At 43.4% G+C, this 144,179-nt stretch overlaps 1 protein-coding gene across 2 annotated transcripts; it reads right to left on the bottom strand.

The window, feature by feature from the left end:
- Nucleotides 1-37,266: 37,266 nt before the first annotated feature.
- Nucleotides 37,267-121,130, bottom strand: PCGF3 (polycomb group ring finger 3). 2 transcript variants are annotated; one of them, XM_054031562.1, is made up of 10 exons: nt 120,928-121,010; nt 80,309-80,351; nt 66,063-66,180; nt 60,986-61,082; nt 56,846-56,901; nt 55,566-55,676; nt 53,428-53,516; nt 49,425-49,562; nt 47,123-47,203; nt 37,267-44,317 (listed from the first exon to the last, which is right to left on the bottom strand). In XM_054031562.1, exons 3-10 carry the CDS (start codon nt 66,169-66,171, stop codon nt 44,270-44,272), a joined length of 729 nt encoding a protein of 242 aa, XP_053887537.1. In that variant the 5' UTR covers nt 66,172-66,180; nt 80,309-80,351; nt 120,928-121,010; the 3' UTR covers nt 37,267-44,269. The 2 variants fall into 2 exon arrangements, with proteins under 2 accessions (XP_053887537.1, XP_053887538.1); XM_054031563.1 differs by lacking the exon at nt 80,309-80,351 and having other exon boundaries at nt 120,928-121,130.
- Nucleotides 121,131-144,179: the final 23,049 nt, after the last annotated feature.

Raw genomic sequence — 144,179 nt, 5'->3', positions numbered from 1 at the left:
CTCTAATGAAAGCCTGTGTCACGCTGGTCATCATCAGCACTGTGAAACACACATATGGATGTTGTGTGAGGTGTTACGTATATACACAAAATGAATGTTCTTCAGGTCTGTGACTCGGGCCTGGTCACCAGCAAAGGTGAAAGGCAGGTTCTCTTTCAGGCGAGAAATGATTATCTGTCTACATGTAAATTAAGTGTTGTGTGGTTCACACTGGGCCTTCACTCACTCATTAGCTCAAATGCTAATGAAGGACTGGGAAATCTTCAGTGAGGAAATTAACAGGAAGAGGTAAACAGCAGGAGTTATCCTGTGTAGGGGCTAAGACAATGAACTTTTAAAGCTGTATCTGAGATACAGATGAACCCCATCCCCAGGTATTCCTTCAGTCTGAGGATACCCTGTCAGCTGGCTTGATCTTATGAGAAGGGGTCTCAACCAAAAACTGGCTGAAAACACCGGGGAAAGAATTTGGGGTAAGCTTTCTTGAAGGAGATAGCACAATGCCTTGTTAGTTATGTTCCGTCTCTAGAAAGCCTGTTATGCTTTGGTTTTACATGTAATCTTTTGTTTCTGATATTCTTACTCACTATCGCTTGAATCGCTGTTCTTTGATAATAAACCTAGTCACGTTTTCACTATACCCGAAGTGCTGTGTGGTCAGCAGAGCTGTGGTCTAAGGTGAAACCAATACGCTGGTGTGGACGGCTCCCTTGGGGGCAGCTGGCCTGGTAATTCCGTGAGCGTTCAGTGGAACAGGGGCTGGGTACTACAGTGAGCACTGGGGGGCTGGTGAGTGCAAGTCACTAACCTGTACAGAGAGCACAAGGGGGGCTGGAAGGCAGAGCCTGCGTGACCAGAGGCTTGTGGATTCAGGGAGCTGATCCACCGCAGGCCTCACGCTAAGGGCAGGTTGTGGTGAGGTGCCTCACCCCCTGGGAGCAGCAGATACGGCAGTCATAATAAAACTGAAATTGAATTGATTGGGTCAGTTCAGCTACCTAGCCAGGGTAAGTCTAATGTATCAATTAAATAATACAGCAGCTCTGTATGGTATCTCATGCCAAAAAAGAGCTCGAGTACCAAAGTCAGGAAAGTTGCTGGTAATGATCAGATTTGTGTTTATTTATGTAGTTCTAAATGCTTCAAGATTAACTCTAATCAGTAGACACAACTCTATTGCTAAAAAGTTAAGCAACACTAGTGACAACTAAGAACGTCTCTGTATTGCATCCAGGCTCTCTAGCCACACAGTGTGACTGAGTTTTGGCACGGGCAGTCTGAAAAATGTATGAGACGTTTCTGGCATCAAAATCATGTAAAAACTAGAATTTTAGGAGCAGCATTTGCTGCAGTCTTTGGCACTCCCGCTGTAGGGAAAGTGACTAATAAGAGTGTTAAACTGATGGATGAACATAACAAATCAGCATCCAGAAGAAAAATCTCTGTTTTGGGCCAGGACATGTAAATATTTACAAATAAATCAGCTTCCCAAATAGAGGTTCCCCTGGGAAATCTCAGTTTACAAGTCCAGGCAGAAGAGCCTTCTGCGATTCCCAACTGGGCCAGTATACTCTGAAATGGTAAACCTGGGAAACGTGAGAAAAAGATCAAATTGACTGTGTTCAAAAGCCCTCGGGAGGAAACCAACACTAGCCTCAATCCAGATCATTTGAAAGCTCTTTAATAGGTATCACCAGCTATCCTGCTATCTGTCTCTTTGAAATTAGGCTCAGGACACTTTTGCCCAAACAAGCATGTGCACTCATGTCACTGTCTGAGCAGGAGCAGGGCAGGTAACGAGTCGACAGCAAAGGGCTGGCAGATGATGCATACCCCTTATAAAGCTTTCCATATATGGGCAGGCCAGAGCACTATACTCGCTGAAAAGACATTCCTCCTGAGATGCCCATAAATAGCGAAACACTTGCAGAAGGGACAAGGCCCCAAGTCAGACGCCTGCTTTAGGGGTCACCATTTTCTTGGTATCCATCTCCCAGACTGGAAGCTCCTCCCGGAAGGGCGCTCTTCATTTCTGCATCTTGCCGAGTGCCCAGCACACCCCATCAGCAATAATACCTGAAAGTGATGAACCAAAGAGGAGGTTCTGGAACTGTCTTCCAATAGGAGGTGGAAGGGGCTGGGGGGAGTGGAAGAGGCCTACCTGGTCTGATAATGTAGCTTGGTAGGTTTATGAACAAGATTATAGGAGGGGGATTGCCTTTGACGGGGGGACTGGAGCCAGTGACCCAGGCAGTCCCTTCCAAGCCTATGTTCTTTCAATACAATCGTCGGAACAATAAGGGTAGCGACATTCTGGTTAAAACACTTTTAAAAATGGACCAGACTGCCCCTGTCATGCCTGGCACTGTGCAGGCTCAGAGCTCCTCTCTTCCTCCCCACCCAGGTAGGGGCCAGAAAGGAAGCCGGCCGAGGCTCGGGCTGGATACAGAGTGTCCTGCAGCCCTTTTCAGTAGTTGTCCATGCTTGAGTGAAGGCCCTGAAGGAATCCAACGGGAAACTCTCACCCCTCTCCTCCCCAAAGGTTCGGCTGCTGTTGTGTTTCAGGTTCCTGGGGGCCTTGAATCCTGGTGCTAAGTGTCAGTATTAAGGCTGCAGATCCAGACACTACATTTGGGGCAAGTTCTGAACACTGTGGCTTTTGGCTCATCTCCACTATTAACATAAAGAACGAGCAGCTGTTAGGATGTATTGCCCAGGTGCATATTCCCCAGCTGTCCTGCTCCCGTATGCACGGGGCCTGCCTGGGGGGCAACCGGAGGCGGATTGCTCAGGGGCTGCCTCTGCTTAGTTCATTCCTGAAACAGAAAAGGCCTTTCAGGGCCATCACATGACAGAAGCTCTGAGTCAAAGATTTTCTGGGAGAGACAATTCAAAGAGCAAGAAGGGGTTGGACCCAAAGGCTCCCTCCCCACAAGACAACACACGATGCGGGCAACAGAGTGAAATCAACAATTCTCCATTTGGTAGGCTTAAAGTTTCTGGTTTGTTTCTTCTCATGGTCAGTTGAGCAGTCACAGGCCGGTCCAAATGGGGGCATGGGAGAGAATCCATCAGGTTCACCGACAGACCAGGCCTGGCGTGGGTGGTACGTATTCCTTACACAGTCGGTGTTTTACCAGATTCACCTTCTGGCTTTTCCCCCAATCTCTTACATTTCTCCTCAGCGCTGCACCCAGAGAATTGAATCAAATTCACAGCCCCAAAGTTGGGAATAGCTGTTGGCATCCCAGAGCTGACAGCAGCTTCCAAGTGAGCAGATGGCCACATGGAATCTCTCCTATGGCAGAGGTTTAAACTACCCCAGTTAATCACGGTGTAGTCCCACATAATCCTATTGTCCTAGAACTGTTCTTTAAGACAGGCAACGGTCATATGTGACTAAAAAAATAAGGTGGTGGAAAAAACATGTGATTATTTAATCCTCTTGCATTGATTGTTTTTTTTTAGCCTGGCTGTATTACAAATATTTGGAGAACATTGGCTCTGCTTTGCTTCAAGTGCTGCATGGACCATGCGAACTGCAGTGTCTTGGTATTAAAAATACCTCCCTGCAGAGCTATTTGCATGTGGTTCACAAAACTACCGCACTGCATCTTTTCTTACCACATCCAGGCAGCAGCAGCAGCACGTGAAGGAGCCTTGTCAATGTTTAATTACGTCAGGTACATTTGCAACCACTACAGACTACCCAGACCGAAAAGCAGTTGTGAAATGTCCCGGAGAAGGGTGCAAAACAATATTCAACTGTATTTTACACACACAAAAACTATTCAAAATGGGTGAGCAACGCTGAAAATACTGAGACCCACAAGCTACGTGGAATCAAGGGTTATGTTCATTTCCTCCAAACAATCCGTCCTTCTTGTTATAAATGTAACAAGAATAGAGCGACATGAATTTACAGCCACCAGACATGCACGAGCAGGCAGAGAGAGTTACAGACCGCGCTAGGTACAGGTTAACAACCGTTCCCCCTGGATCTGAAATGTAAGACAAATGGACAGAGAATTTAGTCCAGCTTTGGACCGGCAGTACCAGGGTAAAGTTCCATTCATCCTTTACAGCTTGACGGTACTCATAATAGTTCCTCGCCACACTTGAACATCCATATTAGCTCCTTGGTGGTAACCTTTAAGGCAGTGAACAAAGCTCAGAAGAGTTAGGAAAAGCCTGAAGCAACTTACAATCCAGAAATCTAGTCAAATCCTGCCTGGCCAGCATTCTTTACACTCATCTGCCATAGCCAATGTTCAAACTAGTCCAAGAAGCTGGAACATCTGCCCAAACTACAACGGCAAGAGGCAAAAACCAAGGAAAGGCAGCTGATTAAGGGAGGCCTTACACGAAGTGGTGGGAAAGGCCTGAGTCTACCAAGACTGAAGGGACGAGTGAAATGGTAGATCTAATCAACACACCAGGCTAAGGTGGTGTTCTCTTACCAGCGGGATTCAATGTTAGCTCCATAAAGCTATCCTCACCAGCTACCGTAGGTACAGGGCAGCAGGCGAACGCCAGCCAGCAGAAAGGATAGCATAAACAGCCAGATGTCAATTGGGACACACTATAAACAAATAGCTCCTTCTTCACAGCTAAGGCAAATGACCTGCCCTCGACTGTGTCCCCACATCCAGTTCACCAAGCCTGCAACCTGGCAGTGAGCTTTTCGTTCCTATCTGTCCCATTAGCTAAAACCCAGAAAAGCCCTTTGTCTGGAGAGGTCATGAGATGGCCGCCATGACCACACTGCCCAACGCTGCATGCCATCTCCAGCACAGCATGTCTTCAGCTTGCTCTGTCTAGAATCCACTACTCATCTGGAGAGGCCAGTCCCCTCATGCTCCAGTCTAGTGGTTCATGAGAGGAGTCTCTGCAGAGCATTTAACAACTGCAACTATTTTTACATACATATTTGTATATACGTTGACACACACGTACCACATCCTTCTGAGGTTTGACTTTGGCTGCAGCCTGGCAGAATTGTCCCCTGGCACCACCACCCCTTGGCTGTGGATCAAACCACTACTACATCAGGACGCTTTATAGCACTTGACACCAAGACCCTACATGGCTTGTGTCCCACAAGGTGACTTCTCATCAAGATGGCTGCCACCAGTTCAAAGTCAAAGTCAGTCAACTTCTTTTCATGCACATTTTAAATGTCTGTCATCTATTTCTATATTGAAACATGCTTCTTATGCCACAACCCTTCAGAACATGGAACTAAACAAGATGAGTAGTAGTACTTGCCAACAGTAAGCCCGCAAAAATCATGAGGCAGGCCCCAAAAATCAGGAAAGGGGTTTTTTTGGTGTATTTTTAGATAATTAATTTTGGGTTCCTTATTTACCTCATGGTTTAAGCCGTTAGAGGTCATATTTTCAAGCTTATCTCTGCAACCATGGTTGTTAGAAACTTACCTTTCCTAATGAAAGCTGAGCTGCTCATGTGATCACATGACTCCAGGAACTGGGGCTTTATGAAAGAAACCAAATATCAGTGAGACTCAAGATGAAACCACAAGAATGGGCAACACTGGGTAATATTTTTAACTAACTTCCCAAGACAAAAATGCTCTCCTAACATTTATTTCCTGACTCTTTTCTGTAGGAGCTGGAAAGAAAATTGGCTTGGATGACCACAGGAAGATATATCATTTCTGTTCATGAATTAATTTCTTTACCCAGGAAATCTACTTTCCACATCTTTGTGCAGCAAAGATCCAAAGTGATTTGACAAACCAGCATGACCAATGGAAACAAACTGCCATATAGGCAATGGTGTACCAGGCATGCCAAGACTCACAGTTTTGCTTGAGTTGTTAGACACAAAAATGTTCTCCAATTGCAAGGTGTGTTGTTGTGAGGTACATCATCCAAGGCCAACTACTTGAGCAGCATGATTATGCCACAATTATGTCTTGCCGCAATAAGAAGGTACAACCGTGTTGGAACAAACCAACACAAGACACTTCCAAAATGATTTCATAGGCTGCATGTGACAGATCACGGCACATGTAATTGCTGGAATGTAATCACAGGATTATAGTTTAACACTAGCTTGGTAACTCTTGCTCACAATTCACTGTCAGAATAAGTTGCATAAAGTTCAGAATGGGTTGCAAAGGGGCATCTCCATCATTTTCCGCCATCTACTGTCCCCAAAGGCCTCTGCTCAGAGCAGTTACTTTGGTCCTCTCTCTGCCTTGCTGCTGCTCTATGGGAAGATGATTATTTGGGGGGGGGGAGCAGGGCACCTCAGTACAGACAGGAGGGCCCGGGCCCCAAAGAGCGTACAGCCCTATTTTAGAGGATATACAGGCTTTGCCCTCATTGAGATTAGACTGGAATTGCTCACCAAGGCCAGAGCAGTGTTTTGCAACTGGTGTTTTTTTTAATGTTTGATTCCTTTCTTTGTAAGGCATCACAGCAGGAGTGGGCCTTGCAGAAGAAAGGTAGAAGATTCCCTTATTCTTGTGCTGGATGGTGAAGAGAAACACTAACCCTCATAGATCTACTGTAAAAAAAAAAAAAAAAAAAAAAAAAAAGCCCTTCTTCATGGCAAACCTGTCGCTTTCAGGTTTCAGAGGGGCAGCCGTGTTCGTCTGTATCAGCAAAAACAACGAGGAGTCCTTGTGGCACCTTAGAGACTAACACATTTATTTGGGCATAAGCTTTTGTGGGCTAAAACCCACCTCATCGGATGCATGGAGTGGAAAATATAGGAGCAGGTAAGTGGGTTCTAGCCCACGAAAGCTTAGGCCCAAATAAATGTGTTAGTCTCTAAGGTGCCACAAGGACTCCTCGCTGTTTTTGCTGTCGCTTTCAGTCCGTCTAGGCAAACATGCGACACCCTGCTGATGGTTCTTTAGCTCTACAAGTTTCATTATTAGTTCATTCTACTCAATTTCAGACTAGTTTGTATCAGAGGCTCTTTTGATTATAAAACTAGATTGTTCTAGTTAGAGTCTTTTCCCCCTTGAAAGCAGCTGTGTAGTAAGGAAAGCAACATTAATTTGCACAGACATAGTGGATGAAGCCACATCTTTTATTGGACCAACTTCTGCTGGTGAGAGAGACAAGCTTTTAAGCCACACGGAGCTCTTCTGCAGGGCTGGGAAAGGTACTCCCAGCATCACAGCAAAACACAAGGTGGAACAGATTGTAGGTAGTTAGCACATATTGTTGGGGACCATTCAAGGTAGAGTGGCCTGTTAACATCTCTGCAGTCATAGGACAAACAGAAGGGGTTAGCCATAAATCCAGTGTCTCTGTTCAGTCCATGATATTGAGTGTCTAGCAGAGTTATACATTTAAGCTCCCAGGCTCGTCTTTTGAAAGTGTCATGCCCAGTTTCCACGGCACAACGTTTTATTTGGAGCAGGGTCAGATCAGGGAATCCTCAGTAGAGCTCGGCAAATCACTGACTTTTTGTTTGGCCGGCAGTTCCCAACAATCAGGGGGGAAATGCCTCATGTTGAACTGAATTCAAAAATTCCAAAAAGTTCCAGTGCCCTGAAAACGTTCATTTCCGGTCAAATGAAACATGTCATTCAATCTGAAACGCTTTGTTTACAGGCATTTTTAGAGGAGTAGAGTCTCAAAACAGCCAAAGGAGGCAGCAAGGGTAATGGCAGATAAAACAGCCTTCTTGTACCTTTTAGCCAAGTGGTGAGGGAGCTCACCTGGGATGTGGGAGAGACAGGTTCAGTTCCCCACCCGACCGGATGTTGTACTTAGATCTCCCGTCTCCCAGGGGGGTGCCCTACCCCACGTTATAGTCATTTGCTCCCTCTGTCCCTCTGACTATTCAAGTGTTTCATACAAAGTAGAAGAGCTTCGACAGGAGAGACTGAGCTCGACCTACTCCAGGGTATTCCATAGCCCAGAAGTCAGGGCGTTCTCCAGAGAGGTTCAGAAGATGATGTAGGAGGAACTTAAAGTGAGGGACTTTAGCAGGAGTTCTCTGGATCTCTGCTCAAGCACTTGGAGTCTGTGGTCTTTCAACTCACAGTCCAAACTACAACCCAGACTCGATGGAGACCCCAACCTGAAATAAAATCTTTCTGAACTCCCACTTCTGGTCTTCAAACAAACCCCCTACAACCACCATCACCTCTCCAAACTCATTTGGCTCCCTCAAGCGCCCCACAGACCAGGACAGACCAACTCAAAGCGGCACCAGACCCTGCCATAACAACAGATGTAAAACCTCTACACATCGCTCCACTGATACAATGATCAACATCCCCCACCACACACCTTTCAGGATCCAAGGGTCCTACACATGCCTATCACAACATGTGGTGTACCTCACCCAGTGCACTAAATGCCCCAACAACAACAACGTGGGTGAAACCAGACAAATCACTATGCTCTCGAATGAACACACGCAGGAAAATGATAAGAGATTACTCTATATCTGACCTATCAGTGCTCATCCTCAAAGGAAACCTGCATCACACTTTCAAAAGACGACCCTGGGAGCTTAAATTCATAACTTCGCTAGACATCAAAAATCATGGACTGAACAGAGACACGTTTACAACTACCTATAACCTACTAACCCCCCTATGACTGCAGAGATGGTAACTGGCCACTCTACCTTGAATGGTCCCTCACAATATGTGCTAACTACTTATGCTAAACAATCTGCTCCATCTTGCGTTTTGCTTTGACGCTGGGAGTTCCTTTCCCAGACCTGAAGAAGAGCTCTGTGTGGCTCAAAAGCTTGTCTCTCTCACCAACAGAAGCTGGTCCAATAAAAGATATGGCCTCCCCCACCTTGTCTCGCTAATATCATGGGACCGACACGACTACAACTACACTGCTTAGTGCAAACTTCAAAACCTCACAGGTGATCTCCAAATCCTGCAAAAGGCAGAGCTTGGGCTCAGAATCTGGCACACTCCCTGCAAATCAGCATCGAGCCAACAGCTCAGCAAACACTTTACTAAAGGAGGCCCCACCTTTCAGGTGAGCTGTAAAACTGAGGTCCCTAGAGTAGAGGTGTCAATTCTGGAATCCTGAAGCCTACATTCCTACCAGAATCATAGAATATCAGGGTTGAAAGAGACCTCAGGAGGTCATCTAGTCCAACCCCCTGCTAAAGCAGGACCAATCCCCAACTAAATCATTCCAGCCAGGGCTTTGTCAAGCCGGGCCTTTAAAACCTCTAAGGATTGAGATTCCACCACCTCCCTAGGTAACCCATTCCAGTGAGTAGTTACATGCTGGCTACCAAAATTACCTCTACCACACAGGGGCATGCACAGAAATTTAACTTTTATACCTTGGGGGAGGGGGCACGTTCTGTGCCTCCTCACCCCCTATTCTGGCAGGAGCTCACTCTTCATTCCCTCCTGCCCCGGTTCCAGCAGGAGCTCGCTTTCCTCCCCACAGCCCCAGGGTGGGAGGAGCTGGCTCTCCCCACCACCGTGGCCCCAGGGATGGAGGAGTTATGTGCCCTTGACAATTATTGGGGGGGTGCCCCGTCTTGTGCACACCTCTTGTCATAAATATAAAGGGAAGGGTAAAAACCTTTATGTATGCAGTAATATAAGATCCCTCTTGGCCAGAGGTACAGAATCACTTACCTGTAAGGGGTTAATCAGTTCAATTAACCTAGTTGGCACCTGACCAGAAGGACCACTGGGGAAAGAAGATACTTTCAAATCTGGGAGGGAAGGGGGGAGTTTTTGTTTGTGCTCGCTTTGCGTGTGCCCTCTCCGACAGAGACAGGGACCAGGGCAGGAAAAAACATCTCCTAAAAAGATCCTGAAATGATACATCTAAAATTACAGAAATTGTAAGTAATAGCAAGGAAATGCATTAGATTATCTTTTGTTTTAGCTTGTGACTTTTCCCTGTGCTAAGAGAGAATTTATTTCCTGTTTTGTAACTGGGAAGCAGAATCAGAGGGGAACCCTCTGGGTTTTATATCTTTTTATTTACTCTGTAAACTTACCTTCCATCCTGATTTTACAGAGGCACTTCTTTTATTTTATTTTTTTATAATAAAATTATTCTTTTAAGTACCTGATTGATTTTCAGTGTCCTAAGATCCAGGGTCTGGTCTGTGCTCACCCGGTTAACCTATTTGGTTGGTATATTATTCTCAAGCCTCCCAGGGAAAGGGAGGTGAAGGAGCTTGGGGGGATATTTTGAGGGAGGTAGGGCTCCAAGTTGCCCTCCCTGAATGTTTGTTTAAATCACTTGGTGGTAGCAGCAATATCATCCAAGGACAAGGAAAGGAATTTGTGCCTTGGGGAAATTTTTAACCTAAGCTGGTAGAAATAAGCTTATGTCATGCGGGTCCCCACATCTGTACCCCACAGTGGAGAGGGAACCCTGACACCCCTACACAGCATCAGGGTAACCAGGAGTTCTTTACTTCCTGTTCCAAACTGTTCTCTCATGTTGCTAAGCCCTGCTTTTCAGTATTGGCCATCTGATTCCTTCAGAGTGCTTTGGGATCCTTAAGGCTGAAAGGTGCTATATAAAGACACTAGCTTGAGTTACTAAAATAGACACACCTAGGAGCTTGAAAACTAATTTCTCTCCCACTCCCCAGCACAGGTAAGGGACCGAAACAGGATTTATTCCAAGTGCCTTGGAAATCTGATAACCTAGTTTTAAAGTTGAAAAACACCGAAGTAAGCATCAGCTAGAAGCACAAACACACCCGCAGAGGAAAATCCTTGCAGTGTTCAAACCATAGGGACAATGTTTATACCCGTAATGCAGAGTCAGCGGCACATTAGCGATGCAGTGCAGGCCCCCGCACCCACAGGTCTGGCTTCATTTAACACTTCACGAGTCCTGCTTGGGAAAACAGATAAAGGGTTGAGCAAGTCACTAACTCAAAATGGCAGCGGCCTTTTAAGCCCAGCATGCACAGAAGACCACGTAACGGTGACAGTGTGGGTCAGGGGAACCGAACAATGGACTGGGAGGCAGGGAAGCTGCGTTCTATTCCCAGCACTGTTATTGGCCAGCTGGTTGACCTTGGGCAAGTCATTTCCCCACTGTGCCTCAGTTTCCTCCAACACAAAATAGGGGGAACTTTCCATTGTAAAGCATTTTGAGTAAGAGCTGAGTATTGTGCATCACTAAAGGGTATATATGTAATAGCCACAAACATAAAACCAATTTGCCAAGTACATTGTGGGGCTTGAACTTGCAGTCAACAAGAATACATGTGCTAAGATTTTAAAAGGTTAAGCCACTGAGAAGGGTGCCTTGGTATGGCCGCGCTGTCAGAAAACAGCCCAGTCAATATACCATGTTTGCTATCCCATCTCCTTTAGTCTGGCTTCTCCCTCTTCCAGACTTCACATGAATATGTCCACAGTTACAAGTGAATAATATATTTGTACGAGAGAACAATTTTTTTCCTATTTAATTTGAGAGGGAACAAATCCAGCCCTTTGTGACTGTTAATTTACTATCCACTTTTACTCATAGGTGCTTTTGGGAACCTCAGAAGGCAGGGGCAACACACAGTAGAGGCCAAATAATTAGTTTCACCTCTTAAAGAAAAGAAAAAAGGCATCAAGAATGCAAATAGAGTTTGTTCAGTGTTCTGTGCAATTCAATTCTAGCTGGGTACAGCTTGCTCAGGAAGGATAGACAGGGGAAAAAGGGAGGAGGTGTTGCCTTATATATTAAAAATGTACACACTTGGACTGAGGTAGAGATGGACATAGGAGACGGAAGTGTTGAGAGTCTCTGGGTTAGGCTTAAAGGGGCAAAAAACAAGGGAGATGTCATGCTAGGCGTCTACTACAGGCCACCTAACCAGGTGGAAGAGGTGGATGAGGCTTTTTTCAAGCAACTAACAAAATCATCCAAAGCCCAAGATTTGGTGGTGATGGGGGACTTCAACTATCCGGATATATGTTGGGAAAATAACACAGCGGGGAACAGACTATCCAACAAATTCTTGGACTGCATTGGAGACAACTTTTTATTTCAGAAGGTTGAAAAAGCTACTAGGGGGGAAGCTGTACTAGACTTGATTTTAACAAATACGGAGGAACTCGTTGAGAATGTGAAAGTAGAAGGCAGCCTGGGTGAAAGTGATCATGAAATCATAGACTTTGCAATTCTAAGGAAGGGTAGAAGGGAGAACAGCAAAATAGAGACAATGGATTTCAGGAAGGCAGATTTTGGGAAGCTCAGAGAGCTGATAGGTAAGGTCCCATGGGAATCAAGACTGAGGGGAAAAACAACTGAGGAGAGTTGGCAGTTTTTCAAAGGGACACTATTAAGGGCCCAAAAGCAAGCTATTCCGCTGGTTAGGAAAGATAGAAAATGTGGCAAAAGACCACCTTGGCTTAACCACGAGATCTTGCACGATCTAAAAAATAAAAAGGAGTCATATAAAAAATGGAAACTAGGACAGATTACAAAGGATGAATATAGGCAAACAACACAGGAATGCAGGGGAAAGATTAGAAAGGCAAAGGCACAAAATGAGCTCAAACTAGCTACGGGAATAAAAGGAAACAAGAAGACTTTTTATCAATACATTAGAAGCAAGAGGAAGACCAAAGACAGGGTAGGCCCACTGCTTAGTGAAGAGGGAGAAACAGTAACAGGAAACTTGGAAATGGCAGAGATGCTTAATGACTTCTTTGTTTCGGTCTTCACCGAGAAGTCTGAAGGAATGCCTAACATAGTGAATGCTAATGGGAAGGGGGTAGGTTTAGCGGATAAAATAAAAAAAGAACAAGTTAAAAATCACTTAGAAAAGTTAGATGCCTGCAAGTCACCCGGGCCTGATGAAATGCATCCTAGAATACTCAAGGAGCTAATAGAGGAGGTATCTGAGCCTCTAGCTATTATCTTTGGAAAGTCATGGGAGACGGGAGAGATTCCAGAAGACTGGAAAAGGGCAAATATAGTGCCCATCTATAAAAAGGGAACTAAAAACAACCCAGGAAACTACAGACCAGTTAGTTTAACTTCTGTGCCTGGGAAGATAATGGAGCAAGTAATTAAGGAAATCATCTGCCAACACTTGGAAGGTGGTAAGGTGATAGGGAATAGCCAGCATGGATTTGTGAAGAACAAATCATGTCAAACCAATCTGATAGCTTTCTTTGATAGGATAACGAGCCTTGTGGATAAGGGTGAAGCGGTGGATGTGGTATACCTAGACTTTAGTAAGGCATTTGATACGGTCTCGCATGATATTCTTATCGATAAACTAGGCAAATACAAATTAGATGGGGCTACTATAAGGTGGGTGCATAACTGGCTGGATAATCGTACTCAGAGAGTTGTTATTAATGGTTCCCAATCCTGCTGGAAAGGCGTAACGAGTGGGGTACCGCAGGGGTCTGTTTTGGGACCGGCTCTGTTCAATATCTTCATCAACGACTTAGATATTGGCATAGAAAGTACGCTTATTAAGTTTGCGGATGATACCAAACTGGGAGGGATTGCAACTACTTTGGAGGACAGGGTCATAATTCAAAATGATCTGGACAAATTGGAGAAATGGTCTGAGTTAAACAGGATGAAGTTTAACAAAGACAAATGCAAAGTGCTCCACTTAGGAAGGAAAAATCAATTTCACACATACAGAATGGGAAAAGACTGTCTAGGAAGGAGTACGGCAGAAAGGGATCTAGGGGTTATAGTGGACCACAAGCTAAATATGAGTCAACAGTGTGATGCTGTTGCAAAAAAAGCAAACATGATTCTGGGATGCATTAACAGGTGTGTTGTGAGCAAGACACGAGAAGTCATTCTTCCGCTCTACTCTGCTCTGGTTAGGCCTCAGCTGGAGTATTGTGTCCAGTTCTGGGCGCCGCATTTTAAAAAAGATGTGGAGAAACTGGAAAGGGTCCAAAGAAGAGCAACAAGAATGATTAAAGGTCTTGAGAACATGACCTATGAAGGAAGGCTGAAAGAATTGGGTTTGTTTAGTTTGGAAAAGAGAAGACTGAGAGGGGACATGATAGCAGTTTTCAGGTATATAAAAGGGTGTCATAAGGAGGAGGGAGAGAACTTGTTCACCTTAGCCTCTAAGGATAGAACCAGAAACAATGGGTTTAAACTGCAGCAAGGGAGGTCTAGATTGGACATTAGGAAAAAGTTCCTAACTGTCAGGGTGGTTAAACACTGGAACAAATTGCCTAGGGAGGTTGTGGAATCTCCGTCTCTGGAGATATTTAAGAGTAGGTTAGATAAATGTCTATTAGGGATGGTCTAGGCAGTATTTGGTCCTGCCATGCGGGCAGGGGACTGGACTCGATGACCTCTCGAGGTCCCTTCCAGTCCTAGAATCTATGAATCTATGAATTTGGAATTTAATTTGCCAGCCATTATTTAAGGATTTCAGTCACACACAGACTGTCAGGCTAGACAAAGAGCATATGAATAGGGAGATGAAGGTTGGAAACTACTAGCTAACTTTGATAAAAAAAAAAAAGCAAGATCATCAGATAGTGGCTTCAATTGAAGATGATCAGGAACCAATCCCTGTAACAAACCCCATTGCCTACTCTGTCCCCATATCTACTCTAGCGACACCATCATAGGACCCAACCACATCAGCCACACCATCAAGGGCTCATTCACCTGCACATCTACTAATGTGGCATATGCCATCATGTGCCAGCAATGCCCCTCTGCCATGTACATTGGCCAAACCGGACAGTCTCTATTTAAAAGAATAAATGGACACAAATCAGACAGGAATGGTAACTTACAAAAGCCAGTAGGAGAACGCTTCAATCTCCCTGGACATTGAACAACCGATTTAAAAGTAACCATCCTTCAACAAAACAACGTCAAAAACAGACTTCAAAGAGAAGCTGCAGCGCTACCATTCATTTGAAATTGAACACCATAATTTGGGCTTGAATAGGGACTGGGAGTGGCTGGCTCACTACAAAAGCAGTTTTCCCTTTCTTGGTATTGACACCTCCTCATCAATTATTGGGAGTGGACCACATCCCCCCTGACTGAATTGGCCTTGTCAACACGGGTTCTCCACTTGTAAAGTAACTCCCTTCTCTAGGTGTCAGTATATTTATGCCTGTATCTGTAATTTTCACTGCATGCATCTGATGAAACGAGTTTTTTTACCCACGAAAGCTTATGCCCACATACATTTTTTAGTCTTTAAGGGGCCACCAGACTCCTCATCATTTTAGTACTATTCTAGGGTATCCTTAGTTCAAATGACTGGGATTTGTGGGAGAATAGAGGATGAAAAAGGTGCCACAAAACTGGGAAGTGTTAAAAAATGCATCTGAAAAAGAAAACCCATAAAAATCGATGTGTGTATCCAAACATTTTTCACTCCAAGCAGCCCTTTTGCTCTAGGAGTTGGTTCACCTCTAGCTCACAATGACCTTCTCTCTCTGCGACAGCCTGGTGTCAGGAAGTGGCGTGCATCCACAACTCCAGCTGAAGTCAGTCGGAATTCACAGCACTCCCCTAGGAGAGGCTGAATAGCTCCTTACTAAAGAATTGCTGCCCCCTTCAGGCAATTTTTGGTTAACCCAATCTCTATTTAACTTTTATTTCCCAATCTTGCCAATTACCAAGATATTTGACTATAGAGTTATAGATTATAAAGCCAAAAAGGACCATTGTGATCATCTAGTCTGACCTCCTGCAAAACACAGGCCATAAGACTTCCCTGAATTAATTACGGTTTGAACTACAGTACATCTTTTAGAAAAACATCCAGCCTTGATTTAAAAATTGACAGTGGTACAGAATCCACCAGAACCCTTGCTAAGTAGTTCCAATGGTTAAGTACTTTCACTGTGAACTGTTTGGGCCTTATTGCTAGTCTGAATGTGTCTAGCAACAGTTTCCAGCCTTTGGTTCTTAATATGCCAACTTCTGTTCCTCACATAGATACTTATAGACTGTGCTCAAATCACCTTGATGCTTTTGTCTTCCTAATTGGACAGTTGCTCCTGATCATTCCATACACATCCAGGGTAATGAATCACATTGGATTGGGAGGGCACTGGTCTATTTAGGAAGCAGATAATGAAGGAAAGAGAAAAACGCACACTTATACCTAAAATCAGCAACGAGATTGCGAGAGAAAGTTACACGGTCTGCAACATAAAGGGGAATATACGAAAATATTTACACCAGTGGAGTCCAACGAGCGCAGAGCTTGGCTCTAGTATTTTGAAGCGTTAATCATCTCTCGTAACTGTTGTTGTTCCAAATGTGCTGCTCACGTCCATTCCAATTAGGTGTGTGTGTGCCGCATGCACCGTCGTCGGAAAGTTTTCCCCTAGGAACACCTGCTGGGTTGGCTGTGAGCCTCCTGGAGTGGCGCCTTCATGATGCTCAATATATGATCCCGTCGACCCTGCGCCTCCTAGGTTCCTTCTTGCTGGCTACTCCGACAGAGGAGGGTGGGTTTGGAATCGATATGAGCAACACATCTCGAAGAACAGTTACGAGAGGCGAGTAACCGTTTTTTCTTTGAGTGCTTGTTCATATTGATTCCAATTAGGTGACTCCCAAGCCTTACCTAGGCAGTGAGGTCAGAGTTATGGAATTGCTGATTGGAGCACCGCTCTGCCGAAAGCTGCGTCGTCTCTGGCGTGCCGGATGATGGCGTAATGCGAGGTGAAGATATGCACCGAGGACCAAGTTGCTGCCCTGCAGATTTCTTGAATCGGGGCCTAGCTCAGGAACAAAGCTGACAAGGCCGGGGCCCTAGTGGAGTGTTCCGTAAGAGTTGGGGTCGGCACTCTGGCCAGATCATAGCATGTGCGGATGCATGACATGATCCAAGAGAATATTCTTTGAGATGAGACCAGGAGGCCTTTCATCTGGTCTGAGGGAACGGGGGAAATGTGTAGAGCAGGCGACCTCTCCAGGGTAGCAGGAATGCGTCTGTGAGTGAGCCTGGGCTGTGACCCTGGGAGGAGCAGAACGTTGGGCACTTCCTGTTGCGTCAGGTGGCGAACAGGTCGACCTGGGGAAACCCCCACCTTTGGAAAATGGGGTGCATGACATCCGGCCGGATGGACCATTCGTGTGTGCGGAAGGACCTGCTGAGGTGGTCTGCCAGCATGTTCTGAACTCCTGGTAGAAAGGATGCTGCCAGATGCATGGAGAGGGCTGTGCAGAACTCCCACAGCCAGGGGGCCTCCCGGCATAGGGGAGAGGAACGGGCTCCCCCTTGCCTGTTGGTGTAAAACACGGTGGTCATGTTGTTCATTAGAACGCTACGCCCTGGCCTTGCAGCCAGGTCGGGAAGGCCTGGCAAGCTAGGTGCACTGTCCTCACCTCCTTGATGTTGATACTTAGGGAGAGCTCGTCCTGCGACCAGAGGCCCTGTATCTGGAGATGCCCCAGATGCGCCCCCCCCCCCCCCCGCCCTCACTCCAGAGCCGAGTAACCAGGGACAAGGAAGGCTGAGGATTGTGGAAGGGGACTCCTCCACACACCGCTTGGGGGTTGAGCCACTAGTGTAGGGACGTGAGGACCTGCCCTGGCACTGTGACCACTGAATTCAAGCTGTCGCGCCCTGGGTGGTAGGCCGATGCAAGCCACGTCTGCAACGGTCTGAGCCACAGCCTGGCATGCTGGGTCACGTAGGTGCAGGAAGCCATGTGGCTGAGGAGACTCAGGTATCCCCTGGCTGTTGTGGTCGGAAATTGCTAGAGGCTTTGAATTATGTCCATGATGGCTTGGAATTGGGACTCTGGCAGAAGAGTTTGCCCCTGAACTGAGTCTAACTGAGTCGGTTCCAAGGTCAACTTCCCCAAGTTGAGGAGGAGATCCAGCCGCTTGAACAAAACAGATTTGGGACTGCACCTGTGCCCTGGTGCAGCCCCCGAGCAGCCAGTCGTCGAGGTAGGGGTATACCTGCATCTTCTGGCGTCAGAGGAAAGCAGCCACAACCGACATGCACTTGGTGAACACTTGGGGGGCTGTTGAGAGGCCGAACGGCAGGGCAGTGAATTGGTTGACCACAAAGCATAGGAAGCGCCTGTGAGCTAGATGAATTGCTATGTGGAAGTACGCGTCCTTCATGTTGAAGGCAGCATACCAGTCTCCCAGATCCAGGGAGGGAATAATGGTGCCCAGGGAGACCATGCGGAACTTCAACTTTCCCATGAACCTGTTGAGTCCTCGCAGGTCTAGAATGGGTCTGAGACCCCCTTTGGCCTTGGGGATTAGAAAGTATGGGGAGTAGAATACCTTGCCCCTTAGCTCCTGAGGAACCTCCTCCACCACTCCCATGACGAGGCGTGCTTGCACCTCCTGGATAAGGAGACGCTCGTGAGAGGGGTCCCTGAAGAGGGAAGGGAAGCGGGGTAGGGAGGGCAGGAGCAAAACTGGAGAAAATATCTCACTTCCACCATGCGGATGACCCCATGGGACCAAGCATGGTAGAAGTGGGACAAATGATTCAGAAAGGATGGAGAAGGTTCCGGGAATGAGTCTGGTGCGCTGTCCTCAGGCACCCCTTCAAATGTCTGCTTGGAACCCGACGATGGCTTGGTCGGGCCCTGTCCCTGTCCAGAAGCGGGGTCAGAAGGCTTCCTTCTGCCATTCCTGCCCCTTCTTCTGTAAAATTCCTGCCTCGCTCAAGGAGGGTAGGAGCGCTGCTGCTGCTGTTGGGGCTTCCTGGGTGTGTATACCCAAGGATTTCATAGTAGCCCTTGAGTCTTTTAAGCTATGCAGCCAAGAGCCAGTCTGCTCCACAAACAGGCCTGCCCCATCAAAAGGCAGGTCTTGCATCATCTGTTGAACCTCAGGTGGTAGGCCCGAGGCTTATAACCATGAGGTGTGCCTCATGGCGATACCGGAGGACAAGGTGTGTGCCGGAGAGTCCGCAGCATCCAGTGAGGCCTGTGGCACTGCCTTGCCCTCCTCCACTATCGCCAACATGCTGGTTGGCAATCCTGAGCTGTAGCCCCCCATGGAGTACACCTTACGACCGAACAAGTCCAGGCGTTTGGTCTCCTCGGACTTGGGAGCTGGGGCTCGCTGCCCCTGCCTTTCCTTTTCATTTACTGCCACAACCACCAGTGAACGGGCTGCGGGTGCGTAAAGAAGTACTCGTACCCCTTTGAGGGTATGAAGTACTTCCTCTCAACGCCCTTGGCTGTGGGGGGGATGGAGGCCAGGGTCTGCCAGATGGTCTTGGCATTGGTGTGTATAGTTTTGATGAGGGGAAGAGCCACCCTCGAAGGACCCTCTGGGGCCAAAATGTCAACCACCGGGTCCTTGGACTTCACCACCTCCTCGGCCTGCAGGCCCATGTTGCGCGCGGGAGTTCCTGGGGGGTGCGGCTGTCTATAGGAGGCGGCCCGGAGACGGTAGTGCCTACTACGGCCTCGTCCCAGGAGGAGGACAAAGAGACTAATGGGGGGACAGGCTCCTCCTGTCCCTCCTGCTCACCAGGATCCTGACGACCTGTCTCGCTGGCTGTACCAGGCTCCGGAACCGGAGTTGGTTCCAAGGGGGGGGACAGGGGCACAGCGCCTCCTCAGCGCCTCCAGGGGTGGGCCGACTGGCTGAGGCCTCCAGTTCAGAGGTGGCCGATCAAGAGCCTTTAGACTGGGCACCCTGGGCCTGGTGGTACGCTCACAGGGTCCAGAATGGCCACTGCGCTGGTCCCTGCCACTGTGCAGGCCACGGCCCTGCCCCCACCTCAGAGCGACCATGGCCTGACCAGTGTCTGCCCTGCTCTGAGTACCTAGATCCTGCCTCCGAGTCCAATGACCGGGATCTGGACCACGAGGGCCAGGGTGGTGTGGAGCTGATCCAGCGAGTGGCGCTGCACTGGGGGGGCGGTGCCATGAGGCTTGCCGAGCAGCATTGGGACCGGTGCCAGGACCTGCTGCGTGATGGGGACCGATGTATGGATCAGCGTTGTGATCGGGAGCGCTGGCACGACCTGGAGTGGTACCTCGGCGCTGTCATGGTGATGAGATCCCTCGCGGCCGCAAAAGTGTCTGAGGTGAATGGCACCTCCTCAATTATGTGGGCCGGGGAGTCCAACGGCATCGGAATCGACGGTCCCCCTTGTGGGGCCAAAGTCAACTGTGCCGTCTCTGCAGATTTCAGTGCTAGGTGCCCCTCACGAGGATGTGCCCCACTGGCCGGCAGCTCCAGAGGAGTGGGCCTCTGGGACGGATCGCTGCTCCTCCCTTGTTTCTGGTGGGAGCAGTGCCGGGTCAATCCTGCTGGTTTCAGCGCCGGGGAGCAGCGGTTCTGCGGGTCTCTGCAAGAGTCCGTCCATGGTGCCGCTTCCACCACTGCCGCCGGGGCACTACGCACCGAAGAACTCGGTGCCGGGACCTGCTGTGCCGACTGAGGCTGAGGTCTAAGTGTCACTTCTATAAGGAGCCGCTTAAGGAGAAAGTCTTGCTCCTTTTTGGTTCTGGGGTGAAACCCCTTACAAATCCTGCACCGATCGGCTTGGTGAGCCTCCCCCAGACACTTCAGACAAGCATCGTGGGGGGTCGCCCATTGGCATGGGCTTGGAGCAGGACTTGAACCCCTGGGACTTGGGCATGAAAGTCCCCCCAAGGAAAAGCGGTCAGGATGGAGGGTAAACCCCCCAGCCCAACTGCTAAGAACTAATACGAACTAAAAAACAATTTAACTAAATGTAAAAAGAACAGAGAGGCTAGGGAAATGTGGTAGAACTTGCCGAGCAATGACCGTCACGGGCGGTAAGAAGGAACTGGGGGGGCGCTGGGTCGGCAGGGTCACATATTGAGCGCCATGAAGGCGCCACTCCAGGGGGCTCCACAGCCGACCCGACGGGTGCTGCTAGGGGAAAGTTTCCAACGACTGTGCACATGGCGCATGAACAACTCATTGGCATGGACATGAGCAATCACTTGAAGAAGAAACCTGGATTATTTGTCTATGTAATATGGAGATCTTTTCAGATTCTAACATCTCACTCATTACTATGAAATATAGTCCTGCAACTGGGCTTTCTTAGAAGTGGTAAGAAGAAAAGAAAAAGTCACCCAAACACACAGGCCTGGGACAAATCAATGGCCATGTGAAAGGGCCTTCAGTGACCAGGCAGCCTAGTGGCTAGTTCATTGGTTGGGGGGACTGAAGGGGGAACCTGATCTCTCCTTCTCCCTCAGGTCCTGGCTCAGGGTCCTGTGTCGCTCACCCCTAAACAACGGAGATGGACCTCTCCAGGGGCGGCAGGTTTGTATAATTTTTGGTGGTACCCAGAACAGGTCCAAGTCCTGCCCTCACCACACACACACACACCTGCCTAAGGCTCTGGGAGGAAGTTTGAGAGTGCGGGGACGGGGGGGGGGGTTCTGGATGCAGGATCTGGGCTGGGGCAGAGGGTTGGGGTGCGGGAGGGGGTGCAGGCTCTGGGAGAGTTTGGGTGCGGGAGGGGTGTGGGCTCTGGGCTGGGACAGGGGGTTGGGGTGCAGGAGGGGATGTTGGGTGCGGGCTCTGGGAGGGGATTTGGGTACAGGCTCAGGCCTGGGGCAGGGAAATGGGGTGCAGGCTCTGGGACATGGGGCTGGGCCAGGGATGAGGAGTTTGGGGTGCAGCAGGGGCTGGGGTGGGGGACCAGAGAGGAGGAATCCCTCCAGCCGTCTCCCCACCGGCAGCAGCAAGCTCTGGGGAAGGGGAGGCCCCTCCCCAGCCCCCCACTCACCCAAGGCCCCCCCCGGCTGCTGCTCAGTAGATCCAGCCAGGATAAGCCCCCTTGGAGTCGCCTGCTGGGTGGAGGGGAGGGCTGCCATGTGCCTCTTCCCTCTGCAGCAGCCGCCTCAGCCTCCCCCCGGTGCTGCTCCCTTGTAACCGGCAGTGGCTGCAGGGGGCAGCCGTCCACGGCCCAGGGCAGGCAGGGACGCTCGGGGGAGGCGCACTGGTGCGGGGGAGGTGGCAGCCCCTAACATTGGTGGAGCCGGGCTCCCCAGACCCTGAATTTGCTGGACCCCAGGCACAATGGGCCCATATAACTCGCCACCCCCGGACCTCTCTCCCAGCCGTGAGGAGGGCTTCAGGACCGGTTTTCCTGGGCGGCTCTCTATGCAAGTCCTTTTAGTTTTGTGTAGTTAGTCCACTTTTCCGGCAGCTGGGGCTCGTCTTCAGGTTCCCCTTGGCAGGGGAAGACTTGCCTCTAGTGGCTGCGTTGGCAGGTTGCTGGCCTGTGCCTTCAGGCAGGCACACAGAGAACTCCTGTCTCTTCGCCAGTCAGCCCGACTGAGCCAGGCTCCCTTCCTTTCTCCCGCCTCCAGGCCTGGCATTGGCTGCAGGTATAACGGGGCGGGGCTAGCTGACCCCACAGGTGTTCTTTAACCCCTGCTGTGCCTGGCTGCGGTCTCTCTGCTCCTTCACAGGCCCTAACAGTTCAGCAGGACAGACGTGCTCCTCAAAGCAGGAGTTCCCAATCAAGAGAACAGCCACAGATCCCCAGGGGCCCTACTCAGATCAAGCAAGCACATGGCTTTGTATTAACGCAATAATTGAGAAGCAAGTCCAAAGGGATTTTCAAATTCAGAAATTAATGGGGGAACGAGAATCATTAGCATTTAACCACGTGCCGGCACTAGGTTCAGTTCAGCAGCTGGCACGGTTCTTCACAGCACTCATTACCAGATCGTTAGTGTTTTTTCGGGGCTGGCCTGTCGTAACTCCAATTTTGTATTCCCAGTCCACCTCTCTGAATCTGACACTGCAGGCAATGAAGCACATTTTATTTAATATTGTCGTTACCCAGTATTATGCAGTGTTTTAGCAGGAAGTTTGCTCCGAATTCACAGAAGGCAGAGATCAGTCTCAGGTTTTAAGGCTAGAAGGGACCATCGTGATGGTCTAGTCTGACCCCTGCCCACCGTAGGCCACAGAACCTCACCCACCCGCTCCTGTGTACTAGACCCTTAACCTCACAGAGGGAACAGAGAATTCCCTCCTCCCAAGTCTCCTGACACTGTGTTTGTAAAGCACGTTGACTCCTTCAGACTATAAGGTTAAATCTACTGTGTGGCCTTCCCCTCCTTCATTACTTGGAGCTAATTTCTGGGTTCGGCGTGGGGCCCAAAGCCTTTTATTCCACCCATCTCTGCATGGGAGAGGGGCAACAGAAAGGCCCCTTGCAACCCCATCTCCCTGAAATTGAGGGTAAAAACCTTCCCGGGCCTTTTTGCTATAGTACTCTAAGGATTTCATGCTGCTGCCCATCACCATAGTATTTGGGTGCCTTCCATGTAAAATCCACAGCATTCAGACTGCTCCCTGAAAAGGGAGAGGAGTCAAAAACTCTGCCGGGCCTTGGGGTTTTTGCTTATTTGGGGGGTTGGGAATAAGGGGAGCGTCAGAACTCAGAGCATGGCTTGTGGCGGAAAGGGTCTCGCATTACTCTCTGAAACACTCCCCCAGCTCCTGACGCTCCCGGACGTTTAACCAGCTTGGGCTGAGGGTTACAGTGATGTCTCACCCAGGGTTCCCTGGGGCGTTTAAATTCCCAAGTGTTCAAATAGCAAGACCGGGAGCTATAGTTCCTATCCTTGGATGGAAGAGGAAGCAGGCAGGTTGTCAGCTTCTCAGATGGTCCTTCTAAGGCATTGCTGGGGAGAGCAGGCTCAGATTAGCAAGAGAAGAGGCAAGGGAGGGACATGGCCCCAGAGCCGTTGGGAAAGTGATGGACAGCTGTTAAGCTACTTCCCGTGCCGCACCATCAAACCGCTCAGGGTAAGACAGGGGACCTTGTGGCCTATTGGATGGATTGGGATCCCGTGGGTAAGATGCCCCACGGGGAAGAGCAGAAGGCTCTGGGCACTTGAGAGAAAGGATGAGAGAGGGCTGAAAAAATCTTAAGATCCCTGAATGTTCAAGTCTGCCTTTTGGCCTCCACCACCAACTCAACATTGGCCCGTTGGTGGAGACTAGGTTGTCCCCAAAAAGCCTCTGTCACTCTTACAGCATTATTGTTCCTCTGTTTCATACAACATCTTCTAAAGGCATGTCCCACAAAACTCTTTAGAAAGCAGCAGCTACGGAAAGATGCCATAGGTAGGGACCACTGCCACGCCGGGCATAGAGCAGCAGAGGTGTGCAATTCTCAAGAGACAGAAGGGTTTTCTGGTGATATTTGAAGAGAGATGGAAACACAGGAAGGGGTCAAACAAGGTGGGAATGGAGGAAGTGAAGGGACAAAGGGCAGCTAGTGAGGATTAGGAAGAGAGGAGATCAGAGAACCTGGGAAGTTTGGAGGGCTAAGAGTGGATATGGAGAGGGAAGCATGAGACAGCGGTTAGAGTAAGATGAAAAATGCAATATCTAAACTGGAAGACAATTTAAACTTGTCTGATGCTATGGTAACGGTTAGAGAGTGAAGCAGGAACAGTCTGAGTTCTTCACTCAAACGCCACCAACGCCTCATCTTGCGGCTGTTCAGAGAGTGGGCTCCCGGAAAGGGGCTGGGATGGATTGCATCTGCCCTCTGCTGGGCTTTTCTGATATTTATTGCTGGCCGGTTTCTCCGCTCTAGCCACACTTGGCTGCCTTGCAGTTCAATCGTTTTCACCCCACTCTTCTGGGATAGCAATTATTTAGCATCCTCCAAGAAGCTTTTAATCTGAATTTGATTAATAGAGCTTGCTGATTTCTCCACTGTTACTTGTCCCCTTTTGATCTTGGGGGATTTTAACTTGCTTATTGATTGCTTGTCCAAACCTACTGGCTTCAGTTTTAATGCGATTCTGAGGCTCCTTGCCGTGAGGCAGAGGGTGGCTAAGGTCACTCATTCAAGCTGGCCACTGTCTTGACCCCGTTTTTACACAACAAATGCCCTGTGGTCGATTTGCTGGGCTAGCAAGCTGTTACAGTCAAAAAAAATCAAATCAGGTTCAGAGCACAAATGTTTAACACTTTGGCTCCTGCATTCCACTGCTGTGGTACACGGTAGGAGTTTCTCTGTGGGAATGAGCCTAGCAAGAATGGATTAACAATGGATTAACCACCACTTAACTGCAGAACATACCAGAGGGGACAAATGTACCTGAGAAGCTGGCCCATGGATTGGTCGATTCTCTGTAACATACCTGGAACATGGGACAGTATCTGAAGTGTACTCACCTAAGCATGCAGCAATTCTCCAAGAGGGACATATTTTTGGAGTATACCGTACCCACCCTGCACACAGCCACATCAGACACCATTTGAAAGCTTAGTTTATGTATGTTTAGATGAGGTATGATGTGGAACTGTTAAATGGTGCCGTAAGCCTGTAGGTGAGGTCAAACAATGGTACCGAAATGAGACAATGTCACCTGCAACATGACTACCGTTTTTACGGTTTAAGTTAAACACCTTAAGGTGGTGTTTACTGCTCAAAGCCACCAACTGACAATGTATTAAAAGATTTGTTATTGGTTTTGCATGAGTAAGTATTTTTTTCAGCAATGATGAAGCTGCGTATTGTCATCTCTAATACCAGCAAATATCAACATTTTGCAATATACTAACATGAAATGATCTCATATCGCATTTTCTTAATTGTCAAAGTATCTCACGTGTGATAATACTTATCTATATTTTCAATTGAAATTCCGTCTCACACTGAAAGTTGTGTACCAGTAGCAATAGATTCTGTGCTTATAGTTTGTATTGCATAGTGGGTAATAAATAAATATGCATGAATTCCTAATGTTATGCTTCTCCATTTGTAAGCTTTTGTACATACAATGTATCATCTAGTCTTCCTGGTAGAAGGTTTTAATTTGTAATGGTTTCCTCATGCAGTAGTAGCCTTTGAAATATTTTAGAAACTAGCTTTTTAATTCACAAATCTGTATACTTGTACAAAACAAAAAAATGGTGGTGGTAATGCTAACAATGTACTTTGGGAATTTTACCTCTACAGGGAAGTTACAGTATATGAAGACATGGAGGATACATGCTCCTTAAAGCTTACGTCAAAGAGAAAAAGTCTCTCCACAAACTTTGAAAAATGTGTTATTTGCCAAGAAAATCAAAAAGAAATGAAAAAAACTGTCAAAAGCCAACAGTGCTGGGCAGAATTCTGTGATGCTGGCAACAGAAGCCAAGAGAGATGAATTATATTGGTGGCTACAGGAAAAAATGTCCTGTTTGGATGATGTGCCACCAATACTCTCCCACAAGGACTGCTTTCAGCAATACATAAGCATATCAAATTTGGCACACATCAGAGTTGTATTGAACTCATGAAAGAAAACTGTCTCTGAATCTGATCAGAGAGCATGATATTCACCTGCCTCTATAGCCACCAGAACAAGTACGTCCTCTAGCGATTGGTCCTGTTGGGTTTTTGTTTGAAAAAACCCAAGAGGCAAGAAAGTTCATAAAATAGAAACATTTGAGAGAGCAACCAACCGAAAAGACGACGACATGTTGTACAGAATCTCTGTGGAAGACTTGGTTGCTAAGGATGCAGTTTATCACTCAACATGCTGCGCTTCCTACTTGAATAAAGCAAATCTTAAAGCAAAACCATCTAGTTACACTCCAACAATAGTCACCTTATGGATATTGCATTTTATCAGCTGATTGAAAAGATAAACAGTACAAGATGTCTCTTCTCCTATCCAAGCTGCTACCAAGATAGAAAGCCCTACTTCCCTCAGACATAACAACTGCAAGCTATTCCAGTAGCCAATTACAGGCAAGATCAGAAAAACATTATGGTTCTGCAATTTCATTCCATGTACAGCATGGATAAGGCAAGTCTACCATTGTTCTATGCAGTGCAATAACATTACCTGATGCGATCCAAGCTGCTAGTAATCTGAAGCAGGAACTTAAGTCATCCAAATGTTTTGTGGAAGTTCTTCTAGCAAGTGATCCTGATTTCAAATGAATGAGTGGTTTTGTACAATGCCGCTTCAACCCTTTGGGCTGGAACAGCCAAAATGAAAGCCTCAGAATATTATCCAAAACCAGGTCACTGACACAGGTCGGCCATTTTTCTACCCTAACCAGTGAGCACTTTGTCCATTGGTTGATAAAGAAGCATATATTTCAGCCAGCAATGAGTATCATCCTTCAGAAAACGTTCAAAGAAGGTGCAGAGTGCATAGTATGTAGCACCCTCATATATAAGCCTCGCTGCACAGCAAACCCACGAGTTTGGGTCTCGCAATTTTATTGACAAACTACCACTTCCGTGGATTCTGCAACACTTCTGATGAGCTGAGGAAGTTCATCACTGGTGTTGCAGAAACTGAAGTAGAAAGACTCCCGGGAGGTGTGTTCATTCCAAACAGAATGGTGCCACTTCATGCTGCTGGAAATCTCATCCATGAAGGAGAGGATAATATAGACACCAAACAGAGACCATTGATGGAAAGAACACCTTCCATCCAATGGCTCGAGTGGTACTGAAGAACAGTCTGCAGACAGTTCTGCACCACAAGAAACATCACTGAAGCACGGGAAAGAAAAGTCACTTACTCTCCCTGGGCAATCTTCCCTGCACAAAACCATGTACATGCCAAGGCAATGAAGACTGTGTCAACCCACAACCTCAAGAGAGCTCATAATGAGGAATGATGATAAAAACGTTGACTAGAAATGCCATCAGCCCTATTACATTTCAATGATACCTGTACACATTTATTATATTTTGTTTTACAAGTTAGCGTGTTGTGATGCTTTGAGGTCACAAAGAAATCAATTTTTGTGTCTTGAAATAATACAGAGTCTCATTAAGCTAAAAAAAAAAGGCAAATATTTCCAAGTGGTCATTTTAACGAGTTGATGGTGTCATTGTTTATCCCATTTCTATGGTAATGGCACCACTTCACAGCTCCACATCATACTTGCCCTCAAAAGTAGGCATAATAAGCTTTCAAATGATGTATGATGTGCATATGTGGAGAGGGGGCACATTAACTCGACCAAATCAGTGGCATCTGCCGCTCGCCTACGTGTAGATAATACTCTAATTCATCATGGCTCCAGTTGGGGTGTTTGGTTTTGTTTTCAATATAGGCTCAGTAATTTGCAGATGCGGAGATCTGGATGCTATAACAAATGCAGAAACTGATAGCACTGCCTGTTGCTGAAAGTGAGAAATGCAAGTGATTATCGAACATTCTCCTCCTACACTATCTACTTTGGTACAGGGCAAATAATGATTGTTCACCAATGTGTGTTCCATGCTAAAATGTCCAAGTGTGCACATTCCTTTTCCAGAACTTTCTAGTTAGCCTTTGCTTTGGCTAAGTGAGAACTTAAAACATCTGTCTCTAGTTCAACTTGACAACCCACCCATCATTTTCTAGACTCAACCTATCATGTTTTTGCTAAAATTAAGTTTTTACAGCTGTTGTGTTCTCTTCTTCTCCTAATTTTGTTATTCTATTCAAAAGCAGTTTGCCAAATGGCATGATTTTAACAAACAACAGTGCAGGCCTCTTTTTTAACAGTTAGTTATTCATATAAGTTAGGTGTTAAACTGCCATTCTTGAAATACTCAGTGATTTTATTTATATCAAATGCTTGGAGCGGCGTACAGCAGAGGCTAACAGCGGGAGTTTGCCTGGGAGCTCGCTTGGGGAGAGCGCACTGAGGCTTCATCTGCAGGTTTCTCTGAGTAGTTCCTGCAGCAGTTGAGGAAGCTCTTAAGAGGACGGTGATATGGAAGGTGAGCGATCAGCTGTTGTAACCTGCACAGGTTGTGCCATGTTTATCTTTCTTCCACAGGACAGAAGCGACTTTGTCTGTACAAAGTGCAAGCTGGTCTCCATGTTGGAAGAGAAGGTTCGAGGGCTGGAGAAACGAGTGTCGACTCTGCGTTGCATAAGGGAAAAATTAAGATTTCCTGGACAGACGTCAGGAGATGCTTCTACGGCCATAATGTTCTGAAGATTCAGAGCAGGCGCAGCAGGGACAGAAGGATTGTGAGGAGGTTTGGCAGCATGTGACCTCCAGAAGGAGAAAGAGGAGCGTCCATGCACCAGCAATGGAGATACAGGTGAACAATCGTTTCCATGTTCTCTCTACAGGTACTAATGCGGAGAGTGGACTAGATGACCCATCTGAGGGAAGGGAGCAGAAGGAGACTCCACCGATTGGAAGGCAAAAGATGCACTGTCCTAGGGATGGGGGTTCCACGACCACCACTCCCAAGAGGAGGAGGAGGGTGGTGGTGGTCGGGGACTCCCTCCTCAGGGGGACTGAGTCATCTATCTGCCGCCCCGACCGGGAAAACCGAGAGGTCTGCTGCTTGCCAGGAGCTAGGATACACGATGTGACGGATCGCTACCCCTTCCTGCTTCTCCACGTGGGCACCAATGATACTGCCAAGAATGACCTTGAGCAGATCACTGCAGACTACGTGGCTCTGGGAAGAAGGATAAAGGAGTTTGAGGCGCAAGTGGTGTTCTCGTCCATCCTCCCTGTGCAAGGAAAAGGCTGGGGTAGAGACCGTCGAATTGTGGAAGTCAACGAATGGCTACGCAGGTGGTGTCGGAGAGAAGGCTTTGGATTCTTCGACCATGGGATGGTGTTCCAAGAAGAAGGAGTGCTAGGCAGAGACGGGCTCCACCTAACGAAGAGAGGGAAGAGCATCTTCGCCAGCAGGCTGGCTAACCTAGTGAGGAGGGCTTTAAACTAGGTTCACCGGGGGAAGGAGACCAAAGCCCTGAGGTAAGTGGGGAAATGGGATCCTGGGAGGAAGCACAAGCAGGAGAGCGCAAGAGGGGAGGACTCCTGTCTCATGCTGAGAAAGAGGGACGATCGATGAGTTATCTTAAGTGCCTATACACAAATGCAAGAAGCCTGGGAAACAAGCAGGGAGAACTGGCAGTCCTGGCACAGTCAGGGAACTATGATGTGACTGGAATAACAGAGACTTGGTGGGATAACTCACATGACTGGAGTACTGTCATGGATGGATATAAACTGTTCAGGAAGGACAGGCAGGGCAGAAAAGGTGGGGGAGTTGCGTTGTATGTAAGAGAGGAGTATGACTGCTCAGAGCTCCGGTATGAAACTGCAGAAAAACCTGAGAGTCTCTGGATAAAGTTGAGAAGTGTGAGCAACAAGGGTGATGTCGTGGTTGGAGTCTACTATAGACCACCAGACCAGGGGGATGAGGTGGACGAGGCTTTCTTCTGGCAACTAGCAGAAGTTGCAAGATCGCAGGCCCTGGTTCTCATGGGAGACTTGAATCACCCTGATATCTGCTGGGAGAACAATACAGCGGTCCACAGGCAATCCAGGAAATTTTTGGATAGTGTAGGGGACAATTTCCTGGTGCAAGTGCTGGAGGAACCAACTAGGGGCAAAGCTTTTCTTGACCTGCTACTCACAAACAGGGAAGAACTAGTAGGGGCAGCAAAAGTGGATGGGAACCTGGGAGGCAGTGACCATGAGATGGTCGAGTTCAGGATCCTGACACAAGGAAGAAAGGAGAGCAGCAGAATACGGACCCTGGACTTCAGAAAAGCAGACTTTGACTCCCTCAGGGAACAGATGGGCAGGATCCCCTGGGAGAATAACATGAAGGGCAAAGGGGTCCAGGAGAGCTGGCTGTATTTTAAAGAATCCTTATTGAGGTTGCAGGAACAAACCATCCCGATGTGTAGAAAGAATAGTAAATATGGCAGGCGACCAGCTTGGCTAAACAGTGAAATCCTTGCTGATCTTAAACGCAAAAAAGAAACTTACAAGAAGTGGAAGATTGGACAAATGACCAGGGAGGAGTATAAAAATATTGCTCAGGCGTGCAGGAGTGAAATCAGGAAGGCCAAATCACACTTGGAGTTGCAGTTAGCAAGAGATGTTAAGAGTAACAAGAAGGGTTTCTTCAGGTATGTTAGCAACAAGAAGAAAATCAAGGAAAGTGTGGGCCCCTTACTGAATGAGGGAGGCAACCTAGTGACCGAGGATGTGGAAAAAGCTAATGTACTCAATGATTTTTTTGCCTCTGTCTTCACGAACAAGGTCAGCTCCCAGATTGCTGCACTGGGCAGTACAGCATGGGGAGAAGGTGACCAACCCTCTGTGGAGAAAGAAGTGGTTCGGGACTATTTAGAAAAACTGGACGTGCACAAGTCCATGGGGCCGGATGCGCTGCATCCGAGGGTGCTAAAGGAGTTGGCGGGTGAGATTGCAGAGCCATTAGCCATTATTTTTGAAAACTCATGGCGATCGGGGGAGGTCCCAGATGACTGGAAAAAGGCTAATGTAGTGCCCATCTTTAAAAAAGGGAAGAAGGAGGATCCGGGGAACTACAGGCCAGTCAGCCTCACCTCAGTCCCTGGAAAAATCATGGAACAGGTCCTCAAGGAATCAATTATGAAACATTTAGAGGAGAGGAAAGTGATCAGGAACAGTCAGCATGGATTCACGAAGGGGAAGTCGTGTCTGACTAACCTAATTGCCTTCTATGATGAGATAAATGGCTCTGTGGATGAGGGGAAAGCAGTGGATGTGTTATTCCTTGACTTTAGCAAAGCTTTTGATACGGTCTCCCACAGTATTCTTGCCACCAAGTTAAAGAAGTATGGGCTGGATGAATGGACTGTAAGGTGGATAGAAAGCTGGCTAGATCGTTGGGCTCAACGGGTAGTGATCAATGGCTCCATGTCTAGTTGGCAGCCGGTTTCAAGCGGAGTGCCCCAAGGGTCGGTCCTGGGGCCGGTTTTGTTTAATATCTTTATTAATGATCTGGAGGATGGTGTGGACTGCACTCTCAGCAAGTTTGCAGATGACACTAAACTAGGAGGCGTGGTAGATACACTAGAGGGTAGGGATCGGATACAGAGGGACCTAGACAAATTAGAGGATTGGGCTGAAAAAAACCTGATGAGGTTCAACAAGGACAAGTGCAGAGTCCTGCACTTCGGACGGAAGAATCCCATGCACTGCTACAGACTAGGGACCGAATGGCTAGGTAGCAGTTCTGCAGAAAAGGACCTAGGGGTCACAGTGGACGAGAAGCTGGATATGAGTCAACAGTGTGCTCTTGTTGCCAAGAAGGCTAACGGCATTTTGGGCTGTATAAGTAGGGGCATTGCCAGCAGATCGAGGAACGTAATCGTTCCCCTTTATTCGACATTGGTGAGGCCTCATCTGGAATACTGTGTCCAGTTTTGGGCCCCACACTACAAGAAGGATGTGGAAAAATTGGAAAGAGTCCAGCGGAGGGAACAAAAATGATTAGGGGTCTGGAGCACATGACTTATGAGGAGAGGCTGAGGGAACTGGGATTGTTTAGTCTCCAGAAGAGAAGAATGAGGGGGGATTTGATAGCAGCCTTCAACTACCTGAAGGGGGGTTCCAAAGAGGATGGAGCTCAGCTGTTCTCAGTGGTGGCAGATGACAGAACAAGGAGCAATGGTCTCAAGTTGCAGTGGGGGAGGTCCAGGTTGGATATCAGGAAAAACTATTTCACTAGGAGGGTGGTGAAACATTGGAATGCGTTACCTAGGGAGGTGGTGGAGTCTCCTTCCTTGGAGGTTTTTAAGGCCCGGCTTGACAAAGCCCTGGCTGGGATGATTTAGCTGGGAATTGGTCCTGCTTTGAGCAGGGGGTTGGACTAGATGACCTCTTGAGGTCCCTTCCAACTGTGATATTCTATGATTCTATGATCTTATCTGCCTACATCATCATCAGAAACCAAAGCAAACTTTCAGTCAAGGTATCTTGTACTCCGGATACCGTTTAGATTACTAGGTCTCTTTACTGTGTGTTTCTACAGCATCTAACGCAATGGAGCCCTGACTCCTAATTAGTCAATGCCTCATGCACAAATTACCACTATTAGCTTTCCAGCAGGTCCTCTGGGATTTCAGATTCCAAGAAAGCAACTCTCAGGGTCCAGTTCACATCAAGTTAGTTGAAAACCCAAGGGACGAGGGCTCAGAAGGAAGTCAACTGTGTATCTGTTTCAAACCACCATTGCAACAGCATCTAAGGAATTGCATTGCCTATGACACCATCAAGATCGGGAGACACACTCCAAGCTGAATATGAGTGCAGGACTAGAGCAGTAAGGGAAAGCTTTCAGTTAAATTCTTTGCAGGCATACACCAAGTGTAGCTAAAATCAAGTATAGGAAGGAGGTAGAATGTAAACAGAAGCTCTTCTACTGGGTCTCAGTAGTAAGAGGAAGAAGTGAAGACTTAAGGGAGCAGGTGACTGCGAGATTGAGGGCTCCTCATTGACCCAATCCGCCTCTTTTCCAAACAGCTTAACACCCTTGGGAGGAAGATCGGCTAGTGTAGACTTTGCACCTACAACTGCCCCAGAGCTTTGTATCCAGATACAACAGCACTTGAAAGCAGCGTCCAAGGGGTCTGACAAGAGCCCAGGTGTGATCCAACGTGCATTGCGCAGGTAGGAGGCTGTCAGAATAGGTTCTGCTAAGATGCCCACAGCTGCTTAATTTGGATCTAGATAAGCAGGCTGGGAGGACTGCAACAGGCTTGACACTCATTCAGTCCTTTCCAAAGGGACTTCAATGCAGAGGCCAAAAGACAGCCATGGTAAAAAACTCATAGACAAAAGCAGGAGTGAATAGGGGAGCAAGACAACTGAGGTGAGTTCTCTCCCCTAAGCTCCAGAATACTGGTACAAGTACTGCCTGTAACTGATTCTGCCTCTGAGACAGACGGAATCACAGAATCACTGCTGTTGCTGGACAGGATGGGAGAAAGGCAACATTCAACAAGCATGTGAAATCACATAGTCATCAGCGAGGAGTTATTTCTTCCTGATACAGTATTACCCAATTGGGCAGTATATACTGCTGAGGCCCAAAAGAAAGCAGCAATTGTCTGATTCATTAACATGAGGTGCCGATGGGTTCTTTATGTTTATTTTAACATAGCCCCTAGTGTTTGGACCCTCTAAGAAGTTCAAGAAACAACTCTCAATGAGGAAGGCCTTACTACCTCCTAGATGCTTCAGGCAGTGATACACAGGATGGAACTTTTGAGGTCTCCAGAGAGTACTTTGTTAAATCTTAGCTACCAGACTGTATGAAGCTGGGGTGTTTTCCCTGTTGCTGATGAAGTGCTGAATATCGCTAGTGTGTTCTTGAATTATCCCTGAGCTCATCAAACTACTTCTGAAGATATCAGAGGGGTAGCTGTGTTAGTCTGAATCTGTAAAAAGCAACAGAGGGTCCTGTGGCACCTTTAAGACTAACAGAAGTATTGTGAGCATAAGCTTTCATGGGTAAGAACCTCACTCTTACCCACGAAAGCTTATGCTCCCAATAGTTCTGTTAGTCTTAAAGGTGCCACAGGACCCTCTGTTGCTTTTTACTTCTGAAGAGCAAATCAATAAAGAGCCTTAGGGCAGGATTATATTGCCCCAAATAGCTGGTGCTTCCAAAATATTTGGGGGGAGGGGGGAAAGAATACTCATACTCTTCCCCTTATTGACAAATGTGTTATGCCTGCTCCTATTTCAATTTAATTCATTCCATCCCTGGCCTATCAGTGCACACACTGGATTTTTCAGGAAAAAACATAAGCCCTCAGATACTCAGCTGATAGTCCAAATGATACTGTCTCCCTTCCTTTGGTGTGGTGTTTGAAGACATTTGGTTAAATGGGAAACTAAGTATGACACCTGCCCCATTAGATTACATTATTTGCAAGCTCACACAACACACACTACCGTGGATATATTGTGTGGCAGCTCATTACTGAAGGATTGGCAGCATATCACTGAAGTACTGGTATCACCTTAGATGCACTAGGGCAGGGGTTCTCAATGCCTGGGGGTACGCAGAGATCTTCCAGGGGGTACATCAACTCATCTAGATATTTGCCTAGTTTTATAACACGCTACACAAAAAGCACTAGCAAAGTCAGTACAAACTAACATTTCATACAATGACTTGTTTATACTGCTCTGTATACTATACACTGAATTGTAAGTACAATATTTATAGTCCAATTGATTTATTTTATAATTATATGGTAAAAATGAGAAAGTCAGCAATTTTTCAGTGATTGCGTGCTGTGACACTTTTGTATTTTTAGGTCTGATTTTGTAATCAAGTAGTTTTTATGTGAGGTGAAACTTGGGGCTACACAAGGCAAATCAGACTCTTGAAAGGGATACAGGAATCTGGAAAGGTTGAGAGCCACTGCACTAGGGCATCACTCACTAAGGTAATGGGGACCCTTTCCTGTTGATGAAATACGCAGCAATTCTTGCAAGAGACAGTGACCCTTATGTCGAAAGAGTGCAAGTATCATTGAAATCTCACTTAAAACTTTGCTCCTCTTCTGCTCATGAAGAAACAATGGTAATAGCGATGTCATGGTTATAGGGTTAGTCACAGCTCTGGCCTCAGAGCATCCCATCAGGTAGTAGGACTCTAATGCTTACCTGTCTTGCGGTGCAATCTCCGTTCTCCCATTCTTAGACCAGCATATGCTTACAACACCCCATTGATGCCAACTGCTTATTACTGGTCAGTCCCCAGGAGATTTAGGTGCTTGCCTGATCCTCCGTTCGGGAGCCAGCTACCATGGTAGTGACCAACCACCTTCTTAAAACAATTACATTTATTAGCAAACGGATCAAAGCATTAGAGAAAATGATTTTGAAACAAAAGGCCTACGCGCCTCTTTAGTCTCATCTAATCTTACGCTTCACGACAAGCTATATTAGATGGGCTTTCCGTGAAGGCTACAGGAAACTCTCTGAGGAATTCCAGGAACTTTTGGGATCCAGGCTGGTCACAGTTTGTCTCTAAATGTCTGTCCCAGTCTGTTTTCCCTCTTTAAGAGACGCTGGGATTTTCTTCAACTCCACACTCCATGTGAGAGTCACTGGCCCCCAATTACCACACTGCTTATGGGTCTGGCACAGGCCACGGTGTGAAGTCTTCCTTTGCTTGGCACTGTTTTTTCATGATTGGCCAGCACGGGCATCTGGGAGAATAACCCCATCATGGTGACTCCATTGTTGGGCAGGTAGGCCCATTCAGCCTCCCTGGCTTGCAATCCCAGGTCTTTCGACTGTACCCACCTGTGTGTGGAAGGAAGTGTGTTGAAACGGTGTAATCCCCAGATATTTGAAAACGTCTCGGAAATCCTAAACGCTAGCTCCATTACAAGGTACGGATTCATTACTGAGCAGCATCCCCACATTCGTCACAACTGGAAATAACAGAACCAAAGAAGAAAGCTTGCTACTTCCCCCACGTTAGCGGTTTGTCGACCACCCTATCGTCTCAATCCTCTCTCTCTCTCTCTCCCAGAGATACTGAAAGTAACTTCAATTGCACAAAATGCACCAATAAGTCTTTTTCTTTCCCCCTCAAGCATGACATATAAACAACTTTCATACAAGCATAGACCACAAAATGTTTAGAACAGTCTCCAAATGTGAAATGCCACTCAAACTCATCAGCAGGCATCTCTGAAGCCTATTATATATTCACAGAGACCTCATCAGCACTGTTGACAGCATGTCAAAGAACACATTTAACTTCAAAGCATGCAAAACAGCTCACTTCAAAGTCAAAATCAAGCGAACTGTTCTTCCTCTAAGCCCAAATATACTGCGGTTGGGGATTTCTCAGATAAAGGAAAATCAAGTTTTTAGGGTAAATGGCCCACATATTGGAAACCTGAAGACACTGAGTAAGTTATAGGACAAAATACTGAGACTGTCACTTTTGATGCCAGCAATAAATAGTTTATATAAATTTCTATTGGTCTGAACCACTGACTATGAAAACAATTAACCAATTCTTTGACTTAACATTAACCCACCACTACAAAGGGTAGTGCCTCAGATGTATGCAGATAACAGAACTTCCATATACAAAAGTTATTAAATTTATTTAAAAAAATCAAGGTTTAGCTTAAGTGTAATTCTCACTGAAGAGTATTGGAAATATTCAACCAGGGAGAGTCACAATAGGCAACGGACTATTCGGATTTCTGAACTTTTCCTGGGCTTGCTTACCTCGGGGGAGAATTTTAGTTGGTTACCCAATAAGAGCTGCATTGGCAGGTTAGAGCTTTCAGAGCTCAAGAGGACCATGGGCATATTCACACTAACATGACTATTAAGCTATGTTTGTGAGGCTCTGGGAATTCCACAACCACGCTCAAGTAGTTTCTACTATGGTTCTGCAGATTAGTAATTGTGTTTTGGGATGCTAATATCTTTCTGGTTTATTCCCTCTACATTTCCAGTGTTTAGTTTTCTATGACTCACAATCAAACCTAATTTAGATCCATCAGTTCAGACTAGCACACAAATCATGGAAATTAAAAGGTAATGATCAAAGAATTTATTTTTATGTCCAAAATCAATGCCAAAGACAATCTGAATAACTACAATATATTATACACAAAGCAATACAAAACAGGAACTTATAAAACAAGGTTTGCAACAGCATATTTCAAAAGGTCACATTCACAACAGATGCTGATGGCGGTGCCTTTATCCATTCCTGAAATGAGGTATATGTGCGCATCATTCTCACTGTACACCTGAGCAACTTTCTCACCATGTAGATGCTATTAAAAACATTAGACTAGCGTGCAGATGTGTGTTCCTATGTATTTTTGTGTAGGCCATGGCTTTGTGCAGGCAAAGACAGTTGGTCATCACTTAACTATTCCAGCAAGTTACAAGAGGGGCAGTGTGGAACATACAATTACACTATTGGGAAAGACATCAGTTGGTTTCTAGCACTGCTAATTTCTCTCTAGATGCCTGGAATACTTGCCAATAGTGCAGTGTGCTGGACTAACCAGAAACACCCATGCATAAATAACTGGTCTGTAGGAGCGTTTTCAAGCAACCAACAAAGCAAAGTCATGGAGAAATGATAGATCAACTAACAATGAGAATAAGGAGGTTTATGAAATATAGTGCTTGCTGACACAGCAGAATTAGTGCTAAACTTAGAAGTTTATTATTTATTCACTTTTTAGTGACACACATGAACAAAGTGACCTTTCTGAGACAGATTTCTCCCACCAGTATTTAAATGGCCAGTCAATGGCAAAACTATCTAGTGGGCCTCATCTCCTCAGGACGATTACACATCACTACCATTAGTGCAAGTGCAGGAACAGACCGCTATGAGGTTTAGAACCAGAGTTCCTTACAATTCCTAGCAAAATGGCAGAAATATTAAACCTTTTGCCTCTCCCAATATGAAGAAAACACCACACGCAATTACTGAATGCAGATACTGCAAAGAAATTCACCTAGGTTTTTATATGCTTTGCAGTTTACTAGAGTATCTAGATTAACCTTAAGATTCATTTAAACCTAAAACTGTTAATCCTTTTGAGGAGTTCCTACATAATTCTTGACGATCTTAAATAGTTAGGGAAGAAACCACTAAAATAACCCAGAAAGCAACCACAAATTAGATCAACTCTTTGAAGGCAAATTTACCTCTGGTTCATGAACCAACACTCTCCGGAGTGGCAGTTTAGCTAGCCTAAGACCTTTTCTAGCTTTCAACCAGAGAGAAAATAGACTATTAGTATCTGTCAATCATTAACAATTAAAACAAAATAAGGATTTGGGCAGGTTGTTTTTTTTTATTTAACATTTGTTAATTGTGTCCAACAGAAGGTTGGACTCCAATATGACCCCGCACGGCGACATTAGCAGATGAGGAGTAAATCTGATACCATGTACAGTGTGGCAAATATAGCCATACGCATAAATGCACGAAGAGTCCAAAGCACCTAAAATAACCTCCTCCATGCAACAAAAGTCACTTTATTTGCTAATGAACAGAGTGCCATTTATTTAGCACAAACATTTTACCAATTTAAGAAGTTTGGTATTTAGTGTAACATTTTGTGCAGTGCTAGTGTTGGATTCAAGCAAAAAAAATGGAATACAGTTCGGGGGGAGATGCATTATAGAACTATATATAGGGGATTGTTCCGGTATATGCAGTATTATATAGTACCGTTGTATTGTATTAGCTAATCCTTTAGGCTCTTGGGGGGGAAAATGGACAAACTTTCAGCCTGAGAGAATTTTAGTTAGCTTTTTTGCTTTTATTAACAAGCATATAATATTAATTGGCAAAACACTGAATACAAGCTTCACTATCATAAAATCAAAACATTAAGCAATAATCCCCAAAGGCTTATTCAGACAAAAACTAGCCACCAATAGTACAAAAATTACACAGCAACACAAAGCATAAAAAAATGTAAACTTTCAAATGAAACTAAGTCAAAAATATGATTTTATATTGTGATAGTTTCAGTATCTTTATATACCACATATTGAGGATAAAGGCTTAGTGGTTGCACTGGCTTATTGTCCCTTAACCCTAAATTAATCTTGTTCCAGAAAAAAAGAAGTTTCCTTTTGTCCAGTTAAATCATTTGGATGTTAAGGATTATATTAAACCAATGTTGTAAGTTAAAAGGACTTCTGCAGGCATGCCGCTAAGTAACTCTGCTCCTGTGAATACTCCCACTGATTTAAATGGAACCATCCATGTGAGTAAAGTTACAAGGTAAGGATTTGCAACATTGGACCTTTACGCCCCAATCCTACAATCTGCTCTGGGGCAGACCACATTGACTTCAACTGGATTCCGTGAGGGCATAAGGATCTACCAGGTGGATCAGATTGCAGGACTGGAGCTTAAGTTTGTACATGAGCAAATTCAAACTCAATAGTATTAAAAATAAAAAATGTGGGCTTACCATGAGGAGCAAAGTTTCCAGAAAATCTGTACCTAAACTCCGCTTTCATCAAAGCGCAGAATCAAAGGGCAGTTCAAAGCTAAATTATGCACCTTAAAATAAGTGTTCTCTCTGCACTTGGTACCTAAGGAAATGTTAAGAGAACCTCTCCATTATAGTTAAGTTACGCAAAAATTCTAGCCTATACGATGGGATTTTTTCTTTTCTTTAACTTTGAAGCAGAGGAACAAATGTGTAGGTTGCTTTAAAACTTCCAGTGAAGCGTCTGAACTGAAGTGATTACCTGAGGAAATACAGAAACTGGATTTTTCTGTAGAATACAGTTTAAGCTGTCTGCATTAAATGCATTTCTTAAGTACTGATTACAATATAAATTTATCAAAGACTCATCTGTTGATGTACAAACTGGTTGGCTTTTTCCTATTACATTTATCTCAATGGTAAGATTAAAATAATTGTAAAACAGGGTAGCTATACTACTACATTTACCTTTCATTGGGGAGGCGGGGCGGGGGGGGAAGCCAATGACTCTCCTAAGACTAATTATGCTGTTATGAAGACAATAGAGCCAGATAAGCTTTCAAAGGCTCAGAGCCTATTGGAAAAAATAGCACCATCATAGTTGTAGTCTGATATTTCATATGGTCCCATATCCCCAGAGGTTATAGTGTTGTGTGTAGTATTGCACAACCAATAAAAAATAAATATTCCCAGGTTAGATGGTACACAAAGATACCAGACGTAACAATGGCACAAAAACAATTTCGGATAGGCTGCAAGTCTTGCAGATTGCTTCCACAATTCACATTAATGTTTCTTGCCAGATCATTTATTTTAAAATATTGCTGACAGGTAGTTCTTGCACTTACACACAATTTTAAAACCCCAAACTTCACTTCAAAATAATAATACCCCCCCCCCCCCAAAAAAAAATAAAAAATAAAAAAAAAAAAACAAAAACCCATTTGAATGTACATTTTAAAAATCCCACCTACATTCCTTCTCAATTTAGCGGTAAGTAGATGCTACATTTACAATTTAAACATATGCCTTATAAATGCATGTTTCAAACCTATTGCACAAAAGCATAAGTAATGCTCTTTATCCATACAAAAACATCAAATAAAAACTACTCAAACTCAAAGTAAAAGGAAGAAGCTTGTAAAAACATCTCACAATTTCATTTTATATGCCCGTAAATAAAGCTGGACCATTGAAACCAAAATACTTGGATGGTAAAATAAGATAGAAGGCTTAAAATAGAATAAATAATTTTATAAAGTTAATTTTTTTTGTAAAACCCCCAAATCTTATTTAAATTCAATATTATATATTCTATCTGAATTATCTATTTTAAATGAAAACTATATCTAGTGAGACTATGAGCCTGGGTAATTAGTCTCATTGCTGCCGAGGGTAATGCAACGAGATACTTGTACTGCAATTATTTACCAGCGTAAGCAGTTGTGAAAACTACTTCACAGTAACTCCATCTTCACTAAAAACAAAATAAACTGAACATGACCAAGCAGGACCAAGAGATATCTAAGCTGAGCCTGGCTTTCAGACGTTAAACAATATTAAAAAAAAATCAATAGTTATTTTTCCCCAATATAATTTTGACATTAAATCAACTGTCTCTTAAGCTTCACAGAAGTAAAACAAAAATTTCAGAAATAGAATCCTTAAGGTCTCACACTGACTGTTGAATTTAATTGTATGCTACTCTTTCTACAACGCTAAAAATCAAACCAAATGGTGCAGCAAACCCCTATGGGAAATAGTTTCTGTAGTGAAGATATTCTGACATGATGCAATTTAGAAAAATAGGTATTTTTACCACTGAGGTTTTATCAGGTTAATACATTTAAAAAAGCAGAGTTACACACAATTATGAGCTATAACCAGCTGTTGGTGTTAATACAGGCTTCAGATTTATGTATCTATACAGATATCAACAGAGATTTAAATATATTGATATAGCACCATAGCAAATTCAAGTGATTCCAAAGATAGCTACAAACTTACAAATATATATTCTGTACTGTAGATTGATACAGTGAGAGTTAGAACTGAATGGCAGAGGGTTTTCTGAATTTGCATGTTCATACTGTTTAATCGCTCCTCAGTTTTATTAAACAGGAAAATATTCAAATTCTGATGTACTTCAATGGCACTGCAGTAACGTCTGGTTTTACAAAATGCTGCTGTAGTGCATATTCTGAGGTAGACACATCATGTATATATATTTATTAAACCCTTAGATACAAATGAATCAGATTGATTAGGATAGGGTCACTTGGCTGAAGTTCCCTGACACACCCCACAATGCGGACAACTGATTAACAGTTCCACGAAGTCCTAGTAAATCAATTGATGTATAGGGTCACATCACCTAGGTTCATTTTGTGAAAAGCTCACAAAAGGCCAGTTGCTAAAACTAAACAACTGAAGTCTCCCCTTTCCTCTTCCGACACTTGAAAAAAAAAAATACAAGTTATACGTAGATAAAAGCTGAATCGCAGGTAGGTGCATACACGAACAGAAAGACCAAACCAGAGCTAAATTCTATTCCCCCGCCCTCCAACGCTGAAATACTCCAGGCCTAGATGTGAAAGTCGTCCTGCCTGGCCCAACGAGCCCTCAGTACATTTACCTCTCTCATGCCCTAGATTTGCAGATTGCACTCCTACTAGTCTAGTAGATTTCCCTTGTTTCTCCATTTGCACCCATTCTGATTTCCTCCTCATTCACCTCTATGATTATGAATAAAAATCAAAGAATGCAGCTTTAGAACGCTGTTTTGAAATACACACAGGTGAGACTGTATTCCCTCTCACAAATGTGGCAGTAGGAAAACTAAGGGAGGAGGCAAATGGAGGAACAGAGAGCTCCAGCTAAGAATGTGTAAGGAGGCACACAGAAACATGCGGTTTCAGGGAGGTGGTGGATGTACATGTTTGGATAAGCCAGTATTTCTCAGGATTTACTTCCTGATGTTGAATCTGATTTTAAATAATGATTTCTTGCAGGGCAGAGGAGCACAACTGGATGGAGTAGGATGGTGCCAACAGGCATAATGCTTATGTTAGCCAGTGACATTTGCCTTATGAAGGAATAAAAGGGTTTAATAATATGTATACAAAACTGGTGTTTTCCGCTGACAGGGGAACTTTCCCTCCTAAGCGTTTAAAAGGAAAGTAATAACCTCCAGCTGCCAGTGTGTCATACTGCACACCCTCTTTTCAGTATCTTACAATCCCTGTGCCAGTCAAACATTTTAACATTTCATATTTTATTATATGTTATACAGTATATCGCTTGCAGAAATCACGTTCAACCAATATGAACAGTTTTTTTAAGTCACCTATTTTTAAAAGGCTTTCAAGATTTTTTTTTTTTTTTTTTTTTATTAGTTAACACTCCTCTAAGCATTATCTGAGCGCGGACTTGATGACATGCATAGAGTAGTGCCTGCATCTCTCGAGGCTGAACACAAAAGGTAGATTAATAGATTTTAAGACCAGAAGGTACCCCTACGATCTAATCTGACCTCCAAGATAGCCAATGAGGGCACTAAAGAAAACAATGGCTTCTAAAGGAAACCATTAAAGGAAATCTAGAACTGATCAGTAATTAACAGCTGAATTTTTAAACCAGTGAAATGGAAACTTGTGTAATTTTCTATGGGGTATGTTTCCCAAAATAACCACTAGTTACAAATGTAGCAAAATAATAATAATAATAATAATAATAATTTCCCTAAAGAAAAAATAGATTTCTGCAAGCCCCTACTGTATAAGACAAGTCTACCTTAAAATTCACAAACTTAGCACTTTGAGTACTCTTGTGTTATGATCAGATGCAATTTATGCCACAGCAAAATATTGGGCCATGTTAAAAAAGTAAATGCATTTTCATTAGCCTCATCAAAACATGCAGAGGATGCCAAAGCATTAATGAAATATAAAATGAGATCAAGCATTGTGTGAAACTCGTGACGTTTTCAGATGCCTAGATTTTTAGGAAGTTTTTAATGCAGCATAAATATCACCAGTCTCTATAATCATAAGGTACGTTCAATGCTCTTCAAAGGGCTCAATGAAAGCCAAAGTAACTGAGGCATACTACGTAAGACAGGAACATCTTGCAGAATATATCAAAATAAGCTTTAGAAGTTTCAAAAGATGGAAAGTAACTAAAGGTAATTTTGGTGTCAAAAACAACCTTTTAAATCACCCCCACAACATTTTTACTTATATTTGTGTAACTGCAGCAAAGAGATGAATCAAGTTGCGCTACATGGAACTGTGAAGTGTTTTCAGGATCTGTAAACTTAGTGCTGGTAGTGTCCTCTTGTGATTTATTTCTTTCGTACAAAAAAAGTATAAATATTTTCTGTCCAGAAATCTGGGCAACACGTCCCCAGAAGAAATATTCAGAAGGTTGGTTGGCTGTGAGAGCACTACAGTCTTCCAAAAAATTCTGCTGGTTCGTGTCACATGTGAGTTAAGTGATGCACTAAGAAGGTGCCTGATGATAGTCTCTGCAAAAAACGCTGTCCAGAAGGACAATAAAGGTCTCTTACAGCAAGTCCATTTTGGGTCTGTAATGTAGCAGGAGAGGTGCTTTCTGCAAGATAAAATAATGAGCTAATTTAAGAAGCAAAAGCAAAATGAATCCTCCTAGGTGATAGGTAATCAACTCATCAAAATACGTTATTGATTTATATTTTAAGGCCAGAAGGGACTGGCCATGTATCATTTAGTCTGACTTTATGTAGAACAGATCACAGAATTTCACCCTGTTAGCTGTACATTGAGCCCAATTACAACATCCAGTCTGCTTTGAAGAGATGAGATGGAGAATCCACCACTTAACCTTTAGAACAAACTACCAAGGTAACTACCTTCACTGCTAAAAATTTGTCTTATTTCTAATCTGAATGTGTCTGACCAACTTCCAGCCACTAATTCTTGTTATGTCATTCTCTGCTAGCTTAGAAAGCCTTTTAGAACTCAGCAATTTCTACCCAGGAAGGTACTTTTACACTATAATCAAGTTACCTATCAATATTATTTTTGATAAACTAAACAGATTGAGTTCTAAGTCTCACCATAAGGTATCACAGTCGACAAAGTGGGTATTCACCCACGAAAGCTCATGCTCCAATACGTCTGTTAGTCTATAAGGTGCCACAGGACTCTTTGCTACCATAAAGGTATTTTTTCCAACCTTCAAATCATTTTAATAGCTTTTCTCTTCACCCTCTCCAATTTTTCAACATCTTTTTTAAAAGGTAGACACCAGAATTGGACCCAGTATTCCAGTAGCGGTCTCACCGATGCCACATATAGAAGTAAAATCACTTCCCTATTCTAGTTCATTACTCCCCTTTTTATATGGCCAACGATCACATCCACAGTATCATATTTGGAGCACATGCTGAGCTGCTTGTCCACCACTACAACCCCATAATCATTTTCAGCGTTACTGCTGTGTAAGATACAGTCCCCCATTCTGTAGGTCTGGCCTGCATTTCCTTCTTCCTAGATATGTCACACTGCCTTTGGCAAATATAATTTGTTTGAACGGGCCCAGCTTAGCAAGCGATCTAGATCATTCTGTATGACTGCCCTGGCCTCATCTTTATTTAGCACCTGGCCAATCTGTGTGTCCTCTGCAAATTTTATCAGCAATAATTTTATATTCACTTTCAGATCTTTGATAAAAATACCAAAAAGCATAGGTCTAGCACTGATCACTGGGGAACCCCACTAAAAACATCCCACTCAATGAGTATTCCCTATTGACCATTACTTTGAGATCTGTCAGTCAACAGATCTATTTATGGGTGTTTTATTGATATTTATAGTTCTAATTTTTAAAACCAGAATGCTGCGTAGTACTAAGTTGAACCCCTTACAAAAGTGTAAGAATATTACATCTACGCAACTACCTTTATTAACCAAATTCGAAATTGTCAAAAAACAAAATCAGGCTTAACAAGACATTTTCCATAAAACCATGTTGGCTGGCATTAATTATTTGCCCATCCTTCAATTCTATATTGTTTGAATCCTGTATCAGCTTCTCCTTTTTTTGTGCCTGGGATTGATGTCAGGCTACTTACCCACGTCATCCTGCTTGCCCTTTGCTAATGTTGTGCCAACATGCATAGTTTCAGGCCAGAAGGGACCATGAGATCTTTTAGTCTGACCTCCTGCATACCACAGGCCATTGGTTTTCACCTTTTTCTATTAAGGCTAAAGACTTTAGTTAGACCAAAGCATTCCAGACCTCAGGAAACTAAACTATTGTGTGTCACAGGGAGAGAACATGAGAGACCAAGGTGCCACCAATGCCTGAGGCCTCTGCAATGACCGGGAAAAGATTTGGTGAGTCACGCCCAGATGATCCCAGCAGGCAAACCACATCCCATGCTGCAGAGGAAGGCAAAAAACCCCAAGTCCCAGCCAACCTGACCTAGGGAAATATTCTTTCCCATCCCCAAATCTAGCAATCAGTATGTGAGCAAGACACCAGCTGGGCATCGAGAAAGAGGATTGTCTGAACCACCTCAGAGTAATGGCCAACCCCACCCAGTGTCCCATCTCCAGTTGTGGAGAAACTCTTCCCATCTTCTGGAATTTCCCCATTATTCCAAGGGCTCCTAGATGCTATGGTAATATAAATAATAAACGGCACCAGCAATCCAGAGATGTCCTGAACCAACCCTTTTAGGGCTCTTGGGTGCCCATTATCTAGGCCTGCTGGATGACCTTTGGTAAGTCACTTCATCTCCATGTGCCTCAGTTTCCCCATCTGTAAAATGGGGATAATGTTTCTTATCTGCTTTGTAAACCACTGAGATCTACGGATAAAAAGCACCATATAAGAGCTAATTATCATCATCATCCCTAGCTCCTTAATGCCCTCAATTCCTAATGGACTGAAAAGTAGTTCATCATCGTCACGTAACACAAGTATATCATCTTGCTTCTTTCCAAATACAGAACTATACATTGATCACTTTTACCTTTTCTGCATTATTAAAGAGGCTATATCACTGTTAGAATTTCTCTTTTTATCTGAAAAACCTACTATCCTTAGCCTCGCCAGCCATGGATATTTTCCTGTTGTCTTTAGCGTTCTCTTTCCAATTTTCTACACTTCATAACTACTACTTTATAGTCATAACTATCTACTTCCCCTTTCCCCAGTTGTTATATATTGTTCTTTATTTCTAGTTGTTGCTTTCACTTTGCCTCTGAACCAGGATGGACTTTTAACCAATTTTTTAGCCAGTTTTAAAGTTACTGCAGGTATAAAACTGTGTACGACAGATACTTTATGAACTCTGTTCTATAACCAGGTTAATGACTTAATTTTAATTCTAAATATAAGTGAATTAATGAAAAAGCAGTTGTGTCGTACCTTAAATCTCCATCTAGTGACAACTACAAATTTGAGCGTATGGTCCTTGCCAAGAATTTCTTCATTGCATAATATATCCAGCTGATTGAAAAGGAAGAGAGACTTAAATTCATTAAGGGACACATAGAGCACACTTCTGAGACAAGACAATGCACATGGATAAAAGTCATGTTAAACATGTCCAGAATCATCTGAAGACAATGGAAAAATCCTAACCCTTGCCACACTGTGGGAGTTAGAGAGATAAGGTGGGTGGGGTAATATCTTTTATTGAACCAGCTTCTGTTGGTGAGAGAGACAAGCTTTTGAGCTTTTACCTTGAAGTGACTTTCACACTGAATAGTCCCTTGAAATGTGTGTTAACTACTCATGCTAAACAATCTGTTCCACCTTGTACTCAGAGTGACACAGCTAAATACATTTCCCAGACCTCAAGAAGAGCTCTGTGAGGTCGAAAGCTTGTCTCTCTCACCAGCAGAAGTTGGTGCCATAAAAGATATTCCCTCACCCGCCTTGTCTCTCTAGGCATCATATGGCAGATGACAACCTGGGTTGGAAGCTGTATTTTTAATGGCTGGTCTCTCCCTCACAGGGATGACGTTTTATATAAATGAACATTGGCTACAGTAGCTTTTTGCAGATTTGAAAACTAACATTTTAGTAAAAAGGTGTTAGAACCAGTAAGAGTCTCTGTGATAATTTAGATAATTTAAGTGTGTAATTACTTCAGTGCTTAAGTCTATTCTTCACTTGGGACAGGCATGCAACTTCCCTTTGTGAGAACTCCATGCGACCACACAGAGGAAAAGACCACTTATACATACAATTGAGAGCCAATAAAATTAAGCATGTTCCTTCACATTACTCAAAGAAGTTTTTTAATTGGTGACTATAACAAGGGTACAGGTGGTCTCTTGTTATATACATGAAGAAGTGAAGCTGTTTCAGTTGACAATTTCTATTTTAAGTAAGAGTAGCCTTCACAATAATTCTGAATAGAGGTAGGTAGATAGATTACACACTGAGTGGTGCTAGAAGTGGATGATTGTGGCTGTGGTCAGGCAGGAAGGGGAAGGGTTCAGAATCTGAAAGCCTGGCTGTTTTTGTAGGTTGTATTCTGAGCATGGGAGAGGATGTTTCAGAGCTGTGGAGAGGTTAGGTAGGAAGAGAAGAGAGAGGTGTGTAAGTGGGGATGGGGGTATTTCTGAGCAGGAAGGAAGTTCTGAGCTGGGAAGCAGATGAGGAGTTGGCAGCGCTGAATACCAAGGCAACACTCAATTGGGAATGAGGCTGTGAATGAACTGGTGGCACGTCCGTTGAGCTAGGACATGGTAGAGTAAGTACTAGATTGTGTGAGGAGAGGATGGTACTGTTTATATGGACGCTGCCCTTCATAATAATGTGTCCTAGTTTTACAATCTGAAATGGGGGAGGTCAGAGGGAAAATGATGACCCCCTTTTTCTTCCTACTTCTTCATTCACCTCTCTTTCCCCCCACCAAATGGCTTCCCAGTGACCCACAGTCTCCTAGTTTTTCCGCTTTGGAAGATGATCTACCTGCGAGGAAGTGAAGGAGCATAACCAGCAGTCGTCCCTCCAGTTTATGTTGGATACATGCTGACCCTATACTTTGGGTGAAATTCATCCTTGTGTGTAACAGCAACACAAGGGCTATGGACCACTTAAGCTATGTGGCTTAAAAAAAAGACTTCAGTGGTGGACAGCCCTGGCGTGAAATTCTCCATTTTCTCTTACACACACGATCAGATAAACATATAACACTAGTAGAAGACTATGCCAAAGCTTACTTTAATGACAATCATTTAAAACTGGATGTGGAAAAAGAGGTGTTACGGTATTAGACAAGCCATGTGGCTCGTATTACTAGCCCAAGAACTAACAAGGGCTGAAACCCCAGAGGATTAAGTTGGGGAAGGAAAGAGGTAAGTGCTTCAACATTCATATTGTGGCTGTGGTCAGGCAGGAAGGGGAAGGGTTCAGAGTCTGAAAGCCTGGCTGTTTTTGTAGGATGTATTCAGAGCATGGGAGAGGATGTTTCAGAACTGTGGAGAGGTTCATGTATTTTTATAAAAAGGCTGACAGATTTGCCTAGATCCAGCTCAGACGAAAAAGCTATTTAAGGCCTACTGCAATAATCACATTTTACCTGAGAAGTGGTGTGTTCAGTTCTCTCGAAGAACAAGATTACAAGGAAAAGCTTTGCTTTTAAAACAATGGGCTTCATACACTTGCTACAAGCTTTCTATTTACAGTGTGATTTTCTCTGATGTTAAAATAGTACCTCATTAAAAGAAGAAAGGTTAAGTTTTTTGGCAATGAACTTCTTTAGATGTAAGACTGTTGCTTGCGCTGAGCAGCGGATCCATTTTCGTTTCAATCCACGCAATTTGCTGCTATTGCATTCCAAGCAGATGCTTACCTTCAGGGAAAAGCAAACACAGCCCAGGGTGGGTTAATAGGATTTCCTGCCATCCTGATTAGGCATTCTATAGGCAGCCTTCATTGGTCTAGCAAAATAAGGTCAAAACTTAAAAATTAAACATCTTTGAAGTCAAATGTTCACTGTCACCTTCCTTAAAGCAAAGGCGTTGTCTATAACTGGTCAGCCTACAGTTACACTTCATTTAACTCTTAAATGTCTGGACAGAAGTTGACAGCCGCTAATCTGTACATTTTAGAGGTCGTTCGGACTAACTCAGGAGTAGTCAAGGTCAAACCACAAACCAAAGGTGTAAACACTGTAACAAGTGTACAGTGTGAAAACCGCCTTCACTTTTTCAATGACTGTTTAAAGGCCATGTTAACGTACATTCAGATTACATGCATGTTTTAAAAAGGATTATCAACTCAAAAGTTATTTTGTCTGAGATTTAAAGGTGTTACAAGAAAACTGATAAAACATTTCAAAAGAAAGCTAGTAAAACACCAAAAGATTTTTGCTCAAATTAGATAGGTTAGGCTAGGCTATGATTTTTTCATGGAAATTTTAATAAATGTCATGACAGAGGTGCAGGGGGAAAAAAGCATATCACAGAAATGGAGGAAAGCAGATGGCCTATAGGGATGTGGGGTGACTTGGACAGCAAGCTCTCTCCACACTCACTCCACAGTGGCAGTTCCTATCCCGCAAGGCTAAGCCTTTTGTTTGTTGGTCCGGGCATTGTGACCTGGCCCACGTGGTTGCAGGACCACTCAGATTTGGCACGTCCACCCCATCACCATCTACATGGGGTGGATGCACCAAACCTGAGTGGCCCTGCAACCACGTGGGCCAGACTGCAATATTTGGAAGGGAAGGAAGCCTCTGCTGCAGGGGTAACTAACTTTACTCAAATTTACGATTACCATGAACACTGACAGCTGTCCCAAAATCATAGCCTTACTAACAGGTACTAAACCGTAACAAGGTACTTTTATATTACAGTTTAATTTTTAACTAATCCTAAACTGATACTGTGAAGAACACTGCACTGTGGGAAGCATGAAAAGCAGAACAGGGGACAATCTTCATGACTTCCAGGAGCAGAGAAGGTTTTGCCATAGGTGGTGCATGGCAACAGAGCTCCACTTAGCAAAGTGCCATCAGCCCCCCCCAAATCTTAGTGATTTGTCACCAAACTCCACCACATTAGGCAACTTATCAGGGTCTCCATCCCAAATGAGTAGGGCCCTACCAAATTCACAGCCATGAAAAATGCATCACAGACCATGAAATCTGGTCTTGTGTGCTTTTACCCTATACTATACAGATTTCACAGGGGAGACCAGCGTTTCTCAAATTGGGGGTCCTGACCCAAAAGGGAGTTGAAGGAGGAGGTCACAGGGTTATTTTGCCACTCTTATTTCTGCACTGCCTTCAGAGCTGGGAGGTGAGAGAGTGGCAGCTGTTGGCCAGGTGTCAAGCTCTGAAGGCAGCGCCCCGCCAGCAGCAGTGCAGAAGTAAGGGTGGCAATACCATAACATGCCATCCTTACTTCTGCGCTGCTGCTGACGGCAACTCTGCCTTCAGAGCTGGGCTCCCGGCCAGCAGCCGCCGCTCTCCAGATGCCCACCTCTGAAGGCAGCATTTCTGCTGGGTAAGAGTAGCAGTACCACAAAGACACCCCCCACAATGATCTTGCAACCGCCTCCCACCTCTCCCCCAACTCCTTTTTGGGTCAGGACCCCTAAAACTACACCACCTTGAAATTTCAAATTTAAAGAGCTGAAATTATGAAATTTACAATTTATAAAATCCTATGACCATGAAATTGGCCAAAATGGACCGTGAATTTGGTAGGGCCCTACAAATGAACCTTAGGCTCCACATATTCTTGCATGAAGTTATTAATGCTCACCGGGGACGGGCAAAGCTTACCGAGGTTCATGGCGTTGGGCCCTACATGAACCTCCTAAGGTTTGCCGGGGAGTTGGCTGTGGGTCACAAGAGGTACAGTGTCTCCTCATGCAGTCCTGAGCAGGTGTATAGGAAGGGGAAAATCCCCCTGAAATTCTACCACAAAGCCTTCTTGCAACCTCCAAACTTTCGGTATGCAGGAGAGGGTAACTCTCCATCTCCTCACTGGGCTTTGCCCAGGAGAACTGACGAATAGACAACCCCTCCCTTGTTGCTTCCTTTTGCCTCCCCAGGCCTGTCTCCGGAACTTGCAGCAAGTCAAAGCAAGCTCAGTAGCTCCTGACAGTCTATTCTGAAGCTCCTATTTAATGTGTTAATAACCTTAAAATTAGACTAATCAACTCGCATCTCTTGTTTACACACACACACACACACACACACACACACACGCACGCACTGGAAGGGTGGAGATCCTTTGCTTGGGACACTCTTGGCCACATGATAAAAGTAGAGTTACAGACTGCTCCATGGACTCCCACTTTGCCTAGTAAAAAGCACTAAATCCCCACCCAGCAGGGGCAGACATGGGTAAGGTGTTTAATCATCTCCTACTGGCATCCTTCCAACCCTTCATAGCTTGGGAAAACACAAATGGGACTTGCAGTGTGCCACAAGGTAGATTAATGAGAGCAGCTTCAGACACGGAGCGAGTGTCCCAAACCTAAAGGAGCCTTCAGAGAATGCTTTGCCAGAGGCCCTGTATCTGGGTGGCATCCTCATTGAGGGGTCATCTTTCAGGAAAGTAGGTCCCAGGCCACTTATGTCTTTATAGGTAAAAGCCAACACCTTCAACTGTAGCCAGTACTTGGGGGATGAGAAGCCAGTGTAGATTTAAAAGCATGGTTTCCTGTGCTTTATGGGAGTGGTGGTGGGGGGGAATTCTGTAACTGATGAGTTAGTTTATTCTACACCGTGTCAAGTATCAGAGGGGTAGCCATGTTAGTCTGGATCTGTAAAACGCAACAGAGAGTCCTGTGGCACCTTTAAGACTAACACATGTATTGGAGCATAAGCTTTCGTGGGTGAATGCCCACTTCGTCGGCCATTCCATACAGCTAAACGCAGTGCCTTGCATGGTCTCAAGTCAAGTATGGCAAGCAAGGACACTCTGTTGCTTTTTACAGATCCAGACTAACACGGCTACCCCTCTGATAGTAGAGGACAGTCCAGACAGATTGATAAAATGCACCTGCCCCACAAATGACAACCGAACACCCTCAGTGGAGGTGGAATCTCTGCCATTTTTTCTGGTTTTTCCCAACCAACATCACAACTCCAGCTTCTATGGATTTTGCCTCAACCATCTGGCTCTCATCCAAGCAGCAGGCTAGGCAATCCATTGCTTTGCCTAGGTCAGGGGCTATGGAGCTGGTCCTATGACAGATATTTTGGTCCTGATCTTGAGTATAAAAAGAGGTCAGTAAGTTCTCTTCCTTCCTTTCTGTTTTTGCTACAAAGTAGCAAAAAATCATCATCTGTATTAAATATATTTTAAGGTGTTAGATAAAGTTCTAGATTTAAATTACTTTTCATTTTTATAGAGTAATTTTCTCAGCCACAGACCTCACATACCAGTTTTGAGGCACATTTTTTAATTCACTTCAGGCTAGAGGACAATCACAATTATAAGTGCCACTGATCCTTAATGAGATTTTCTTGAAAAATGACCATCACCCCCTTCCCTACACGTAAAGGCACTTGGTCCAACTTTATACATTCTACTAAAAAGCATGGAAAAACAGTGCCTTGCTTCCATCAATTGATGAATGTATGGATATAAAGATTATTCGTCCTTCATAGCACATAATGAAAATAAAGCTAAATGGCAACCTAAAACTAAAAAAACGTGGCTGATTTCAAAGTAAAAGTTGCCTGAAAGATATTCTACCTGTTCATCACTTCTGTGATAGTCATTATCTTCTTCCTGTTTTTCTTCTGATGTTTCTTTGTTTGAACTCTCATCAGCTTTAGTTTCACCTTAAATGAGAAAGGAATGCGTTATAATCATGAAATTAAAAGATGTTAAACTGTAAGTAATCTCAATCGATAGTAACAAAAATCAAATCAAGAGAAAGCAAATGGGGTTTTATAAGTTTTTGAATGCGTCAGACTGGGGGGTGAGCTCATTTTATAAAAATTGAAAAGGAGCTTAATCATCTTTGGTATTGTCTGAATGCATATTTAGCTAGATGCAGATTCACGGGCAGTGCACCTAAGTTTCAAAAAAAAAAAATTCTCCTTATCAATTATCAATTCACCATTACTGTTCCAAGATTGTATTCAAAAGTCAGGGCGTTCAAAAACTTCAGGTTGCTAAAGAAATGCCAACTCTGCCAAGTATTATATACGCAGTAATTTCTATCCCTCTTCCTCTCAAAAGGAAGCCTTATGGTATTACATTTATTAGTAAAATATAAAGCCAGCCCTAAGTGCTCAAAGTTCCTAGCGTTAGAGTGCAATATCTCTAGCTTTATGCATTGAGTAAACTCTAAAACTGTTGTGTGATACTTTTTTTTTGGTCACTAAAAGCTATATTTAATGGGAAATTTTGGGGGGGAGGTTGAATTATGCATGCACAATCAATCTCTACTGACTGAAACAAAATTATGGCCCAAATCCCTGGATATAGCAAAAGGGGAAAGCACAGCTCAGGAATGTGACCTTTGCTCTCTACCAAATCTTGGGCTTGCAACTTTAAGCAACTGTCAACAGTCCCACAGGTCCATGGTGGCAACTGGGTATCAGCAGACCATAACCCTCACCATGCCCAACTTTGCTAGCAGCCAGTATCATGGTAGCGTAGGAGCTCCTATACCAGCCCTACTCCAAAAGATCCCCCATGCTGGGGTGGTCTTCCTATGGCCAGTTAAGATGGTTTAAGGGTAGGGGTGGTGTGATGCAAAGCGGCCTCACCACACCCCAGGAGGTGAGCGTATAGTACTCCTGAGGGAGTTCTGCGCCAAAAAAAATTAAAAATTCTGCAAGTTTTATTTGTCAAGGAATAAATGTGGAGGTTCCAGCATGGCATTGGGGAGCACAGGCCACTGGCTGCACAGAGGTGGGATATCCCCCTACAGCCTCCCTCCCCTGTCCCAGGACACTGAGTTGGCAGTGAGGCTGCACCCAACCTGACACAGCGCAAGGGCAGGGGCTGCCCCAGAAACACCCCGGGCCCCTGCCCCTCCATGCCAAATGCACCAGGTGTGGGCAGGCAGGCTCAATCAGGCAGGAACCAAGTGGGGAGGCGCTCGGTGTGTGGGACAATCTGGGTGCAGACAGTTCAGTGAGGAGTCCAGGTGCGGAGGGAATCTGGATGCACAGAGACTTGTTCTGGGGTTTCTGGGTGTGACGAAGCTTGTTGAGGTGGTCCAGATGCAGGGGGTGGTCTGGGTGCACAGATGGGGGTCTGGGTGCAGGGGGTCTCCAGATGTAGAGGTTGAGGTTCAGCAGGATAGGGTTCAGGTATTGAGGGGTGTGGGGGGAGGAGGGTTTCTGGGTGTATGGGGTGAGGCTTGACAGGAGGGGTCTGAGTAGGGGGGGGGTCCAGATGCAGGAGGTTGGGCGGACAGGGGAGCAGCTCCCCATACAGTGACCCCTTCCCCGCGGCTGAGGGCAGGAAGCAAGGGAGGATGCTGAACTTCCTGCAGCCAGGGGAGGTTTCTGGGGGTGGGTCTAGCAGCTGATCCCACTGCAGGGTAGGAGCCACCATGATTATTTGCCTCTCCGCCTGCTGCTCCGGGTGCATGAAACTATGTGCCTGAGCTGCTAGGAAGGAGTGTGTGACCGCTCTTGCAACTTCCCTTTGCTTCCCCTTTCAGAAAGGCATTTTTCTGCAGGGAAGCAAAGAAATCTGTGGGGGACATGAATTCTGTGTGCGCATAGGGCACAGAATTTCTCCAGGAGTAGTACAGCTTAACACCATTAGATGTTTAATGCAGTCACATTCACAATGTACAATACTACATAACAATTTCTATAATTATCATAATGGCATTTTTCTAAAGAAAGCAAACAAAAATAAATTACCATTCCGATGCGAATCTAAATGTTGCTTAGCAGAGCATGTCTCCCCTTTGATGTCCCCTGGTACTTCCATGCCCAGTTTATGATAGAATTCTCTCTGCTTTCTCATTTCCGCTGTTTAAAAATTTAAACAGTTTCATTAATAAGTGCCAATGTAACATTTATAAAATTGTTTCAACCTCCTCCCACTTCCTCATAGAAGACTCTTCTTACTGGGAAGTGGCACTTATCTGAGTGTGAACACCACTATCCCTTCACTTTTGGCTGCATCTCTGCTCTTCCTAATTACCATTTTACCAAGCTACACCACATAACTTGTCATTCAGCTGTAGAATAACCACCTCATCTTCTGAGGCTGCTATTACATCATTTCTGTGATTTCAGATCATATGGAATTTAAGCTACTCCATATTTTTCCAGGTATCCTTCTACAAATCTCTCAGTTGAAGTACATGATACATGCCTGTTCAGTTACACACATAAGAGATTCTGAATTTCCTTTTTTTTCCCTACTTCTAATTTTTAGCCTGGAAGAATTTCATTTATATATAGTCTCTTTAATTAAGCTTGCATATTTAAAAGTGAGAGAATGTCCTCTTGACTTGGCAACTTAGTTTCAATGAAAGTTTTCCACTTAAACATAAGAAAGGCAGTAAAACACTATTGAAAAAAATGAGAATGGCCCAGTAGTTAGTATAGAATATTCCTTCAGCTCAAGACACCCATTATTGTCAAAATATTACTGTTATGAGAAGAAGCACACAAATTAGAAGTTACCTGTTAGCAAAGGCCTAAAGTATGCAATCTAACAAAAGGAAGAAAACTAAACACTTTCTTTGCATTAAATGATTCACTTTTGACAACTTGGGAAAGCAGCAACCAAATGATGGAATAAATGTAGAATTTAAAACAAAATGTGCATACAAAATATAATGCCAACACAAAAAAGGTTTGCTTTAAAAATGTTATGCAACATTATACAATGTTTTCAATTTTCCTGAAACATCCCCACAATTTTCATTACTGGGACATTTTCCAGTACTGGGTGTTAGCATTATTTGAAGGATAATGTTTGACAAAAGTATGTGCTTTATGTTAAAGTAAAATCAGTGCTAGAATTTGAATAAGTGCAGAAATGCTTCCACTGTATATTTTTGTCACCGCTATCTTTGTCTAAAAGCAGCAGACAGACAGGTGAAAAACCTATGCTATCCTTTAAACATGCACCGTAGCTCTTTGTAAATCTAACATTTACAGCTAAAATAAGACCTACCAAGACTTACCTTCTTGAAGGCCTGGCACAAGTTTGTAAACAATATCTTGCATTGTTCTGTCATGACTGGCAAAAAGAACAAAACAATTAGAATTTGAAAAAACTTCCTGTTTTTTAATCAATCATCTCTATTCTAAACGTCATCTCACTTAAAGAGAAAGACTCCAAGATTAAATAGATTATGCAAACAGGAATATAGACTTTTAAACATCACAGTAGAGAATATTCAGATTTATAAATGGTACTTGAACATCAGAAAGACATCATATGAGAAAATGATTTTAGCGGATAGGAGGGAGCAAGATGAGAAAGGAAGCCTGATAAGGCCCCAACAGTCGAGGCAGGAGGTAACAAAGTGGCCCAGGTGATGTGGAGGATGACATACTAGAATGTTAACAGGCTGTGTGAATTTTCTGAAGTCCACCCTTAACGGAACACAGAAGAACATGAATGATCCGTCTAGAGCAGAATGTGGAATTGTGCCCAACTGCATCAAGGTACACATGTTGGTAATGCACATTTTACTATGCCTTGATAGAATTTTGACCTAAGACAGGCAATTTTTGGCTCAAGATGAGGAAAAATACACTTTAACACAGCCTTCCTATTCAGCACAGTATCAGCCGAAGGATATTACTGAAGGTTTGCAATGGTACAAACATCTTTATGAATAACTGTACATTTCTCATACATGTGGAACAATACTTAAATCAAATTTTCATTCGTTATAGTGCACTGCACCAGAGAATCTGGTCCCAGCTGTTTCTGCTGCTACGAAGCTTGACTAACTAAATTACAGGGTCCCTATTCTGTTACAAAGTCTTATTTCTCTTACAGCTATTTTAAACAGAGTCTAGAAGATTTTGTTTTCCTCCATACACAGCTGTTTCATGAAGTTACATACCACATTCTTTGCTGGTGGTAAATTGGTGAAACTACAACAACTTCAACAGAGATTTACCCATTTCCACTAGCAATGAATTTGCCCATATGGGATTAGACCAACATTCCTATATAAATAGATATAGACCATTTTGTTATGAGAATGCACAGCGACACTAGGAGACATTAACATCCCTAGGTCCTTCAAGCCCGCACTTGGGGATGTTCGGAGGAACTATCCATAATATGCTCCTTTTCTAACAAACAGCTAGAGAAAAGCATGCATAGGAAAAGCACATAAATCAAGAAAACGGAGTTAAGCCCGTACATTCGGCTGTTTATGTGCAGAGGCAGTAAATTGCTCTTAATCCAACCACTTCCATTCAAATTTCAGAGCAGCAATGAGCGGCTCAAGAAGCTGTGTTGTCCAGTGATTCTTAAGCAGAAAGGTAAGGTGGCCTGACACTAGGCATGGAGGGGGAAAAAAAGTAAAATTGGTCAAGACCCTAAACCTCTAGCCCTCAACCTCCTCGGAGAAGCTAATCTACTGATTTGCTTTCAACAGAAGTTCAAACAAAACAAAACAAAAAATCAAGAAAGGGCAATTCTATCTAGAAAAGTTACCATTTGAAAGGGCCAGAATGTTACCAGACCTCTGAACCGATACCACCAAGTTCAAATATCAAGCAAAAACAGTGCAATAATTTTAAAAATATACCCATCCCAGCTGATATCTGGCATTACCCTGGAAAAATTGACCATGTTGAGCGCTGGCTCTGACTCCACAGCAGGAGTGTATGCTCATAACAGAGGTCAGTTCTCAGTAGTACTCCGCAACAGTGGAGACCACTTAAACCAGACAGAAACAGTAGTAACAGAGTTAGTAGCAGTTTATTAGTTACTTCAACTTTTTAATCAATATTTTCAGAGCTGGAGGACGACGACAATTAGGTTTAAATGAACTAATGGAACACTAAAAGGTAGCTAAGTCTCTAACATGGATGTGAGAGGTCTATTTTCAGACTGCAGAAGCTTCACCAAGAGCATTTCAATATAAATGAACCATACTCAAGCAGTCAGTCAATCTACAGTAACCAACCCACAGCAGCAAGCAGGTATGAAAACTTAACTGCATTCTCACTTCTGAATCACGAGAGTTGCTTAGATTACCTATTTCCCAGCTGGACTGGGGTCTGTGGAGGGGAAGAAGTCAAGCTATGGGTCTGCATAACAAGTGATTAACAGAATTAAAACTTATATAAAACAATTCTCTATTCCAAACATCGTATATCTTCAACAGCAGCTTGAACAAAGGAACCGTTGTGATCATCTAGTCTGACTTTTGTATAACACAGGCCAGACAACTTTCCCAAAATAATTCCTAGAGAATCTCTTAGATAGACATCCAATTTTGATTCAAAAGTTACTAGTGATGGAGAATCCTCCACGACTCTTGGCAAATTTTTTCAATGGTTACTCCTCTCGCTGTTAAAAGTTTACACCTTATTTCCAGCCTGAATTTGTCTAGATTCAACTTCCAGCCACTGAATTATGTTAGGCCTTTCTCTGCTAGACTGAAGAGCTCATTATCAAATATTTGTTCCAATATAGGTACTTATAGACTGTAATCAAGTCACCCCTTAACCTTCTCTTCCTTAAGCTAAATAGATAGAGCTTCTTGAAACTAATCACTATAAGCCAAGTTTTCCAATACTTTAATCATTCTCGTGCCTCTTCCCTGAGCTCTCTCCAATTTATCAACAGACACCAGAGCTCTGGATACAGGATTCCAGCAGCAGTGGCACCAGTGCCAAATTCAGAGGTAAAATAACCTCTCTGGGAAACTTGAGTTTCCTGTTTTTATGCATCCCACGACTGCAATAATCCTTTTGGACAGTGTCACACAGGAGTTCATATTCGACTGATTATTCATCAGGATCCCCCAATCTTTTTCGAGTCACTGCTTCCAGAATAGAATCCTGTCAGCACGGCCTACATTCTTAGTTCCTAGATGTACATAGTTACACTAGCCATATTAGAAAGCACATTTTTTGCTTGCATCAGCTCATCAAGTGATCCAGATCGTTCTCAGTCAGTGACCTGTCTTCTTCATTATTTACCACTCCCCCAATTTGTGTCATCAACTAGAAAATGGGGGGGAGGAAGGCAGGGGGTTGACTACACTTTTCAAAATCCACTGTTTTCAGCATCTGTGCCAGGGACTGTGGGATACATATTCAAAGTAGTGCAACTAACAATTTCATCAAATACTTTGCTTGGAGGCAGGGCAGAAGTGCACCTTAAAAGAAATAGCTGGTATGGATGCACTGCCCCGATCCAACTTACAGCGCTGCATTTTCAGCAGTGAAAGCTGCAATGGTACAGTTCTTTAGGGTTGACCAAGCCAGGTGAGGAAATATCAGCAGTTGATTATCATGGTGACCGATGCCTTAGAAATATTTAAGTTGAGAGGAAACTGTAGGAGAAAAAGTATGGGAAAGCACAACCTGCAAAAATATTATACAGTAGAGACACAGGAAGAGAGGACAATACAGGCAGGATACCACAACCACACTAGGCCATGTTGTGAACAGACATTGAGTGGCTGTGGGGATATGAGTAGGGCAGGTACAAATCCTTCAGGATTGGCTCCAACCAAAAGAGGTCGGGAGCTACCGGACTAACCTTTCTGCGGCTTCACCTCTTTTGTGTGTAATTAGATTATCCTGCAAATTAACAGTCACTCAGAAGACTAAACAATGACAATGCTGCCACCTTCAGATTTCAGTCTTTGAATAGTACCTCAAGTAAAACATTAAAACCAAAGTGCATCTGCCATAACAAAAAATACATTTGAACTACCTGTCAGTCATGTGAATATAATGAAATATTAGATAAACATGTAATTCGCACAATCAGAAATAGATTCTATATAGCCTATGAGAACCAGATACAGTCTAACCAGAAATTACTAAATCCAACTAAACTTCAGTAGAAATTGGTAAAAAATAGACAAATATTTCGCTTGTTCTTAAATTTGACAAACACATTAAGTTTGACCTTTGAAGTGATCTTTGAATCTCCCACTTTGCTTACACAAGAACCATTATTTTGATTTCTAATCAAGCTGCTCACTTTAAGTATTTAAGAAAGAATAGCAGAGAAGTAAGATAATCTAGTAAAGAACTGTGCCATAATGTGAGATATCTACACATGACCTGCAGAGATTTTAATTATCTGTGATTTTCATTGTATGCAGCACACTTACCCGATATACTGTAGCGGATGGCTCTGATGTATAACAATTCTACATGTTGGACAGGTGTTATTTTCCTCCAAATACTTCACCAGGCAACTTCTACAGACTGCAGACACATTTATAATTAGGAAGAAAAAAAACACAAGTTCACATTTGTGTTCTTGTGAATATTTTAAAAGAAATTAACTTACATACAAATAGCCACAGAACAACTCTCTCACAATTCAGATTTTGTCCCTTAAATTTTATGTAAATAAGTTTCTAATATACCACTGAACACCACACAATTTCCATTATCTTTCATGGGAGTTCTTAGAACAATGGTAGATTATAAACAACATATGAAGGACATACTATGTTATTGTCCTGTTCCTGAACAGGTAAAGCTTACTTCAAAACTATTAGAATACATAATACACAACCCAAAATACCATATGCTAGAAAGAAACTTTGAGCTGTGGCTGTAAACGAAAGGAAATTGAGCCAAGAAAATACTCTTGGGGCAAGGAAAATATTTCCTTCTGAGAAGTTGCTGTTTAGTGAACATGCAGCTCCTAGCTGAAAGGGCATTCAGGTGCTATTTCACCTCACACCAAACACAACGTACATCACAATAGAGCACTGCACAATAGTTTGCTTTTGGACCTGTTTCAAAGTCTACACACAATTCTGTTCATTTCATTTTACAGAAATTTACAAACAAGTTACGCATTTTAACCAAATACTACTAGCTGTTTAAAGAAAATCATACAAAATTATTTACTTGGACAGTAATTGATTAGAGAGACAAGATGGGTGAAAGAGACAAGATTTTGACCTACGCAGAGCTCTTCTTCTGGACTGTGTAGCTTAAAAGCTTGTCTTTCTCCAACAGAAGTTGGTCCAATAAAAGATATTACTTCACCCAGGTTGTCTCCCTAATATCCTAGGACCAATGCAAGTACAACACTGCAAACAGTTATTACTTATGTGATAAATAAATTACAGCTAAATATTTTTCTTTTTTCTAATGATGTTTGAGTTACTAAAATTTCTGTGTAAATATAAAGTGGGAAATTTGGGTAAGTGAGCATCTTTCCAATAGCTCAGGCTGATTCATTATTGTTACCCAACAGTGTTATAAGAGTTCTAACGACTAAGTTACAGAGGTATACTTTCTGCAGTTAAACAGTGCCATCTACCTCTCAGACAAGTTGATGTATGTTTGAAGAATAATTACAAATCAAAAGCCAAAAGTCAGCAAAGCAAAGGTGTAATGTATGAATGTATTACAGTATTTTCAGTCATTACATTAAGATAACATTGCTAGCAGCTGTTGTCATTGACTTAACTAGTAGGACAGCATTCTTATCCTGAACGATACACCAAGTCTAGTAGTACTGCTCACTGAAGCCCAGATCCTGCAGAGGAATCTGCCTCAGTGGGATTCTACACAGGTGAAGGGGTCCAGACTAGCAGATTCTCATGCAGAGAGGAAGCCCAGGAGGCCCAAATCCTGCTCTCAATGAGTCAATGAAAGCAGAATCAGACCCATCATTTATAGCTTTAAACTCAATTGTAAGGTTTTTTTCTTATTTTAAACTATAATTCAGAATGTTTATTTTAAAAAGCATCCACTAGAAAACAGCAGTCACTATCCACTGCAACATCCTGCACCAGGATAGCTCAGTGGTTTGAGCATTGGCCTGCTAAACCCAGGGTTGTGAGTTCAATCCTTGAGGGGGCCACTTGGGGATCTGGGGCAAAATCAGTACTTGGTCCTGCTAGTGAAGGCAGGGGGCTGGACTCGATGACCTTTCAAGGTCCCTTCCAGTTCTAGGAGATGGGATACCTTTCTTACATTTTCATTCCTGCTGGGTTTTTTTTTTTTTTTTTTTTGGTTATCTATATTTCTTTATCTTTTATTATCCTTTTGAATGCTGAAGATAAAAAAAATCTATATTTGGAGCATAACTTTTCATGACACATTAAGACAGCTTTCATATACACGCTGCCATCCAAGTATCAAGGTAGAAGATGAAATATTAAAACAATTCAACAGAAGCTGCCTTTTGTTAATGAAAAGGCATGAACAGCAGAAGACTGTTACTAGCTACCAAAGCACAGCATCTGTTGGAGTTTGTCCTGGCCAAGTCATAAGACTGGAGAGTTATAATTACCAAGATACATATGAAGGAAAAAAGCATGGGAAGAGATGGAGGAAATTGACTTTCCCCATAATTCTTATCCTCTGCAGGGATTCTCACCCTAGTTTTAAGTTCCTAACATGACAGATGGAATCCCTGAAATTCTAAAGGTTTGGGTATCCCTGAAAGCAATAAGTAGCAACCAGACATGTGAGCCATCCCGCCAGTGCCCATATAGTGCCTTGGAATCTTCCAGTTAGTAGAAAACAAAAGCGCCTTAAAATTAAAGCCAGACACAAAAATAGAATTGATTGAGAGAAGTCAGTGCCTTGAAAGCATGTAATATGTGTAAATGTTGCAAATAATCCAACATCTAAAACAGACTCCTCCAAGATAATATTTCCCAAAAGGGAAAATTAAAAAGGCAATTAATTTTCCTTCCTCTAAAGATACTTTACAGCAGAGTGTGTCCTGCATACTCAAGGGATATCCCAAAAGACAAACATATACCCACCAAACAGCACATGCAATATGAACAATGCCAATACCAACAAGATTTGTTGTAGTTTTAAAATTATAGTAAGGTAACATACCTCCTATCACCTGTCCAGCTTAACATAAGCCTAAAGGATAGATCCAGAAGTAACAAAACTTTCCAAAAGCATGGACAATGCAAATGAGTGACATACCTGAAAACACAAAAGCTCGAGGGGTTGGAGATTTGAGTTTTCTTATTTCAGATACAGGTTCTGCAGGATTGTCACCCCAAAACTGTATTCTTCTCGAGTCCCAATCCAAGAAATAGTGCTTGGCAAGTATATGTAGCAATGACCACATGTATGCCTTGCCTATGTGAATGGAACATGCTTGCCTGCCATGCACACTTCTGAGTTACAGGCAAGCAAAGGCTTTCCTGCCTCAGATCAAATGAGCCTTGACATGACTTTCTAGCCTTAGGCCTGGCAGATCATATCAATCAGCCATTTAGACACAGTCCTTTTAGTGATAGCATTGCTGAAGTTTGGTACTAGGTGGATTAGCAAAAAAACCTTTCAACTCATTCCACCAGGGAGGAATCATTCCAAAACTAGACTGGTAATTCATGAAGCAAAGAGTAGCAGCAACATACTGGCAACCTCTTCATCAGAACAGATCCCAGCACAACATTTCAGGGTTATGGGGCACAGTTAGGGTTACCATACGTCCGGATTTCCCCAGACATGTCCGGCTTTTTGGTGCTCAAATCCCTGTCCGGGGGGAATTTCCAAAGAGCCGGACATGTCCAGGGAAATAGGGAGGCATAAACAAGGGTCCGCCCAGCACGATCCGCCGGGTCAGCAGCGCTGCCCAGCTGCCCCAGCTACAATGCTCAGGCGGGGAACGGGCTTCCCTCGCGGGTGGGGACCCCCCCGGTCACTGGGGGACCCTTCCTGTGGCCCCATTGCCCCGCGCAGCTCGGAACCTGGCGCCGCGGGAGCTGTTTCCGGCGGGGATAGACAGGCCGGGGAACGTGCTCTGTGGCAGGAAGGAAGCTGCTGCCGGGGCTGTAGGGACCCGCGCTGCCGAGAGTCTGAAGCCCTCAGCAGGCAGAGGCTGCCGGGTGAGCGGGGGAGCAGGGCAGGCGGGGGCACAGAGGCTGCAGGGGCGGAGGGTGCAGGGGCTGCAGGGTGAGGAGGAGCAGGGCAGGCAGGGGCATAGAGGCTGCAGGGGCAGGGCAGGCGGGGGGTGCAGAGGCTGCAGGGGCAGGGAGGTGCAGGGGCTGCAGGGCGAGTGGGGAGCAGGGGTCTCAGAGGCTGCAGGGCGAGTGAGGAGCAGGGGTCACAGAGGCTGCAGGGGCAGGGGGGTGCAGGGGCTGCAGGGCGAGTCGGGAACAGGGGTCACAGAGGCTGCAGGGCGAGTGGGGAGCAGGGAAGCACTTAGCAACCCCCCACCAAGATCAGAGCAGGAGGGAGGAGGGGGAAATGCAGGGTGCTCGGAGGAGGGGGCAGAGTTGGGGCAGGGGCTTTGGGGAAGGGGCGGGGTTGGGGTGGGGCGGGGGAGGAGTTGGGGCGGGGCCAGGCCCCCGTGGAGTGTCCTCTTTTTTCAGTGTTGAAATATGGTAACCCTAGGCACAGTACAGCCCTGGCTGCCTCTACAATCAAGTTCTTGCATTGGGGTGGGAGAAGTAAAAACTAGTACAGGACAGGGTGACAAGACTGGATGGTGTTTAATCCTAGTACCTCTCTCCGATGGCCCTTATCAACATAATCAGAATAGATAGAAAGCAGAGAAAAACCACTAGAAAGAGATACTGCATCACCCCAAAGCTGGAGGGGACAAAGAGCTAGAGTGGTAACTGAAGAAAAAGTTGACAAGGTGGTTTAAAGGCAAGTAGTTAAGGTTACTGTAAGGGTAGGGCGTGACCACAAGTTTGGGGAGAAGGGACTACCACGCATGGCTGCTACTGCCTATAGTATACTCTAGAATTTGGGACCTCTGCCTGTCTCACTCCAGGGTGAGTTCTGAACAGACGCTATAACCAGAGAATAAGGTTTGTTTTTTTCAAAACAACTTAGTTACAGTTCAAAGTCCTTCTAGCATTTGTCTTCATATTCTGAAGTACAAATTTTCTACTAAGTATTTAGTACGATAATTTTTTTTAACTACCAACATTGCGTATGTGAAAAATCAGTGATTATTGCTGTTGCGATAACGACTACTTTTTTAAATCAGTGCAAGATATTTTTTAAAACCACTTCCATTTATTATACTGTGCTAGGGCTCATGGTTTTGCTTCTCTTGCTCACTTCATGAGACAATATAATTTTTGCTTAAAACGTGAAGTATATACCAAAATTTGCACTGTTTTGGCAGAGCCACAATAGCTTTTTAAATGTCAACTGAAAACTGAAGTATCTAGTATGTGAAATAAAAAAATATTAATCTTCTTTCATATGCTATAGAATCATAGTCATACTCACAGGTATGTAAGCATTCTGTTACAGTGGTAGCATCAATAAGGTATCCATTGCAGAGACGACAGGTTATATGGGCATTAATATCCCAGAGTTTAATCTTTCTAGTCAGCATCTTTGGTGTCTGTAGAAGAAACACACAATTGTTAGCATCCCAGGTGTACTGATTATGTAGCAAGTCTTGGAGTAACCTAATTACAATAATTTGTATTACGGATATCAATATGCAACTTCAGGCTCCCAGGCATTTTATGTATGGAATAAGGGTATTATATAATTTTAAAGGATTTACCTGATAAAAATGGGCAGTGAAACAAACCATGTAAGACCTACAGTATTTTGAGGTTTGAATAATGTAGATGAGAGGGATTGGTAATTACTATATTAATATAGCTCAGATTCCGTAAGCAAGTAGAAGGAGTTTGATATTCTGATCTTAACAGTTTTTCTTCTAAGTTATGCCAGCATGTTGCATAACAGAGCTCCTTTACTGACGAAAAAGACTAAATTTTAGGGCCAACTCCTGCTTGTTTTACTCATATAAGTAATCCCATTCAAGCCAATAATTAAAGCATATGAAAGTGAGAAGAGAGGACCCGGAAGAAAGTTCATCAGAGCACAATATCAAAAGGAGTAGGTCTGGTTTGGTAAAATTTATCAAGTTGTACTTTGTATTTATAGCCTATTTTCCCTATAGTTAAAACTTTACTTAGAAATTGAAGAAAAATCGTATTTGAATAAAGTGGCTGTAAAGTAAACTGAAATGGTTTTCCTAAAAGCTAAAACTAGGTTCTCAAAGAAAAAATATGACTTCAAACATAAAATTAGCTCTATACCAACAAAGTTACCTCCTATGAAACGAAGAAATCTGAACGGAATACTTTTTTCCTTCCAAGGTGAAGGAGATCACAAATACCATAACAAAAGGAAAGGAAGACAGGGATTTTAAAAAAGAATAGCTCTTTTCAAACCATTTTTCGTGGCATTTCTGATATCACTTGCAGAGCAAAGAGAAATCTGCAAAAGCCTTTTTAGGGGATGGTACATGCCTCGGACTGTAAAATAGGTAGTGGTATATTTTAACTGAGAAATAGGTATGTACTTTTTCCTCTTGTGGAATCACAACAAGTCTGCTTGAAATTTTAAGAACTTTGTACTTCACCCTTACAACCATTTTAGGATGACAGATATTTATCAAGAGCACTTGAAGCCCTTTAATTTAAAAATTAGCTTTTGGATTCAGAGAACATGATCCATTTTTTAACACTACGTACATTTTGTTGCAAAACTGAAATATTTTGTTGGAACTGTGTGGAAAAACTTCACAAGAAAACAAAGTAAACGGTTACGATAATGCACTTTGTCAAAAAACAGCTAAACAAAGTTGGTTAAACTAAGGGGTTTCTCACAAACAAGTAACTCATACCTGAAGTTAGACTACAGCACGCAACGCTATATAGCTTCCATAACCCTTTACTTCCATAAGCATACAGTACACAAGCAACATATACGGAATTAGATTTAAATGCTGGTCCCTAGAATATTTTAACACACTAATCTTTTCCAAAATTTCAATACATGAGCATTTAGTGTATAATTTATCTCCTCTGTTGCTGTTAGCTGATCCCGCTGGAAAAAATTGCTGACCTGATGCAAACAGTTTGTTAGCCCCAGCTAAATATTAAGGAACAAGGATTGGCTCTGCAGAAAGGACCCAGAGTGTGAACTGAGCAGCCCACAAGGTGGAATATGGGAAGCAACCAAGTCTGAGGAAAACGCTTAAGCTAAATTCTGTGCATCATTTTAGTTCCTTTTATTTAAACAGCAGACCCAGAAAGGGCCAAGCTATGACCTGCTAAAATCTGTGCAATTTTAAGCATGGTAAAGAAGCCACCTGCTTACACATTCTTGCTATAAAGGAACATATACTGGTAGAATAAAATGATGGAACTAACATTAAAGCAGGGAGAAAAACTGGTTTTACAATGTGTTACATTCAGCTCCCACACTGCAGGTGTCACCAAACTGCTTTTCAGTAAAATGACTGACAGTGTTTGGATCAGAACTACACATTTGAGTTTATTTTGGAATACATTTCATAATCTGAATGAAGTTCTTCAGAACATGCAAGCTCTCCTATTTGGATACAGCAAGAAGATAGTGTTTAACCTCTACCTTACACTCTGCTTTTTTATTCTTTCCCTCTGTTTAATTCAAATATGTAATTAAACATGATGGGCCAGCAGAAACCAAGCTTTTGAACCAATATGAGGAGTAACTGGACTGAAAAAAGTACATTACCCTCTATTTTAAGCTACTAAAATGCATTTCACCTCTAGCACTGTAAAAACATAGCATGTGACATGAGAAAAAACTTGAAGTACTTCAAATTCTTAAGGCTGAGAAGACAAATAAATGTACAAAAGAAGTGTTGTATGGAATTCTAAGGGTTCATAATTAAATGAAGTAGTGACTAGCTGTTAAGGACACACCAAAAGTGCATTTAACTTGTGCTGTATAACAGATAGGTCAGAACCTAATTCCATAGCATAGATTACTCCTATTTCAATACTCATTTTCTAGCTTAGGTTTGGTCTACACTAACCCCCCAAATCGAACTAAGGTACGCAACTTCAGCTACGTGAATAACGTAGCTGAAGTTCGAAGTACCTTAGTTCAATCTTACCTCGGTCCACACGCGGCAGGCAGGCTCCCCCGTCAACTCCACGGTACTCCTCTCGTCTAGCTGGAGTACCGCAGTCAACGGCAAGCACTTCCGGGTTCGACTTATCGCGTCCAGACAAGACGCGATAAGTCGAACCCAGAAGTTAGATTGCCAGCCGCCGAACTAGCGGCTGGGTATAGACGTACCCTTAGTTTCCAAGCAACTGAAAGATTTAGCAGTTCATAGGTAGTAGGAGTCTTGTTAAAAAGATTGTTGCATAGAAGACAGCTGTGTTTACAGAACAGAAAGAGGACAGACTATTTGTGACTTATTCTTAAAATGATGTACAAGAGTTGGTACAAGTAGTAGCTACTGTTAAACCACTAGATAATGGTGATCACAACAGAATTAGGTTCCACATCTTTGGGGGGGGAAGGGGAAGAATCATACTGTCATGGTGACAACTAAACTTTAGAAAAGGGCATTTTAAAAATGATTAAGCTACCCAAATGAAACTAGTGCAAGTAAACTTACACGTAGCCATACAATAATCAAAGGCACACATATCACTAAACAAGGTGGAAACGTAAAAAACAGTTTGGTGAAATGGCAACTTTCAAGAAGTTGATCAGGCCAAATAGGAGTCAGTCAGAAATGAAAATTCAACACTAGAAGCTCATAGAAAGTATAAATTATAATAGATAACATGTTAGTTAAGAAGGCTAAGAAGATATTTGAAGGGCAAACAGCCAAAGGCTTAGAAACAAATATGACTAAGTATTTTAGTAGGAATCTAGCCAAAGAACTGATGAGGTCACAGAAACAGCAAGGAGTAAAATAAACAGAGTAATTAATAAGGATAAAAATACTGGTGAACTTTGAGGCAAAAACATTTACCTTCTCTAGAGAATGATAGGGGAATTCTTCACATTGTAAAGATAAGCTACTATCAAAACACTGAAAGATCAACAAGCGGTCCTAGAACAATCTGAGCAGTTAGCTAGCAAAAGGCTACCAGGACCAAGTGTTACACATCTACCAGGTCTGAAAGAGCTAAAGAATGAAGCAGCTGAGATATTAACAAAAATATGCAACCTCATTAACATCAGCTATTATACCAGAAAACCAGAGGGTACCAAAGGGTGTACACCCATATCTAGAAAAATGCAGTAGGAGCAAACCTGGGAATGAATTAATAGTTTAACTAACTGTTCTGGTTGCGTCTGACGAAGTGGGTATTCACCCACGAAAGCTTATGCTCCAATACGTCTGTTAGTCTATAAGGTGCCACAGGATTCTCTCTCGCTTTTTACAGATCCAGACTAACACAGCTACCACTCTGATACTTGTTCTGGTAAGGGAAGTCTTAATTAATAAACCCCTGAATGAACAGGAAAGCAGAACAAACTAGCATAGTTTCTTGTAAAGGAAAACTACACATCACCAATCCATTAAAATTCCTTGAGCATGTTAACAAAACTAGAACACAACACTGGTTGACAAACTTTCTTAGAACTTTCAAGGAGTCTGGATAACTCACAAAAGAGTACGGTGAAATTAAAAACTGGCTAGAGAATAAAAAGAGTAGACGTGCTTGTTCAATTTTCAACATAGCTAACTGTTAACAGTGGTGTGCCTCAAAGTTCTGTACTACAACCAGTGCCAGATATATTTGTAAATATTTGGACAAGGGGTGAGCAGCAAGTTGTCAAATTATAAAGATCCCAATTACTTAGATTAGTCAAACCTGAGAAGACTGAGATAGTACAGAGGGAAGGCAGATAAATGGGGACATAATGGTAAATTGAATGTTAATAAATGCATATTAATGCACATTGGAAGGAATAATTCCAACTACTCACATTACTGGGTTCAGTATCACCTTTAAGCACTTAGGCCCAGATTTTTAAAGGTATTTAGGCATTACTCCACTCAGCGTCACACAGCCTGAGTCACTTAGGGGGTGTCTGCACCACAATCAGGAGGCGTGATTGCAATTTAGGCAGGCATACCCACACTAACCTTAATCTAGCTACCGCTGCTAAAAATAGCAGTGAAAAGACAGCAACACAGATCCCAGCACAGACTAGCAACGCGAGTCCTTACCCAGTGTTCTGGGCAGGGTTCTACAGCCCACGTTAAAGCCTGTGATTACAGTATAGACGTACTCTTAGGCACCTAGGCCCTATTTTTTATAACTATTTAGGCATTGCTCAGCTCAGCATCACAACTCCTAACTGACTTAGGAGCCTAAGGATATCCTACAAACTGCAGTTGACGCAAGCCACATCAGCATACAGCTGCCAAACTTTGCATATTGCTCAGGTGTGTGCATACTTGGCTGCTTGCAGCAGCACTGCACATAGACACGCATTCCTGGTGAGTATGTAAATTGCAGCGTACCACAGGTCGGTATCCCAATGTGCCACCTGTCACTGCCCAGCACAAGCAACGCGTTGTGGGATAGAAATGGCTTGCCCAGGGATCTCTTGGAGCTAGGGGTCGAATTCCCAGCATGCAACTTTCTCAATCCCACAATGCCATCCACATCCCATAATTTTGACACCACTTTTTAAAAATCCGACAAAGCCACGCGGCACTTTTTGGTGCTTGCTATCTGTGACAAGCATGGAGTTTACAGAGCTCTGCACTATTCGCATGAACACTGCAAATACTGGATGAATGATTCTCCTGCAAGTAGTACGGCAGCAATGAAGGACAGGAGAATTTCTCCAAGGACAGCTTGCTGAGAGACACAGCGAAAGACAAGTCAAGGTTGCTGGTGGCATTCAAAAAGCAGTTGCGGACTGTGCAGCATTGCTTCTGGGCCTGAGAAACAAGCACTGACTGTATCACAGGTATGGGACAAGCAGCAGCGGCTGCAGCACTTTAGGATGCAAAAGGCCACATTCCCAGATCTGTGTGCAGAGCTCGCCCCAGCCCTCCAGCACATGGACACCAGAATGAGAGCTGCATTGACAGTGGATGCAATCTCACAACATGGTCAGTGGGAAATCATTTTGAAGCTGGAAAATTCAGTGGAATGTTCTTTGTGCCTGGAGCTTTGGATGCTGTTTGAATTGGGTAGTGCTTGTTGTACATTCATAAATATGACAGGGTTTTTCCTGACGCTATGAATTCTTTGGTGCTTGGTGTGTATTTATAAGTACTGTATGCTTTGACTAACTTTGCATTCTGCAATATTTGTTGTGAACTACTACAGATAATAAAATTACCCCAAAATAGAACTTTACAGAATGGGGGGGGGGGGCCGCGCGTGGGGGAAATGCAGAAAACCAACTCCCTCCCCCCCCCCCCCCACACACACACAGTTAAAAAAGTTTCTAACAAATCAAGGAGATAAAAATTTAAAATTAGAAGAACAAATAATTTTGTCCATTTGAGTGCACAAATGTAGTCTGTTATGGCTACAGATATACTGAGATGTGTAAACCACAGATTAGCGTATGCAAAGGTGTGGTTTTCCTTGCTGTCCCCCCACGTGGAGTAGTAGGAGTAAGGATGCAGTCTGTGAGGACACGTGGTATTTTGGGGGGTGTAGGGAGCAGTGACCATGGAGTTCTCCAAGGACTGCAAAGGGTAGAGTCCAACATTTTGGGACTTGTAGGTCAACGAGGGTCTGCAGGCATTTGAGCATGCAGCCTGAGAAAACCCATTATGTCCAGGTGCATTTCCCTCTTTTTGTCTTGCTAGGATTCCCGGGTCTTTTCCTATCCTCTCTGCCTTTCTCCATGCTGTCAGTCATATTGGCCCTCCAAGCCCTTGTTCACAATCTGATGCAGCATTGGCTTGAAAGATCTCACAGCACACATCCTCCTTAGTCCTTTTCTTTTCATCATGGTCAGCCATTCTGAGTGTGGAAGGGACATCCCTCAAGTCCACCATGCCAGAAGCTGCTGATGAGAACAGAGACTAAATCCAGTGGTGCCAGTCACAATGGGAAGGGAAAGAATTTTCCAAACTCCCTTCCCTTATTCCCATAAATACTTTTTAATAAGAAATTCTTATTGACCCTGCAGCTTCGGAAGGCCTCAGCACAGCATCAATCTCCTTCCCCAGGTATGGTGAGCATGGCCCACGAAGGGCGAGAGTGGGAAAATATTTTCTCTTGCATAAAGCTATAAGATTTCAGTCCTTATTCCCTGGGTAGGAATATAGGACAATGGCACTGAGTATTGGCACTATTTTCCACAGGCAGTGGTTATTTCAGCTGCTATCTCATCCTGAGCACCACAAAGCCACAGCTGCTACTGGCATCCCGAAGCTGCCATGGCCTGTAATGCTTCTTGCCTGTTTAGTTTCAAAACAGATCCTGGCTCATGGCATAGCTGGAGCCTCCACCACATCTCCCCCTCCTCACTGTTCATGCCAGGGGTCTGTGTCTTGGACTCCTCTGAGGTATCCACAATGGTCTATGCAGTGCTGGTGGGGTCTCTACCAAGTATGGTATCCAATTCCTTGTAAAGGCGGCAGGTCTGCAGCGCAACACCAGACCTATACTTGCACTCAGGCCTGGGGTACCCCTGGAAAAGTTCCTTCACTGTCACCTGATACTGCTGCTGTACTCATTTGCCTGCATCATCTCTGCAATCTGCTCATAGGTCTCCACATTTCTACAGCTGGATTTGCACTGCCTTTTCTCCCCACAGGCCCAGGAGATCCAATACTTCATGTTTACTCCAGGCAGGGATGCATCTGGTGCATGCAGCCAACATGAGTTGGGGAATTGCACACAACAAGGGTGAGCTGCTAAGTGTGCTCACCAAGTTGGGCAACCAGAAGAGGCATTTTAAAAACATTCAGAAGCTTTTAAAGAGGGATGGCTTCCAGCCTCTATGCCCCTGCGCAATGGAGTTTAAAATTGTGACCAGAGTGTTCATACCAGTTAGTAAATATTAACCCTTTTAGTCCTCTTTTCCTTTTTATATATTAAATTCATTTGCCTATTAATTATTCTTTATGGTATTAGCAAAGAGCATGTTTGAATTTTAAGGCCAAGGTTTTGCTGTTTAATCTGGGAGGGACCTGTAGTCAGGAATTTCATGTGATCAATTATTGGGCTGTACTTTATGATGGCTGGTGTCACCAAGTCTGTCGGGAAAAAATAGATGTGTAGGGGAAAGCCCCCCCTAAAACTACAGAAAATTGATACAGTAGAACCTCAGAGTTACAACAACAAAAAGGCAAATACAGTACAGTACTTTATTAAATGTAAACTACTAAAAAAATAAAGGAAAAGATTTGACAAGGTTAAAAAAAAGATTTCACAAGGTAAGGAAACTCTTTGTACTTATTTCATTTAAATTACGACGGTTAAAAGTATTTTTCTTCTGCATAGTAAAGTTTCAAAGCTGTACTAAGTCAATGTTTCAGTTGTAAACTTTTGAAAGAACAACCATAACATTTTAGTAGGGGTAGCCGTGTTAGTCTGAATCTGTAAAAAGCAACAGAGGGTCCTGTGGCAGAAGTATCGGAGCATAATCTTGCGTCTGATGAAGTGGGCATTCACCCACAAAAGCTTATGCTCCAATACTTCTGTTAGTCTTGAAGGTGCCACAGGACCCTCTGTTGCTCATAACATTTTAGTGTTCGTAACTCTGAGGTTCTACTGTAAAAACAAGACTGAGTGATTGATAAGGAGTGCCTAAGATTTAATTATGTTCTTTGATTGCGGAGGATCTTGTTATTGCAGATGTTTTCTGTAATGGCTAAAATAAGGATCCAACGAAAGATGTTTATGTTAACTCAGTAAGAAATACTGGTTGTCACAGCTATCTGTAATAATGACTTGATTATAAATTCCCTTTCTTTTATCAATCATGTAACCCAAAGATAAAGGAAATTCCAGAAGTAATTAGGTAAAAAGAAAACATCCAAATAGGACACAGTGGAAATTAATTGTGGGAAAGCATTTTTCCCTCCAAAAAGGAGTTTCTTTGTCTCAGACCCTATAAAGAGACAGAGGGGTTTTGGAAATTAGATGGGGCGTGCAAAACTGTCAGCATCTCACCAGTTACAAAGGTGAGAGAGACAGAGGCCAGCTCCTTCCCTCACATCCCACGGTAATATATCTATTCTTTCTGTATAATCTGTACTAATCTCTGATTGATAATCTTTGATTACATAATACTAAGATAAATCAAGAGGGGGAGGGGGGGTAGCTCCCTTTTATGGACACCCAGCAAGCCAGTAGCTATAAAATCCCTCTTAATAGCTGTTCTGTAATTGCTCTACCTGTAAAGGGTTAAAAAGTCTCACTGCTATGCACAGATAAAAGGAAGTGAGTGGGCACCTGGCCAAAAGAGCCAATGGGAAGGCTAGAACTTTGTAAAATTGAAAAAAAGACTCCTTTTGTCTGTCTGTTCTCCTGGGGAGAGGCAGAAGCTATGCTGTAAGAAGCTTGAGCCAGGTATGAAAAAATCATCTGTATCATACCTACAAACTACTCATTTAAAACCCCAGATATGTAAGTAGATCAGGAAATGTCTAGGAATACGCGATTAGGTTTATCCCTTTTATTTCATTTTGGCTTGTGGCTTCCTCTGTGCTAACCCCAGGTGCTTTTGTTTTGCTTGTAACCTTTAAGCTGGATCTCAAAAAAGCTATGCTTGGTGCTTAATCCTTGTAGTTGCTCTTTTAAAATCTAGCAATAGCCTGAGTTCCCAGATGTATTTTCTTTCTTTTTTTTTTTTATTAATAAGATTTACCTTTTTTAAGAACAGAATTGGATTTTTGTGTTTTAAGGGGTTTGGGCATATGATGATTAATTAGCTGGTGGCAACAGCTGATTTCCTTTTATCCCCCTTCTTCTTCCTCAGCTCTTCCCCCGGGGGGGGGGGGTGTGGAGAGGGCTTGAGGGTATCCCACAGGAAGGAATTCCCAAGTGTGCCTTCCTGGGCTCTCAAAGGGGTTCTGCACTTGGGTGGTGGCAGCATCTATCAAATCCAAGGTCAGAGAACAGCTTTAACCTTGAGAGTTTAATACAAGCCTGGAGTGGCCCACACCTTCTGCACTCGAAGTGCCAGAGTGGAGAATTAGCCTTGACAAATAGCATTTAAACCTGTTTAACAATCAAATTATTAAAATCAAACACACAACAGTGTACACTGTTGCAGAGAATGGGGCACTGTGGGACAGCTTGGAGGGCTGTTAGGGTTGCCAGAGGTCATACAGTGTCTACACTTGCACTATGTCGACTTCAATAGGTCGACCATGCCTCTATGCCGTTTGGGAAGGTGGTTTTACTGTGTCGCTGTGAAAAGGCACTTACATTGGCCAGGGGACAAATTGAGTCTTAGACCATACATGTAGACACACACATCAACCTAACTTTATAGTGTAGACCAAGCTTTACATCCCATTAAGTTTCAGTGAGAATTAAACTCCTAAATGCTTAAGTCACTTTTGAAGAGAAGACTTAGGCCTTGCAATGTTGAGCTGAGCAATGCCTAAATAACTTTAAAAATCTGGTCTTTAAGACCTCGGCCTTACTGTGGATGGCTCCACATTGGCAGTCAAATAAAGGAATCAAGTGTTAGTATACACAGAGAACACTGTATCATTGATTTATCACCTCATACATTGTTTTCAGTTATGGTCACACAGTCTCAAAAATATACAGCAGACAGAGGGGTTCTGAGCCAGTTAAGGAATGACTTCTACAAGATTTGCACTAGAAAGGCCAGACACTGTTTCATTTAGAGGGGAAATGAATAAGGAAGACATGAAGAGGTACAGCAATTACTGATTTACAGAAAGTAATTTGTATCTTATTAATCCTCCCTCATAATGCAAGAGAAGGTTCAATAATATAAAAACAACAAATATAGGTTCAAATAATATACAAAGGGTCAAATAATATAAAGACGACAAATTTTTAAAAGAACAAAAGGAAATATCTTATAGCAGTCAGTTCCCCAAGTTGATTATGTATGGTGTATAATATTGAGGGCAGGTGCATGGAATTACTGATACCAACAAAACTATGTGGAATTTTTTCTTGAGAACTATGAAATAGTTGAGTAGAACCCTCTCCCTTGATGCTGAGGTGGCACTTACTATACAGCTCCTCACTCAAGGAGAATCTCTACTTCCTGCTGGAGGATCTCCTTGGGAGAGTGGTCCCTGAGGATGGACCTGGCAGGGGTTTTGGAGGAGGTAGAAAATGGCTACACCTCTGAGTTTCTAAGTGGATATTTGGTACCCACTTGTCCTTTGTTATAGCATTCCAGTTGTGGGCAAAGTAGGGTAGGTGGATGCCAAAAGGGGAGTTTGGAAACAGATGGTGATGGCGTCACTGTCAGGTTGCATCTCTCAAGTGTCCTGTCAAAGGGAATCTTTAGACGTGAATGAGGTTGGGTGACTGTCATTGAGGTGGATGGAGCTGAACACCTTGGCCCGCATCTTTTGATGCTTGTGTGGCGAATCGGATGGTTGCTGGTGATAGAAAGGCTGGGGAAGAGGCCTTGGCTTATGCATGCCTGTTTGTGTTGCCTTCCTCTTCAGGGCCAGGATATAAATGCCCAGAGACCAGATGGCTCTCCTGGATACATTTAATGAGTGCAAAGACTGTTTTCTCATTAAAGAGATTGGTTTCATCAACAGGCAAGTCCTCAATGGTGCTGCTCACAGTTCAACAGGCTCTGTGATACGCCTCCAGTTTATCAGCGGTCTCTTGGAGGAACCCCTTCACCTCTGCAAGTATCCAAGCAGTGTTTTCAAAACAGAGTAGGATTTATTAGTCAACTGGAACACGGCACTGGAAATCCTTAGGTTAGCACAGAGAAATAAAAGGTTAATGCACAGTCAAGCCAGATCAATTCACCAGCCAAGCAGTAATGAACTCCATTTTCAGGCTCTGTCTCTGAATTTCTTATTCAGTCCCAGTAGACAGCAGCCTGCTTCTTCCAGAAATCCACCCCCACCTGAAACCTTAGTCCTTTGCTCTCAAGCCGGGGGTCTCTGCTGAGCTTCCTCCTCCTCTTCCTCCCTCTGGGTCCTTGTTTCTTAGGCATCAGTGTTCTAGTGATTGGGGTTTCCCATTGTCTTCTCAGGTTTTCCACGGATATGGGTCTGCTAGTCTTTTTAATGACCCAGTCAGTCTTCTCAGCTAGACCTGGGGTTTTTATAACATACTGCTTCCACAAACCCAATCTTCCTACCTCCACAGCATTTTAGTTGTGGGAGATCAGCAAGCAGCAACAATTTCCAAAGGAGGGAGGCTAAGGAGCTGGTAGAGGATTGCTCAACCGATGCAAGCAATCCAGTCTAGCTTTGACACTGAAAAGGGAGTGCTGAATAATAGGTATACATTCAACATCATATAGCCATCTCACAATTTCTGAATATTGTAACGTTCTAAGACAAACTATTATAGTGTTCACAAAAAGTATCTGGATCCTTACCTGGACTGAAGTTTAAATGCAGTTATATATTTTCTGTTTATAATAAATACAAAACATCCATCCAGAGACTAAGCACCCTGCCAATTATTTAAAATTATGAAGACAAAGCACAATAAAAATAGTTCACACCTAACTAGCAGCAGCAAATCAAATACTAAGGCATCATGTCAGCCTATTTAAGCAATATTTGAACTGACTTTTCTTACCCTTTGGACTTCTCTCCAACTGCAGTGAATACCTAGGAAAATCTTAAAGTTCCTTTGCCAAATCGAAGTATACATTAACAACTCTCTATGATCAATTAATGTAGTGTGGCCACACTAGGTACACGGTTGTGTTAGAAGACTGGCAGCATAGGATTCAAATGGAAGTCAAACACTAGCTTTGGCAAGAACTTGAAGTAGGATGAGGATGAAAATTCTGGCTTTTTCAGGGTCTGGAGCTGCACTGCAAACATACTAGACTGCATCTGAGATATTTTAATTGTCATTGTGGGAATCTGGATGGGAGAAACATACACCTGCATCCCTACGCCCCGTTTAAGGTGTTTTAAGCAACAGTCCACAACAGCAGAGACTCCCAGATAGACCAAACAATATGTAACATTTTGCCAAATATTTTCATAATCTAGTGACTATTGAAGGTTGGACTTGAAAACTTTTATTCTTATCCTAGCAAAGGAGCAAGTGCCCAAGGTCATGAGAGTTAACATATGCTAGTATTGTAATCTAGGTTTGTGGACCAAAAAAGTAAGATACTCTGGACTCTACAGTAACTCTTTCTAACTCTGATAATCATGAAACCTTTGTAAACTCCAGGGTAGACCTGAAATGAATCTGAGTCCAAGTTGTTCGAAGAGGGAACAGGAAGCCTGAAACATAGGTCAGCCCTTGGCAAAACTGAGCTCCGGTGAGCCAGTCTTTCAAGTAGGTGGGTTCTTGAAGACCTTGACAATGGAACTTAATAGCAAGTGGTGCCAGACTCTTAGTCAACAGCTGGAGAGTTACTACTAACCCAAACAGAAGCAGTTTATACTGGGAATGGTCATTGTTCAATCTGAACTAAAGGTACATACTTGTGGCCACGGTGGAGAAATGTGAAACCTCCCAAAGTTTGAGAGTTCTGAACCAATCTTGACAAACAAGGAAAAGATTATAGCTGTTACTTTGAAAAAAGTTGCTGAGCTCTCACTGCACTAAAATTGGTTGAATCTGCTTACTTTTTGTGCAGAAGGGGGAAGAAACCTATTCTTGTGAAGTTCTCCAGAACCTGATTTTATTGTTCCGAATTGTAGGAAGAATTCTTTCCCTCAGTTTGAGAGTCATCCTTGAAATGGACGGGAAAACAGTAGGGTGAGGAAGCAGCATAGATTTAAATTGGAAGGGATTGGCATCTCTAGCACCTGTAAAACTAAATTTAAAAGTAATATACCAAATCTGGAGAGGGAAAGGAAAGCAGTCCCCTAAGAGATGGAACATGGAGGCCAAACTGGAATCAAGGAGCAATACGAAGCTCCCTCTCAACATACCTAAGTTATTGCTTTGATAGACGCTGTGGCTGGAACCAAGGCAGTTGAAGAGAGTACTGGTGGGGATATGATTTTATTGCTGGATCACTGGGACAGTTTTTTGCTTTTTGCGTCTGATACCCCAAGTAAGCCAGTTGGGGTGACTAACAAGGGTATTTGGAGTACAGTCCCATCCTAAAGGAAGAAAATCTTTAATTGGGGGGATAGGCTGGGTGTTAAGCTACAGTCCTAGTCACCTTGTGGTTTCCCAGAGTATTGTTCTGTCAACAATAAAGAAGTCAAGATCATCAAACAGAAGGTTAAGCAGTTTATTCTGAACTTCTTATAGTAAACTGAAGATTTTAAGTGGTGACAGTGATGAGACAGTCTTTCTGGTGAGATCAAAAGCCCCTGGTTCAAATATGTGAAGAGTCTCCAGCGCTGAAAATAGAATTTTATTTTTCAGCCTGGACTATAGAAGTACTGCCCAGAGATTTTGAGGACCCATTTTGGTCTAGTGGAAGTTGTTTGGAGCCTCTTCATATTTTCTGGGACTTGAGTAGAGGACAAGCAAATGGACATCCCTTGAAGGAATGGCCTTGTCCCCAGTGGTGTACGTGCTAGTCAGGAATATTTCTGGCTACATGAGGCATACCTCTTAAAACTGCATTTCTTTTCAGAGTCTGCCATCCAGAGACCTGAAAAGAGAGAAAAATAATCTGAAAGTTAAACACTAGAGCAGCCAGAAATCCAACCCCCACTAATAAAAAGATTTAACCGACCAATTTACCTAATACTAATCGAAATTTGCTAGTCTAACATTCAGCAGCAAAATGTGTTACTTTTTGTAGAGAAAAAAAGGAAGGAAAAACCCTGCCATAGCTGGTAGAAAAAGGAATTCCTGGAAGCTCTCATTTGATATCTCTTAACATGGCTCATCATATCATGGGAAATTACTTAAAACTCAAGTGTTTCTGTCACCATGTGATGGCAAGGAAGAACGATATCCATTTATCTGCACAAATAAGACCATGACAAAAAACTCAGCAGGACCACAAATTACATGCTTAACTTAATAGACCAACCATTTCCCATCTGAGGTCAAACGATTTTGGACAGGAACCAGTTTAACCACCTCCAAAGTGAATTTCAGTATTTCGGTTTTCAAGCTTATTTTTAAAAGCTTAGGCTGTGTCTATACTACAGAACTTAAAGCAGCTATGCCGCTGTAATGTCTCCCGTATAGCTGCTGTATGCCAACAGGACAGAGCTTTCCTGTTAGCATAAGTAAACCATCCCCAATGAGCGGCGGTAGCTGTGTCGGCGGAAGAGCATCTCCCGCCAACGTAACGCTGTCCACACCGGCGCTTCCGTCAGTGAAACTTATGTTGGTCAAGGGTGTGTTTTTTCACACCCGACTGACAGAAGTGCTAATGTAGATATAGCCTTATCGGCAATCTATTTCTATTAGATTGTTTCATTTTGGAAATATTTGTGCAAACTCCCTATTTTGCACACTACTGATCACTTTTACAATTTAAGTGTCATAAAAGGAAATTGTTGTCTCCATTATTTTCAGAAAGGGGATAAAGTCATCTCATGTTAATGGTTTTAGTTTGACAAAAGCAGCAAATTTTTTATTACGCTAACTTCACACAGGAAATACTCAGGTATTACAAAGACAAACAATGAGAACTCCCTCTTCAGTCTCTTTCCTTAGGCTATGTCTACACTTAAAATGCTACGGTGTGCTGCTTAGCACAGTGTGGACACTTACTATAGCAACAGGAGGGGTTCTCCCATTGCTCTAGTAAATCCACCTCCCTGAGAAGCATGGAGCTAGATTAACAAAAGAATTCTTCTGTTGAGCTAGTGCTGTCTACACAGACACTTGGGTTGGCTAAGCTACGTTGCTCAGGGGTGTGGATTTTTCACACCCTGAGCGACGAAGCTGGGTTGATCTAATTTTTTAATATAGACCAGCCCTTAGAAACTGAAGAAAAAGCAAACAGTAAGATACAATCACAACCACCCTTGTATTAGACCAGAATTGAGATATAATGCAAAAGAAAAATCTACCGGCAACCCCTGTGGGAGCATTTCTGCTGACTGCATTCAGAGAGGAATTCACCATTGCTGTACTAAAAGCAGCTTAGATTCTTTGGAGTGACATGAGATGTCCCTGTGCTGAAATCGACAACTCGGGGTTTTAAACTGAGGGAGTTCCTGGACACATCTGTATATAAGAGTAGGAACCCAAGAGCAGGATTCTAACAGGTATCATTTGATACCCCAGCAAAAAAAACCCAAAACCAACAATATTAATGCTGGCAATAACATTACAATATTGTGACTATAAAAATTGAGTCAATTTCACAAATAGAGCATTTTCAAAGTGTTTTGTGTGTCTTAAGAATACACCACTTATCTCTTTGCAACCCAAGCCTAACAAGCAAAAGGTTAATTCAGGTGTCTGTAAGGGATCACTAACCTTCTCGCCCTTACTGCTTCCCGGCTGCCTGGAGTGGACGTAGAACACCCCTGTGGTTCTCACCACTCACGTGACCCAAGGGAGAAGGGTGTGTGACTTTCCTATATTGTGGTTTTGGGGTTTGGGTTTGTTTGTTTATTTTGATGGGTGGCACATTCCAGTTCTCTGCTATTGAGGCAAAGTCAGGATTGATCATAAGCATGCCTTTGAACTTTCCAATACGCATGTATCTGACAGGGCGCAGGTTGGAATGGGCACCGACACAATGTGAAAGTGAGAGAGTGCATATACACACCCTGGGGAAAGCGGATCGCTGCTCATCAGTGTGAATGCATTTCTCAGCAGCATTCACTGTTGCTGCCTGCTGTCCCTAGTAACAGCATATGGGTAGTTCCATTAGTAGTATTGTTAAATATTTAGGCGATGATAGCGTCCAGAGACATCCTGAAGGATCAGGTGCCCTCATTATGCTCAATGCCATACGAGAGAATAGAATACCCTATGACTGGGACTAATCTTCATGATCAAAGCATTTAACAGGGTCTGGTGGCGTAGGACCTTCTTGCTCTGGGCATGACTGGTCAGTGACGTGCCTGGTCTATGCTTAAAACTTATACTGGCATAGCAATGTCAGTTCGGGTGCAATATTTTTACCAACACAGCTACGCTAGTATAAGCCCTAGCACAGATATGCTTTTATGGCTGGTATCAAGTACTTTTGCTGGTATGTCTTATGTTTCTCATTGAACTGTTGTAAGCTATGACAGCAGAAGCAATTTTATGCCAGTATAAGCTGCAGCTACACTAGGAGGGTTTGCCAGTACAGTTATACTGGTATAGCACTACCAGCACAATGTTTCTCATGTAGACAAGGCTGTGGAGAGAGAAGAGTGAAATTGATCACTATTAAGACCGGCTGCTGGTGACCAGGCAAGTGTGTTTTTGAACATGTTCAATAACTTAAAATACGAACTTTGACTTAAATTTTTAGGACCAAGTCACAAACAAAATCCATATTAGTAGAGTCACAACCTTCTCAGGGGCTGGCACAGGATTGGGCTGAATTCCCACAGGAACTATGAACCACCACAAAAATCATCACCTCACTTTCTACATGCTAAGCATATTCTGACCTTGCTTTTACCAATATAAATACAGTGCAGTATACAGAGTTTTTTTTTTTAATAAACCAACATCAACAAAACTAGTTTGTACATAAAGTCTCCCGCTGGGGAGAGGGTAAGGGAAAAGAGTGAACCACATGTGACTGATGTTTCGTCACGCTGCTCAGTGAACTACTGGAAGGTGTTCAGATATTACAGTGATGAGAGATTACAGTGTCAAAACTTATAGAATAAAGTATCTATGCTCTATTTCACAACGGTTGGCATTAAAAGAAAGTGAAAATTCCAGCTTCAAGAACAAACATCACATTACACATTTCCATGAGTCAACCAGACATCTTGGAAAGTGTGGAGGGTTTGAATCAGGAGAATAAATCCTGCATAACACACACACTTATCTGACCTGTAGCCCTGTCTGACATCCTGTTTCTGCTTGGCTGCACTGATCAGATGAACCGAAGTGGCCAAACCTAGGTCAAGGTTAATTAAGCTTTAGAAATAGACATTGCCTGCCCTGGCGACCAGCTTTATTACTCCTATTGGCTACCAACAGTTTGCAGTCCAAAAAAAAGCGCTCTTCAGACTTTACAGCTCTTTTCATCCGGTTCAATAATTACCAGCTCATGCTAGCTAGACAGGAGATGCCTGCAAAATTCTGATTCCAGTGAGAAGAGACTATCCTGAATCCTTTCTCACTATAAACATACATATCAGTTAAACTGATATGTAATATCACTGCTCAAGAGGTTATAATCAATACTTAAAGCATGATGTAATTGGAGGGCAGTATTGCATTGTCATGAGGTCATAGACGTGAAGTATGAAAACCAAGAACCTTAACCGCATTTCAATCAACAGGACTGCAGTATACAAGTGAACAAGACAATGACATCATGATTGACCAAGTTAAACCACCACAATACCACCACTCACTATTTTTCAGTTTTGAAATCAAAGTTTAAATCAAAATGGTATGTCCTGTTTTTCCAACACTCTTTAAAAAGCCCCACATAGCACACACGCATACCCCTTGATGTGCTGGAGACATTTTCATAGTATTTATATCTATTTTGCATAATTTTCTTCCTTTGGACACTGTCATTTATGGTTAAAAAAAGATTTAAACCCAGATTGTAAAGGATGAACGAAACAGGTTGTGCATCATCAGGTCAAGCCATGCTCCACTTCCTCACCATTGAAGGAATTTCATAGGGCAGTCTCACGCCCAGCTGCTACAGGCCAAAAATCAAGGAGCAATTTAATGAATGACACTGCCACCAGATAAATGCTAATACTTGGCACCTCTGCAAAATCTTTCCATCCAAGTATATCAACATGTGTTGCAATCACCAGTTGACCTTCAATACACCTGGGGATACTATCCCCTGTTTTGTTGATCATCACTTTCTGTACAGCAGGGTGGACCGATTTTAATCAAGGTGATTTAAATCACTTATTTTAAATCACTGGGCAGGAAACCTTAATTTAAATAATCAATTTTAATGACATTTGTATTTATACTGTTTAGTGATTTTCTTAAAGGTTGATTTCATTGGTGGTAACCATTAAAACATGTGATTTGTAACTAATTATATCCTTTACACTAAACGTGATGCTTCTTTTTGCTAACGAGGACACACTATATCTATAAATGTTTATTTAAGCAATTATATAGCTTAATTTACATTCATTCAGATTCTTAATACAACATTTTTTTTATTATGTTAGAAAATTGTGAATGACTTTTTTTTCCAAAATGGGTTTTTTGTGTGTGTTTCTGTGATTTCTGTCAATATTCCTGAGGTACAAGGCTGGGAGGGATCTGGCTGGTGCCTTGCTCTATGTGATTCATAGAACTGGAAGGGACCTCGAGAGGTCATCTAGTTCAGTCCCCTGCACTCAAGGCAGGACTAAGTATCTTCTAGACCATCCCTGACAGGGGTTTGTCATGAGTGCTCTGGGAGCATTTACACAATCTAGCTGGGTGTAGGGCTCCACATGCGGTTGTACTGAGTGATAACAGCACCTGAAGGAGTTTGCTGCTTGTCACTAGCAAAGCATTGTGAGAGACAGCCCAGGCTGGAGAGTTAAGGGGGCACAGCGGTCCCATAGTCCCAGGCTGCACCCTGGGGATCCCATCACCATCTCATCCTCTCACCCCTAATTTTTATTCATGCTTTCCTGCTTTAATTCCCAATTGGTTTCTTATCTTTGAATGATATAGTCACTGAATTTAACTAGCTGAACAAAATGAAATGAAGAACGTATCCTCTGTGCACCTGGAGAACAGGCTACTGCGGTCAAAAGCTAGGTTGCCATTTCAACCAGCTCTGGCTTTAGGAGCTCAGCCAGTAGCTTCAGCTAGTCCAGTGGTCTGACTGGACCACTTTTTTTTTTTTTTTTTTAAAGTGATAGCAAATATGTACTGCTTAATATTATTTAATTTAAATTATTTTAATAGACTAAGTTTAGGCCTGAACATAAGTTGTCCATTTCAAGATTAATTTTAAATATTTTAAAGAGATCGCTAATTTAAAATTTAAAAAATCTCATTTAAATAAAAAATACTTTTTTTAAAGAAAGTAATTGCTTTTATCCGCACTGCCACAGGTGTCTAAAGTAATGTGGAGAACAAAAGGACAGTCTATTAGATACAACATAAGAGACTGAAGGAAGAAAGGAGATGGGAAAGCAGAAGTTTATGAGGTTCCTTGGTTTAAAAACAAGTTGTTTGTTTTCAGGAGGTTTTGTATTGTTGGTTTTAATTGTTTTGGCCACCAACCTGCTAAACAATTTGCCAACCATTTAATAGAGAATAAGAAATTCAAATATGGCTCTAGCTATAGATTTTCGATATAGCTGTAGATATTTACCAAGTGTAAGAGTAAAAAAGTTTTTCATGAAATGTTTTACAGTCCTAATAGAAAAAGGTTAACAAATTTCTTCCTGCAACGTTTGCGACTTAAATAATGAAAGCATTGTGCTACCAAAAGTAAAACTAACTAGAAACAAGTGAATCATTTTATTTGTTCACGTGGAACGAAATGCAAGATGTACATTCACTTAAATAGCAAAAAGTGAATTTGATATTTAAAATTCTGTTTTAGTAAGTCAAGTTGTTATTAGCTGCACAGGCATGGTCATTTGTTAAATTATCTGATTCAATGTGACCAGTGTAATTCTGCATAAAGTTGTTGGATATGGTGTGCAAGCTTCATATATATGTAAAGAAATGTATATTATGCTAGCCATATTTTTTAAATTCTCAAAAATTTAAGTAGTACTCTTGACAACTCAATTTTCCCCTCCAAAGAAAAATAATAGCTCCAGTAGAGGGCACCAAACCACCAACTTTATAAAGCAAGCATATAAACTAATAATAGATTCATTTTCTGCAGGTCTGGGGAAAGAAGAGACTAAAAGCCCAGTCATGCAAGCCCACATGAATGCTCTTCTAATGCAGTCAAAACCAGCTTCACACGAGGGGCCTGAACCTTAGAGGTGCCAAACACAATAGCAGCATACAACTTTTAAAAGACGTACGCTGGGGTGTATTTTGACAGTATTTGAAACAATTATGACCCAATCAAAATCCTCAGTAATCAGAGCTACAAACACTTTCTGTACCAAACAAAATTGTGAGGAATCCATTTCAATTCCAAGCCCATTGCATTCTAGTTGATTAACTGGTTGTGATTTCTGACACAGAAACAAGCATTATTATCATTAGCAGTTCAGTTCTCACCCGTTCTTGGGAAGATCCGTATTTTAACCATTTTCAAGATTGAAAAATCTGAGCTGCTCTCATTTCTATGCCACAGTAACAGTCCACCATCTGTTTTGTTTGTCAGGGTACCTCCCTCCCTCCTGAGCACTGATTGGCTAAATAATTAAGCTAAAAAGCTGATCATATAAGGATTGGTCCTCAGGTGAGTATTAAGTGATCCGAGGTTAAAAGAGTAATGGATACCTTACTTTAACACAATCCATTTCAAAGTAAATCCACCTGTCTTCTCTGGCTCATTTATGTCAGGCCAAGACTGAAAGGACACCAGGATATAGGTCACTGAATGCAACCCTAAAACATTCAGTAGTGCTCTCTCGTGCATGTGCTACACTCGTCTCAAGTGTTTGAGGGCAGTCTTCGGGGCAGGGACTGTCTTATTATCTGTGTTTCCCCAGCAAAATAGGTCCCTGGGACTTCAGGCACCATCATAATACAAGTATTTACTCTCTACCACCTTGAGCCTCATACCCTACAATACAGGAAGTGTGTTAGTGTCAAGTACAGGCAAGTGGGTACATACTTCATTTACAAGTCAGAGGACAGCAAAAATAAGGAAACACACACCAAGACGCTCTAGCCTTATTTTAAAGAGATTTCTTCTAATAACTATTTACTTTGTAGCACAAAGTAAATGGTCTGGAGGTTCTCACACACCAGACTTCAGTGAATAGTTTGGGGTTTGTGAACAGGATCAAGGTGCTCTACCAAGATTTAAAATAAATGCTCATTCCATAAAATCCTCTTAATTGACACACTATTACATATCTTCTCCCAATTAAGAGAAGATGCCATTTTTATAAAACTGAAAATCCTTAAAATATACTAATTAATAAAAACACAAGACAATCCATTTTAATTCATTCCATCAGAAAATCTAATAGCTCCCTGCAAAAAAGAAAAACCTTCAGGAAAACCTAATGAATACTCCGGATAATAAGCATGGAGAGTGCCTTTAATAAAGGATTTTTCTGGAAAGCTTAAGGGAGGTCATCCATGGATTTAAATGTGGTGATTGGAGTTAATGGTCTGCATTTACAGCTACAACTGAACCTTAAGCTATCAGAAAACTGGAGTTTAGACTGGGTAATCATTTAACCACTTTATACTGACTGAACAAGTCCCTATTTAGAACTTAGGGTATGACTACGCTGCCATTAAAAAAAAAGAAAACTATGCCACCATGTCTCAGAGCCTAGGTCAGCTGAGTGGGCTCACAGGGCTATAAATCTACAGTGCAGATGTTTGAGATCAGGCTAGAGCCCAGCCTCTGAGACCTTGTAAGGAGGGAGGGTCTCAGAGCCTGGGGTCCAGCCTGACCCTGAACATCTACACTGCAATTTCATAGCCCCGCAGCCCCAGCTGACCCAGACCAGCCACCACCATGCCGCAGATCTTTTATTGCTGTGTAAACATACCCTTAGCTAGTACTATTCCAACTAAGCAGAAATAATTGTTCATTAACACTGAGCTAAACTGATTCCCCTGAAATGTCTCAGGGATAGCCTGTCATCTGTACTGTAATGTGAATAAAGTCCAACAAGCTATACCCTAAAAAGATGAATAAACCTATCCCAGTTTCTCCAGTATTTGAGTTTCCGTCCAATTTAAGCCCTGGGTCTCCTCATCTGAAAAAATTTACAAATAGTATTCTAAAATCGGTCTTAAGTTCTCTTCACTAAAAGGGAAAAGAGGGCAGGAGAGGATATTCAAAATGTTTAAATCTCCACACACAACCCTTAACATCAACATACATCTCTTACCACATCATAGAAAGGCTGGAAAGTGAAGTCCCAGGCCCACTCTGAACACTTTAATTAATGTGCCTTCACATGCACATAAAGAGAGAGAAGTATTTTTCAAGTGTGGCGGAAACTTTAAGAATATTCTCCCATAAAACACAATTAATTTTGAATCTGGTACAAAAGCAGACCACACTTGTTGCCTGAAGAAGCGTGTTTAAAACTAGAACAAAGATGCTTTTCACAATTACTTTAGGGAGGACTAAAGTGCCTAAGGCAGATTATTGATTTCTTCCTAGTACTGTGTATTAGATGAAATTCACACTATAGGGGCACTCTATTGACATAAACGTACTTTGTCTATTTCCTAATGAGACCAGAAATAACTTGCATAGCAGCACAACTCTTATCATACACTTAAGAGGCAAGCGGAAGGTGGGAATATGAAAACATCTGGAAAATAAATTTGTATTCAAAGCTTTAGACCTTAGAGTGTTCCTCACTCTTGGGACTCTCTCAGTTCTTCACTCAATATTGCAGGATTTTCTTTTTTTTTAGAGAGACACCATCATTAACTTACACACATTTCTTGTTTGATGGACAGCAGAATAAAATCATTAAGATAATAGATAGAAACTAATATCTCAACAGCACTACTGTTACACGATGGTTGGCCAAGATTTTAGAAAACTGGTAAAGTTAGGCTCGTAGGCTAGTATTTTTAAGAGGCCTCAGGAAGTTGGGTGCCTTAACTCCTTTAGATATCCCAAGCAAGAGCACATAATTAGACAGCTCATAAGTGGCCTGATTTGTTATGGGTGCTGAGAACCCGACAGCTCCTGCTGACTTCAATAAATGTTGTAGTAAAATGGCTAAGCAGTCACTGCCATGTAACTAGGTCTTAATATGACTCCTGAGTAACTGCTTCCATGCCATGTTTCAGACTAGCCCAATTTGAAATATTGGCAATATTTACTATTTTAGACAAGTTAAAACATCCAACTTACATAAGAACATAATTTCCAAACTGGGTCAGACCAAAGGTCCATCTAGCCCAGTATCCTGTCTTCTGGCCAGTGCCAGGTGCCCCAGAGGGAATGAACAGAACAGGCAATCATCAAGTGATCCATCCCCTGTAGCCCATTCCCAGCTTCTGGCAAACAGAGGCTAGGGACACTTCAGATCATGGTTTTGCATCCCTGCCCATCCAGGCTAATAGCCACTGATGGACCCATCCTCCGTGAGTTTATCTAGCACACTTCATGCTACTCTATGTTCTGTTGCCAATTCAGAAACAGTCAAACATCAGAAACCCCAGGGAGGTATATTTTTATTGGATTCTTCCAATAGCTGAACCAATGTAACTTTTATTAAGTAAAAGAAAATACGTATAAAACAGGCCTGATCTTCAGCCACAGGCTATTTGCAATGGTTAAGGTATTAAACCCTTAAACATAGGGTTAAAAAAAAAATAAAAAAAAAAACTGAGAAGACCTTAGTAGTAACATCAGCAGTCAGGTAAGACAAAACAAAGAACAAAACAGATGGTAGGAGCACATTACTTCTGTGTAAATCTCCTGAGAGACTCACTGTATGATCAGATACATAGATTTTATTAAATTTGTATCTACTACTAAGTCAACTCCAGGTTTTACTCAATACTGCGGCTTAGCATGCTCAAGGGGCCAGATCTAGTGCAGGCTGTATTTACATCTACTTTGAATAGACTTTTCTGATTCTTAGGTTAAGGGGATATTTTAGTTTACTCCTGTGATCCTGGCAGTTAAGACTGTTTAAAGAAAGTCATAATTAGGTTTACTGACGTTCAACATGACAGAGAAATAAAAGTGACATGGTGATGAACAAATAAACGGTCATGACAGAACACGAATGGGCTGGACAAGTTTTGTAGAAAGAATTTATTTGTAGATTGAGAAAAGACAAAATTCAAATTCTTGGCTAGACACTTGACCCAAGTACTTCCGATGTCTTCACCGCAAAATATGGTGTGTTAACTATCAACATTTATAAAACACACACTTTTTTCCCCACTGAGGATTATAGATTCTAGGACTGGAAGGGACCTCGAGAGGTCATCGAGTCCAGTCCTCTGCCCGCATGGCAGGACCAAATACTGTCTAGACCATCCCTGATAGCCATTTATCCCTGATAGACATTTATCTAGATAAGGATATAGCCTTAAATGCTACAGTTACAGACACTCTATTAAACTGAGCACAACTCCTCGCAATAAGGCACTCTATTAGGCACTGCGTTTTTAACATACATGTGTGTGTTTTAAAGCAGCAGCTACTATGGTGACAGAACACTTTTAATAATTCCTCCGGCCAATCTGCAGGGGGGAGAGATTTCTATTTCCTCCACGCTCTGCAGCAAGAGCTTGAAACTTCCTGGCAGCATAAAACCAATCCAGCTTTGGGCAAGTTTTGGAGCTAAATTAAGATGGTCAAAATCACTGGTGGAAAATTACCAGTACAGCTTGCTCCCAGTTTGCTGCCAAAAACCTCTATAATTCTGTCAGCACTGTGTCTTATTCCAGCCAAACCACGGCTCCAAATAAGAAACAAAATGTGTAACTGATTTATCAAAATAGGCTTTGTACTAGGCTAAGGGGCAGTAGACTGGGAACCTGGAAATCATGTGTTCAAATTCAACATTTACCCACTTGTGATTGTCCTGTCTACTTCACTACTAATTGAACAAGGCCTCCTATCCCACTGAGAGGTTATACAGCTGGGAACAGAACAGCTCTCTAATATGACAGACCTAAGTCCCAGTCATTTCAGATACAATGGGTATGTCTACACAGTGCTTTGGAGCAAGCAGGAGCAGGCCTCCCAGCCCACGTTGACAGACTCTGTCGCACAGCTCACTCTAGTGCGCTAAAAATAACTGTAGAGTCAGCACTTTGAAGTCACAGCTCAGGCTCTGAAAGCCAGAGAGTAGGGTGGGCTTCGGCCTCTGGAGCACTGCTTCAGAGCTCTGTCTAGAGAGCTATTTTCAGAGCACTAGCACAAGCCCCTCTAGTCCAAGTCTGCCAACCTGAGCTGGGAGGCTCACTCCGGAACTCTGTGTAGACATACTCAATGTCCCTATGAAAAAAAAGTTGGTCCAACTTTAATTATCTGCTATGCTGTTTAAAATGGGGCTATTCCGGCATATAAAACCTACTGTTATGGTGTATTATTCAGCAGCATCTCCTAGTGGGTGATGCACAAATGGTAACAGGTTACTCCTTCTGCCAGCATTTGTAATTAATATCTTAGCACAGGTGCTAGTAATCTGTGCGGCAATGTTGGAAGCCCAGAGTTCCAACTCTGCTGCTTCAAGAGGGTTATTTGCAAATAATTCTATTTGTTTTACCTTTAAAAAACACACACACACACACACACACACACACACACACGTAAATTACATACAGAAAGTGACAAAAAAGTTGACAGAAAAATCAAATACATTAGGACAACTAAAATAAAGCTTACTTGTTTAACTTCAACTCACTAACCACCAGCCCTCCACCACTTGCTATAAATTATGAGAGTCTGTAATTACATGTGCACATGCTATTTTTTCCACAGGACCCCTGCTTCATTCAGTGGACAGGATGGATGGTGCTCAGGGAATAAATCAGGGTTGTGTAGGGAAGCAGGCTGTTGTCTGTTGAACTTCTGTCTCATTTGTTGAAACGTGTGTAGCGAATGAGACAAGGGACTGCAGCAAGAGAAAGGATGGTCAGAGGGTTAAAGCAAATTGAATACCTACTCCTGGGGGAATTCTGCGCCAAAAAAATTAAAAATTCACCAAAAAATTAAAGATTTCTATGCACAATATTTTAAAATTCTACATATTTTATTTTTCAAAACAACACAATATAATCACTCTGGTTTCAATTATTTTGGCAATTTATTTAAACTACAATACAATGGATGGAGAATAGGAAGCAATGGAGGAAATTCCCAAACCCCCTTGCCAAATAGTAATATAGCTATGTTTGACCCTTTATTTCTAGTTATTAGTCAACAAATATATGCAGCCATATGCTCAGTGCTATATCATAGGTAACTGAAGAGCAAGTGAGGGCTGGGGAATAAAATGCACAATTTATATTGGTTACTGACCATCTCCAGAAAGATCAGAAGCAAATAGTTCATGGAGCACATTTTAATAGGAAATTTTTTCAGTCCAAAAATTAGACCAGTTCTAATCATGAAAGCACCATAAGCATTTATAAGGACATACTGTCCTTTACACGCCTCTGGCAATGTGAACAAGCCTTAAAACTTTTACACCTATCTTATACTCCTGGGGGAATTCACAAAGACAATGGGAAGAATTCACTAAGCAGGCAGAGCAGAGGGGACAGAGCCTGCCCCATGCCTACCTCTTCAGAAACACCCTGAGGCCCTGCTCCTCCACACTGAGTGTGCTGCAATAGCGAGAGAGAGGGACAGAGTGTCTCTCTCTCGCACGACTGCCCAGCCCTCTTCCCACCCCCCACCTCTGGCAGTGATTTACATCTCTGCCGGCTGCTCCAGGCACCCAAGCCAACCTGCCTGTGCTGCCAAGGAGGGGCGCATGACCACTCTTGAAGCTTCCCTTTGCTTTCCCATCAGAAGTCATTTTTTGCGGGGAAGCAAAGAAATCTGCAGGGGACATGAATTCTGCGCACGCGCAGTAACGCAAAATTCCCCCAGGAATAGAATACCACTCAGAACAATTGGGTCCTATCCCAGTTTCTCCCATAGCCCTTTTACATGATGCTGGGCAATGCACTTTAGCTTTGTTTCAGTTTCCCCATCAGTAAAGTGCTATGAAAATATATGTTAAGTGTCATAGTTTCAGGGCAAATGAACCTGTTTTCCCCTGGCATGGCCCAGCAAGGGCACTCACTTAAGGCTTCCAGCTCCCACCAGTTGCTTCTCTTGGGTGCAGACAAGTGTCTCATCCTTCTAACCAGGGATTTTCAGATTGCACAATTCCCTGCTTTACACTGTGATATCCCAAGCAAGGCAGACTGGCTAAAACAGGCCAGCACCTGCATTTTACTTTCTCTCCTAAGGCTATGACCAGTGTATTGCCTAGTTATAAATTACCACACAGCTCCTCTGAGTAAGCACATTTATTCTTAAGGTAAAAGCATGACAGAGAAAACATTAAAAAAACCCACCACAATAAATTCCTACACATATACTAAAAAGCTTACCAGAAGTGACCCCCAACCCCAGCCTAGGACTCAGGTAGGTTTTAGTCCTTCAAAACTCACAGCTGGGTCTTCCCCAAGGTTACGAGTTCATACTCAATTTAGATCCAGAACAAGAACAAAGGTTGGGCAGATCAGCTGTTTCTTTATACAGCTTAGGCCTTTGATCTTGGCCTTCTGTAACAGATTATCTACAGACAAAGACCCTCTCCTCAGGGCACAGATTTTAAAAGCTGGGTTTTTTTCATAACTGGAGTTGGATAATTTGCATTATTCTCTCCCAAGAGATTCCCCAGGAAACCCACTTATTGTCCCAAAATTCCATATTCATCTGAGACATTTTCAATACAGTCTTCTGAACTCTCAGGTCTTCCTTCGGTCACATCTCCCCACTATTGACATTACATGCAATCCTGGCCCACAATAATACATAAACTTAATGCTATATGGTCTTTCAAGATAACTGCTGGAAATTGCCCTATCGGTCACATAAAGAACTTTGAAAAATGGATCCCTGAGGCCTCAAGTTTGGCAACCAATCATTAGGCACACAAGATTAGTGGAGACTTGCAAGTTTTGGTCTGAGGGCCTCAGTTCCCAGTATATGAAAGCCCTCCATATCTAGAAGTGTGCTGAGGGAATCCCATGGGAAAAAAAAAAAAAAAAAAAAACAGTATGTAGCCACCGCGCTACCAATGCATTTTATGACAAGTTGCATGATATTTGGTGTTTCTTAAGCCCCAGATCCTGGAGTCCTGCAACTACATGGAGGTTTTCAGCTTTCATTTAAAGTTTCTAGCCCTCAGGTTTGCAGAGAAAAGCTTAAACACATTACCCAATTGTACCTTAAAAACCTCAAAACCCAAACGCAAATAAGAGCCCAAAACTTTTTTCAGCCAATCTCATGATTTTTCCAATCTTGGGATCAGCAATATTGCAGTCATGTAGCTGTAGCCTATAATGCATAAACAGGAAGCCAAATTATGTATAATCAAAATTATTTCAAACATTTAACTTTTCTGGGCTTGACTTTGCAAGATTAAAAACTTTAACCTAGGTTTTCTGTACATAAAAGACCTTGGTATCAAGAGTTATTGTCAAGTAACAGCTTTTCCCAATGATGAAGTAAACAAGTATTTGGTTTACAGTGACAGAGGAAGGCAGAAAGAGTAAATGGGAATCATGAAACCCTAAGAACTCGACTCATTTACAAGTGTGCTTAGGTATAACTAATACATTATTTCATTTGATCTAGTGCAGTATTGAAGTTACAGCCTAGGGTGATAATGAACATTTACAAAAAAGGAAGTATTAGGCTGCTTATACTTGAATTTGTGACAACCATGCAGTAAGCCAGAGAATCATGAAATTTGTGATAAGACCTTCCACCTGAGGCTCTCAAAGCATCTTACAAACATAAAAAAACCTGTTACATCACCCATGTGATAGGCTAGTATTACCCCTATTTTAAAAGGTGATGCAGAGCAACTTGCTCAAGGTTAAACAGAAAATCTGTGGCAAATCCAGGAGTAAGAGCCACGTCTCCTGTCTCCCTGTTCCATATCTTTAATTCAAGACCATCCTTCCTTCTCATGGAATCAACTGTAGATTGACATATGAAAGCATACTATTTCATATCTTTGACCTTCTCATCTGCACAATGCCCACTAAACCACTCAAAGCAGGGCTACTTCGAACTCCAAATTAGAAGGAATTTGCCAGTCGTCCTTTTTCTTTAAAGTGTCTACCATAAAAGTGATGCTTTCACAAATATGGGTCCAAAAAAAAAAAAAAAAAAAGCCTTAAAAATCACAGATAGGATTTGCAAAGAAACCTAAGGGAGTTTGGCACCCTCCTATTATCAAATTTAAATGGTATTTGGGTATTAAATCCCTTAGGCTCCTTTGGAAATCTCAACCTACAGAGGTCACAGGTCTGATGGCCAAGATTTACATTATTCAATCCTGCACCAGTGACCAATTTAAGATCTATTACCTCAACATCTAGAAACATTAATCACTGGAGACCTGAATTTCATAGCTTTCCAGTTAAATACAGCACTGACTTCCAGCTCTGGTAAGTCACTAGACATCAGACCTTAGGACCATGCAATCTTGGATGGGGGGCAGGAAGAGAGGTATTTTAGGAGGGTCTTCTAAATCTATTTAAAGTCTATCCTACTACTAAGTTCGTCCTCCCTCTGCATGTATAGTTGTGTTCATAGTACTAGAGCCATCTGGCTCTTCAGGAAGACGGATTTTAAGAGTATCTTTAAAAAAAAAAAAAAAAAACACACCTCTACAAAACTTAAGTGAAGCACCACTTCACAGTCCGATGGTTTAAGAGTTGCATAGTCTTTTGGAATGACCGTATTTCATTTCTGCCCATTTGATTCTGAAATTAGGTGGAACAAGCGGAAAGTCAGACAGAAGTTATTTCAGCTCCCTTCACCAAGGTAGTACGATTGTCATTTATTAGTGAGGTTGGCAACCTAAAATCTTGTTCCCTGCTACTCTGATAACCAAATAGGAGAAACTGCCTTACATGATTTCGCACTGAGCTCAGCAAGGTGACCACCTGCTCATTCTAATGTGGACCTCCCCAGAGCCATTCATGCCTTTGTCACCTTCGCACTGAATCACAGCAATTTGCTTTTGTGGATACAGAGCCAATGTAGTTTTTATACATTTTCACAAAATGCACACTTAAATCTTAGAAATATATTTCAGCTTGCCAATATGGTATAAACTTGTGGCTTGTGATTTTCAAGAACCATATATTTATGTTTGTGGGTTATAACTTGACACACAAGACTATAATATTTGCTGTCTAAAGTGCAATGTCAATTCCACCACATGTGCAAACTGGCTATGACAAGTTAACACAACTCTCCAAAGCAGAGTTAGAGACCACTTAATATATATATGGAGATATACCTAACTCATAGAACTGGAAGGGACCCAGAAAGGTCATTGAGTCCAGCCCCTTGCCTTGCCTTCACTAGCAGGACCAAGTACTGATTTTTGCCCCAGATCCCTAAGTGGCCCCCTCAAGGATTGAACTCACAACCCTGGGTTTAGGCCAATGCTCAAACCACTGAGCTATCCCTCCCCACAACTTCTGAAGTTATGTTACTTTCCACAAGTGATAGCAGCAGCTTTTCACAGTTTAATTGGTCAGAACATAGCTAGCTGGTTGTAAATAAATGTATACTCTCAGTATAAAGTGGAGTCAAACTTACTTGCTTTTTACAAGTTGCTCATTAGTACACAACTCCTTCACTGAAAGACACAATGTTACTCAGTCTTACCACTACAGAGTCATGATCTACTTATTTCTCACTTCTCCATTCTTATTTTCATCTGTTTTATTTTTGGCAATTCTATCAGTATTCATAGGCCCACCCCCCTGCAAATGATTAAGAATAGTTTACAGCACACCATTATTACCCTTTACACACAAAAAGGCATCCCCAGACAAGTCCGTAAGTAAATCATGGAGTGCAATCAGCACCCCTCTTACATGTTTTGTAAAACAGTAACACCTTCAAGAATTTATGTTCTAAAGAAAATAACCATAAATTTTGAGAACAAAGAGCAGCATTAGAACAGTTTTACTGTTCACAGGGCTCACGAGGATGGAATCATAGTCCCATCATACACGACACTAATACAATAAGCTTTGCATGGTATGATGGAAAGACCTCCAGCAGGGGACCTCAAAGGGCCTGATACACCCTGTCACAGCCCCTTAGTCATGTCTTTTCTAAACTCAACAGTGCCAAGTTTTTTAATCTCTCTTCACACGGAAGCTGTTCCATATCCTTGATCATTTCTGTTGCCCTTCTCTGTACCTTTTCCATTTCTAATGTATCTTCTGAGATGGGAGACCAGAACTGCATGTGGTATCCAAGGTGTGAGCAGATTTATATAGTGGCATTATGATATTTACTATCTTATTATCCATCCCTTTTCCTAAGGATCCTAACATTCATAGCTTTTTTGACTGCTGCTTCACATTGAGCAGATGTTTTCAGATAACTGTTCATGATGACTTCAAGATCTTTTTCTTGAGTGCTAACAGCTAATTTAGACCCATAATTTATTTTGTTGAAGCTAATGCCTCAAACTTTTCTAAACCTGTAGTAATCCTATCTTTTTTTTTTTAATTAATTAACCAATCCCATTGTATTCTTCTCTAAATACAGTCTAGTTCATTAATAAGTGAACAAAATCACTGATGGAGGCATCAGGGTTTGGGGGGGGGGAATATTCATTTTCATATGCTATCCCAAATTAGGTATTCTAGCACAAGTTACAGAAAGAATTTGTAATATACTAGGAGAAAACATTACAATGGATTTTTTGTTGGGAATTAAAAGCCACAAATTACCAGTTATTAAAAAGGCACTTGGATTCAATTTAGATCACACCCTTGTGTAAAAACATGCATCAAAAGGAGATGAAGATTCTTAACTTCCAGTTATTAAAGAATGGTTTAAAGAACCCTCATACTTACGTCATGGAGGACAAAGTCCCTTCAAAATCATCAAGACATCAACGGAAGGCAATGCTGTGGTGCGACACCAATCACCACTAGCTGCTAAAAGCAGAACGGTGCTGGAATTTAATCGATTGCACCTATTTTATTTGTAACTTCTCATTTTTACTGAGATGTTACAAGTTTTATTAAACAAAGCCTGAATTAGAGCATTATTGTCATTCAACTCTAACTAAACTTCTAACTGAAAATCTGAATATCTGTATATTTGTGCCACCGAAAGTCTCAAACAATGATCAAAGTCTTCACGTTCCTTGATCTTTTTGACCCAGGGACAACTGTCTCCTATTATGCATCCGAAGAAGTGGGCTGTAGTCCACGAAAGCTTATGCTCTAATAAATTTGTTAGTCTCTAAGGTGCCACAAGTACTCCTGTTCTTCTTTTTGCGGATACAGACTAACACGGCTGTTACTCTGAAACTTCCTATTAGTTGGTAAATCAGAAGGTGAAAAACGTAATTATGCTGAAATGCTCCATAAAAATCCTTGTAACTGAAAGAAAATCCCTCCCCCCCCCACCCCCCAATCCCTTCCTAGCTTTAATATTTAGATATTTGAGTCCAGGGATAACTTCACTTCATGCAATTCTGAATGAAGGTATCCAAGAGCCTTACAGGGCTCCTTTGGTCAGCAGCTCTTGAAACCCACAGGATGGTGCCTGCAACAACATACAGAGGTACTATGCTCTCATCTTGCCATCTACTCTCCCCAGCATTTTGCTTTCAGAGATAAACTCAAGCAGCCACGAGAATATAGATTGTACAGTTTGTTGACCTCATTTAACATCTATATCTGGGAGCTGGGAAAGCTGCAGTTCAGGTTTCTGTGATTTAACTATCCTGGTCCTCCAACCATGCTGTCGAGTTCCAACAAAAAAGGAAGGTTCAGAACATGAGGTTCTGCTTTGTTTACTTACACAACTTTTTTTTTTTTTTAAACTCAAGATTATCTTTAATCATGAAAGTATTAACAGGCCCCCAACAATTGATTTTCAGTTCGTCTTTAACCATTCTCTACATTTAAGTCCTATACAGTTTCATACATTTCCTAAACTTTAAAGAACTATGCAGCTAAAGAGGCAAAACAGATTAATTATTAGATTGTAAGCACTGAGGCAGGAACTCTCTTACTAGATGAATGCCCAGTTTCTAATAATGGGACTTTCTTCTCAACTGGGGCTTCTGGTACTGCTGCAGATATAGCCAAAACAGAACTACAGAATGTGCATTTAAATGTGGTATTGGACCCAAGATACAAAACTTTCTCTTTGTCCAACAGAAATTAAACTTTCCAGAGACAATAGGCAAATTGCAAGTTTCTTTTCTTTATGTAATTAGATCCAGAGATGCGTGACAATGAGTACTTCAGCCTGTTTGCAGCTCAGGGGCGGAACCAGACCTGTCAGCCACTGGAAGCAGGAGAATGTCCCACACTCCAAAGCTCCCTCCAGTTGCCATCTAGCACCTCTCTTCTCCACAATAAAAGGCTGAACATTGCAAACAGCTTAGATTCATCAGCAGAAAACTAGTCACTTGTTTTACTTGGCTACTGAGTAAGAAGTTTGAAAATGTATCCGGAGTAACAATTCTTCATATAAGGACTTTCTACTTTGCTAATACAGAAAGATTTTGCGTTCCTAGGAAAGGAGACTATAAAATTCAGTGAGTAACAACAGACTTCTTTCAGCCTATGCATAGTCTCTAATTTCCAATAAAGTTTAGAAGTCAAATTTAATTACAAGAAAGCATTTAAACACTGCCCATAAATTCAGAAGTCAAGCTATTCATTAAACATTACCAAGTCTGCAGAAATACCGTATGCTTAGAAACTATAACATAGCTACAGGTTAATCTAGATAGAGTAGAAGTTTATAATCTTAATTTACTTTGTCACTGTCATAACATTAGTGTTAATAGAATTCCCCTTTGTCAACTAAAATAAAAGTTTCACAGTAACGGTTTCCAAGAAATCATGGTCAATGTGAACATAAAACACTTCAATCAATTTAAACACCTTCAGTTGAAAACATATTGGTTTTACCTTCCGATAAGTGTACAACATGTTGCCATCTGAAGTTACTATTTATTGCACATATAGCAAGAAAATGTTCTTATCGCTATTAGTCAAATCAGAACACAGAAGAGCACACAGAGCACTGAGCAGTCTAGTATGAAATGTAACTTTCACTCATCTGTTGGGCTTGCCTTGTTTCAAAACAGATATAGTTAAAGCAGAACAACCAGCTAGGCCCGGTCTACACAGATTTTGTCAGCATAACCCATATATGTTAGCATGCAGGGAGGAGGGGGAAAAAAAGCATACCCACATTTGTAACAAGCCTAGCCATGCAAGCAAAAGATTTCGTTTAGATGCAGTTATGCTGGAAAAGAGAGTTATTTTGCCGGAATAGCTGATTTTGTTCCGAGAGCTAGTATAAGCTACCCTCTTGCCAGTATAAACTCCATCTCCCCTGGGAGATTTTTTCCAGTATAGCTATATGGGCAATCTCTTCCTTGTGTAGACAGTTATACTGATAAGAGTGCTTATACTGACATAGCTTATTCAATCCAATTATGGAAATAAGCTAGACTAATATAAGCACCATCATATAGGAATAAATGTGTGAATTAAAAAGAAACACAATATCAGGGTAAGAAAAAATAATAATCACCACACCTTAACCAAAAATGTTAATTTGTACAAAAAACTGTTTACCTTGTTTTCTGACCTCCAAGGTCTGGTATACACTTAAAATTTAGACTGACATGGCTATGGCATTCATGGGCATGAAAAATCCACACATCCTGAATGCCATAGCTATTCCAATCCAACCCCCATTGTAGACGCAGCTAGGCCAACAGAAGAATGCTTCTGACGACCTAGCTACCGTTGCTCGAGGAGGTGGTGTTCCTACAGTGACTGAAAAACCCTTTACAATTTAAAGGACAGCTGCTTCTACACTATGAGATTATACTGGCATAGTTATGGCCCACATAACTAAGTAGTCCCACAGCATAGAAACGACCTAAACTACAAATCGCATTTACACCCACTGCATTAAGTTGTTTTAATTCACATAAATGGTGGTTTACCTCATATTAACATCCTAGAATAAACAGGGCAACTTGTAGTTTTCACACATTAGCAAGTGAAAAACTGTAGGATGCCGCTAGTATTTATCTAAATCTGCTAATATATATAAAAATTACAAGCGGCCTTGTCCACACTAGAATTTTACCAGGTATTCATTATCATGAGATATCTCTTTTTCCTCATGAAAAGAAAAGTCACAGGTTAACTTACACTAGATGATTTTGGCAATCAATTAACTCAAGGAAAGTACACTATCTAGTGTAGACAAGTCCCAAGCTTAGCACACTTCTAATGACATGTTAGGGAAATAATGTAACTACTTCTAGTTAATGACATTTTGTATACTGTTCTACAGCACTATAGATTTGGTGCAGTGGATTTGTCAAGTTAATTTCTGGGGAAAATAGTAATAAGTAGTGTAAATTTTTGGTAAAGTGGGTTAAAAAAAAACAACTGTTTTCTGAATTCTTTTTTTCACCCTGCTCTTCAAAACAACCCCCCAAAAAAACAAGACCTCCCTCTGCCTATCATTACTGATGTCACATCAAGAGGGAAAACCTAGAGCACAGCCTTTCAGTGGGTTGACCAATCAGTAAGCAGCCAACAGTTGCCTCCTGGGGATGAAGAATCCACAGTCAGTCTCTTGCATCATCAAACATTCTGGCCTCCAAAGGCTGTCAAAAGAAAATTAAATGAGTAGCTAATACAAAGACTTGAGCACAGATGATGTACTCAGAGCGGCTTGCCCCGCATAGGTGGTGGGCAACTATATTATACATTAGCTATACAGCCCAAATATTTGAGAATCCATATTTCACACAAACTAACAGGCAACAAACCCTCATTGGCAGACACGTTTTGATAGCTCCCTGATGACTTAATTGTCACATACAAAGGTGGGTGATGCACACAGAAATGTGTGATCAAGGACAAGCTATAAGTACAGTTTCAGACCCTTTTGAAAATTTGGCCCAAACATTCCAGTTTCACTTCAAGTGTAACCCCAAGCATAGCTTATTTCACTAGTTTTTCCTCAGAGATGGCCAGATCAGGGGGAAACCATTGCAAAGTCTGCTTTGGAGAGAAATGTCAGCTTTCCAACCAGCTGTAGATCATAAGGCACTACAATCCATAAAACCTAGGAACAGAGAGGGAGATATCTGAACTCTAAGGTTGCAAACCATTTTGGCAGAAGGTAAAGATGGCCAACGAACTAGAAAACCCCTTCATGCCCTGCTTCAGTTCACTTCAATCCAGAGCTCAGATGCTAGAAGACTAATAAAGCCTGCAGAATCTTGGTTTGGTAAGATTCTGTTTTCAAACAAAGCTTAGCACAATGGGGTCCAGGTTCAGGCTTGTAGGCATTACCAGAATACAAATGAAGGGTATCTACAACTAAATATCAGCATATTGAGGACACTGCAGCCCAGAAAATCATATTTCTCTCACACATACATTGAACAAAAGAGATTGCTGCGGAATCCAACACTACCCTCAAAACTTTTGGGAGATAAGCAGCAAACCCAGTTAAGTGTTGCTCTGTTCTCTCCTGCACGACCCAATAGGAGAATTAAGAGGACCTTGTGGTCAATGGTATAGAATTGCTGGCAGGCACAGTACAATCAGCATGAACCCCTCTACTTCACTAGAAGTTCAATCAACAACGATATTACACTGTATTCTATACCGAAGTCTGAACACAAACTGACAAAGATTAAGAAAAATCTGCCGTTGCCGAGTTGACCCAATACCACCTTCTCAATAACTTTATGTAAAATCTACAGGGAGGTTAGAGACCATAGTAATTGTGAGGTTATTAAATTCCCAAGATGTTTGTTTCAGCAGTAGTTTAACCACTGTACATTGCCCTTGTGAACGTATGTATTAACAGTTCACATCACCAATGGACTGATCTCTATTCTCATTTTAGCTATGAAAGTCATAGGTTCAACCTACCAATGTTTCCCTAAAGTTCGCAAATACACCAAAAGCCCCCGTAAGTGCAACTGGGTAAAATCAAATCAATGGATTTAACTTCTCACTGTCAAAACAGCCCATATCTGTTTGAACTTAACCTGTTAAATCAGACAATGCCTTACCAGTAGAACAGGTTTGAAAAACACTTATTTCTTCCCTCCTCCCACCCCCCGCTCACCCAATCTGTTGTTACAGCCTTACAGAATTCATGTGTTTAGTAGTCTACACACATTTGTTTGTCCTCTGACTCAGGACGGGGGGGGGGGGGGGGGGAATTCTACTCCCTTAAAAAGAGATAATTTGAAATAACTTGAGTTTTGTAAAGCTACTAAAAAAATCCACCTCCAAATCTTCACTCACTAGAAAAACAGCCAGCATAGACTAAAGGTGAGGTTTTCAGTATTGAGTACCTACAGTTAAACACTCAAATAAAAAAGAGTCTTATTTTCAGAGGTATTGTGCACACAGATCCCACTGACCACTAAAAAAAAATTGACCTAAGTAAAGCCCTTTGAGTTTACTTGGGACAGTAATCTTACTTGGGAAACTAATAATCAGTTTCTAGACAATAAATATTACTTCACCTTCACTTTTGCAAGCGTTAGATGTGCATTACTGCAGTTATTTAAGATTTCTCATTAAGATACCCATTCATTAACTACAAAAGTAAATGGCACCACAGGACAACATTTGAAGTATCAGTTCAATGTACAGAATCTGCTTTGAGGGAATAACCTGCAATACTGCAGTCAGATTTTAATTACAATTCTAATGCATTATAAACTCAAAGCACCGTCACAAAATGTGAAATACTATTTTGATCACAACAATGCCATGAAATTTTTCAAATTTTACCATGAAATTCTTAACCTTAATTATGCCACCCAACTCCGTAAGCCAAAGTGCACTGCAGGCCTTCCACTATTATTTAAGCAACAACTGTGCTTTACATGGAGCAGCAGGAAACCATCATTCATTCTAGACCTACAGATTGTTTAATGACAAGTACAGTATGCCCTCTCTTATTCTCGCAGACACTAACACTTATTGTGAGCCCCATAGGCCATTTGTAGCCACTGATTTCTTGTGGTCCATGATACCACACAGATACCAAGCATTGCAAAATTTAAAAACTCTCCTTGAAAAGACTGTAGGTTACAACTCCTGTGGGTCCAAACACCATTTTCACTCCCTGCCCCAGAAGCAGAATAATTGTAAAACCACCACAACCATTGTGTCTATTTATAAGGAACGCCTTTTTCATGGCAGGACAACATCACAGGTTGATTCTCTCTCCTCTACAGCACTAAGGAGCACTGCAAAGATATCGATACACCTGTCAGCCTTCCACAGAAAGGAAAGAGCTACCAACAGAGAGCACAATCAGAACTTGTGCTCCTTTTTCCCCCACGGCCATGACCACATTCCATCCCCTGACACACACAAGGTGCACATTTTGGGCTGGTCTATGCTTAAAGCTATGGCACTATGTGAAAAATCCACATCCCAAGTGTCACAGCTATGCTGGCTGAACCCCCCGTGCAGATGCCGCTACACTGACTGATGAATACTTGCAATGGTGAAATCTTCATTTTTCATGTGACACTTGGGTATTAAACAGGAGCAACTGCTCTTCAATTAAGCTAATTTTGAAGAACAGCATGAAAGGCCTAAATTATTATGGCTGGGTATCAAGGTCAGTGGTGGTCTCAAAAAGTCTCAAATGCACAAATCTCAGTGTGGAACCCTGGCACTCGTGTAATTCAATGGCATATTTGATTTTGAAAATCTTTTAAAAATAGATTTTCTCTATTTGTGATGAGCACAAATCTTTTTTTACCTTGCTGCTTAACTTCTGACAAGGTTTATATTTTACTTCAAATGGACTCAAGTTCCAAAAATAATTTTTAATTGCTTGTTGCCAATCACTTCATTCACCTTCAGGGAAGGAAACTGATTACCAGTTATCTATGTGCGAATGTATCCAACACTAATTTCACTATTGATCAGCGACTTTCACATTTACTAGTTAGAATGAGAAACGAGCACCTCATGAAGTGAACACTAGACTAGAAGCTGCGCCAGTTTTACATACAACCATATAACCACATGCCATGCCCACTGGTATTCTAGAAAGTTAAGAGATTCTAGCAAGCCAACTAGTCACAAAGTCAGCCCACAGCCCCCGTAAAGAGCCAATGATAGTAGATTCCACCCTCTAGCCCACTTCTAATTAGCAATACTCAACTCCAGGTTTCAGACAGTTTTTATTGGTTTCTAATAGGCTTAACAAGAACCTTAATGTCGTCATCCCTTCCCTTCTAACTTTGAGGATAGTTTAACTATCCTCAAATAGCAACCTTTCGGAAGTGGTGTGCCAAGTCTTCATTTATTCACTCTCATTTAAGATTTCACGTGCCAGTAATATCTTTTAACGTTTTTAGAAGGTCTCTTTCTACAAGTCTGTAATATATAACTAAACTATTGTTGTATGTAAAGTAAATAAGGTTTTTAAAATGTTTAAGAAGTTTCATTTAAAATTAAATTAAAATGCAGAGCCCCCCGGACCGGTGGCCAGGACCCCGTCAGTGTATGTGCCACTGAAAATCAGCTCGCGTGCCATAGGTTGCCTACCCCGGGTTTAACTTCAGTCAATTAATGGAAATGTGCCCATTCTCAAACTTCAATAAATGTTGTTTTCATGTAGTTACTCCATAATGATATTCAAAACCACCAAGAAAATCCCCAGAAAAAGCACAGAAGACGCTAGTTTTTACCCAACCTGAGGAAGCAGCACTGGGGAAGAATGAGGATGGAGTAGATACAGGAAAGAAAACAGATGGAGTAGAGTTTCCCAATTCATGATCTGCAGAGAGCTGGCTGCTAACATGTTGCTGACCCTTTGTTCTATCTGATAAAAATTGAACAGATGGGGAAGATGATGATGAAGTGAAGAGCGAAAATGGATAATGTGAGTAACTGTCTGAAGGGACAAAACACAGACTCTAAAGACAACTTTAAAATACATGGGAAAGAAAGAATGAAGCTTGTACAGCCCCTTCATATACAAATAGGAATATTTTAGTGTATTAATTTGCCAGTGTCACAAACACAAATATTACATGTAGACATAAGCTAACTTCGTGTACAGCATAGAATCTCACTAATTCACAATACTGACTGAGAAGCCTATTGAAACTAGCAAGTAAAGAAAAGAGCAAAATGATCTATCTAAAAGTATATTTGATAAATAGTTCAACTTGGTTATGTTCCTTTCTCATGTATTATATATGTAATACACTTGGAGGTATGAAGTCAATTTGAGAACTTTTGACACTATATAACAGCTTTGTTGATAAGTAGGTAAAAGCCACCATTTCCAGTGTGTCAATTAGCAAGGTTCTGCATATACTGTATATACACACCCAGTATTTGAACTAAATGTTGGATGGAAGGGATTTCCTGCATTCTGATGGGGTTCATCCCTCTGTAAAGAATCTGACACTCCATAACATAGACGATGTATTCTTAGCAACAAGACCCTTCTAAACCAATTGTTTGCCTTTGTAGTATAGTATCCTATTATTTGATGACAGGTACTTTCTAAAAGCATTCTTGGGGAGATTACCCCTGAAGCCTCCCTACTGGCCTTCATTCCTCCCCCACTTCAAAACTACTCAGTTCAAACACTGGATGAAAATGAAGGTGGTAGACATGAGGGGGGAGTTGGTGATTTTTAAATGTAAAGATGCCAAAAACTAATGCAGTCCCTTCAGTGGTACTCCAATGGTAGAATTTGGATCCTGGCTGTAAGCTATCGAGTACCACTCTGGCTGATCCATTTGTGCCATAAGGCAAAATTTGAAATATCAATCATTATGCTCAGCTTATACAGACAGAATGATCCAACATACCCTAACTCACAGAAACAGTTTACTTACCTACGTGTAGCCGAGTTATGTTATTCATCTAGTGAGATCTCACTTTACTGCATCAGTCTAGCCTTTTCAAACTGAGATACGTTTTCCTTTCATTCTATGGCTATCCATAAAGGAGACCAATTGTTATACAGAACTGCCCATTTAATAACTTATTTAGACTAAGTATAAGGTATGTCTATCCTTGGAGCTTATAAAAATATGAAGTTATTTAATGAAACAAATGTTTGCTCTCACAAAGTCAGATAGTGGAACTACTATAAACCTAGAGTTCTACCACCTGTTAGAGTTAGCTGATCCTCCAAGGCGGCCAGAAAAGATCACAGATGCTTCAGAGTTGCAAGTTGCATTGTTGGTTTTAGGGGCAGGAAGACATGTTTTATCAACATATTCCCCTTAAACCACACAGTACACTTCTTTTTTTTTTAATAAGTTATGTTGAGAAATCCACTTGCCCAGGCACAAGTGGTAAAACACATGCTTTGCCTTGTAAGTGAAGTGGGCCTAAACTGCTCCTGCAGAATTTAAATAGTTTCTAGCTGCAAAGGTAACTATCCAGATGTTACATTTGTTAGTCTCTAAGGTGCCACAAGGACTCCTCGTTGTTTTTGCTGATACAGACTAACACGGCTACCACTCTGAAACTTATCCAGATGTTAACGGTCTCGGTTTTTAATTTGCTTTCTTCCCAATATAGCGCTGCTCACCATGGTATCTAGGCACTGATGTCACCTTCCTCAGTCTGGAGACAAACAGCTCCAGTGCATCTACTGCTTGCTGCTTTCCCTAAGCAGAGGCGGAGCAAAGTTAACAAAACACCAGTCAGATTCTCAGCTGCTATTCAGAATGCTGTGGGCAACAGTGAAACTAACGATATTCATGCCAGTCTTGCTTAGCTGCTATGTGAAGAAGCTGCAAGCACCTAAAGTAGGCACTGGGAGTTGTTCAAAGAGAAGATTTCCAAAAAAAGAATGATAGTGTAGCAGAGATGCACCAGTCCCAACAGGTCAGGAGTTTCAGGTCCTACCAGTTGTTGTTCTTGCACCAATGAAGTACCCCCTACATTTTGGTGCACAATGCCTAACTCCTGCTTTTTCACCCACTCTTTTTGTGAAAAGCTGTGACTGCTTAGAATTCTACTGGCCTCTGACTAGTAGGTTATTCCCAAAGGCTAGCTGAAGTCTAGTAACTTTTTCCTGCTTTGCCCAGACACTACCAATTATTTAAAAACAAAACAAAAACAAACCTTTCAAATTAATTCAAAAATATTTTAATACTGAGGGAAAAAAATTATAAATGTTATCAGATTTAAACCTACATCTAGCCACAAAATGAAAATTTTCATTTTACTTTTACAATCTTTGCTGTTTAAATTGTTTTAATACAAACATTTTTCCTTTTTCTATTTGAATCTACAGTGAAATAATAAGAACAGGAGTACTTGTGGCACCTTAGAGACTAACAAATTTATTAGAGCATAAGCTTTCGTGGACTACAGCCCATTTCTTCGGATGCATATAGAATGGAACATATATTGAGGAGATATATACACACACATACAGAGAGCATAATGAAATAATGACGCTGAATGACAAAATGTCTATGGTAACAAATGTCAGCAATAAGAGAATTATGACTTAATTGAGAGATCAAATAGAAATGAAATTGAAATGAAATGAAATTAATGGAGATATCCCATCTCCTAGAACTGGAAGGGACCTTGAAAGGTCATCAAGTCCAGCCCCCTGCCTTCACTAGCAGGACCAAGTACTGATTTTGCCCCAGATCCCCAAGTGGCCCCCTCAAGGATTGAACTCAGAACCCTGACTGAAGAAAACTATTAAAATAGAAACAGCAGTAGAACAAGATAGATCTAAAGATCTGTATGAGGGATTTTTTATTATTATTATTTGTTTTAGGTTGAAAGTACCTCTTAAAATATGACTTGCACATTGTGACAAACAGAAATTTATAGTTATCCAACACTGCCACTACAGCCAGATTTTTTCCTTGCTCTTTGTTGGATAACCTTTTGGACCATTTTGTTATAACGTGAAGCGTTAAAAAGCTAAAAGTTTGGATGGCTGGTAGGAGCGAGGATCCCACTTGGGAAGCCACATGAACAGATCTACACCAACATAACTTTCTTGGCCTTCATGAGTCTTCTTGAAATCAAGTGGTAAGCGAACCTTAGTAACACACAGGAGAGTAGATACATGAAAATTCACTCACTTTGGCTGGTTAAAAGCCATCCCAGCTAACCCCTGCATAGTGTGTACTGCCATAGGAAGACTCCCATGTTGGTCCAGACCAGTGAGCCACAGTCCTGTATCCTTGTCTGACGATGGCCAATACAAGATGCTTCAATGAAGTCGTAAATCATCTCATAAGGGACAATTAAGCAATAACCCACCCAGAGAGGAAAAGTCTTCCAAACCCCAGACAGTTAGTGTCTGATTTATACCCTGAAGGATGAGGATTTGTGAGGAGGGGCCTCTAGGTATACAGCAATATAAATACAAAACTAAGTTTGATTATAAAGCATCTTTCAGCTAGGCTGCTCCTGTGCAATGATAGTTAAATCCAAACTTTTTGACAGTGTACGCAACTATGATAGCATCCACAACTTGAGTTAAGAAAAGCACTTCACAGACATTATACAGGTGGGTTGCATCAGTTACCCGGAGTGACACAAATTCCAGACACAATGACAGTTTACTCAATTTATAGATCTTTGGGAGGGAGAGGAACGGGGGGAGAAAGAGGGAAATGCTTCATAATCAGATTATCTGAAACACTCAAATTTTGGTAGCCACCCTAACCTAAAGTTTGAAAACCGTACAAAAATGTTAATAACTTGATGTGCTTTGGCCAAAGACTTCTAAATTCTAAACTAATTTTTAAAGAAAGCTGAGCTTTTGTGAATTTATAGTTCTTATCTTGGCAGTCTAATATCAGAAATACCAGCATCATAGGTTGGGTCAAACAGCAGGGCCAGTTGGCACCAGTCACCTCTAAGTCAGAGAAAGGTATAGCCATTGTTTTATGTTACATTACATCCTTCCCATACTAATGTTGGCACATAGGACAGAAATGAGTCTCTTTCCATTCTTCTCTGCCATTTGCTGCTGCTTCCATCTGCTCTAATGTGTTGACAGAACAATCTATCTTCTCCCTGCTAGGAGTTCTTCTTAACTGTTTCTCTTGGGCACCCTTGTTTCTTCACAGCAGTTGGCTTCCATCTGACAGCTTCATGTGAGAGTCTGTATGTTGGCATCCGGTGTACGTCCCAAATACATCCAGCACTTCTATGTGATTCTGGTGGAAACAAGCTTACTGGTTGGTGATTTCTCTATTCTCTCCACAGGTACTGACGTCTTTCCAACCAATGTAGGAACTTATTTTCAAAGCTTCTAGTTTTCTGTCTCTCTCTTTGGCAGATCTCCAGCTTTCGCAGCCATATGTTAGCACTGAGATTAGTTTGAATTGCAAACTCTCAGTTTTGTTCTGATGCTCTCTTCCCCTCCTCCCCCCTCCCCAATATATTAAGTTTAGTAAATGCTGTGGATGCCTTTCCTATCTTTGATGTCACTTTCTTCTTAAGATCTGTTGACCAATATGTTGCTCCCCAGGTAGATGAACTGTTCTACTTTCTTGATATTTTTGCCTTCTAGTGTGATGTTACTGCTTGATGTCTGAGTTTCAAAGATGTTTGTTTTAGCATAACAAATTTTAAGCCTGGTTGACCTGCAGTTTTTGCCAGCTTGTCTGTCTTTGGCTGTAACTTTCTGGGGGTGTCACTCAGTAGCACAATATCATCAGCAAAGTCTAGGTCTTCTGGGCATTTGCCATATGCCCATGATATACCAGTGTTTGTGCTGCTAATACACTTAGGCTTGGGCTGCATTACCAATTTATTTCAGTAAATCCACACCCCTTTGCGACATAATTATACCGACCTAACCCCCAGTATAGGCAGAGGCATGTCGACATAGCTACTGCAGCTTGGGGAGGTGGAATACCAATGCCAACATGAGAAGCTCTCCCATCGGCAGAAGCAGCGTCTTCACTAAGTGCTGCAACTATGCTGTTGCAGCGCCACAAGTGTAGATAAGCCCATAGACTCAGACTTTAAGGCCAGAAAGCACCATCATGATCACCTAGTCTGACCGCCTGCACATTGCAGGCCACAAAACCTCACCCACCCGCTCCTGTACTAGACCCATAACTTTGGCTGAGTTACTCATGTCCTCGAATCATGATATAAAGACTTTGAGTTACAGAGGCTCCACCATTTATTCTACTTAAGCCAGCAAGTGACTGATGCCCCGTGGTGCAGAGGAAGGCGAAAACCCCAGAGGATCTCTGCCAATGTGACATGTAGAAAAATTCCATCCAAATCCAAATATGGTGATCAGTTAGAGCCTGTGTGCAAGACCAATCACCTAGACACCTTGGAAACAATTCACTGTAGATTCAGAGCCCTCCCCATCTAGTGTCCCATCTCTGCCATTGGAGATATTTGCTACTAGTAGTCGCAGATGGACCATATGCCATTGCTGGCAACTTCATTATACCATCCTCTCCATAATCTTAGCAAACTCAGTCTTGAAACAAGTTAGGTTTTTTGCCCCCACTGCTCCTCTTGGGAGGATGTTCCAGAACTTCCCTCCTCTGCTGGTTAGAAACCAGCATCTAATTTCAAGCCTAAACTTGTGAGGACCAGTTTATATCCATTTGTTCTTGTGTCAGCATTAGTCCCTAGCTTACATCTTCCCTCTCCCTCCCTCCTGTTTATCACTCTCATGTATTTACAGAGAGCAATCATATCTCCCCTCAGCCTTCATTTCGTTAGGCTAAACAAGCCAAGCTCCTTAAGTCTCCACTCATAAGGCAGATTCTCCATTCCGCTGATCATCATAGAAGCCCTTCTCTGCACCTGTTCCACTGAATTCACTTCATTATCCAGTCTATGGAAATGCCAAATAACAAAGGTAAAATGCAGTCGTGTTTCACACCAGTGTCCACACTGAACCACTCTATTGTCTGGTGGTTTGCCCTTACAGAGCACTTTGCTTCTCTGTACCTGGCCTTCATGATATTGACAACTTTAGCTGGGATTTCATCAGACTGAAGACTATTCCAGAGTGTGGACTGGCCATCGCTTTCTGTGAAAACTACTACAAAGTAGTTTAGGAGAAGTGTCTCACATTTAATAGATGCTAGCCTACTGAGATTAATTATTCTCAATTCATTACAATATAGCAAGTTAGAGCACCTATTGGATTTGATTTTGAGAGTTAAAATATACTTTGCCAACTTTATCACAACCAGGTTGTCCTTTCAGAGGCAGCATTACTCGAACTGTGGGACACAACACTTCGGGAAAGCAAACCACCAACTGGGATGTGTGGAAGTATTGTGTAAGATGGGTAGGCCTTTAACACATGGCATGGGTGTACATTTTATTTATTTTCCTGAAGGGGGATTATATAGCAAGAGTTTGGGAAACACTCTGCATGTGGAAACAATTCAGGGTTCACAGCGGACAAGTAACCCATCACAAGATCCAAGTGCAATGCTTTGGCAAAAAGGGCTAATGTGATCTTTGGATATCTAAACAGGAGCAGGAGTAATGACCAGGCTTAGGGAGGTGATTTTACCTCCGTGTACAACATTTGTGAAATCAGTAATGGAACACTGCATCCAGTTGTGGTGTCCGTATTTTTAAAAGGATGCTGAAAAGTTGGGGAGGTTGCAGGAAAGAGCCACAAAAATGATTCACAAGCTAGAGTCAGTGCCTTACAGTGAGATTTAAAAAGCTTAATCTGTTTATTTTATCAAAAAGATGGATTATGGTGCATAAGTACCTTCACGGGAAGAAAATACCAGTTACTAAAGGGTCTTTAATCTAGCAGAGAAAGGCATACCAACAAATGGCCGGAAGTGGAAGCCAAACAAATTCAAATTAGAAATTAGGCAAGAATTTTCAACAGAGAGCGTGATTAATCATTGGCACAAACTATCAAGGGAAGCGGTGTCTTCAGATCAAAAGTTCTGGAGCACAAGTTATGCGTCTCAAGACAGGGGCAGCTGCGTGAAATTTAAAGGCCTGTGATATACAGGAGGTCAGACTAGATGATCTAATGGCACCTTCTGACATTAAACGCTATCATTGGAAGCCTCACTTCCAATGACCTGAGATACTTTGGGGTTTGGACTGGCCTAATCTGATAACAGTTTGTGAACAAAACTGTGAAAAAATAGATGGCACTGTCACAGCCAAAGTTCTCAACATTGGGCTTAAGAGAAATGTTGAACACATGCTGAGTACCCTGACGCCTATTTCTGTAGCCTTGAACAAAATGCAGGGAAATAGCTGTTTTATTGCTGACATTGCTGAAATTTGGAAGGAACTGAGTGAGATCTTAAAAAAGAGAAATATGCAATGACAAAGTTAAATTACAAGCATTAAAAAAAAAAAAAACGAACAGCACAAGCATATCTCCAGCTCATTTTCTTGTAAATATTCTCAATATTCGGTACCAGGGTCAAACCTTAGTTGCTGAAGAGGAGGAGTTGGTTAGGACATGGACATCCAGCAATCATCCCTCCATAATGCCAACTATAATAAACTTCAGAGCTAAGAGTGAACCGTTCAAGAAATATATGTTTGCAGATGGTGTTTTAAAGAAAGTCACACCAGTGAACTGGTGGAAGTCACTTAAGCACTTGGATTCAGAGACTGTTGAAACAATAATCTCACTTTTAACAGCAGTAGCTTCTTCTGCCGGTGTAGAAAGAACGTTTTCTTCCTTTGGACTAATTCATTCCAAATTGAGAAATCGTTTGGGACTTGAAAAAGCAGGAAAGCTTGTTTTTCTTTTCCAGATTACGACCAAACAGGAAAATGAAGGTGAAGATGACTGAGTTAGCTGCAGAAGCCAATATTTTAAGTTTCTCATGTTGACCTGGCTGACAGTCTATTTAATTGCTTTTTTAGAATATTTCATTTAACTATTTTAGTTAAAATCAATTTTAACAAAAACTTGTTTAAAAAACTTGTTTAACTAAATTCAAAAATTCATATGCTTGTTTTGTTAAAATATTGTATGTTTGCTGTTAAAGAAAAAAATCCAGAATACATAACGTTGTTGTTTTAGTTAAATAAAACTATTTAAATGTCTGTCTGGTGATGCTCTCCTCCTAATACACATGGCAAGAAAATCCTCCAAATATTAATGATTAACCTGTTGAACTGGAGATATTTATGAAGTCATTGGGAGGTGAACTATCTGCTTCAATTACCTTTGGTAAACAAAATAACCAATCATTCCTTTTCTGATACAGCTGTAAAACGAATCTGAAAAGTTTTCAAAATAAATCACTTTAAAAATGTATAGTGTGTAAAACCTACATCTATCTCTGAGTTGTGAAGAATATGTATTAAGATTATAACAAGAATGTACTTTTATGTAGAAATCCATGATTAAATCGAGTCTTCCTGACTAGTGATTTAAATCAAATCCACCCTGATTACACCATGAAAAATGCCTTGCTCCTGTCTAATATGTTAACACACAATTATTTTGGCAATACAATGCACTTCAACTTAGTAATCAATTTACTCATAGCTTCAATTATGCCAATCTATGTACTTAAACCAATAAATGACTCCCACATATTAGGAAACATTATCTGAAGAAGTGAACCATAGCTTTTCTAGATAAAATACTTGAAAGTATAAGAGAACTAACTAACTTCAAGTTGTTCCTTCAGTTGACAAAATGAAAAGAGCATTGTAGAAGAATGATATTTCATATGAAAGCTGTGCAATCTGGGACACCGGCTGGGTTTACATATTGTTCTAAATAGGTTGAGGTTCATATTTGTACACGGTTAGATTATGTTTTTGAGTGCACGCTGTTAGAGAATCTCTCAGAGATAATCTATTAGGCTAGGTCTTAATTTTAAATTACAGTCATCATTCACCTAAAATTTAGAATACATCCACTGCAATGGATATATGTTCTATTGAAGATACGGAAGTGTCACATATTGAATATCTGGATACAAGAATAAGGGTGAAAAATTATTCATGTGTTAGTTAAACTGAGAGATTTGTTGACAAGTTAATCATTTGCAAGTCAGCAATTCAATGGTATTCACTTTTAACTAGCTGAAAAAAAACTTGCTTTCATACTTAATCAGCTACTGCACAGCAGCATCAGGTGTGTATTAAGGAATAAATGTTTCCCCTCTTAACAGAAACCAAGACAAAGCTATGCTATTTGTGAAGTGTAGACAATTATCCCCAAGTTCATCTGATACTAATGGAAGTTATTGCCACTGAATTACAAGTTTTAACCTTAAAACTTTGGGACATTTTAAGTTCCTGTCAGTGACAAGGTTAGAATATGAAAGGATCATAAAGTTATGTGTCAATAGCAGCTCAAACGCATGTCCATGGGGATATCATAAATTCACTTCCTGTCACTCTAGAGCGAGATAAAAATAATGATTTTGAGGTAGTTGAAAGAAATACGGAAGGAACTTTCAGGTGAGAAGGCTTTTAAAACACACACACACACACACACACACACACACACACACACACACAGACTATAATGATGAAAAGTACAAAGATGGGGAACTGCTACTTGGAGTTTCCTTGAAGTAAACTATTCTCTTGCGGCAAATCCACTTTTCAAATTAATCTTCTATAACATTTAAAAATGTATTTGAGAATATCTTCATTAATAAAACTCTCAGAAAACAAATAGGAAGGTTGCATTCCATTATCAAATGCTTCATACCATCATCAAAACAATGCAAATGCACTTTAACATGTTTCATGAATCAAGTTCATTGCAGTACATACATAGGTAGATAACTTTCCAGAGTTTGCACACATCAGTGCAGCTGCTGATCAGAAGCACCTCTGGGGAAAAGCACCATTAGCACTAGTTCAGGTATACACAGCAACGCTACAACTGATTTGGTTATAGTTGGAGGTGGCCTTTTTCAATAAGCAAATACAGTAACTATTGTGTCTGGCAAGGGCTGACAAGTCACTTCAGGAACTGACAATTTTCTGATTTTCCCCTGAAGAGAATTTTCACTATTTTGCATAGTACATAGTTCTGTCTCTGTAGTTCCTTCAGAAAGGTTAGAGAACACTTACTCTCAACCAAACAGCAGCCTCTCTTGTGAAAGAGTAAAAAAGTGTCTGAACTATCAAGTCATTGTTTGCTTCTGTTTCACTCCCTCCTCCTCACAAACTTAGCCCCGGTTAGGGGGGGGGAGGGGGGGGGGATTCTAAACCTCTGAGATGACAGGTTTTGTTAATGTCTTCAATATCAGTCAATGTTTTCAACCCCGTGAGTTCTCACCACTTTTCTCCAGTTTTTTTTCCCTTCTTGTTACTATGTATGCTGTGAACTTGACACACAGGTAGAGTATTAATTCAGAAATATGAGTTATATTTTCTTGAGTGAATCTAAGTATGGCAATGTTTCTAAACTGTTGAAAATTAGTACCATTGCACTACAGTACAAGAGTGTAGTGTATGGATTTCTTCTACCAGACTAGTGGCATCAACTCTAACAAAAAGCCAGTGGCATTTCACAACAGCTGGGATTGCTTTTGGTGCAAAGCAACTTTCTTTTATCCTCGCTAGTCTACATGAACACAGCAAGTAGAGAGTCTTTAAGCCAGTCAGCCTGACCCTTATTTAATTGCTTAAAATTTGCCTTTAAACTAAATTCATAGTAAAACCAGACAGAACTTTTGTTAATAAAAATGCAACACATAACTAGCAGATTCTGGACATTAACAGTATTTGCCCAGAACTGAACTTATTGGATCAGACTGAAGGGCAGCAAAGCTAGAGAAAACTAGCACAAGACAAAATTGACAGTGTATTTATACCAACACTACTGCATAGCCCTAGATGACATTCAGCCATTTTTAATAGTGATGTCAAAAACTAGTGAACATTCAAGAGCACCTGGAGGTGGAAGAGCTAAAAGTTAGTCATATATCATCAAGCACTATGTGCTCCAAATTATTAATAAATGCTTCTAAGTATTTCTGTACCAACTGGGCCACCTGCCCAATATGAAAGAACACCAGAAAATGCTGGCATTCAAATTCCTGCAAGACATCTTGCTCCACTGCATGTTTTTAAGATATTACAGCCTCAAAGACAACAGTTGATGGGAAGCAGACGATTACAGACTTGAATGGTTTTCAAAACACAGGTTCACATCAGTTCAACAGGTGACTTCTCCCTAACATCAATAAGCCAGATGGAGTTTCCATGCAGAGGTTTATTTTAATGTATTCCATGGGCTGTACTGTAGAGTCCAATTTTCAAAAAGATTCTAATTTTTCAGCCTTGAGTAACCACTACACTGTCCATTTTTTCAGTTAACTAAAATAAAGATCACCTAGTTTAAGGAGTCATTTGGGAACATAATATTGAAGTCCATTAAAGCAGAAATTTAATAATCAAGCATGTTAGTGAAGAAATAATATTGAGTAAAGTTACCTGTTTACAATACAAGTCTATTTCACATTTAGTGGACACAGTTTGGGCAGGTCTACACTACAACGGGGATCAATGCTCTGAGATCAATCCACCGGCGGTCGATTTAGCGGGTCTAGTAAAGATCCGCCAAATCTACTGCAGAGCACTCTCCAGTCGACCCCTGCACTCTACCCCCAACAAGAAGAGTAAGGTAAGTCAACAGGAGATTTTTCTCCCGTCAACCCCCCCGCGATGTAGACCCCACGTAATTCGACCTAAGGTATGTCAACTCCAGCTATGTGAATAACATAGCTGGAGTTGCATAGCATAGGTCAACTTACCGCGGTAGTGTAGACATAGCCTTAGTCGAATGAGTCTATGAGAATGCAGGATTAAGTTGATCAGAACTAATGATTACAGTACTGTACCTTGAGGTTCTGGTTCAGAGTTTATCTAGTAGTAAAAAACCTTCATACAATGGTGTTTAGTTTTATCTAGATAGGCATTTATACTATGCTAGCATTCATATCGAATCTCAATCAGCTTGAAGACAACACAAAATTTAACAGGTATTCATCCTTGACTCACACGATCAGATTTGGCTAGATCAGTCCATATGAATAAAAAATATGACAGATTTTTGGTCCGATAAGGGCTTTGAAAAATGCAATCTTTATACCAGCACCCAAATTTAAATCAATTAACTTTTCTACTGTACCTTCTGTAGAGCACGCTTTAAAAAGATTGAAACAACAAGGAGTCTGGTGGCACCTTAAAGACTAACAGATTTATTTGGGCATAAGCTTTCGTGAGTAAAAACCTCACTTCTTCTGATACTTAAAAAGATCGGTGTCCCTCATCCTATGGGGGTAAATGATCACTGACTTCTTCCAGTTCCACACAGAATGTATTCCCTTACATACACTTTTAATTAATAGGTTTTAGTGGGCAACTAAAGAAATTTAAACAAGGCCTTTCTATTAAGTGTACAAGTCATCCATTCCTAGAAAGGAAACTTCTCACCTATGTCTTATGAATTACAAACAAACCTTTACAAGGCACATCACTGGTTAAAACAGCTTTTTATTTAAATCAGTCACTGAGGGATCTTATCATATGGAACATACACAACACTTAGCACGAAGAAAGGTTGTACTTAAGTCCTCAAAGTACATGGAACTGCCATTAATAATCTGAACTTTAGATTGTATTATAGTGTAGAACGAACATTGGAAGTGACACATCTGATTTACAAGTTGTAGTATACATTGCACCTTGAGGTATACATGCCTATAAATTTGAAGAGTTTTTCTTATAAGGATATTTGTTTTTCTAAGAAAAACAAGTAGGACAGTTTGGCAGTAATAAAGCTAGATAACATCAAAGTTAAAAGTTTTTAAAGGAAAATTCCAGAGCACAATGTGATAATTAAGCAGAATCTATAAAGATTGGATTTGATATATTGGTAACCAGAAACTTGAGTGCAGAAAAACAGTTACACTAACCCTGGATTAAAGTTATGTTAAATTAGAAGTATTTAATTTTTCCAAAGTGAGTTCCACTTGCACTAGTAAAAGGGCATTCAAATAGTAATACAGTGTAAGTACCAAGACCTTTAACCATGATAGTATCAAGTTCATGAAACACTACATTTCTTCACAGGCCAGTCTGAGGTGACACTAATCACTTGTGGACTAAAAGTCACTGCAGTGTGACTATTAAATTTGCACCTTGCTGAGAAGACACAACATTACAGTTAAAAACCACCAAACTAAACGGTGTAACGTCAGGCCATGAGAAAATATTGGCAAAAACAGATCCATTATTTTACCAATTGGTACCACTTCAGGTGATCCTTTTCACAAGCCGGAAAACCTATGAGCTATTCCAGATTCCTACACACACATACACCCACCTCATTCCCACACAAACACACACACCCCACTAAGAGCCATCACCCAGTTTAACCCCACTTCTCTCGATGACCCCAGGGACAGACATTTTTCAAATGATGGGTTTTTCTTAGCAATGTAAAGCAACCCCTGATGGGGGGGGGGGCTCAGGAGAAGACTCCGCCAGCCCCCACCCCACATCCCCCTCACCCTACCCAGACACACCTGAGACCCTGCACAACAGGGGAGTCTCTGCCAAGCTGGTGGGCCAGAGGGAGCTCAGCCGGCTGGGGCCGGGCCCTCCCAGGACAGGCCGAGGGGCTCCCCACATGCCAGGCGGCTCTGCACGCTGGGAGAAGGGGGGCTGCAGCGAGGAGCGCCCTGGCCATACAAAGCCGGGGGAGGAGGGACGGACAGACGGACACACGGGGATGGGGGTGGGGGTGGGGGGGACAGAAGCACAGACAGACACCCCCGCACCACAGCCGGCGGGACGGACGGACGGGCGGGCTGGGGCGGGCTGGGGGGGACGGACGGACGGACAGGGGCGGGCTGGGGGGGACGGACGAATGGACGCACACACGGGGGAGGGGAGCGGACAGACAGACAGACACAGCCGGGGGGGGGGGGGGTACAGACGTCCTTGACAAACCCAGCGGCCGCTGCCGACACAGAAAGTTGAGGCGCCCCCTCCCCGGGCTGTGGGGGGCGGAGGGGCCGGCCCTGCTCCCTCCCCGCGCCCCCTCCCCGGGGAAAGCCTGCGGGGGCGGGGGGCGGCGACCCCCGGGGGAGTGGGCGCCGGACCCCCCCTGCCCCGCGCCGGGGGTCTCGGGGCTGCTCCCCGGCAGCCTGCCACGGCCCGGGCCGCCGGAGCGGGGTCAGCGCCGCGGGGGGAAAGGGGCCCGGGCGCCGGGCACTGACCTGGCGGCGCGGGGGCCGGGCGGCGGGGCGCCGTGTCCGCCCGCGGGGGGGCTCCGCTCCCTCCGACTCTCCCCCAAAAGAAGGAAAAAATTCCGGCCGGAGTTTAAAACAAAGAGGCGGAAATAGCCGAGCGGCGCCGAGCGCGGCCGAGCGGGGGCGCCGCGCACCAGGAGCATGCGCACTGCCCGCGCCCGCCTCCCCCCCTCCCTTCCCACGCGCTGAGGGGAGGGGGCTGCGCTCGTGCTGCCGCCCGCGGGGGGTCGGCTCCCAGCCCCGCGCGGGGGAGGGGAGGTGACGTGACGTGACGTGTGGGCGCTGGGCGCGTTAGAGCAGCCGCGTGCCCCCTCCCCCCGTGCGGGGAGCCCTAACCCCCCCCCCCGCAGGGAATCCCCATGGGAACCTGCCCCGTGCCTCCACCAGTGAGGGGCGGCTGGGAACGCCCCGCCCACCGACACGGGGTGCGGGCTCCAGCAGCACCTAGCAACACCCCCACCCCCAGACACCCCCATCCCCACTGCCAGCCACCCCCCAACCCTCCCCTAAACCCCTCCCCCCACACACACACCCCCATCCCCACTGCCAGCCACCCCCCAACCCTCCCCTAAACCCCTCCCCCCACACACACACACCCATCCCCACTGCCAGCCACCCCCCAACCCTCCCCTAAACCCCTCCCCCCACACACACACCCCCATCCCCACTGCCAGCCACCCCCCAACCCTCCCCTAAACCCCTCCCCCCACACACACACCCCCATCCCCACTGCCAGCCACCCCCCAACCCTCCCCTAAACCCCTCCCCCCACACACACACACCCATCCCCACTGCCAGCCACCCCCCAACCCTCCCCTAAACCCCTCCCCCCACACACACACCCCCATCCCCACTGCCAGCCACCCCCCAACCCTCCCCTAAACCCCTCCCCCCACACACACACCCCCATCCCCACTGCCAGCCACCCCCCAACCCTCCCCTAAATCCCTCCCCCACACACACACCCCCCCATCCCCACTGCCAGCCACCCCCCAACCCTCCCCTAAACCCCTTCCCCCCCACACACACCCCCATCCCCACTGCCAGCCACCCCCCAACCCTCCCCTAAATCCCTCCCCCCACACACACCCCCATCCCCACTGCCAGCCACCCCCCAACCCTCCCCTAAACCCCTCCCCCCACACACACACCCCCATCCCCACTGCCAGCCACCCCCCAACCCTCCCCTAAACCCCTCCCCCCACACACACACCCCCATCCCCACTGCCAGCCACCCCCCAACCCTCCCCTAAACCCCTCCCCCCACACACACACCCCCATCCCCACTGCCAGCCACCCCCCAACCCTCCCCTAAACCCCTCCCCCCACACACACACCCACATCCCCACTGCCAGCCACCCCCCAACCCTCCCCTAAACCCCTCCCCCCCCACACACACCCCCATCCCCACTGCCAGCCACCCCCCAACCCTCCCCTAAACCCCTCCCCCCACACACACACCCCCATCCCCACTGCCAGCCACCCCCCAACCCTCCCCTAAACCCCTTCCCCCCCACACACACCCCCATCCCCACTGCCAGCCACCCCCCAACCCTCCCCTAAACCCCTCCCCCCACACACACACCCATCCCCACTGCCAGCCACCCCCCAACCCTCCCCTAAACCCCTCCCCCCACACACACACCCCCATCCCCACTGCCAGCCACCCCCCAACCCTCCCCTAAACCCCTCCCCCCACACACACACCCCCATCCCCACTGCCAGCCACCCCCCAACCCTCCCCTAAACCCCTCCCCCCACACACACACCCCCATCCCCACTGCCAGCCACCCCCCAACCCTCCCCTAAACCCCTTCCCCCCCACACACACCCCCATCCCCACTGCCAGCCACCCCCCAACCCTCCCCTAAACCCCTTCCCCCCCACACACACCCCCATCCCCACTGCCAGCCACCCCCCAACCCTCCCCTAAACCCCTTCCCCCCCACACACACCCCCATCCCCACTGCCAGCCACCCCCCAACCCTCCCCTAAACCCCTCCCCCCCCACACACACCCCCATCCCCACTGCCAGCCACCCCCCAACCCTCCCCTAAACCCCTCCCCCCCCACACACACCCCCATCCCCACTGCCAGCCACCCCCCAACCCTCCCCTAAACCCCTTCCCCCCCACACACACCCCCATCCCCACTGCCAGCCACCCCCCAACCCTCCCCTAAACCCCTTCCCCCCCACACACACCCCCATCCCCACTGCCAGCCACCCCCCAACCCTCCCCTAAACCCCTTCCCCCCCACACACACCCCCATCCCCACTGCCAGCCACCCCCCAACCCTCCCCTAAACCCCTCCCCCCACACACACACCCCCATCCCCACTGCCAGCCACCCCCAACCCTCCCCTAAACCCCTCCCCCCACACACACACCCCCATCCCCACTGCCAGCCACCCCCCAACCCTCCCCTAAACCCCTTCCCCCCCACACACACCCACATCCCCACTGCCAGCCACCCCCCAACCCTCCCCTAAACCCCTCCCCCCACACACACACCCCCATCCCCACTGCCAGCCACCCCCCAACCCTCCCCTAAACCCCTCCCCCCACACACACACACCCCCATCCCCACTGCCAGACACCCCCCAACCCTCCCCTAAACCCCTTCCCCCCCACACACACCCCCATCCCCACTGCCAGACACCCCCCAACCCTCCCCTAAACCCCTCCCCCCACACACACACACCCCCATCCCCACTGCCAGACACCCCCCAACCTTCCCCTAAACCCCTTCCCCCACACACACACCTCCATCCCCACTGCCAGCCACCCCCCAACCCTCCCCTAAACCCCTTCCCCCCCACACACACACCCATCCCCACTGCCAGCCACCCCCCCAACCCTCCCCTAAACCCCTTCCCCCCCACACACACACCCATCCCCACTGCCAGCCACCCCCCAACCCTCCCCTAAACCCCTTCCCCCCCACACACACCCCCATCCCCACTGCCAGCCACCCCCCAACCCTCCCCTAAACCCCTTCCCCCACACACACACCCACATCCCCACTGCCAGCCACCCCCCAACCCTCCCCTAAACCCCTCCCCCCACACACACACCCCCATCCCCACTGCCAGCCACCCCCCAACCCTCCCCTAAACCCCTTCCCCCCCACACACACCCCCATCCCCACTGCCAGCCACCCCCCAACCCTCCCCCCCCACACACACACCCATCCCCACTGCCAGCCACCCCCCAACCCTCCCCTAAACCCCTCCCCCCACACACACACCCCCATCCCCACTGCCAGCCACCCCCCAACCCTCCCCTAAACCCCTTCCCCCCCACACACACACCCATCCCCACTGCCAGCCACCCCCCAACCCTCCCCCCCCACACACACACCCATCCCCACTGCCAGCCACCCCCCAACCCTCCACTTAATTCCTCCCCCCCCCACACACCCACATCCCCACTGCCAGCCACCCCCCAACCCTCCCCTAAACCCCTTCCCCCCCACACACACACACCCATCCCCACTGCCAGACACCCCCCAACCCTCCCCTAAACCCCTTCCCCCCACACACACACACCCATCCCCACTGCCAGACACCCCCCAACCCTCCCCTAAACCCCTTCCCCCCCACACACACACACCCATCCCCACTGCCAGACACCCCCCAACCCTCCCCTAAACCCCTTCCCCCCCACACACACACACCCATCCCCACTGCCAGACACCCCCCAAGCCTCCCCTAAACCCCTTCCCCCCCACACACACACACCCATCCCCACTGCCAGACACCCCCCAAGCCTCCCCTAAACCCCTTCCCCCCCCACACACACACACATCCCCACTGCCAGCCACCCCCCAACCCTCCCCTAAACCCCTCCCCCCACACACACACCCCCATCCCCACTGCCAGACACCCCCCAACCCTCCCCTAAACCCCTTCCCCCACACACACACACCCATCCCCACTGCCAGACACCCCCCAACCCTCCCCCCACACACACACACCCATCCCCACTGCCAGCCACCCCCCAACCCTCCACTTAATTCCTCCCCCCACACACACCCACATCTCACAGGGCTGGACACCCCCATCCCCACTGCCACCCACCCCCCAACCCTCCATTAAATCCCTTCCCCCCACACCCCCACCCCCAGACACTCCCACCCCTCCACTAAACAAACCCCTTCTTCCTCCCCCCCCCCCCCCCCCACACACACACACCATCTCACAGGGCTGGACACCCCCCAACCCTCCACTAAATCCCTCCCCCCACACACACCCACATCTCACAGGGCTGGACACCGCCATCCCCACTGCCAGACACCCCCCAACCCTCCACTTAATTCCTCCCCCCCCCCCCACACACACACACACATCTCACAGGGCTGGACACCCCCCAACCCTCCACTAAATCCCTTCCTCTCCCCCCCATACCCACCCACATGTCACAGGGCTGGACACCCCCATCCCCACTGCCAGACACCCCACAACCCTCCACTAAATCCCTTCCCCCACACACACACACCTCACAGGGCTGGACACCCCTATCCCTCTACTAAACCCCTTTCCCCCCCTCACACACACACACCCTCATCACACAGGGCTGGACACCCCCCCAACCCTCCACTAAATCCCTCCCCCCCACACACACCCTCATCTCACAGGGCTGGACACCCCTATCCCTCCACTAAATCCCACACACACACACTCATCGCACAGGGCTGGACACCCCCCAACCCTCCACTAAACCCTTTCCCCACACACACCCTCTCTCAGGGCTGGACACCCCCAACCCTCCACTAAACCTCTCCCCCACACACACAGGGTTGGACACCCCCATCTCCACTGCCAGACACCCCCCAACCCTCCACTTAATTCCCCCCCACACACACACACACACATCATCTCACAGGGCTGGACACCCCCATTCCCACTGCCAGACACCCCCCAACCCTCCACTAAACCCCTTCTCCTCCCCCCCCCCACACACACATCTCATGGGCTGGACACCCCTATCCCTCTACTAAACCCCTTTCCCCCCCCACACACACACCCTTATCTCACCGGGCTGGACACCCCCATCCCTCCACTAAATCCCTTCCCCCCCGCCCCCACACACACACACCCTCATCGCACAGGGCTGGACACCCCCCACCCTCCACTAAACCCTTTCCCCACACACACCCCCAACCCTCCACTAAACCTCTCCCACACACACACAGGGCTGGACACCCCCATCCCCACTGCCAGACCCCCCAACTCTCCACTAAAGGCTCTAGAACAACCGCTCCCCCACACACACACACCCCCCACCAGGCCAGACTCCCCCCAGCCCCACACACACATACAGAGCCAGATACCCCCAAACTCTCCACGAAAGGCTCTAGGACAACCCTTCCCCCCCCCACGCACACCCTCATCACACAGGGCTACACACCCCCATTCCCACTGCCAGACAACCCCCCCAAACTTCCACTAAAGGCTCTAGGACAACTGCTCACCCCCCCACACACACACACACACCCTCACTCAGGGCTGCACACCCACATCCCACCAGGCCAGACTCCCCTCAGCCCCATACACACACAGAGCCAGATACCCCCGAACTCTCCAGTAAAGGCTCCAAGACAATCTACCAACACCCTCAATGCAATACAAAAAGCTCCCGGACAACCCACTAACACATACACCCCTCCCACACACAGGAAGGACACCCCCCATATTAGACAGCCAGACACCCCCAACCCTCCACCCTAGCACTAAAGACTCCTTGACAACCCACCAACACACCCCAACAATCTCCTCAGAGACAGGGCTAAACACCCCGAAGTGCCAGCTCACCATAACACCCAGGCATGCGCAAACACCACCACAAGCAAAAGGCTCCAGAAATATCTGCTGGTGCCCACTCCAAAACACACAGCACCAATCCCCCACACGCTGCTACAGGCACCAGAAAAACATCTACTGAAACCTCCACACATCAGTGCCAAAAAACCCAAGCCTTCAAAATCATGAGTCACCCCCAAAATCATGATTCGCTTAAAAATCCTGACCATTTAAAGACAATTAATTTTTGGGAGTTTTTTACTTGCCTTCCAGTTTGAGTCTCAGGTTACACATCTTTTTAAGCTTTTTTTCTACAACTTTGAGGGCTAGAAACGTAACTTTTTAAAGAAGAAAAGAAAAAGAAGAAAACTGACATTCAATCAATACCTCCCTGAGCTGAGGTTTAAGAAATACACCAGTTACCATGAGACTCACAAGAGCTGGCAACACTGAATTATATGCAAATTACCCAATGAGCTAATTTGCAGATAGACCATACACTGCAGTTTATGAAAGTAAGTGGATTTAGTGCTGGTGAAAAGCATTGGTTTGGTTTGACAAGTGTACATGAAGTCCTCTGCATTTAGTGGACAAGCTTCCCGCATTGCCATTACAGCAATGCTGATCTGGGGGAGGAGCTTCCTCTAGGAGTAAAAGGGGGTAGTTCAGACTCCATGGTCCATGCAGTTATTACATTCTATCAAGTCTTTCAGAGCTCTGTGTAGCTTGAAAGCTTGTCTCCTCCTCATCCACCTTGTCTCTCTATCAAGTCTGTCAATTCATGCAAGCATGGTGGTGAGTTTGTGATGTGGGATCTGTAACTGAGGCCCAAACTTATCCCAAATAGGGGATGCTAATCATCATCCTTTAGATGGAAAATTATAAACTCTGCTGAGCTGGACTGGGGTCAAACAGGTGACCTATAGATGAAAGGCTCTGTAGCTCGTTAGTAGAGCCCTGAGGCATCCAGTCCCTCAGTAAAGTGCTAATAATACACCTTCAAAAATTAGGCTTGTTTTCTTGAAATATAAATGTATTAAATGCAGTTCTAATACAATATTAACACAACAGCCAAATTCTCTTCTCAATAGATTGTTTCTGCAATATACACCTCTACCCCGATATAATGCGACCCGATATAACACGAATTCGGATAGAACGCGGTAAAGCAGTGCTCCAGGGGGGCGGGGCTGCGCACTCCGGTGGATCAAAGCAAGTTCGATATAACGCGGTTTCACCTATAACGCGGTAAGATTTTTTGGCTCCCAAGGACAGCGTTATATTGGGGTAGAGGTGTAATACCATTTCCCATTAGAACTATTCCATGACCACATTTTCATTGAGGGGCACAAACATATACAAAAACCACATAAAGGAACATTAAGATTGCAAGACAAGTACTCCAAAATTAAGACTTTCCGAATTAAAATTACCAGTGCAAACCTGCATCTCCCCCTTGTGCATATGTTCCATGGTACTCTTTAGTTACATGCTCACACACTATTTCCCCACATAGTTGTTCAGCAGTATTTTAACCCAGGACTTTCAGAGACAAAGCATAGGTGGCTTCCACTTCAACTAGAAGAGCAATTGGTAGCACAGGTAGGCTGTCCTGTGTGGTACAGTCCCTAGAGTGGACATAGCACTTTGCCCATGGGTTACCCAATATTCCACTATTGTCTTAAACATTTATGTATCTACTCCTGAGGTCTGTTCCTGGTTCTAAGAGCAAAGTGTTATCTAGTGGCTAGATCAGTGGGTACGTACAGTAAGCCAAACCTATAGATTTGGCACATTTAGCTTCAAAGGCAGTATGGCCAAGTGGAGGAGACTTGTCTGGAAGAGACCTGGGTCCTATTCCCAGTTTTGCCTCAAATGACCGTATGCAGTTCTTCTGTAACCTTATTTAAAACATGAAAACTGATGGTTGCCTGCCTCCTGGGGTTGGGATATGAGACACTGACCTGTAAAAAGGGTAGTGAACTGCACAGAAATATTAATAGCACTTAACAGAAGTGAAACTAGAACCCATAGTCTCCTGGCTTTTTCCAACCCAGTGTGTCTTCTCTTAAGCCAAATACCTTTTTGGTGGGGAAAGGTCTCTGGGCAACCATGGCAAAGCTAACAAATGTGCAAGTGTCACAAGAGGAGATGCAACACCAACACACCCCAGTCGGCGGTGGGCGGGATCGAACTTGTGATCTCTGGAGCTTAGTGCATGAGCCTCTGCATGACCTAAAAGCCATATGGGTATTAGTTAAGGCTGTAGAGCAGACTCATTAATCTCTCTCTCTCTTTAAGTGGTCTCGGTGCCACTAGATGGGACAGAGAACCACACTCAGGAGGTGTGTGAGTTAGAGAGACACTTAACTAATCAAGCAAAGGCTGCAAGACAAATCCATCAGCACCTCCCCAGTACGTATGTCAAAGGCTCCAGGACTTGGCTTGGCCTTAAGGTTCCAATACCTTCTATCAGTTCTTTTAAAAGTTTATATGATGTTTTGTATTACTGAAGGGCCTAAAGCTCCTATATCCCACCCTACAGTTGGGGAAAGATAAGGTCTGAACTCTGCAGCTTCTAGTTATAGATATTTCTCCATCTCTAGTTACAAATATTTTGTAAGAGTCTGGACACCTTCCTTGGGATGTCTACATCAGAGTGAGATGACAAGACCACGTCTGCTCAAGGAATTAATTTACTTTAAAAATACCCTTGAGAGCAAACGTGTGAAGTGACTGTCCTGACCCTTCACTGAGAGCTGAGGCCATAGTTTCTTCTCACGGTAACCTCTTTGCCCTAACATTAGTTCTGCTGCTGCTGCTACCATTCAACAGTGATTTAACCTGTAAATAACATTTCTGACAGGCAAGGTCAGCCTGTAACTAAATACAGTTCTACTTACATTGTGATTGAACAGGTCCAAGCAGTCATAGGAACTGTAGCATTTGGAACGAATGCTGACCTGGAACTTCCTCTCAGCATTTCAATCATCAACAGTATTGTACCAATGGAAAAGCAACAAGAAGAGAGAACGAGATCTGGATGGAACAACAAGAATTATCAGTTAAAGAATTTCTCCTTGATATGTTTAACAAACTTTAATCCTCAACGCCTCTGCAAAACCAAAGTGTTATAATTATAAATTAAGCTGAGGTTAAGAAACTTGCAGAAGATTACAAGGGGAATCAGTGTCAGTGCTCAGTACTGGAAACACTCCAAGTTGAATAAGATTAAGGAGCAAAAATCCTAGCTAAAAGTGAAGGGGGAAAGACATCAAATTATACACAATTTCTGAGATAGCGGCTAAAGTACAGGATAGTCCAAGAATGATTTTTGGAGATATCATTTACAAGCAACCAAAGCTTGAAGTGGACAAAGTCAAACTTGCAGGGATCTAAACTGCAGTCCCACAAAAGTAACAAGAAGTGATTACTTCTCAAGTACAGACACCAAAATGGCTCAGCAAAAGCTCTATTTGTACAAGCATAAGTCTCTAGAGTGGCTAATGAAAGAATGCACGGAAGACAAAACCACAGCTTTACTGATCTGCTCTAAGGGAGCATTACCTCTCAGCTCATGAGATGAAAACTACTACGCTAGAAGAGTAAGTCTTAACATTTGACCTTTGACATCTAGACTATGACAGCATTCAGTATTGCCAACTCTTGCAATTTCATCATGAGTCTCACGATATTTTGTGTTGTACTTCCTTAAAGCCCCAGTTCCTGGAGATAAACCCTTAGGCAAGAGTCTCAGCTTCAAGTTAAAAAATTGGTGCAACTTTGAGAGCTAGAGAAAAAGCTTGAAAACATGACTTGAGGGCACTCAGAGTTTCAAAAATGGATGTTAAATACCTCCAAATTATGTAAGATTTACTCAGTTTTAAGCCGATCTCATAATGTTTTGGGCTGGACTCATGGATTTTCAAACATTTGCGCTGGCAATATTAGCATCTCAGCCTCACTGAAGTTTAAGGGAAATTGAAACGGAGCACAATTTCCTCATCGGAACTGGAGAAGCACGTATGAATGGAGGAAGGGATAACACATAGGGCAACCTTATCTTTGGAAACACCAATAATGAAGGTTTAATGAGCCAGAGATAATAGTTTATACACTGGGCACACCAATATAATGGCTTTTAGAAGAACCTACTTAAGAGTTAAATATTTCAGAGAAACAAAGCAATGTTCATAAGTATTGATACAGAGACCATGTAGCACAGGAATCTGTCTCCATGGAAGTCTTTAATTCTCACAATAGCTCTAAAGGAACATTTGAACAGGACATTGACCTATGAGACCCCCTTGAATGCTTCCTGATAGCCAAGCTTGCATCAAAACTCTGATGAAAGAAACCCAAAGTCTTGTTGATGGGGTCCTTGAGCTTAATCATAGAACCATAGGGTTAGAAGGGACTGCAAGGGTCATCTAGTCTAACCCCCTGCCAAGATGCAGGATTTGTTGTATCTAAATGGATGTGTCACACCAGAATGACAACTTGTTCAAAATTCTGTAAAACAGGAAACAAATGGTCTCAGGAACCTTTAAAGTAATAGATTCTGAGGCCAGCAGGCACCACTGTGATCATCTAGTCTGACCTCCTGGATAGCACAGACCATAGAACTTCCCCAAAATACTCCCTAGGACATGTCTTTTAGAAAAACATCCAATCTTGATAAATTGTCAGTGATGGAGAATCCACCACCACCCGTGGTAAATTGTTTGTTTAATTAATGACCCTCACTGTTAAAAACCTATGCCCTATTTCCAGTCTGAATTTGTCTAGCTTCAACTTCCAGCCATTAGATGGTGTTATACCTTTCTCTGCCAGACTGAAGAGCCCATTATCAAATATTTGTTCCCCATATTGGTACTTATATAGTTTGTAATCAAGTCGCCCCTTAACCTTCTCTTTGTGAAGCTCCTTGAGTCTGTCCCTATAAGGCAGGTTTTCTAACCCTTTAATCATTCTCAAGACTCTTCCCTGAACCCTGTCCCATTTATCAACATCCTTCTTGGGAGAATTAGGCTCTCAAGTACATCTTTAAGGTGACATGGCATCCTAGAGGTTGGCTATTTGGGCAGAAGGAGAGGATTCAGTTCCAGCTCCCAACAAGTTCCCCAATGCACAGGCTTGGCTATCAGGAGGGCAGAATTTGTGCCCAACAATGAAGCACGATACCCTTTTCATGACTCCTGTGCTGCTACTCTGGTTCCTCGTCAGTTAAAGATCTGGCCAACAGTCTGGCATGACAGCAACAGCAAGGCTAAAGTGCAGTGCCTCACCAACCAATCAATCAATCAATGAAGATGAATTCACAGCGTTCTCCACCTTCTTGGCTATTTTAACATCCCATGCATTTGAAAGCCTGTCTAGATTGGCAAAATCTGCGCTAAGAAAGCAAAAGGTAGTTCTGGACAAGATGAAACCTCTTCCCCTCCACCGTGCAAGGCAGAGCAAGAGTGGGATGCTGACAAGAGGCTCCAGCACAGCTGGACCAGCCCCCCAAAATTATGCCATTCAACTGGTATGTGGTGCTGCTTCTCAGAGCAGTGAGAGTGTAGAAGTGAAGGAGCCAGTCCTTTTCACCTAAAGCCCAATCAATTTCTGTTTGTTCATTTTGGATTCTCTGTGTGTCTTCTCCATGCCTAGACACACAGTATACAGTTAGAACAAGCTTTACTACAATACCAACTTCATCCACTAAATCTTAAACTTCCTAGAGCACCCACAGGATCACCAGCACATCACAATGGCCATGCTGGGTCAGACCAATGGTCCTTTTAACCCAGTATCCTGTCTTCTGGCAGTGGCCAATGCCGGGTGCTTCAGAGAGAATGAACAGAACAGGGCAATTATCAAGTGATCCGTCCCCCGTCATCCACTCTCAGCTTTTGGCAGTCAGCGGCTAGGGACACCCAGACCATGGAGTTGCAGCCCTAGCCATTAATGGACATATGCAAATTATTTTTTGAATCCAGTTATACTTTTGGTCTTCAGAACTTCCCCTGGCAACATGTTCCACCAATTGACTGTGTGTTGTGTGAAGAAGTACTTCCTTTTGTTCGTTTTAAACTTGCTGCCTATTAATTTCATTGGGTGACCCCTGGTTCTTGTGTTGTGTGAAGGAGTAAATAACCTTTCCTTATTCATTTTCTCCACGCCATTCGTGATTTTATAGACCTCTATCATATTCCCCCCTTGGTCATCTCTTTTCCAAGCTGAAAAGTCCCAGTGTTTTTAATCTCTCCTCATGTGGAAGATCTTCTATATCTTTAATAATTTTTGTTGTCCTTCTCTTTTCCAATTCTAATGTATCTTTTTTGAGATGGAGCAACCAGAACTGCATGCAATTTTCAAGGTGACGCTGTACAATAGATTTATATAGTGGCATTATGATATTTACTGCCTAATTAGCTATCCCTTTGCTAATGGTTCCTAACATTGTTCACTTTTTTGACTGCTGCTGCACATTGAGCAGATGTTCTCAGAGAATATCCGCAATAACTCCAAGATCTCTTTCTTGAGTGGTCACAGCTAATTTAGACTCCATCATTTGGATGTATAGTTGGGATTATGTTTTCCAATGTACATTACTTTGCATTTATCAACATTGATTTTCATGTGCCATTTTGTTGCCCAGTCACTCAATTTTGTGAGATCCTTTTGTAACTCTTCGCAGTCTGCTTTGGACTTTACAAAATTACTCAAAATAGTTTTGTCTGCAAATTTTGCCACCTCACTATTTACCCCTTTTTCCAGATCATTTATGAATATGCTAAACAGCACTCGTCCTAGTGGAACACCACTATTTACCTCTCTCCATTCTGAAAACTGACCATTTATTGCTACTCTTTGTTTCCTGACTCTTAACCAGTTACTGATCCATGAGAGGACCTTCCTTCTTATCCCATGACTGCTTACTTTGCTTAAGAGCCCTTGGTGAGGGACCTTGTCAAAGGCTTTTTGAAAATCCAAGTACACTATATCCACTGGATCATCCTTGTCTACCTGTTTGTTGACCCTCTCAAATAATTCTAATAGATTGGTGAGGCATGATTTCCCTTTACAAAAGCCACTCTTCTCCAACAAATTGTATTCATTTATGTGTCTGATAATTCTGTTTTTTATTATAGTTTGAACTAATTTGCCTAGTGCTGAAGTTAGGCTTACCAACCTGTAATTGGCAGGATCACCTCTGGAGCCTTTTTTTAAAAATTTGCCTCACATTAGCTATCCTCTAGTCATCTGGTACAGAACCTAATTTAAGTGATAGGTTACATACCACAGTTAGTAGTTCTGTAGTTTCATATTTCAGTTCCTTCAGAACTCTTGGGTGAATATCATCTGGCCTGATGACTTATTACTGTTTAATTTTTCAATGTTTTCCAAAGCCTCCACTTAATTAAGCCACACCTTAATCTGGGACAGTTCCTCAGATTGGTCACCTAAAAAGACTGGCTCAGGTGTGGGGATCTCCCTCACATTCTCTGCAGTGAAGATCAATGCAAAGAATTCATTTAGTTTCTCTGCAATGTCCTTATCGTCCTTGAGGGCTCTTTTAGCACCTCAATCATCCAATGGCTCAACTGATTGTTTGGCAGGCTTCCTGCTTCTGATGTACTTTAATAAGTTTTTGTTGTTAATTTGAGTCTTTTGCCAGTTGCTCTTCAAATTCTTTTTTGGACTCCCTAATTATACGTTCACACTTGACTTGCCAGAGTCTATGCTCCTTTTCATTTTCCTCAGTAGGATTTAATGTCCAACTTTTTAAAGGACGCCTTTTTGCTTCTAACTGCTTCTTCTACTTTGTTGTTTAGCCATGGTGGCACTTTTTTTGTCCTCGCCGTGTTTTTTAATTTGGGGTATACATTTAATTTGAGCCTCTACTATAGTGTTTTTAATACGTTCCCATGCAGCTTTCAGGCATTTCACTTTTGTGACTGTACCTTTTAATTTTCATTGAACTAGCTTCCTCATTTTTGTGTTGTTGCCCTTTCTGAGATTAAATGCTGCTGTGGTGGGCTTCTTTGGTATTCCCTCACCCCCCCAAGGATGTCAAATTTATGGCTGCTATTACCGAGCAGTTCAGTTATAGTCACCTCTTGGACCAAATCCTGTGCTCCACTTAGGACTAAATCAAGAACTACCTCTCCCTTGTGGGTTCCAGGGCTAGCTGCTCCAAGAAGCAGTCTCTTTGACTAACTGGATGTTTCTATCTTTCCCCTCATAGCCCCTGCTACACAGCTGACAAGGCCCGGTGTCTCAGACTCTAGCTGAACAACTTTAGCCACTGCTCTGATCTGCAGTGTTTTCTCTTTCTTGAAGGATAACAAACACAATACCCCAGGCAATTTAAACTGAAAAGACTGGTATTTAGCTGTACCTTCAGTCCTAACAACCTGCTGAGCTCTTCATTCCCCACTTTCATTTTCCTCAGATATACCTACATTCCCCATCAAAAAACCTTCTGTTTTCTCTCTATTGCCAAATTCAAATAAACCATTGGTTTCTTTACACTTTGTAACAAAATCCATTAAGCTACATTTAATGGGATGAACCTATTTACAGATCATTGGAAAAAATGCAATATGAACGCTATTTTAGCAAGTATCTGACAACATGTGAAATAATCATATTCCTGGAAATATCCCCACTAGTGAGAGATCAAAATTACTGGGTTGGCTTATTAGCCACTGTTAGCTGGTATAATGGATCGGTGAATTCAGCAAAGAGCCATCCAGGGCTCAGGAGTTTATGATTCACTGGGGTAGTAAAAACTCCTGAATCCTGTATAAACTAGAATCTATGCTAGTGGTAGAATCCCTGCTGGGAAATGACACTTAATTAACTTCTGTAAATATATCCTGGGTGTGGAACACTTCTTTCTCAGAGACTTTAGTCCCCCTACTTAGAAAACAGCCATCCTTAGCTTCCCATATTAGTCATCTGAACCTATTGACCCTTCTACCCACTAGTCCTGCTTTCTTATTTGCCCTAGATATTGTGTTAGACCTAAGAAGGGAGATAACTTCCTGCTTGGTGTAATTCAGCTAGAGAATCTGCACTGTCACAATCACTAATGATTCATCAACTGATGTATCAGACTATGCATATATTTAACAGGGGGAAGGATTTTTAACTGCAAGGTCATGGTACACCTCAATGTGTGGAAAACATTCCAAGTCCCACCTTATTTCTAACCATCTTCATTGTCCTTTTCTAGAACTTTTGCATCTAAGTTATGTTTCTAAGATGACTCCCAAGGCTGGACATGCAACTCCAGATGAAGAGGTACCCTGGTCAAATATAGCATAACATTTCTGAGTTCTTTTTAATGCACCAAAGTATCCGATGTGACGGCACAAACTGATCTCGCCCACGGGGCTGACGTCTGTTCAGCTACCCGCCACTGTTGCTCCCGAATCCTCTTCCTAACAGTTCAGAGCTCGGCCTGAGAGTCTGAGGAGCCAAATTGACTACGTGGGTTGAACTCCACTGAAGCTAATGGATTTATACCCACTTATGCCAGCAATGTGTTTTGCCATTGTGTACTACCTTATACCTACAGAAATGTCGTCTGTCATGTTTATTTCACAACATGATCAGCCTGCAGCTAACCTCCTTCAGTCTTCCACATATTTTACTACCCAGAACAATGGATTTAGGACTCCACAGACTTCATCAGCTCCCTGTCCACTTCCTCCCTCAAGGGTTTCTATGGATCTGCAGCTCTGATCCCAGGACCAACCCCTGGAGAGTCCAGGCATCAACCTCTCCGCCCTGAGAAACAGCCATTTACTACTGGCCAGAAATGGCCTGGTGCAAAGCTCTATTGACTTCAACTGAGTTGCATTTGCGGATTCTAAGGCTAGATTTGGTCACATGACTCTCCTAGTAATAACCAGTTATTTCACAACCAAGCTTTGCCTGTTACCCTGTTTATTGCGTTCATTATTTATTTTCCTTAAGACTTTTTTGAGGCACTCTGCCAAAAGTTTTTCAAAACTCCAACTTAAGTATTCTCTGTATCTGGCTGTTTAGTTTTTTAAATGCATTCTAGAGAGGCACAATATTCCCTTGCAGACACTCGGCTGCATCCCCTGTGCTGACTGCAGTCTCCTGTTGTACACCGAGCGCTAACAACACTGCACATCCTGACTGATGCTTTAGACCCAAGCTCCTAACTCGTCTCCGTGCCATAGGCTGTGATGCTTTTTGCTCTCTGGAGGCATATTCCTATCAACCCTTGTCAGGGTACCATAGCCCTAATATGCAACTCACCCTTTAAAATGACTTATCCCACTCTAGATGGGGAACACCAAGGATACTAATTAGGTCCCAGCTTACAGAGAAAGCCGCTGGTAGAGTGCAGACAGACATGCAGTATAACAGGGTTCATTAGGGTCAGGTACACTGCAAGACACCATACCGCATTCATTAGTTAACTGTATTGCTTCAAGAGATACCACTTCCTTTAAGCTCCATTGTCTCAACATGTCCTGCACCTCAAAGGTCAGATCTGCTTTGATGCATGGATTTCAGGTTCAAAGGACAGTTCTCGCCAGTATCCCAAACCTCTATGCTTTCCTGGGTCAACATCTCTGCCAGGTGAAGACCAGTGATTGCACGTTAAAGGACTTCAAGCAGAGAAAGGTTCTGAGTTAACAGAGTCACATTCAGAGGCCTTAGGAGAGCTGAGGTGCTCTGCTCTCTCTGGACAGCTTGGGTTAATACCTTCAGGACAGGGAAAGACCCTAACAATCCCAAAGGACTGAATTCATTAACAGGATTTCAGGCCAGTCTAGGAGAAGACAAACAATCTTCAGGCGCTGAGAAGATCCTCAGCTTGGTCAAGAGCCAAGGCCATCAATTCGCAGGATGTTCAAAGTATCACCCTGCCAGGGAAATGTGGCCACAGAGCGCCACAATCAACCCACATAAACTTCTGCAGCCCAGAAATGTGCTGCTTCTGATGCAAGCAACTCAAGTAACCCAATTTTTACAGCTAAGTGTCAGTGGGAAACTAGGGAGAGAGGAGATGCCATGGGGAACGAAAGGGGAGCAGGGCAAATCTGTTAGCGGCCACAAAAATACCATCCAAACCAAAGCTGAAGTCCATGGGGCAGCAGGGGCTGGGACCAGGCTAAAAGGATGCAGCTCCAGATGCCCCTTACCTGAGTGTGGGCAGAGAGGAACACACAGAATGTTCAACAGGTGGGTGCTGTGGGCCTGGCAAAAAGACGCTGCGCAGCTAGTAGCTCAAAGGGGCAACAAAATCTGAGAGTTGGGGCAGTTCTTACTGGTCTCACGCTGTGACCCGAGACCCGGGAGCAGGAATCCAGCCAGCATGATGTTCTCAGAGAATCAGCCTGGGTATATCAAGAACTATATCAGTGTACATATCAAGTACTTTGAGACCACTGGATGAAAGACCCTAGGGGTTTGTGGCAGGATCTCACCTCTTTGCCATGGTTAATGCAGCCATTTCTTTGCTTGGTTTCTCTCTCCAGCAGAACTAGACCACCCCTTTCCATAGTACCTATCATCCAAATAAACCAGAAACCCGAATCAAAATGAACTTGGTTTTTACTCTTAAATTAGAGAGGTCCTCTCAACCTTAACTCCAATTTAAAGTCCTTTGTGGCTTGAATTAGGAACGGTGTGATTTAGAGTATCTATCCTCAGCTGGGAGACAATCTAAGGAACATTTTGTTACCCCGTAAGTCATTCTGGACCACGAAGATCACTTTAGGCAATGTAATGCCCTGGCTCCGAAGTTTTGTCAGGCCAAAATCACTTGTTTGAAGTTCCCTAAAGAGCCATTTAAAGAGACATTTTACTCACCCTCGACAGAGGTTTCTCTGGGTTTACCAATACCATCTGTGACCTTTTCCCTAGTGTGGGAGTGCTGGAACACCTCTTAGCTTGAGCAGATTAAGGTGGCCCTAGGCTCCCTACTTCGACCAACTCAATGGAGGGAAAGAGGCATTGTAATACCTGCTCTCTAGGGAGGAGGCAGTGGTCACACAGGTAGAGGTTCTTCCAATGCAGACAAGCCCCTTCATAGGTGTAAGCAGCTGTGTCACCACAGGGGAATGCCACCTCCATGACACTGTCTGGCCAGAGAGCTCCCAGCAGTAAAAGTCTCCTGGAGAGCCCTGCACAGTCTCTGCCCCTGCCTGCCAGTGTCATGGAGGGGGCGTTCTGCGCCTCCCTCCATGCTGGCTAGCTGCTCCCAGCTATCAGTGCCTCAGGAGGCAGCCATCCATCCAGCACCCCCAAGATGGGGCTGGGTGCAAAGAGGGAGTAAGGCATGGTTCCTAGTGGGAAGAAAGAAGAAGCAGATAGGGGCTGGTATAGGGAGGAGTAGAGGCACTGGCTGGGTACTGAGGGTTTATAGAGGGAAAGCAGGGGCCAGGAGGCAGAGGGGTGGTTTTTCGGGGTATAGGGGAGGGAGAGGCAGCTACTCCCTGGGGATGCTGGGGCAGAGGCAGGCAGGGGCAGTGGAGGTTTCATGGGGGCAGCTGGATGGGTGTGAGGGGAAGTTAGGAAGTGGTGGAAGCAGAATTGCTCAGGGTCATGGAGCAGAATGAGGAAGTGACTGGCTGCTACCGGCACAAGGAGCGAGTTGGAGACTGGGGTGCAAAGAAGGGGAAAAGATGGGCAAATGCAGGCAGGAGAGAAACAGAGCGGGAGAAAACAAGGGAGACTAATGGAGTGGGAAGGAAGGCTGGGGAGCGGGTACATAGTAAAGTGTGACCAAGCAGGGGCTGCTGTTGGAATTTGTTGGAGGGTGGAAGGTGGGCTGAAGAAGTTGGGGGCTTTGAGACCAAGGTGGAATGAATGGGTGGATTGTGGGGAGCGAGTGAGCATAATGAGAGGAGGGGTGGGTGATAAGAAGGTGAAGACAAGGAAGTGTGACAGACCCAGACTGGTTGGGTGCAGGAGTCTGGTCGACGGCAAATATACTGGCCATTGAATGGTTTTCTGTTCCCTGAGTGACCAGAGCAGGGGCTGCCCTAGAGCAATAAGGAACCTGCTAGAACCAAGTAAGACAGGTAAGCTAATTAAGACACATGGAGCCAATTAAGAACTTAGTAGAATCAATTATGGCAGGCAGGCTAATCAGGACACCTGGTTTAAAAAGGACCGCCCATCAGTTAGTGGAGGGCACGCAAGGAGTGAGAGGGTGTGTTGCTGGAGGACTGAGGAGTACAAGCATGATCAGGCTTCAGGAGGAAGGTCCTGTGGTGAGAATAAAGAAGGTGCTGGGGGGAGGCCCTGGGGAAGTAGCCCAGGGAGTTGTAGCTGTTGTGCAGCTGATACAGGGGACACTGTAGACAGCTGCTATCCACAAGGCCCTAGGCTGGAACCCGGTGTAGAGGGCAGGCCCAGGTTCTCCCCAACTTCTGATCAGACACAGGAGGAGTTGACCTGGTCTGTGAGACACACCAGAAGGGAAGATCTAATTTGGAAAGGGATCTGGACTGTCCCTGACCCACTAGGTGGAGTAACAGGGACTGTGGGGATTGTTCTCCCTTTTCCCCCATGCTGACCAGTGATGAGGTGAGCTGAGTGAATGGCAGGTTTGAGCCTCTAGCAGAAGCGGCCAAACTGAGGCCTGCCGTGAACCTCTGAGGCGAGCAAATCTGCCAAAAAGCGCAGGACCCACCAAGGCAGAGGAGGAACTTTGTCACAGTAAAAGGGAGGAGACAGGAGGAAGAGGAGAAGGCGGGGGAGGAGACCAAAGTGGGTAAGGAAGAGAACAGAGAAAGAGAAAGAGTGGACAACTAAAACACTGAACTGAAAACATTCTGGGAAAGGGACAAAGGAAATGGGTTAATCCCAACATGTGCTGGAAGGAAAAGCGTAACAGATGGAAAGGGAAGGAAAAGCTAAAGCAACTGAAAACAACAACGAGGAGTCCTTGTGGCACCTTAGAGACTAACACATTTATTTGGGCATAAGCTTTCGTGGGCTAGAACCCACTTCATCGCATGTGTGGAATGGAAAATACAGTAGCAGGTATATATACATAGTACATGAAAAGATAGGAGTTGATGGTGGGGTGGATTCCAACGTGAAACTGCAGAACTGGAATTAATTTGCAAACTGGACACCATCAAATTAGACCTGAATAAAGACTGGGAGTGGATGGGTCATTACAAAAACTAATTCTACCATACTCATTTCCCCCTACTGTTACTCACACCTTCTTGTCAACTGTTTGAAATGGGCCACCCTCATTACCACTACAAAAGTGATTTTTCCTCCCTTGGTATTCTACTGCTAATTGAATTGTCTCATTAGACAGACACCCCCTCCCCCCCGACCATTTGGTAAGGCAACTCCCATCTAACATGGCTACCACTCTGAAACCTATATCATTTGAGATTGGGTTTTGTTTGTTTGCTTTATAAAAAGTTCACTGCCTGTGTATATAAGTTGTTTCCTCATCTATCATTCGGGTCCATAGATACTACAAACGTACCCATATTGAAAGCCCCACTAGAAAGCTTTCACGTAGCTGAGGGACAAGGTTAATGGTTGGTTCCCATCCACACCACACGGTTTTATCTTTGCCAGAGATGATCATGTGGCAAGCAGATCTGTTGACACAGCCTCTATTTGTACTGCAGACCAGACCCCTGAGTTTACAGCAGGCCTTGGGCCTTCTCATTTCTCCTTCCAGTTGGTCGGATTTGTGGAATGTAGAAGAGCTCATGGTGAAATGTGCAAAGACATAAAGCGTCATCTAGCTTGTTGGGTTTTCGTTAATTTCGCAATGTTGGCTTATCACTTGATATTGTATGCTGTAAATATAAATATATCACTTTATATTACATTAGGTTATCCCTTGATAGTTGCAGCAAAAACTACATGAAGGTGGAGTTGAGGTTGTGAATACCTATTAATAATTTGGGGTTACAGACATTGCCGGGGTGCTGTAATTATCCCAAAGTCAAGCACTACAGACCCAGGCAATTCTGAGTTAAGGTTACATTTAAAGAGAAATCCAGATACATTTAGGTACGGAAATGCCCATTTAGCCATACAAACAACCCTCCTCCTGCCCTGTAGCCACACCATACAATAACTGTCTGATTAAGGCATTTCTGTTTGTGACCCCAGATTAGGTTGAATTGACTTGTAAAGATGTTACATTACTTTTCATTTTATTTCTGGGAGAGAATTCCGAGAAACTCCCCCACATTTTTTTTAACTGCCTCCCATCAGCTCCCTCCAGCCTCCCCCATGGGCTAGCTGCAAGCCTGAGCCAAGAAGAAACATTTGCAGAAACACAGAGCAATGTAGCGTTTGAATGGAAATAATACTGCTCCCCCGTAATGGAGGCAGTAGGGACTGTCAGCCTGAAAGCTCAGAACTGCCTTTCCAGAAATCCTCCTCTAACAGATTAGGCAGTGCAGACCATCTGCATTAGCATGAAATGTAAGGTAGATGAACAACCTCTAACTACAACTATACACAACAATTAACACATGGGTTTCTATTAAACTATATACGCCTTATTTTAAGCAGACACTCCCAAAAGGGAGCCAGTCTGAGGCATCGCTTTCTGGCATGCAAACTAGTCACCCAATGATTAACAGTTTCTCCTAAGTATCAGTGAGTCAGCCAAATCACCCACTCAGTATGAGAGCCAGCCACACATCTGAAAATTAAAAGTGCACATCACTTCCTTGCAAAAAAGGCACTTCTGCATAACGAATCTCAGTCCACTGAGGCATCCAATTGTGACGGAGGCATACTTCACCCTCCCCGTCAACGGAGCCTGAGATTTTCACAAGTGACTAGCAAGTTGGGGGCCTAATTTGAGAGCCTTGAAGAGACCACCTGAGCACCCACCTTCAGAAAGTCAGGACACCTTTAAAGGTGTCAAGTTGGGAACCCCAAATTAGCCACTCGAAACATGCTGGCCTTTAATTCTTTTTAAACATTATGGAAAGGCAATGTCCTCTCCATAATTAAAATAGCAATCCGCTTTCATGGTGAAACCCTGGTTTAGCACCCCTAAAAAGCATTGCTTACAAGCTTGCTTTGAGTGGAACTTTGTCACGTTTCTCTGGAAGCCAAGGAAAAGGTTTGTGCGGGTTGAAGAAAATTGAAAAGACTTTTGTTAGAGGTCATTGAAAAATACCCTCCTTTGAAACATTGATTTTGTCTGCTATTTCTATGTCTCCCTGTGATTCAGAAAAGGTCTTGTTATCGCCAATTCAGACTTCCCACATAGTTAAGCCCCCTGAAGAACTCACATACTGACTATATTGAAAGAAAATAGGTTGAAGTTAAGCTAAGTTAAAGGATTTGGGGGTATAGTTTGGGCCCAGTTGAGCACCCACTGAGTTCAATGAGAGCTTTTTGCCGTTGCTTTGATGGGAGCAGGTTCAGCCACTATGGGAAAATACTACAGCTTGAGTGCAGATATTAAACATTTAAATCCATACTTAAGATATTACCTTGAAAGATAGTCTTGACTATCTCTAAAAATACACAATTTACTGAACATACTAAATTGCTCTCATCATACAGTTGTGGATGATCATCAAGTGATCCATCCCCTGTCGCCCATTCCCAGCTTCTGGCAAACAGAGGCTAGGGACACCATCCCTGCCCATCCTGGCTAATAGCCATTGACGGACCTACCTCCATGAACTTATCTAGTTCTTTTTTGAACCCTGTTATAGTCTTGGCCTTCACACCATCCTCTGGCAAAGAGTTCCACAAACTGACTGCGTTGTGTAAAGAAATACTTCCTTTTGTTTGTTTTAAACCTGCTGCCTATTAATTTTATTTGGTGACCCCTAGTTCTTGTGTTATGAAAAGGAGTAAATAACACTTCCTTATTTACTTTCTCCACACCAGTCATGATTTTATGGACCTCTATCATATCCCTCCTTAGATGTCTCTTTTCCAAGCTGAAAAGTCCCAGTCTTATTAAACTCTTTTCATATGGAAGCTGTTTCATATCCCTAATAACTTTTGTTGCCCTTTTCTGAAGCTTTTCCAATTCCAATACAGCTTTTTTGAGATGGGGTGACCACATCTGCACGCGGTATTCAAAATGTGGGCGTATCATGGATTTACATAGAGGCAATATGATATTTTCTGTCTTATTATCTATCCCTTTTCTAATGATTCCCAACATTCTGTTCACTTTTTTTGACTGCCGCTGCACATTGAGTGGATGTTTTCAGAGAACTATCCACAATGACTCCAAGATTTTTCCTCAGTAGTAACAGCTAATTTAGATCCCATCATTTTATACCTATACTTGGAATTATGTTTTCCAATGTGCATTACTTTGCATTTATCAACATTGAATTTCATCTGCCATTTGGTTGCCCAGTCACCCAGTTTTGAGAGATCCTTTTGTAGCTCTTCACAGTCTG

Source organism: Malaclemys terrapin, chromosome 6 (assembly GCF_027887155.1).
Source record: "Malaclemys terrapin pileata isolate rMalTer1 chromosome 6, rMalTer1.hap1, whole genome shotgun sequence".
In the NCBI taxonomy this organism is placed as follows: domain Eukaryota; kingdom Metazoa; phylum Chordata; order Testudines; family Emydidae; genus Malaclemys; species Malaclemys terrapin.
Note: the sequence above shows the minus strand (reverse complement) of the source record. Positions and strands in the feature narration are given on the sequence as shown.

Excerpts from the sequence above, each read along its gene's own strand:
- PCGF3 (XM_054031563.1), bottom strand. The coding sequence starts at position 66,171 with ATGCTGACTAGAAAGATTAAACTCTGGGATATTAATGCCCATATAACC. Across the intron at positions 55,677-56,845 it reads TGTGCCAGGCCTTCAAGAAG|CGGAAATGAGAAAGCAGAGA; the intron begins GTAAGTCTTGGT and ends ATTTTTAAACAG. Across the intron at positions 53,517-55,565 it reads TTTAGATTCGCATCGGAATG|GTGAAACTAAAGCTGATGAG; the intron begins GTAATTTATTTT and ends TTCTCATTTAAG.